The sequence below is a fragment of the Nicotiana tomentosiformis genome, chromosome 1, assembly GCF_000390325.3.
Source record: "Nicotiana tomentosiformis chromosome 1, ASM39032v3, whole genome shotgun sequence".
In the NCBI taxonomy this organism is placed as follows: Eukaryota; Viridiplantae; Streptophyta; class Magnoliopsida; order Solanales; family Solanaceae; genus Nicotiana; species Nicotiana tomentosiformis.
The window spans coordinates 76,147,220-76,291,398 of NC_090812.1; the positions used below are offsets into that span (position 1 = coordinate 76,147,220).

General features: G+C 38.3%; 3 protein-coding genes and 1 long non-coding RNA gene across 12 annotated transcripts; 1 reads left to right on the forward strand and 3 right to left on the reverse strand.

Annotated features, from left to right (window-relative positions):
• Positions 1–59,583: 59,583 nt before the first annotated feature.
• Positions 59,584–65,627, forward strand: LOC104095658 (phosphatidylinositol/phosphatidylcholine transfer protein SFH3-like). Its single transcript, XM_009601829.4, has 14 exons — positions 59,584–59,686; positions 60,275–60,400; positions 61,264–61,519; positions 61,966–62,065; positions 62,160–62,426; positions 62,530–62,607; positions 62,716–62,817; positions 62,903–62,952; positions 63,064–63,163; positions 63,286–63,381; positions 63,466–63,564; positions 63,802–63,883; positions 64,570–64,949; positions 65,245–65,627. The coding sequence occupies exons 2-14, from the start codon at positions 60,355–60,357 to the stop codon at positions 65,329–65,331; spliced, it is 1,743 nt and encodes a 580-aa protein (XP_009600124.1). The 5' UTR covers positions 59,584–59,686; positions 60,275–60,354; the 3' UTR covers positions 65,332–65,627.
• A 401-nt stretch (positions 65,628–66,028) lies between these two features.
• On the reverse strand, positions 66,029–72,548 carry LOC104095665 (phosphatidylinositol/phosphatidylcholine transfer protein SFH8-like). Of its 6 annotated transcripts, none has more exons than XM_070185704.1 (15): positions 72,321–72,535; positions 72,135–72,226; positions 70,652–70,955; positions 70,137–70,236; positions 69,752–70,018; positions 69,565–69,642; positions 69,373–69,474; positions 69,231–69,280; positions 69,018–69,117; positions 68,728–68,817; positions 68,519–68,635; positions 68,069–68,201; positions 67,067–67,470; positions 66,536–66,610; positions 66,029–66,316 (listed from the first exon to the last, which is right to left on the reverse strand). In XM_070185704.1, exons 2-15 carry the CDS (start codon positions 72,166–72,168, stop codon positions 66,296–66,298), a joined length of 1,875 nt encoding a protein of 624 aa, XP_070041805.1. In that variant the 5' UTR covers positions 72,169–72,226; positions 72,321–72,535; the 3' UTR covers positions 66,029–66,295. The 6 variants fall into 6 exon arrangements, with proteins under 6 accessions (XP_070041805.1, XP_009600149.1, XP_009600140.1 ...); XM_009601854.4 differs by having other exon boundaries at positions 68,519–68,638; positions 72,321–72,527; XM_009601845.4 differs by having other exon boundaries at positions 68,519–68,638; positions 72,135–72,238; positions 72,321–72,460.
• Positions 72,549–82,965: 10,417 nt separating this feature from the next.
• On the reverse strand, positions 82,966–94,186 carry LOC138899411 (uncharacterized). The gene is made up of 2 exons (XR_011410993.1): positions 93,571–94,186; positions 82,966–85,558 (listed from the first exon to the last, which is right to left on the reverse strand). It is a non-coding gene; the product is annotated as an uncharacterized lncRNA (long non-coding RNA).
• A 31,870-nt stretch (positions 94,187–126,056) lies between these two features.
• Positions 126,057–129,794, reverse strand: LOC104094341 (uncharacterized). 4 transcript variants are annotated; one of them, XM_033655661.2, is made up of 3 exons: positions 129,585–129,772; positions 128,861–129,273; positions 126,057–126,365 (listed from the first exon to the last, which is right to left on the reverse strand). In XM_033655661.2, exons 1-3 carry the CDS (start codon positions 129,705–129,707, stop codon positions 126,338–126,340), a joined length of 564 nt encoding a protein of 187 aa, XP_033511552.1. In that variant the 5' UTR covers positions 129,708–129,772; the 3' UTR covers positions 126,057–126,337. The 4 variants fall into 4 exon arrangements, with proteins under 4 accessions (XP_033511552.1, XP_009598557.1, XP_009598558.1 ...); XM_009600262.4 differs by having other exon boundaries at positions 126,057–126,372; XM_009600263.3 differs by lacking the exon at positions 126,057–126,365 and adding an exon at positions 126,688–126,993 and having other exon boundaries at positions 129,585–129,771.
• Between the last annotated feature and the right edge of the window lie 14,385 nt (positions 129,795–144,179).

The window sequence follows — 144,179 nt, forward strand, 5'->3', positions numbered from 1 at the left end:
TCCAATCCTGTAGGCGATTCTGTTATTGTGAACCGAATCTACCGCGATTCTGTTATTGTGAACCGGATCTACCGGTCTTGTATTATTACATTCGGTGGTTATGAAACTAGAGCATCTCTCTTATTGCACGACATGATCGATTTTGAAATTATTCTGGGTATGGACTTGTTATCTCCATATCATGATATTCTAGATTATCATGCCAAAAATGTTACCTTGGATATTCCATCTTTGCCTAGGCTGGAGTGGAAGGGTTCGTCGGTTAGTTCATTTAATCGGGTTATTTCTTTTATAAAGGCTCAACACATGGTTGAGAAGGGTTGTTTGGCTTATCTAGCCTATGTTCGGGATGCTACTGCAGAGACTCCGGCTATTGATTCAGTGCCAGTAGTTCGGGAGTTCTCCAATGTATTTCCTTCAGATCTTCCAGGTATGCCACCTGATCGTGATATTAATTTCTGTATTGACCTGGCTCCATATACTCAGCCTATATATATCCCGCCGTATCACATAGCTTCGAAAGAATTGAAAGAACAGCTTGAAGAATTATTAGCCAAAGGATTCGTCAGACCGAGTGTATCGCCTTGGGGTGCACCAATATTATTTGTGAAAAAGAAGGATGGAACAATGCGGATGTGTATTGATTATCACCAATTGAAAAAAGTGACTATTAAGAACAAGTACCCATTGCCGCGTATTGATGACCTATTTGACCAGTTGCAGGGTGCTAGGGTGTTCTCTAAGATCGACTTGAGGTCGGGGTATCATCAGTTGAAGATTCGAGATTCGGATTTTCCGAAAACTGCTTTCCGTACTAGATATGGTCATTATGAGTTTCTGGTAATGTCTTTCGGTTTAACTAATGCCCCGGCAACGTTTATGGATCTGATGAACAGGATATTCAGGCCATATATTGATTCGTTTGTCATTGTCTTCATTAATGACATTTTGATCTACTCGCGCAATAAGGAGGAACATGATCAGCATATGAGAGTAGTGCTTCAGACATTGCGGGAACAAAAGCTATATGCTAAGTTCTCTAAATGTGAGTTTTGGCTAGAGTCTGTAGTATTTTTGGGACATATTGTATCGGGCGAAGGTATTAAAGTTAATCCCAAAAAGATTGAGGCAGTTCAGAATTGGCATCGTCCTACTTCGGCGACTGAGATCAGGAGTTTTCTGGGTTTAGCAGATTATTATCGTCAGTTTATGGAAGGTTTTTCATCTATTGCAGCACCTTTGACCAAATTAACCCAGAAGGGTGTTCAGTTCCGATGGTCCGATGATTGTGAGGCAAGCTTTCAGAAGCTCAAGATAGCATTGACTACAACACCAGTGTTAGTGTTACCTTCCGGTTTGGGAATGTATACAATGTATTGCGACGGTTCACGCGTTGGTTTGGGTTGTGTATTAATGCAGGAAAGGCGAGTTATTGCATATGCTTCACGTCAGTTAAAGCCCCACAAGCAGAATTATCCGGTACATGATTTGGAGTTAGCTGCGATTGTTCACGCCCTTAAGATTTGGAGGCATTATCTTTATGGGGTGTCCTGTGAAGTTTATACTGACCATCACAGTTTGCAGCATTTGTTCAAGCAGATGGACCTAAATTTGAGGCAGCGTAGATGGCTTGAGTTACTAAAAGATTATGATATCACTATCCTATATCATCCGGGCAAAGCAAATGTGGTCGCAAACGCCTTGAGTAGGAAGGCAGAGAGTATGGGTAGTTTGGCTTTCATTTCAGCAGAGGAGAGGCCATTAGCTTTGGATATTCAATCGTTGGCTAACCGACTTGTGAGGTTGGACATTTCAGAGCCCAGCCGAGTTCTTGCATGTGTTGTAGCTCAGTCTTCACTATTTGAGCAGATCAAGGCTCGTCAGTATGACGATCCACACTTAATGGTTCTTCGAGAAACGGTACTACGAGGTGGTACCAAGGAAGTTACTGTTGGTGCGGATGGTGTTTTACGACTCTAGGATCGTCTGTGTGTTCCTAATGTAGATGAACTGAGGAAAAAGATCCTAGAGGAGGCACACAGTTCTCGGTATTCTATTCATCCAGGTGCTGCAAAGATGTATCGTGACTTGAGGCAGCATTATTGGTGGCGACGAATGAAAAAAGACATAGTTGAATATGTAGCTAAGTGTCTAAATTGCCAGCAAGTTAAATATGAGCACCAGAGGCCAGGTGGCCTACTTCAGCAGATGACTATACCAGAGTGGAAATGGGAATGAATTACCATGGACTTTGTAGTTGGGTTGCCGCGGACCTTGAGGAAGTTTGATGCAGTTTGGGTGATTTTTGACAGGTTGACCAAGTCGGCACACTTTATTCCTGTTGTGACTACGTATATTTCAGAGAGGTTGGCCCAGATTTATATTCAGGAGATAGTTCGGTTGCACGGTGTGCCAATTTCTATTATATCAGATAGAGGCCTTCAGTTTACTTCACATTTCTGGAGAGCAGTACAGAGTGAGTTGGGAACCCGTGTAGAGCTCAGCACAACCTTTCATCCCCAGACCGACAGGCAGTCAGAGCGGACAATTCAGATTTTGGAGGATATGCTCAGGGCATGTGTGATTGACTTTGGAGGTCAGTGGGATCGTTTCTTGCCTTTGGCCAAGTTTGCTTATAATAACAGTTGCCAATCCAGCATCGAGATGGCTCTATTTGAGGCTTTGTATGGTCGGCGATGTCATTCGCCCATAAGGTGGTTTGAGCCCAGTGAGGCTAAGTTATATGGTACTGATTTGGTAAAGAATGCCTTGGAAAAGGTAAAGTTGATTCAGGAGCGACTTCGTACAGCACAATCCAGACAGAAGAGTTACGCGGATCAGAAAGCGCGTGATTTATTCTTTATGGTAGGTGAAAAAGTTCTCTTGAAGGTTTTGCCAATGAAAGGGATTATGAGATTCGGAAAGAAGGGCAAGTTGAGCCCAAGGTTTATAGGCCCATTTGAGGTGTTGAGACGAGTTGGGGAGGTTGCTTAAGAGCTTGCATTGCCTCCCAGTCTATCGGGAGTTCATTCGGTTTTCCATGTATCTATGCTCCGGAAGTATCATGCTGATCTATCACATATGTTGGACTTCAGCACAGTTCAGTTAGATTAGAGTTTGGGTTATGAAGAAGAGCCATTTGTCATTGTTGATAAACAAGTTCGCCAGTTGAGGTCCAAGAGGATTTCTGCAGTAAAGGTCCAGTGGAGGGGCCAACCAGTCGAGGAAGCGACTTGGGAGGCCGAGGAAGACATGCGGAGCAGATATCCACACTTATTCAGCACTCCAGATACAATTCTAAACCCGTTCGAGGACGAACGTTTGTTTAAGAGGTGGAGAATGTAATAACCCAACCGATCATTTTTAACTCTTAGAACCCCGTTCCCTAAAATAAAATTTTCTGTATGTGCTTTTAATGATTTATGACTTGTAGGGATGGTTGGTTCGGGATTTGGAAGTGTTTGGGTTGAAACCGGAATACTTGGTTTCTTAAGTTGGCCTTAAAGTGCTAAATTTGACTTCGGTCAATATTTTTAGAAAACGACCCCGGAATAGAATTTTGACGATTCCAACAGCTCCGTATGGTGATTTTGGACTTAGGAGCATGCTCGGAATTTTATTTGGAAGTCCGTAGTTAAATTAGGCTTGAAATGGCTAAAATAGGAATTTAAGTTTGGAAGTTTGACCGGGGAGTTGACTTTTTGATATTGGAGTCGGAATCTAGTTTTGAAAATTTTCATAGCTCCGTTATGTCATTTATGACTTGTGTGCAAAATTTGAGGTCAATCGGACTTGAATTGATAGGTTTCGGTACATAATGTAGAAGTTGGAAATCTTAAGTTTCATTAAGCTTGAATTGAGGGATGATTCGTGGTTTTAGCGTTGTTTGGTGTGATTTGAGGGTTCGACTAAGTTCGTATGATATTTTGGGACTTGTTGGTATTATTGGTTGAGGTCCCGAGGGGCTCAGGTGAATTTCGGACGACTAACATATCACTTTTGGCCTTTGGAACACTGCTGATAGCTGTTGGTATTTTCTTCTCGTATCCTTATACGTGATCACGTAAGTTGGTTTGCGATTACGTAGAGTAATTTAGGCAGAGGTGGATTTGTTCTACGCGATCGCATGAATGGAGTTGCGATCGCGTAGGGTTAATTAAGGCAGTTGGAAATTTATTCACTGCGATCGTGTGGATACGTCCACGATCGCGTAGGATTGGCCAGTGTGTGTATCACGATCACATGTCATTGTTTGTGATCACGTAGGGGAAATTTGGGAGGAAGCTGGGCCACGCGTTTGTGCTACGCAATCGCGTGAAGAGGGATGCGATCGCGTAGAGTCAGAACCTGGTGCATCGCGATCGCGTGGGACTTGATGCGATCGCGTAGGGTTAATGTTTGGGCAGAAAATTTGTGCTACACGATCGCGTGAGGAAGTTCACGATCGCGTAGAAGAAATCACTGGGCAGAGAGTTTAAGTTCTGAAAATGGGTTCGTCCCATTTTCCATTTTTAACGATTTGGAGCTCGAATTTAGGCGATTTTTGGGAGATTTTCAGAGAAAATAATGGGGTAAGTGTTCCAAACTCAATATTGGTTAAATTACCCGAATCCATCACTATTTTTATCATTTAATTGGTAAAGTGAGTTGGAAAAGTTTGAAAACCCTCTTGAATAGATTTGAGGATTTGAGGGCCGAATTGTTATCGGAATTTAGTGATTTTGGTATGGGAAGACTCGTGGTTGAATGAGTGTTCATATTTCGTAACTTTCGCCGGATTCCGAGACGTGGGTCCCACGGACGAATTTTTAATTAATTTTAGATTTTTTATTGAAAATGTAGTATTTTCTTATAGAATTGATTCCTATAATTTTTAGTGATTGTATCGATTATTTTTGGCTAGATTCGAGCAAGATAGAGTTGGATAATCGTGGAAAAGGACTTATAGTGGATTAAATTGGAGCAAGATGAGGTAAATCTCTTGTCTAATCTTGTAAGGGAGAAATTACCTCATAGGTGATTTAAATTAAATAATTATTGATAATTGTGGGGGCTGCGTACGCACGAGGTGACGAGAGTCCGTACGTAGCTACTATTAATGCTAAAGTCCGGGTAGTTTAGGACTCAAAGCATGAATTACTTGTGTAAATTGTATTCTTTATTTATTTAATATTATTTGATATATACATATATTGTGATTTGTTAGATAAAAATATTAAAGGATGAAAATCTCATATACTTGATTTTCTGTTTAAATTAATTAATTGTTAAGAGAAATTATTCTTTCTCCCGAATTTATCTTGTAATAAATATACTCTAATTCAAGAGGTACATAAGAAAATATCATCCTTTTTTGTGGAGCGGGCCGAACGCCTCGGCAGGATAGATGCATCTATGGATCGCGCCGCACGTCCCTCGGCAGTGTACACGACACTTTGGATCGGGCCGTACGTCCTTGACAGAAATCGTGCTTAATAATAATAATTACACGGTACTTTGACGGTTTATTGCAGCTTGTAAAGCTATTTGATAAATTAAAAAATCCATTGAAATTGAATCGTAGCTTGTAAAGCTATTTGACAAATTGAAATTTTATTAAAATTGAAGGATTTAATATATATATTGAGAATTATTGCATTTTGAAGGAATTTAATTATTTCTGCTGGTTAAATAAATTATTGTTATATTCTGTGAATCATGTTGATTTAAATATTCTAGTTTTATTTCAATTATTATTATTGACCCATAGTGAGTGTCAAAGTCGGCCATCTCATCTCTACCACTTCGAGATTAGGCTTGATACTTACTGGGTACACGTTGTTTACGTACTCATACTACACTTGCTGCACTTTTTGTGCAATATCTGAGACAGGTACTAGTGGAGGACCTATCATCACATATCCACGTCATCCCGAGGCATAGTGGTGAGCCGCCTTTCTGAGCCGTTCTGCAACTACCAGTGTCTCTTCTTATATTTACATTCTGTCTATTTCATTTCAGACATTATTTGGAGTTTTGTATAATCTACTAGATGCTCATACACTTGTGACACCAGGTCTTGGCACACACATTGGTAGAGTTTGGATTTTATTATATTTTCTTGGCTTTAAATTTTATCAATGTATGCTTAATTTATTAGTTGGCTTGCCTAGCTATAGTGTTGGGCGTCATCACGACTTATAGGTGAAATTGGGTCGTGACAAGTAACTCAGTAGAGTTTATCACTTGTACTACCGGTTTGGGGATTGCAAGCATTGTATAAAGATTCATATTTCGTATTTGTTAGTTGTTATTTAATATTATTATTATTTCAGTAAATGTTAGGCTTACCTAGTTCCTAAGATTAGGTGCCATCACGACATCATACAAAGAGAGATTTGGGTCGTGACATGAAACTTATTTTATGTTATGTTATAATTTTACATAAGAGTATTATGTTATTTTTTTGAATTTTGAATTTAAGTTAGATTTTCGCTTCTATATTATTTGATTTAGTAGTATTCACTTATTAATTCAGATTGCATGCCATTCATTTTTCAGTCAGATTTGATAGATTATTTTTTCGTAAAACGTTTGAGTAATATTATGGCAGTATATTTATAAATATTAATCATTTTATTAAGCATGCAACCATGATGTTCTTACAATATATGTACTTTTAATTTACAATATTAGTTACAAATATATGATTAGTAATTAATATACTTTCAAGAAACAATATCTATCTTAAATGTTAAATTTAATATTATTTATAAAGATGTATATTTTTTAAATCTTAACTTTTAATAATTAATTTTATATTTAAAATTTATTTTAATTGAGTAATTGTACTTGTGCAATCAAACAGTCATTTGTAATTACACTGTAATTATATTATGATAAACAAACAAGTTATCATAATTATAATACTGTGTAATTATTAAACTTGTATAATTACTAATTACTACTTTAACAATTACACTAATTCCACTGACCCGGTGGTTTTACCTTTGATAGAAGTTGACCGACTCCAGCTGCCAATTCATTTTTGTATAAAGAGAGCAGACTTTTACTTTTCGAAAGTAACAGTGTTCGAAATGATGGAAATAACTTTCTAGAGGTGAACTGTTTAAATGGAAAATAATATGATCAAGATGTGTTGTACGGTATGGTCACCAAAATAGAGTCACCCTCCTTTCTCTTTCACATCCAGTTCTCTGTTTGAGATTTTAAAACTTCTTCTAATATTTCCCTTTTGTATGAGAATATTCTTGTAGTTGTAGAGCAATTTTTAAATAATAAAAATTCATGATAGACTTTGGTGACATATATATATATATATATATATATAAATCATTTGATATATGCATAATGTAACTATTATAATATACAATTAAAGATAATTATCTTTCCCCTTGCCAACAGTTTGCAAGCTTGCAACACCTCTTAGTGGAGCAGCATAATGTTAGGTTCATGGACAATTGACTTGAGGTGATATAAGCTTGATAATGGACAATTCTTGGAAAATTAATCCGATACGAAGGTTCTCTATTTTCCTTTTTCCTGATGACCGTGCAGCACGGGTGATGGGTGAACCTCCCAACTGAGTGTTTAATTACAACTCGAACCTATCTTACACCATAGTTTATTCAAACAATTATTACTACTATTATTCATCAATCCCAAACAAGTTAGAGTCAACTATATGAATTCTGTTTGATCATATTACTCCATTTACGCCCACATGATCAATGTCGAGCTTGAACTCAAACCTATCCTTTTTTAATAATAGTGGTGTCCGAGAACAAAGATTTTGAATTTAGGAATATTACCTGGTAAGATCAAATTCACCACGAAGAGCCAACTTGAGCTCATTCCCACTAACCAAAACAGCACCACAACCAAGCCCTCTCAGATGTTCCAAAATCTTGAGATTATTATTGGCCTTAATAGCACAACCAATAATCGAATTCAAACCCTCTAAAGCCGCCTTATAAGCCTCAACATTCCTAATAATTTGGAGCTTACTATACAAATAAAAAGGCTTTTTTTTCCTACAGTTTCCATAAGATCTTGAACCTCTACACCTTCACAATAGAAAAACCTATCTCCAGATTTTCCGAAACAGTGCTGAAATTTCTGAGTTTGAGGCTCAGAAGTAGATACAAGTGTCCTTATGCTTAGATTTCTTGAAATGGGCTTTAATGGGAAAACAAGTTTGAAAAATGAGAGCTTTGGTGTTGGGTTTGAAGGGTATTTGAGAGATTTGGAAAGTCATAGAGAGTGAGAGACAAGGTGTGTAGCCACCATTTTTGGAGCACAAGATACACACACAAGGCTTTAGACTGCGAAATTATAAGGCTTTTTCAAGCTATATGGAGTCAAAGGGGTTAAGGTTTAGAGGGAAATTATTTGTTTATGGTTGCAGAGGGAAACGGAAAAATGTAACTCATGATAATTGACGATTGTCATAAAAAATATTTTAAAGTTGAATTTTTTGCCGAACAGATAGTATACAAAAAAGATGCTAATAGTAAAAGAGATTAACAAACGTTCATAGGCATGATATAGGGGTGGCAAACGATCGAGTCAGGTTGGATATGTACTAGTCAAAAATGGGTAACTATTATAATATACAATTAAAGATAATTATCTCTCCCTTTGCCAACAGTTTGCAAGTTTGCAACACCTCTTATTGGAGCAACATAATGTTAGATTCATGGACAATTGACTTGAGGTGATATAAGCTTGATAATGGACAATTCTTGGCAAATTAATCTTATACCAAGGTTCTCTATTTCCTTTTTTCCTGATGACCGTGTAGCTCAGGTGATGGGTGAATGTAACGACCCGACTTGTCGTTTAAAGAATTTACGTCCCGTTCAGTGACTTAAGGTCTCGAGTAGTTTTGCAATATGTATTATGACCCGCGGGTGTGGTCGAGTTTGATTTTCGGAAGATTCATAATTTAATTAAAAGAACAATTCTTATTTAGAAGGTTAAATGGAAAGACTTGACCGAAGAGTTGACTTTTGAGAAAACGATCCCGGAATAGAACTTTGATGATGGCTATAGCTTCGTATGATAATTTTGGACTTAGGCGTATATTCAGATTTGGATTTGGAAGTCCGTAGGACAATTCAACGCATTTGGCGAAAGTTGGAAAGTAGAAGATTTTGGAAAGTTCGATCGAAGGTGGAATTTTTGATAATGAGGTCGGATTTCGATTCCGGAAATTGGAATAGCTCTATTACGTCGTTTATGACTTGTGTGTAAAATTTAAAGTCATTTCGAATTAATTTAATACATTTTGGCACAAAATATAAAAGTTGGAAGATTTGAAAACTCATAATTCGATTCGATGCGCGATTCGTAATTTCGGCGTTGTTTGACGTGGTTTGAAGCCTCGACTAAGTTCGTATTATATTTTGAGACATGTTGGTATATTTGGTTGAGGTCCCGGAGGCCTCGGGTGGATTTCGAAAGGTTAACGGAGCAATTTAGACTTGAAGAAAGCTGCTGGAAAATGGCAGCAGCTATTGGAATCGCACCTGCGGAATTATGGGCGCATGTGTGACCATCGCAGAAGCGAAATTGGCTGGGCTGGACTGAGGCCGCAGGTGCGAAGAATTTCTCGCACCTGCGTGATCGCAGAAGCAGGCAGAGGAGGCGCAGAAGCGGAACCCATCGCAGGTGCACACTAGCCATCGCATGAGCGATGTGCACAGATGCGACATTTTGCCCGCAGGTGCGAATCTGGGCAGAATCATAAAGGACCAAAATTGGTCATTATGCCATATTTCGATTGGGATTTTGGAGCTCGATTTTTGGGCGATTTTAGAGGAGTTCTTCAAGACTTTGATTTGGGTAAGTATTCTATGTCCTAAAGTGATTATGTTTCATGAATCTATGATTATATTCATCGTTTAATTCAAGTTTAATGGAGGAAATGAGAATTTTTGTAAAGATTTTTCAAAAATGGAAATTCAAGATTTGGAGGATGATTTGTTATTGGAATTCTATAAAATTGGTATGGTTGAACTCGTATCGTAATGGGTATTCGGATTTCGTAAAAATTATGGCGGATTCCGAGAGGCGGGCCCCGCCTTGACTTTTGTTGACTTTTTGGAATAACTTTTTAAGTCAACGTATTATTATCCAGAATTATTTTCGATAAATTTTAATGAAGTTATACAATTAATTTGGATAGATTTGAGTGGTCCAGAGGACAATTCAAGCAAGAAGGCGATTTTGGAATATCGGCATAACTTCAAAAAGGTAAGTGTCTTGCCTAACCTCGAGTGGGGGAATTACCCTTAGGCATCGAGTCTTATGTGCCATTTGTGAAATGTGAAAAGCCGTGTACGCGAGGTGACGAGTACGTATCCAGGCTTATATGTACAAAATTTATTGAGTTAAAGTCTTAGGCATATTGTGTAGTAAATTGGATAATTGTTGGCATACATTTAATCATCTAATTACCATGCCTCGAATCACATTTATTGAACTTATTTTTATATGATAATTCGATGTAATTATTACTTGTATATTTATGTGAATTCCGTGAGTTCGATGGTTTGATATTTCTTGGAATTTAATTTTATTATGAATTTTTCCTATGCAAACAATTAATTAAGCAAGCTTAAGAAGAAGTGTTAATATAGTTATCTAAATTTGAATTAATGAAGGCGTTGCCCTATGCTGATTATTTTCCATCTTTATTGTTTGATTTTGAGATTTTATAAATATTGTGTGGAGCCTTGGGCTATTTGTTGTGAAATTAATTAATTTTATTATATCCTTAGAATTGATTGTAGCCATTGGGCAAATTGTGATATGAATTGATTTTGTTACATTGCCGTGATAATATTCCGTGTAAATCTTGTGTTAATTGAGTTATTATTTTGAGGATATAAGGGTGGCATTTCACTGTTGATATTATGTGGGTATAAGGGAGACATTTCACTGTTGTTATGTGTGTTGGGATATTGTCTGGACGGAGCAATAAGGGTGGCTATAGGAGCGATAATGATGGCTATTGGTATTGTCAGGGCAGAGGGATAAAAGAGGCTATTATAGGAGTGATAAGGGTGGCTATATGAGAGATAAGGGTGGCTATTGTCAGGGAAGATATGTGATGATGTGGAGTAGTTGCATTGGTAATTTTATGTGATGTTGTGATTTTTCTTGTGTTTATTTTTATACCTTGTGCAATTTGTCTTGTTGTTGGTAAATTGATAATAGTCCGATTTATATTGAAATTGGGAGCCTGTGGCTATTGCCAGGCGGATTATGAAAAGAAATGCGGGCACGGGGTGCCATGAGTAAATAATGATGATATTGACACGTGAATTGTATGTGCAGTTGAGATATGAAACAATGGCACGCAGTGTCGGAGAAAATATGATGATTTTATTATTGACACGTGAACTGTCCATGCAGATGTGATATGAAAAATGGGCACGAGGTGCCGGAGAAATTTGATGATTTAATTATGGGCACGAAGTGCTGTGAAAATATGAAAAGGGTTGAGACCCGTACTTTTATGATTATGAAATGAGGTGTCACATGGTGACTTTTAATTGAAAGAATTATATTCAAAATATTTATTTGGAAGGATTTTTATTCAAAAAGTAGTATTTGAAGGAATTGTATTTGAAAGATAGTTATTTGAGGAAATTATATTTGAAAAAGATTTATTGAAAGAATTATATTTGAAAGATATTGATTTGAGGAAATTATATTTAAAAGAGTATTATTTGAGAAGCATATAGGCGAAAGATTTATATTTGAAAGACTTGATTTAAATGGGTGTACTTGTATTTATTAATTGTTGAGCAATATTAATGGTGTTCTTGTTGTTATTACTGGTTGATTTGTGTTTCCCTTATTGTTATTTGTTTCCTATTATTTTGTACATTATATTGCACAGGTTATTAGACTAGTGAGTGTCTTGACTGTACCTCGTCTCTACTCCTCTGAGGTTAGTCTTGATACTTACTGGGTATCGACCGTGGTATACTCATACTACACTTCTGTATATTTTTGTGAAGAGCCAGGTATTGGAGCTATCGAACTCGGATAGAGTTAAAGTGTGATCGCAAGAATTTAAGGTAGAGTTTCTTGGTCGTCGCAGTTCCTTGAAATCTTTCTATTTTATTGTACTGTTAATTATTATTTAAACAGTATTGTGTATTCGATCCTTGAGATCATTTCATGTATTCAGTTAGAGTTCGTGACTCAGTATTAGCAGTCTTGGGAGGTTGTTGTAACTATTTTCGTTGTTATTTTTTTATTTAAAAAATGGCTTGAAATGTAATTGAAATCGGCTTACCTAGTCTTAGAGATTAGGTGCCATCACGATGCCTGAGGTGGGATTTTGGGTCGTGACAGTGAACTTCCCAACTGGGTATTTAATTGCAACTCAAACCTATCTTACACCATAGTTTATTCAAACAACAATTATTACTATTAAGCCTCAGTCCCAAACAAGTTAAGGTCAACTATATGAATCATGTTTGACCATATTACTCCATTTATGCTCACCTGATGTCACGACCCAATTTTTCATCCGTGTGACATCATGACGGCACCTAGTCTCCACAACTAGGTAAGCCTAACATTTTTGCGAAATAGTGAAATAAAAATATAAATTTAACCAACTGTTCAAAAATACACAATAAATTCCAAAATCCGGAATATCGTGAATCACAAACTACAGAAGGAAAAATCTAGTGTCTCTATACATCAGAGTCTAACAAGGAAAAATACAGAAGATAATGGACATGAAAAAGAGTGGAAGGGGACTCCGAGGTCTGCAGACGCGGCAGATATACCTTGAAGTCTCCAAAACTGTCCCGACTCACTGATAGTGCGGCTGATAAGGTGCACCTGGATCTGCACATGAAAAATATGTGCAGAGAGTAGCATGAGTACACCACAATCAGTACCTAGTAAGTGCCAAATCTAACCTCAGTCGAGTAGTGACGAGGTCAGGTCAGAGCTCTACTAGTAAATATATAATAAAATAATATAGAATGAAATACCTCAATAAAATAAAGGCTGAAATTTAACAACAATGAAATCATAGATGGTAACAACTCAGTACACAGAAACACAATAGGGGATCTCCCGAAATACCGTCTCGTAGTCCCAACGTAAATGTGCATGGGGGTCTCCTGGAATACCGTTCCGTAGTCCCAAAGTAAATATGTAGTACATGGGGATCTCCCAAAATACCGTTCCGTAGTCCCAAAGTAAATATGCAGTACAGGGGGATCTCCCGAAATACCGTTTTGTAGTCCCAAAGTAAATATGCAGCGCAAATAATAGAAATACAACTACATCATGAAATCTTACGATTTAGACTAAGTACCAGTTAAGGAAGAAGCAGGAAATTCACTAAGCATGCTGCACAGAATTCACATAAACAATTAAGACACGTAGACATATTGTATTAGACTAAACCGTATAGCTACACATATTGGAATCACTCAATTAAGAATGAAAATAGATTAATACTCATTAAAATGGTATAACTCAAAATAAAAGGAAAACATGTTGCTCCTCAGTAAGAAAATCGGGTTTTACCACAACTAGCCCGTGTTCGTACTCGTCACCTCACGTACACGACGCTCACATATCACAATAGTTCTAAATCTTAAGGGGATTTCCCCTACACAAAGTTAGGCAAGCCACTTACCTCGAACCAAGCTCAATCAATCGGTAAGAATGCCTTTTCCACGAATATCCGGCTCCGAATGGCCCAAATCTAGCCAAAAGCAATTACATATCATAAATACAACCATAATAGACTCGCCTAATTAATTAAATCAATACTTTAATAAAAATTCCGAAATTCGCCCTAAAAAGTCGACCTGGGCCCACGTCTTGGAATCGGGTAAAAGTCACAAAATCCAAAAACCCATTCACTCACGAGTCATATTAAATTTACTAAAATCTGACAGGAAATGGTCGTTCAAATCCTCAAATCAAACTTTCCAAATCCCTAGTCTCAAACTCCCAAATTCCACCTTAAATACACACTAACTAGGTAGAAAAATAAATGGAGAAGCAAGATTATTGATCAACAATAATCACAAGGGACTTACTTCAAGAAATCCCTCAGAAATGCTCTCAAGAAATCACCAAACCCCAACTCAAAATGTTAAAAATGAGCAAAAATCGCGAACCCTTGGATTTAAGTGTTATGTCCAGAAATCTCGCACTTGCGGCCCATAGTCGCATCTGCGACGCCGCACCTACGGAATTTCCATCGCAGGTGCGGAAATGACTTAAAGGGACTGGGTCCACATATGCGAGCAATGTGCCGCACCTGCGCGCCCGCTCCTGTGGAATTTTTCCGTTTCTGCGATCCTTTACGCCCTGGCCCCTTCCGCTTATGCGCTCCATCTTCCGCATCTGCGGATGCGCAGATGCGGTTATACCTCCGCACCTATGATATTTGGCCTCTTCCTTCCAAACCGCACCTGCATCCATTGGCTCACTTCTGCAGGCTCGCACCTGCGGTCAATGTTGCGCAGGTGCGATTACACCAAGTGCAGCAGCTTCAGCTATTCTTCCAAAACCAAATTTGATCCGTTAACCATCCGAAATACACCCGAGGCCCCCGGGAACTCAACCTAATACACCCAAAAGTCCTAAAACACCCAAAAGTCCTAAAACACCATGCAAACTTAGTCGAGCCCTCAAATCACATCAAATAACGCTAAAATCACAAATCACCCTCCGATTCAAACTTAATGAACTTGAAACTATAAATTTTTACAACCGATGCCAAAACCTATCAAATCACGTCTGATTGACCTCAAATTTTGCTCACAAGTCATAAGTAACATTACAGACCTACTCCAACTTTCGAAATCAAAATCCAACCCCGATATCAAAATTTTCACTACTGGTCCAAATCTCCAAAAATTCGACTTTCGCCATTTCAAGCCTAAATAAGCTACGGACCTCCAAAACATAATACAAACACATTCGTAAGTCTAAAATCACCCAACGGAGCTAACGAAACCGACGAAACTCCAATCCGAAGTCATCTTCACACAGTTCAGACTACGGTCCAAATCCTAAAGCTTAAACCTTCATTTAGGGACTAAGTGTCCCAAAACACTCTAAAAACCAAAACGAAACCTCCTGGGAAGTCACAATAGCAGAAATAGATATGAGAGAAGCAGTAAATAGGGGATCGGGGCTATTACTCTCAAAACGACCGGCCGGATCGTTACACCCGATTAGTGTCTAGCTTGAACTCGAACATATCTTTTTTTTTAATGATAGTGGTGTCCGAGCTAGCTTGCACGCACCTTAACTAAAGGTTTTCGAAATGTGTTGCAAATAAATGAATACTAGTTTGTATTTTATTATGATATAGCACAAATTAACAAGATTATCAAGAAATAGTGATTCTGAACTTAGGAATATTACTTGGTAGGATCAAATCCAGCACGAGGAGCCAACTTGAGCTCTCAGATGCTCCAAAATCTTGAGATTATTATTGGCCTTAATAGCATAACCAATAATCAAATTCAAACCCTCTAAAGCCGCCTTATAAGCCTCAACATTCCTAGTAATTTGGGGTTTCTATACAAATAAAAAGGCATTTTTTCTACAATTTCCATAACATCTTGAACCTTAACACCTTCACAATATTAAAACCCATCTCCAGATTTTCGGAAATAGTGCTGAAATTTCAATGTTTGGGGCTCAGAAGTTGATGCAGTTGCCCTTATGCTTAGATTTCTTGAAATGGGCTTTAATGGGAAAACGAGTTTGAAAAATGAGAGCTTTGGTGTTGGATTTGAAGGGTATTTGAGATATTCGGGAAGTGATGGAGAGTGAGTGACAAGGTGTGTAGCCGCCATTTTTGGAGCACAAGATACACACACAAGGCTTTAGACTGCAAAATTGTAAGGCTTTTTCCGGCTATATGGAGTCAAAGGGGTTTAGGTTTAGAGGAAAATTATTTGTTTATGATTTGCGCAGAGGCAAACAGAAAAATGTAACTCATGATGATTGACGATTGTCATAAAAAATATTTTAAAGTTGAATTTTTTGCCAAACAGATAGTATACCAAAAAGATGCTACTATTAAAAGGGATTACCGATCGTTCATAAGCATAATATAGAGGTAGCAAACAGACGGGTCGGGTTAGACATGCATGTGTCAAAAATAGGTAACTATTATAATATGCAATTAAAGATAATTATCTCTCCCTTTGCCAACAGTTTGCAAGCTTCCAACACGTCTTAGAAGAACATCATAATGTTAGATTCATGGACAATTAACTTGAGGTGATATAAGATTGATAGTGGACCATTCTTGGCAAATTAATCCTATACCAAGGTTCTCTATTTTCCCTTTTACTGATGACCGTGTAGCACGGGCGATGGGTGAACCTCCCAACTGAGTGTTGAATTGCAACTCGGACCTATCTTATACCAAAATTTATTCAAACAATAACTACTGCTATTATGCCTCAGTCCCAAGCAAGTTAGAGTCAACTACATGAATCATGTTTGACCATATTACTTCATTTACACTCATCTAATCAGTGTCTAGCTTGAACTCGAACATATCCTTTTTTTAATAACAGTGGTGTCTGAGCTAGCTTCGCGCACCTCAACTAAAGCTTTTCGAAATATGTTGCAAATCATGAATACTAGTATGTATTTTATTAGGATATAGCACAAATTAACAAGATTATCAAGAAACAAAGATTCTAAACAAAGATTCTTTTTTTTGACCGCGACTTTGTTTGGTCTTCCTCTTTCCTTCGGCCCATCTTTCAAAGCTAGCAAAAAGTTCGAGACTTCGAGATCTCTCTTGAACGGTGGCCGGCCGGGCAGTACTTTTCTTCTGTTGATGCTGAGACTGATGCTTTGACTATCTCCCATATCATTCGATAATAAGGATCCACTACTTGCCTTGTCGATGCTAAACTCAGTACCTCACTTCCTTACTAGTACACCTACTAGACCCATACTCATTACGAATGTGTTCACCAGACATCTGACTTAGTAACCTTCTGCTTAGACCGGCAACGATAAGGAAGGAGATTTATGGATAATGGGATATAGAAGTCAGGTACGACGGTCAGCTCAATCAGAGCGAAAACGGTTAAGCAAGGTTATCATCAGACAATGTAGTGCAAGTGACGGGTAGCACTTGCCATATGAAGAAGGCGACTACAATGGGAGACGAAGGCGACGTGGGATTTCCATATAGATGTAGCGCTTGCAAGGCAATTCAGACGACATTAAAAAGATGTAGCGCTAGCTAGGTTAGGGTAGCGCTTGCCATAAAGAAGCTAGCTAGAAAGCAGGTCAGGTAGGAGAGCGATAGTACAAGCAAGCTAACACGCGGGCGAGGTTGAAGGGGTCTTACGCAACCTTCGGATTATCGTAAGCGCAACCTTTGACCCCTTCGTCTACAACCTCTCATTTGTTCGACTACTCGCGGGGCCTGCTGCATTTAGGTATAAGAAGCCCCACCCGGAAAAAGAGTGTAAAGCAGTACTCATGTTAAATTGTGTCCCTTGTAAACGAAAGAGCTCATGCCATAAATTGCTAATGAAGACCAGGTCCCCAGTCGCTGACAATTGATTGTGGCATTCCATGCAATGAATATATCAGTCAATGACGTTGCCAAGGTAGATATTTTTCTTTGCCTTTCAAGATATTGCGTATAAAGAGAAAGATAGCCAGTCCTCTTGGGCGGCCGTGAGTGTTATGTAAAAAGGACCAAGGAGGATCCTATCCTAAAGGAGAAGGCGAAGTTCTCTTTTCTTTGCTATCAATAATAAGGAATACCAGGGACCCATCTCCAGATTTTCTAAAATAGAGCTGAAATTTCTGAGTTTGGGGCTCAGAAGTTGATATATATGCCCTTATGCTTAGATTTCTTAAAATGGGCTTTAATTGGAAAATGGGTTTGAAAAATGAGAGCTTTGGTGTTGGGTTTGAAGGTATTTGAGAGATTTATAAAGTGATGGAGAGTGAAAGACAAGGTGTGTAGCCGCCATTTTTGGAGTAAAAGATACATACACAAGGCTTTAGATTGCGAAATTGTAAGGCTTTCAGGCTATATGGAGTCAAATGGGTTTAGGTTAAGAGGGAAATTATTTGTTTATGGTTTGCGCAGAGGAAAACAGAAAAATGTAACTCATGACGATTGATGATTGTCATAAAAAATATTTTAAAGTTGAATTTTTTGCCGAACAGATTAGTATACCAAAAAGATGCTAGTAGAAAAAGGGATTACCGATCATTCATAGGCATGATATATGGGTGAAAATGGGCGGGTCGGTTGGATATGAACGTATCAAAAATGGGTAACTATTTTTATATACAATTAAATATGAAGGAGAATATAGTTTAGGGGGTTTATGGGGACACTGTATAGTTAAGTAGGAAACTGACAAAAGTTTAATAGTTTAAGGAGGGTTTTAGGGTATTAACTCAAATAAAAGGCTTTCTTTTCACAGTTTCCATAACATCTTGAACCTTCACAATACAAAAATCCATCTCGAGATTTCTTGAAACAGTGCTGAAATTTCTGAGTTTGGGACTCGGAAGCTGATACAACAACTCTTATGTGTAGATTCCTTGAAATGGGCTTTGGTGAAAATGGTCTTGAAAAATGAGAGCTTTGGTGTTGAGTTTGAAAGGTATTTGAGAGACTTGTGAAGCGATGGAAAGTGTGAGACAAGGTGTGTAGCCGTCATTTTTGGAGCAAACGCTATAAACACAAGGCTTTAGACTGCGAAATTGTAGGCTTTTACAGAGTATACGAGTCAAAGAGATCTAGGTTTAGACGGAAATTATTTGTTTATGTGCGTGAGGGAAACAAAAAAATGTAGCTCGTGATTTATGATGATTGATGACTGTCATAAAAATTGTTTTAAGTTGAAACATCATTTTCTTGATCATTTTTAAGCTTTTGATTAGGTATAAAGAAGAAAACGTATGATTAATTATACAAAGCGTAGAATATCATATAAAGATAGTATATTCTTATATTTTTGTAGTAGTAAAATCAGTGAAATTTTTTAATACCCGATATTTAAATTAGGACATTTAAGTCATTAGCCTAATAAATTAAAGAGAAAAAAAAAGAATTATATGGGCCAAGGCCCACCCTATTAACGCATGACGGGAGTTAGGGATTGGAAAATCCAACTCCACACTTAAAGAAACAAAAAATATTTGCTGGAACAACTACTTGGACATCAACTTAATTGACAAGCGAGGAAAAGATAACCATCATTCTTTCTTTAATAATTAACAGCAAGGAACCAAACTCTCTCAGTACTATTATAACGTTACTCCATCGGATGGGACTCTAGGGGCACATATTGATCATAATTCTGATGCTCTCACCAAGACGATTCAGGCGACGGAGAGAATTTCTGGGCAACAAACCTTCACCTCTACTGTGACGGCTGCTACTACTACTCTGATGGGCAACGCTCTTCGTCCACGAGAATATGTGATAGCAAGGCATACCACACACAATGGGATGTCTGCTGTGATCTTCAAGGCGAAGGATTACTATGGAATTATGGAGGACGAATGTCGTCTAACAATTGTTTGTAGATTTTTGAAGTCAAGACCCCAAATTGAACGAATTAGGGCTACTTTTAGGAAAAAATTTCATGTGAGGGGTTCTGCAAAAATCAGAGTATATGACAATTACAAAGTTTTCTTAGACGTTACAAATGAGTATGATTGCAACTCAGTTTGGTACAAAAGAGGTGGTTGAAGTCGATTGCCTCCAGATGTGGTTATAAAAATGGACACCGGATTTCAAACCAGATGAAAATATTCCAATAGTACCGGTATGGATCCTTCTCCCGGGCCTCTCTTTTAATATGCATACATGGCACTACGCTAAGCAAATTTGTAGTGAAATTGGCACACCTCTGTCCTTTGATGCTGCTACTGGTGGTCGTACTAGGCCTAGTGTTGCTAAGGTAAGGGTAGAAATTGATCTTCTCATACCACAAATACAGAGTGTATAGGTGGGATCGGAGGATGAGAACTCACATCTGAGGGGATTCATACAAAAGATAATATACGAGAACATCCCAAGTATTGCAAACATTGCAAAAAGTTAGGCCATAACATGATGAATTGTAGAGTTCTGGAAAAATTAAGAGATTTAGATGCAGAAAAAAGCAACAATGATAAAAATATGGAGAATTCTGGAGAAAGAAGCAGTAGAGATCAAAAAGAGAATAACGAGGATCAGAGAATTAATGTAGAGCAAACTCCAGAGGCAATAAACAAAAGGACTTATACTAAAGCTAAGGGATTTGGAAAAAAAAAAGAAAGAGAAAGACAAAACTACTAAAGTCTCCCAGAATGTTGAGACGCAAAGCATAGAAGAAGATGAACGAGAACCAGACTTTCAACAAAAGGAGGAGAAAGAGGCACTCTCTATAGTATATAGAATTAAGAAAAAAGTAAGAAAAAAAAGGAAAGCAGAAGAAAATGCCAAAAAAGAAGAGCAAAGTTCTATTCAAACCAGTTCATAATCTATTTAGAAACAAAAAGACTATCATGGAAAAAAATTCCCCTAAGGTTCAAAATCTGATATTAGTCCAAGACGAAAAGAGTAGAACAACTAGCACTGCTAATGATCAGCAGGACTTTCACATTGTAAGCAATGAATCTATTTTGAATGTTAAGGAAAGTACCATACCTAATCATACAAAATACATACAAAAGGTTACTAACAAGGAGGAAAATGAAGCTGAGGATTCTAACAAAAATCCACTAGAAGGCTAAAAAAATAGGAAAAATCAGATACTGAGAAGATGAATGTAATGACCCAATCGGTCATTTTAACTTTTAGAACCCCGTTCCCTAAAATAAAACTTTTCGTGGGTGCTTGTAATGATTTATGACTTGCGGGGATGGTTGGTTCGGGATTTGGAAGTGTTTGAGGTGAAACCGGAACACTTGATTCCTTAAGTTGGCCTTAAAGTTTTAAGTTTAACTTCGGTCAATATTTTGAGAAAATGACCCCGGAATAGAATTTTGATGATTTCAACAGCTCCGTATGGTGATTTTGGACTTAGGAGCGTGATCGGAATTGTGTTTGGAAGTCCGTAGTGAAATTAGGCTTGGAATGGCTAAAATAGGAATTTAAAGTTTGAAAGTTTGATCGGGGAGTTGACTTTTTGATACCGGAGTCGGAATTCAGTTTCGAAAATTTTCATAGCTCTGTTATGTAATTTATGACTTGTGTGAAAAATTTGAGGTCAATCGGAGTTGATTTGATAGGTTCCGACATTGAATGTAGAAGTTGAAAACTCTTAGTTTCATTAAGCTTGAATTGGGGCATGATTCATGGTTTTAGCGTTGTTTGATGTGATTTAAAGGTTCAACTAAGTTTGTATGATATTTTAGGACTTGTTGGTACATTTGGTTGAGGTCCCGAGGGTCTCGGATGAGTTTCGGATGGTTAACGGATTAAAAGTTGGACTTAAAAAGCTGCTGCAATTTTCTCTTCTGCTGCATTTTCTGGGATGTGACCGAGCCTCAGACCGAGTCCCAGATATCGAGCCTCAGATCGAGCCCCAGATATTGAGCCTCAGGTCGAGCCCCAGATATCGAGCCTCAGATCGAGCCCATGATCGAGGCCTGAGTCGAAGTCAGGGACGAGGCTCAGTATCGAAGCCTCGATCGAAGGCAAGGCTCGAGGGCATGATCTAGGGTAAGGCTCGAAGGCTCAAGCTCGATGCAATGATTGAGGCTATGATCGAAGGCCCAACCTCGATACCCTGATCGAGGCCATGACCGAGGTCCAGACTCGAGCCTGTGATCGAAGTCGCGATCGAAGGTAAGGCTCGATGGCATGATCGAAGGTATGGCTCGAGGGCTAGGATCGAGGCCCTGATCGAAGGCACCTGTTCGATGCTGCAATCGAGGCCCTGTTCGAGGCCCAGTTCCGAAGTGCTGGGCAGTGTTATAAAAAGAGGGCATTCGTCCCATTTTGCCATTTTTGACGAACTTGAGCTTGAGCAGAGACGACTTTTGGCAGATTTTCAAGGGAAAAATATTGGGGTAAGTGATTCTAACTCGGATTTGATCAATATACAAGAATATATCATTGTTTTCACGATTTAATTAGTGTTTTGAGATTGAAATTTGGAAAAGTTTAGAAATCTCATAGAAACGAAATCTTGAGATTTCGGTATCGATTCGGAGTCGGATTTGAGTGAAACAGGTATGGTTGGACTCGTAATTGAATGGGTTGTCGAATTTCATAACTTTCGCCGAATTCCGAGATGTGGGCCCCGCGGGCGAATTTTTAATTAATTTCGTATCTTTTCTTTAAAATGTAGTATTTTCTTATAGAATTGATTCCTATAATATTTAGTGATTGTATCGAATTATTTTGGCTAGATTCGAGCCAGACGGAGTTAGATAATCGTGGCAAAGGCAAAAATTGTGGATTAAATTGGAGTAAGACGAGCTAAGTCTCTTGTCTAATCTTGTGAGGGTGGAAATTACCTCATAGGTGATTAAGATTTAATAATTTTTGCTAATTGTGGGGGCTACGTACGCATGAGGTGACGAGAGTCCGTGCGTATTACTTGATAGTTTAGGACTCAAAGCATGTATTACTTGTGTAAATTGTATTCTTTGATTAATTAATATTAATTGATATATATATATATATATATATATATATGAATATATTGTGAATTGTTTGATAAAGATATTAAAGGATGAAAATCTCATAGGCTTGATTTCTTTTTAAATCAATTAATTGTCAAAAGAAATTGTTCTCCTCCCAAATTTATCATATAATAAATATACTGTCCTTCCGGAGGCACATAAGAAAATGTCCTCCTTTCTTGTGGAGCGGACCGAACGCCTCGGCAGGATAGATGCATCTATGGAGCGCGCCGCACGTCCCTCGGCAGTGTACACGACACTCTGGATCGGGCCGTATGTCCTCGGCAGAAATCGTGCTTAATAATAATAATAATTACACGATGCTTTAATAATTTATTTCAGCTTGTAAAGCTAATTAGTAAATTGGAAAATCTTTGGAATTTAATGAATTATTATTCTTACTTGTTAAGGAATTAATTATTACTCCTTTAAATGAGATTTAATTGATAAATTAGAAATTTATTTGAATTAAAGGAATTTAATTAATATATTAAAAATTGATACATTTGAAGGAATTTGATTATTTCTGCTGATTAAATAAATTTTGTAAATCACATTGATTTAAATATCCTAGTTTTATTTCAATTGTTATTGACCTATAGTGAGTGTCAAAGTCGGTCATCTCGTCTCTACCACTTCGAGATTAGGCTTGATACTTACTGGGTACACGTTGTTTACGTACTCATACTATACTTGTTGCACTTTTTGTGCAGGATCTGAGACAGGTACTAGTGGAGGACCTATCATCACATACCCACGTCATCCAGAGGCATAGTGGTGAGCTGCCTTTCTGAGCCGTTCTGCAGCTACCAGTGTCTCTTCTTCTGATATTTATATTCTGTCTATTTTATTTTAGACAGTATTTGGAGTTTTTGTATAATCTACTAGATGCTCATTCACATGTGACACCAGGTCTTGGCACACACATTGGTAGAGTTTGGGTTTATATTTTCTTGGTTTTAAATTTTATCAATGTATGCTTAATTTATTAGTTGGCTTGCCTAGCCTTAGTGTTGGGCGCCATCACGACCTACAGGTAAAATTGGGTCGTGACAATGAAGGAAGGGAAGGAAGCTCACGGTCGAATTGAACCTTAGAAAGACAAAGATGTTGAAACAAGCTCGTGTTCTTCAAGCTCCCAACATACATCCGTGAACATCCATGTATTAATATTATTGTAGATTTAAATTCTAACCAGCTTAGTTTTGCAGAAGTCAACTTAGGAGGACTAACAACAAATAATTTAAATAAGGATCCCATCTTACACCAAGCCCATTTCAAAGGAATCTACGCATAAGAGTTGTTGTATCAGCTTCCAAGACCCAAACTCAGAAATTTCAGCACTGTATGGGATCTCACCGAGAATGGTAAGTTTTCCAACAAAGCTGCATTATGCTTCTTCATGAAAACAAAAAATAAGGATCATTTCCTTAGCAAGGTATCACATTCCAGTATTCCTTTTAAATTCTCATTCTTAACTTGGAGACTTTGGCTATTTAACCTGCCCTTTGATGATGCTATTCTTAACTTTGGTAAGCAAATTATTTCAAAATGTAACTGTTGCACTAACCCTAAGCAAGAATCTATTCAACATGTTTTTGTGGAAAGTGATGCAACTAGGTACATTTGAAAATTTATTGGCTCCCCTCCGGGAATCAAACAATTGCAACTACCTATAAGAGGATTGTTGAATCAATGATGGCAACAGAAACACAACAATGCTATTCAGAAGCAAGTTCTCCAGTTCACTCCCATAATTATATGCTGGAAAATTGGGGAAAATAAGTATTCTTATAAATATGAAGATAAAAAAAAGATTCAATTTCTTCAAAATGAACCATCAAGTATGTTGGAACATTCAGATAGCTATCCATAGACTCTTGCCTAATTGCAAACTAACATTGCCTTGGGTCAATTTATGTGAGAAGATGATGAAATTACAACCTATTCCGGAGGCCATCATTGTGTGCTGGGAGAAGCCTCATTGCAACTCCTTTAAGCTCAATACAAATGGAAGTTTTGTTGAAGAAAATGACACCGCTGGCCTAGGTGGAGTCTTGATGAATGATTAAGGCGACTTCATTATGGCTTTCTCTGCCACTGCAAAGTGCAGTAGTCACAATTGTGTTGAAGTACAAGCTGCCTTCTTTGGGATCAACTAGTGTACCACAAATAGTTACTCGAACTTCACCATTGAACTCAACTCTATGTTGGTAACGAATATGCTCAATGATGGGGAAACCAATAACTACAAACTGAAGAAAGTTATTGAGGACACTTCACATATCATGAACCAAGCCAATGTTACTCCTATCCATTGCTTTAGGGAGGCTAACCAAGTGGTCGATCATCTCGCTAAGCTTGCCCTGTCCAGTTCTGTAAACAAGATTTTCTCAATTTTCAACAGCTTCCTAGTGGCGCCAAAGGCCCTTTTATCTTGGACAGATTGCAAATGCCTACCATTAGAACAAAATACGATAAGGCAAATTTTTTTGTTAGTTGAACATACTTAGTTGTTTTTTGTTGAACATGGGAGTAACATTATTATACTTCTCCTGTTCTTTTTGAAGGACATCCTTTGTCCTTGTGTTGTAATCTTTGGAAGTAAGGTGTCACGACCTAAAATCCCACCACAGGCGTCGTGATGACACTCAGTCTATAAGACTAAGTAAGCCGATTATAATTACACTTCAAACCATTTTTTTTAATTCAATACAGGTGTCAAAATCAACAGCGGAAATATTCACAAATGACCTCCCAAGATTGGCAATACTGAGTCATGAACTCTAACTAAATACATGCAATGATCTCAAAGATCAAATATACAATATTGTTCGAATAAGAGTTGACAGTACAATAAAATAGAAAGACTCCAAGGGACTGCGACGACCGAGCATCTCTACCTTGAATCCCTGCGATCAACGCACTAACTCTGCCCGATTCCGATATCTCCAATACCTGGCTCTACACAAAAATATGCAAAAGTATAGTATGAGTACACCACAGTCGGTACCCAGTAAGTATCAAGACTAACCTCGGTGGAGTAGTGATGAGGTATAGTCAAGACACTCACTAGCCAAATAACATGTGCAATATAGCAGTATACAATCGTACTGGAAAATACTAGCAATGATAACAAAAAACTTAACCAGTGATATAACAACAAGGCAACAAGAATATCATAACTATTGCTCAGGCGAATAAGGAACACAAGTACAATCAATAAATCAAGTCCTTCAAATGTAAATCCTTCACATATTATTCTTTAAGATAAATATCTTTCGAATATGCTTCTTTTGAATAATTATCTTTCGAATATACTTCTTTCAAATAAATATATTTTAAAGTAAAAGTCACCATGTGACACCTCATTTCACAATCATAAAAATTATGGGTCTCAACTCACTTTCATATTTTTCACGGCACCTCGTGCCCATATTTCTATCATAATCACACGGACAACTCACGTGTTAATAATAAAATCATCATATTTTTCCCGGTACCTCATGCCCATATTATTCTCATAACTACACGGACAACTCACGTACCAAAATATCAATGTATATAAGATCCGCATGATCAATTTATTTTCAATAAAGTAAGGTTAAAATCTTTAAATCACGTAAGAAATCAACAAAAAGATAAGTTTATTTTAGAAATCATTTGAGTGAAGAAAAATGACATTTTCATTAAAATAAAGCATAAGATAAACTACTGATTTGGATATAAAATTTATTAAATTAAAACATACTAGAAATTTTCTTTTATTTAAAACAACTCGATCATCAAAAACAAGTACAACCCAAAAATACAAATCCTCAAAGTCTCATACGAAAAAGTCAAGGTCAACACAATACATCAAGAAATACAAAACACTTAATATTAAGTCAAATAATACATCACGGAAAATACAAGAATTTACAAATTACGGAAAAATAAAATAACCAAAGGCAAGTGCAACCATAGAGAAATATCAATAAAAGGGCACTCCCAAGGTACCGCCTCGTAGTCCCAAATCATAAATAAATTCACAATCTTTCCTTATATCACCGCGGGAGCCTTCACATATTATTCTTTAAAAATTATTTTTTCCGAAATAGCATCCCGCGTTTTAGCCACCCTTATCACACCGCATGGCTTCTAGTAGTCCTCCCTACTAGCCACGCGTATCAATCCCCCCTTATCTCACCGCATGCGTTTCAACACCCAGACCTTATACCACCGCATGCGTATCAATATCACAATATATCACAATTCGTACCTCAAGTGCCCGATTATCACAACAGAACACAACTTGCACCTCAAGTGCTCAAATATCACAACATATTATAAATTGCACATCAAGTGCTCAAATATCAAAACATGTCATAAGTTGCACCTCAAGTGCTCAAATATTGCAACATATCACAAATTGCACATCTAGTGCTCAAATATTACAACATATCAAAAATTTCACATCAATTGCTCAAATATTACAACTTGTCATAGAAATCAACACTACATTATTTTCCACAATAAGGAGCCCATGGCTCGACCATAATGTGCACACAAAATTTTAACAAAATATTCTAGAGTGAACAACTCAACTAAATAATATTTCATAATTTAACACTTTGCCTCAGTATGATTTACGGCCTTTATAAGTCAATACCAATTTCAACAACATGAACTGAAAAGTAATTCATCAAGGAACAACACCTTCTTTAATTCAAAATTTTGGCAAATAGATTAATGCCTAATTTTAAAATTATTTAATAAATTATTTAAAATGAATAATCCATAATGAAATTATCTACAGAAAATATCAACTCAACAAAAAAATACGGGATTCACATAAACATGAAGGTAGAAATCACACCAAATCATCATATAAAAACAAATTCAATAAACAAGGATAAGGCGTGACAATTCAAGGATTTACTAAGTTCCAATAATTTTTCAATTTAATACATAAGGGCGTCTACGAATTTCAACCGATATAATTCGCACATATAAACCAAGTACGTACTCGTCATCTCACGTATATGGTTTTCAATTACGCAATTTTCACATAAGACACAATGCCTAAGGGGTAATTCCTCCACTCAAGGTTAGGCAAGATACTTACCTCGACGAAACTAAGTCAATGCTTTAAATGATCTTTGCGAGTGAAGCCACCTACGGACGGCTCAAATCTGAAATTGGCCCCTTAATAATACTACGATGGTCCACCACACTAAACAAATTTCAATCTACAATAATGAAACACAATTGCACCAATATTACTAACAAATTTCCAGATTTTTGGTCATTTAGGCATTTTATCAAACACCTAGAGTACATAGCATTTTACTACCTCTAGTAATGGTGTTTCTTCATCCAACAATCCCTCATTCCCACCAATAAGATATAATACAATATCTTTTGTCCAATAACTACCTCTTAGCATCGTTATAATCATCAATGAACTCACATCCACCCAATTATTACTAATTATTTCATTATAAAAATCTCTACAACACCCAATAATCTAGTTGAAGCATTTATTGCTTCCAAGCACCATTCAATAAGTACAAATGCTTATTTCTTGCTCATATATTCACTAACAATCCATGATTATAGGTTTAAGAGTGAAAGATTAACTCTTGAGGACCAAAACTTGAAAGTCAACTTTTGGGATTTTCTTGAGATTTTGAAGAAATCCTATGGAATCCAACACAAAACCTTGTTGTAACTAGTGATCGAGAAGTGGAATCATCATAAAAACACACTTAAAAACTCACCTTATGTGTGTATTGGAAGCCTTGGCCGGATGGGTGATGGAGAGAAAGCCCCAGTATTGAAGAAATGACTTAGCCCCTCTCTATACCCATCTTTGGAGTTATTTAATGGGCACCTACATGCGCGGACGCGCACCTGGGAAAGTGACCACGCATCTGGCCGTGCACCTGAGGCAGAAACTCTTAAATATGATATAGGTCCAGTACAATGGCTAAAACTTTCTCTATACATATCCAACTGACAAACGGTTTGATGAGTTGGCAACTATACTCAAAGGGCTTTAATTTGATAGGTTATATACCACATAACTCTTCATATATTGAGAGTTATGCTCGTTTGAAGTTAGGTCTTGTGCGAACTCACTTGAAACTTTGTCCCATCATATAATTTTCAACTTGACTTAGCCTTAGGACTCTTCTTAGACCATAAATCATTCTTAATGCACCTCATACATATATTATCATGATCGATTGATATCATTTAAATTATCAGTCTTGTTCATACCCGAATTAATATAATTAGCACCCGCCAATCTTCTTAATGGTCTTAAAACACTTCAAAATTTTTCGGGGTGTTACATAATGCCACACTCTCCATCATTTCAAGATAATACAACACTCCTAGTTAAGCTGGGGAATTAATATTAAAAAAAAGTGAGGAAAAGATAAGTTGTTGGCAGTAAGATTTACAATCAAAGAAAGGGCAATTGAACCTATATAGCAGCTTCAAGTAAAAACATCGGCAAAAAAGGTTAATTTTTCCTTTCGTTGATTCTTCTTTAATTTCTGGTGGATTTCTTTAAATCCCGATTTCTGTGTTTATGGGATTCTATCGGGTATTAAAAATTTAATACAAAAAATAGGATATTATGGACAATAATATTTAAGTTTCAACTTATACACATGATTAAGGAAATTGAAAAGTACATGGAATAAACTATATAATTGCCTTTATTTAAAAGATTTTGGACTAATTTAAATTACTCATAGCATGGGTAAATATAATTCGGTGAATTGATGATAAAATATAAAACTCGGAGGATTGGGTATTCTAAATTAGTGATGAATTTAGCCTAAATGAGGCAATTAACACAAGATCGTTGTTGATATGGTTAATCGATTGGAGAAAGTCGTACGGATCGCTCGAGGTGACGAGTTGGTATTTCACACGCATACTGTGAGTAGTAACCTTACCGCAATTTGTGTTTTCATAACTTGCATGGTTTATATATGATTTTTAAAATAAAATGTGTTACCCAATGTTTGAAATTGCATGTGGGACAAGTCATTTACTTGATATGGTACTGAACAATTTACTTGAGATGTTTACAGTTATTTAAAATGTCCCCACTGTTACTAGACATATTTTACTGTTACTTGAGATATTACCGTTACCGGAATACGATTACATGATTTAATAAGAATTGAAATGTCATGTACTATTTCGAAAATGCTTTCATATGAATATGTATTGTTTACACAGAAAAGTATAAATGGGAGGAGACTTTGAAGGATCCTATAGCTAATAGCCGGTTCGTTAGACCTGGTGCACCTTGTATTTACAGATTACCAATTGCAGTTATAGCCTTCGCTAGTGGGAAAGTGAACTAGCATACAGTTACAGTTCCCTCGAGTGGGGACCTACAGTTATATTTGACTCCTTTTACGAATGGGTCCACACACTGATACAGATGACATGATCCTTTCTTGGAAACCTCCCAAATATAAAGATTTTCTATGACACAATATTTATCGAGTTTATTATCGATTTGTTAAATTGATTTATGTTACAGGAAGCACATAAATATACTGATTATATTTACCGTTTTTAGGGGACATTTTATTTTTATGATAGTTTTTGATTATTATTATAAAGGCATGTTTTCTGACTTGTCCCCTATTAAATACAGTTGTGGTTAAGTGTTATTACTCACTGAGCTAGCGACTTACTCCCCACTATTTTTTTCAGAGACAACAGTTTACACATGCGGGGATTTCGTTAATTACACGAGTTGATAGTTCTTGATGAGCCTCTCACTCGTTCGCGTGGGCGGAGTTTTCTTCATTTGCTATAATCTTTTATTTTGAAATAGTTGAGTTGCTCCATAGTTATTTTATTAGTGTCGTGAGTATTCATTTGTTAATATGGACTAGTTACTAGTATTATACTTTATTTTCATATCTTTAGAGATAGATAGTTTTGTTATGTTGAAAAGGTTGGTAATATTGGTGGAAACTCATTTTTGGTTAGTTGATGGTGATTATGACAGGTTTAGGTGAATATTGGTTGGTTGTTATTTATCGATGAGGCACTGTCACGACCCAAAATTTTTTACCGACGGGACCATGATGGCGCCTAACATTTCACCTGCTAGGCAAGCCAATGTTAGAAAAATCGTTAAACCAATTCCTTATTTCCATTCAGTAAATAATCATAATTAACTAAGATAAAATATATTAAGTGCGGAATATCATAAAACTGTATTAATTACTACCACCCGGATCTGGAGTCATAATTCACGAGCATTCTAGAATTTACTACAAGTAATAGTCTGAAAGAAATATAATTGTCTGAATGAAAGAAACAGTAGAACAGAAAAGATAGACGGGGACTTCAAGGACTGTGAACGCCGACAGATCTACCTTGAGTCTCCGGACAACGGACCAATAGCAAAAATCTCGATCAACCCGAGCCGATATCAAAATCTGCACAGAAAGTGCAGAGTGCAGTATCAGTACAACCGACTCCATGTACTGGTAAGTGTCGAGCCTAACCTCGACGAAGTAGTGACGAGGATAAGGCAAGGCACCTACAAATCCACCTATACAATTTAACAATGTATATACAAGTAGCAGAAATGAAGAACTAAACAGAAAATGTCGGGAGGGGAACATACTGAGGGAAATACAAGATAAAGAACTACAACAGAATGATCATCGGGCGGTCAATATACCATGAATTAACAGGAATAGTGAATACAGTAAGGAAAAATGCACGGCATCACCCTTCGTGCTTTTACTCTCAATCTCACCATAAAATTAATAGAAATAGCACGGCATCACCCTTCTTGCATTAACTCTCATATTATGACACGACATCACCCTTCATGCATTAACACTCACAATATGGCACGACATCACCCTTCGTACATTAACACTCATAATATGGTACGACATCACCCTTCGTGCATTAACACTCACAATATGGCATGGCATCACCCTTCGTGCATTAACACTCTCCCTAACGATAATGCAATGCATAAATAACAATAAGGAGATAGAATAACAAGTACAAACCTTACTTCAACATTTGGTTCCATAATATCAATCTCAACTTTGAAATAAAAACTCAATTATCACCAGATGATCCGTAAACATGATAAGAACGATAAATTGAACAACACTAGTATAACACGTAGCAATTTCGCATAGGAATGAGACAAAATAAGAAAAATAGAGAAACATAGAAAAATAGGTAAATTGGCGGCGCATAAGTACTCGTCACCTCGCATATACGCCGCTCACATGAATTTTGCTTAGCAAGTAATCTAAGGTTCCTAATTTCCTCAAGTCAAGGTTAGACACAGCACTTACCTCGCACCGAAGGCCACTTAATTCTCAATCACAACTTTTCCTTTGGAATTCACCTCCAAACCACTTGTATCTATTAAAAAATGACTCAATAATTGTCACGACCCAAAACTAACCCATGTCGTGATGGCGCCTATCGTGGAACTAGGCAAGCCGACTCATTTCCAAAACAAAATGATATTTTTATTTCAAAGATAATTTCAAGGTTATTTAACATAAAACCTCCATTTAAAGAGTTCAAATCGAAGAAAAACAGAAGTGCGGAAAAGAAAAGCCCGATATCGGGATGTCACTAGTCATGAGCATATACTACAATATGTCTAACAATATCAAGGCTAACTCAGCCCGGAAAATAGCTAAATACAACTAGATGAAGATAAGAGGGAGAAGAGCAGGGGCTGCGATCGCCAAACAGCTACCTTGCTATCTCCAAGAAAATCCGCAACCAGAACACTCAATAACCGCTACCGTGTCCAGCTACACCTGGATCTTCACACAAGGTGCAGGGAGTAACGTGAGTACGCCACCTCAATAAGTAACAACAATAAATAAAGACTGAGCAGTAGTGACGAGCAATAAAGCATATAACGTTCATATCAGGAAAACTCAGTAAAATACCACATGCTCTAAAAAAATCAGGATTTGAATCAAACATCTCGTTTAAACCCAGTTCCAGTAAAGAAAAATCATTTAAAGACATTTTTCCAATAGTTTTTCAAACAAAGGCTCAATGCAAAGGTGAGCAAAAATGATGAAATTATAAACAGCCCCTCGGGTAAAACATCACTCATATACAGCCCCTCGGGCAAACCTCACAGTCACTTGTGCCACTCGGGCATACCTCACAATCACTGTTGCCACTCGGGCATACCTCACAATCACCCTTGCCACTCAGGCATACCTCACAATCACTCTTGCCTCCCAGTCACTCAGAACTCGGCACTCGCACTCAGTAGGTACTTGCGCTCACTGGGGGTGTGTACAGACTCTGGAGGGGCTCCTTCAGCCCAAGCGCTATAATCTGCACGGACAACTCACGTGCGATAATAATAAAGTATGCTACAGGTGGGCAGCCCTGATCCACACTCATCCTCACAAATCAGGCCCTCGGCCTCACTCAGTCATAAAGTATGCTGCAGGCAGGCAGACCCGATCCACACTCATCCTCACAAATCAGGCCACTCGGGCATTTCAGTAAAACAGGGCATTCGGCCCAAAATATTTATATGCATCAAAATAGAGTCATAAAACTGAGTTATGCGGTAAACAAGTATAAACATGACTGAGTATAGATTTTCAATCGAAAACAGTGAGAGGATGGTAAGAAACAGCCCCTAAGGGTCCAAACAGCATTGGCGCAAGGCCCAAACATGGCATTCAGCGCAATTTACAGAAAATCTTTCTAAAACATATAAGTATCAATGGTTTCAACAAAGTATGAAACTTTACAGTTGCTACGGGGCGGACCAAGTCACAAATCCCCAACAGTGCACGCCCACACGCCCGTCACCTAGCATGTGTGTCACAAAAAATAGTAGAATGATACAAAATCCGGAGTTTCATACCCTCAGGACTAGATTTACAATCATTACTTACCTCAAACCGGTCAAATCTCTAGCCCGCAATGATCTTGCCTCTAGACTCGGCCTCCAAATGCTCTGAATCTATTCACAATCAGTACAATACTATCAATACGCGCTAATGGGATGAATTCCATAAGAAAAACTATAAAATTAGACCAAAACCCGAAATTGGCTCAAACTTGGCCCCCGGGCCCACATGTCAAAATCCGAAAAATTTTACAAAACTAGAAAGCTCATTCACTCACGAGTCTACCCATACCAATTTTACCAAAATCCGACCTCAACTCGACCCTCAAATCTACAAATCTTATTTCCAAATTTCTAAGTTCTAATCTCCGATTTACACCTCAAAATCATGTAATCTAGTCAGATTATTCGATGATAATTCAATATTATGGAGTAGAAATGATCACAAGGGACTTACCTCAACTTTTCCTTGAAAATATATCAAAAATCGTCTCTCCTCAAGCTCCAATTTGTCAAAAATGGCAAATGGGACGAAGTCCCTATTTTTATAATTCTGCCTAGACATCCTCGGTTCTGCCTCGATCTTGGCCTTCGATCTAAGCCTTCGATCGAAATCCTCGATCCTGGTCCTCGGTCCTACCCCTCGATCCTGGTTCTCGATCCTGGCCCTCGATTATGTCTTCGACCCGGCCTACGACCGTGACTCTCGACCTTGGGCTCGATCATGCCTTCGATCGTGGCCCTCGACTCTGGGATCGATCATGGCTTCGATCGTGGCCCTCGACCTTGATCTCGATCTGGGCTTCGATCGTGGCCCTCGACCCTGAGCTCGATCTGGGCAGAAGCAATTTCCAACAGAAGGAAATTGCAGCAGCTGTTCTAGTTCAAATTTTGATCCGTTAACCATCCGAAACTCACCCGAGGCCCTCGGGACCTCAACCAAATATACCAAAAAGTCCTAAAACATCAAACAAACTTAGTCGAATCCTCAAATCACTTCAAACAACGCTAAAATCATGAATTACACCCCAACTCAAGCCTAATGAACTTTGAAATTTCTAATTTCTACAAACAACTCCGGAACCTATCAAATCACGTACGATTGACCTCAAATTTTGCACACAAGTCCTAAATGACATAACATAGGTATTCCAATTTTCAGAATCGGATTCCGACCCTGATATCAAAAAGTCAACCCCCCAGTCAAACTTCTCAAAAATAAAACTTTCGGCATTTCAAGCCTAATTCCTCTACGGACTTTCAAATAATATTCCGGACACGCTCCTAAGCCCAAAATCACCATACGAAGCTATTAGATTCATCAAAATTCAAATCCGAGGTCGTTTACACATAGGTCCATATCCGGTCCACTTTTCTAACTTAAAATTTTCAATTATGAGACTAAGTGTCTCATTTCACTCCGAGTTCCTTCCGGACTCGAACCCACTAACCCGATATAACATAATATAGTTGAATAATACCAAAAAGAAGTAGGAATGGAGAAAACGGGGTTATAACTCTCGAAACAACCGGCCGGGTCGTTACACCCTCCCCCTTTTAACCATCTATTCCTCCTCGAACGGGTCTAGAAACATACCTGGAGTCTCGAATAGGCGTGGATATATGCTCTGTATATCCCGCTTGGTCTCCAGGTAGCCTCCTCCACAGGCTGACCTCTCCATTGCACTTTCACTGAAGCTATATCCTTTGACCTCAACCTTCGAACCTGTCGATCAAAAATAGCCACCGGCTCTACATCATAAGTCGTATCACCCTCCAACTGAACCGTGCTGAAATCCAAAACATGGGACGGATCTCCAATATACTTCCGGAGCATGGAAACATGAAACACTGGATGCACGCTCGACAAGTTGGGTGGCAAGGCAAGCTTATAAGCCAGCTCTCCTACCATCTGAAGCACCTCAAAAAGCCCAATGAACCGGGGGCTCAACTTGCCCCTCTTCCCAAACCTCATAACACCCTTCACAGGTGATACCTTCAGCAAAACCTTCTCCCCAACTATAAAAGACACATCACAGACCTTCCTATCCGCGTAGCTCTTCTGCCTAGACTGCGCTATACGAAGCCGCTCCTGAATCAATTTCACCTTATCTAATGCATCCTGGACTAAGTCTGTACCTAAGAGCCTAGCCTCACCCTGCTCAAACCATCCAACCGGAGATCTACACCTTCTCCCATACAAAGCCTCGTACGGAGCCATCTGGATACTCGACTGATAACTGTTGTTATATGCAAACTTCGCGAGTGGAAGAAACTGGTCCCATGAACCCCCCAAATTCAATGACACAAGCACGCAACATGTCCTCCAATATCTGAATAGTGCGCTTGGACTGCCCGTCCGTCTGAGGGTGAAAAGTTGTGCTTAACTCAACCTGAGTACCCTACTCTCGCTGCACGGCCCTCCAAAACTGCGATGTGAACTGAGTACCCCTATCTGAAATGATGGAAACTGGGACACCATGTAGGCGAACGAACTCTCGGATGTAAATTTCAGCCAACCGCTCTGAAGAGTAAGTAGTACCAAATGGAATAAAGTGCGCGGACTTGGTCAGCCGATCCACAATAACCCAAATAGCGCCGAACTTCCTCGAAGTCCGTGGGAGCCCAACTACAAAGTCCATAGTGATCCGCTCCCACTTCCACTCTGGAATCTCTAACCTCTGAAGCAAGCCACCCGGTCTCTGATGCTCATACTTAACCTGCTGTCAGTTTAGACACCGAGCCACAAACCCAACTATATCCTTCTTCATTCGCCTCCACCAATAGTGCTGCCTCAAATCCTGGTACATCTTCACGACACCCGGATGGATGGAATACCGCGAGCTGTGGGCCTCCTCAAGAATCAGCTCTCGAAGCCCATCTACATTAGGCACACATATCCGGCCCTGCATTCTCAGCACCCCATCATCACCAATAGTCATATCCCTAGCATCACCTCTCCGAACCCTATCTTGAAGAACGAGCAAGTGAGGGTCATCATACTGACGCTCCCTGATACGATCATAAAGAGAAGACCTGGAGACCACACAAGCCAATACCCGACTAGGCTCCAAAATATCCAATCTGATAAGCTGGCCTGCCAAAGTCTGAACATCTAATGCCAAAGGTCTCTCTGCTGCTGGAAGATATGCTAAACTCCCCAAACTCTCTGCCCGGCGACTCAAAGCATCGACCACCATATTGGCCTTCCCCGGATGGTACAAAATAGTGATATCATAGTCCTTAAGAAGCTCCAACCATCTTCGCTGACGCAAATTAAGATCCTTCTACTTTAACAGATACTGCAGACTCCGGTGATCAGTATAGATCTCACAATGAACCCCATACAAATAATGACGCCAAATCTTTAAGGCCTGAACAATGGCTGCTAACTCAAGATCATGGATAGGATAGTTCTTCTCATGAGTCTTCAACTGGCACGAGGCATAGGCAATCACCCTACCCTCCTGCATCAAAACACAACCAATGCCTATCCTCGAGGAATCACAATACACGGTGTAAAAACCTGAAGATGATGGCAAAACTAACACTGGAGCTGTGGTCAAAGCAGTTTTGAGCTTCTGAAAGCTCTCCTCACATTCATCCGACCACCTGAATGGATCACCCTTTTGGTCAATTTGGTCAAGGGCGATACAATAGATGAAAATCCCTCCACAAAGCGACGGTAGTAACCCGCAAAACCAAGAAAGTTCCTAATCTTCGTGGCTAAGGACGGTCTAGGCCAAATCTGCACTGCCTCTATCTTCTTTGGATCCACCTGAATACCCTCACTGGATACCATGTGCCCCAAGAATGCTACTGAACTGAGCCAAAACTGACATTTAGAGAACTTTGCATAAAGCTTCTCCTCCCTCAATCTCTGCAATACAACCCTCAAATGGTGAGCGTGCTCTTCCTGGCTACGAAAGTACACCAGGATGTCGTCAATGAATACAACGACGAATGAGTCCAAATAGGGCTAGAATACACTGTTCATCAGATGCATGAATGCTGCTGGGGCATTGGTCAGCCCAAAAGACATCACCAAAAACTCATAATGGCCATATCGTGTTCTGAAAGCTGTCTTGAGAATATCTGAATCCCGAATCTTCAGTTGGTGATAACCGGACCTCAAATCAATCTTGGAGAACACCCTCGCTCCCTGAAGTTGGTCAAATAAATTATCAATACGAGGCAAAGGATACTTGTTCTTGACTGTGACCTTGTTCAACTGCCTATAATCAATACACATTCTCATGGAACCATCCTTATTTTTCACAAATAGAACCGGTGCACCCCAAGGTGACACACTAGGCCGAATAAACCCCTTATCAAGGAGTTCCTGAAGCTGTTCTTTCAATTCCTTCAACTCCGTCGGTGCCATATGATACGGTGGAATAGAAATGGGTTGAGTGCCCGGCACCAAATCAATTCCAAAGTCAATATCCCTGTCAGGCGGCATGCCCGGTAGGTCTGCAGGAAACACATCCGGAAAATCACGTACCACCGGAACAGAATAAATGACAGGAGTCTCTGCACTAACATCCCTCACAAAAGCCAAATAAGATAGGCAACCCTTCTCAACCATGTGTTGACCCTTCAAATATGAAATCACCCTACTTGGTACATAATCTACAGAACCTTTAGGAAACTCCACATTCTTGAATTCATGTCGTGTGAATCTGTTGATTCTAGTAACTAAACATCTGTTGTTTCATTCTCTCACAGATGGTGAGGACTCCTGCTACCGGTCAGGAGGGCCAGCTACCAGTACCACCAGCCAGGGCCGCGAGAGGCCGAGGCCGCGGTAGAGGCCGTGGTAGGGGCAGAGGTGCAGCCCATACAGCAGTTGGGGCAGTACCTACAAATCCACCGGTTGTCCCAAATCAGGACCAAGTTCCAGTTGTTGATGCACCAGCTCAGGCACCACCTTTGCCTATTATGATTCCAGGCCTTCAGAAGGCCCTAGCTCAGATTTTGACAGCGTGTACTGGCCTTGCTCAGGAAGTCTCTATTTCGACAGCTGTAACCACTTCTCAGGCCAGGGGAGGCACTCAGACTCCCGTCGCTCGCACACCCGAGCAGGTTATTCAGGGACTTCAGACACCAGAGGCACCACCAGCCCAACCGGTTGCTGTTGCTTAGGATTATGTGGTTCCTGCTATGCCTGAGGATGATCAGTGTAGGTTGGAGAGGTTTGGGAGACTTCAACCACCACCTTTGAGTGGCACAGAGAGAGAGGATGCTCAGGACTTTTTGGACAGGTGTCAGAGGATACTCCGTACTGCTGGTATTTTGGAGACTTATGGGGTCTCATTCACTACCTTTCAGTTTTCTGGGGCTGCACTCAGATGGTGGGAGACTTACGAGAGGCGTAGGCCTGTTGGCGCAACACCCTTTACTTGGCAGCAGTTCTCCGCGGTCTTTTTGGAGAAGTTCGTGCCTCGATCCCGCATAGAGTAGCTGCGTAGACATTTTGAGTGGCTCCGCCAGGGTGATATGTCTGTGACACAGTATGAGATGCGGTTCTCCGAGTTGGCCCGTCATGCTATCTAGTTGGTTCCCATGGACAGAGAGAGGATCATAAGGTTTATTGATGGCCTCACTTATCAGCTACAATTGCTCATGACCAGGGAGCGGGTTTCGGGTGCTACCTTTGATTAGGTTATCGACATTGCTCGGCAGATTGAGATGGTTCGCGGTGAGAAGAGGGTTGAGCAGTCAGGGTGGATCCAACGGTGCTCCTTTTGGGGGTCAGTTCCAGCACGGTAGAGGTAGTCATTTCAGACAGGCTCAATCAGCTCGTCCATTTCATCGGGGTGCATCATCTGGCCATGGTTCTCACAGTTCTCATTAGGGCCACTCATCACTTAGTGCACTTTCAATTCAGAGTTCGTCCCATGCTCCGCCTGTTCAGGGCTCTTCCATGCCAGGTTCTTCTACCAGTCATCTCGGTAATAGGGGTTCCCTTCAGTTTTTGCCGCCAGCACCAGGGAGTTGTTTTGAGTGTGGGGAGCTTGGGCATATATGGAGGCAGTGTCCTCGTCGTCATGGAGGTCTATCTCAGTAGAGGAGTCAGCCTCCGACCACAGCACCAGCTACCTCACCATTCGCCCAGTCAGTTCGGGGTGGAGGTCAGTCAGCTAGGGGTCGCCCTAGAGGGGGAGGCAGATCAGGGGGTGGTCAGGCCCATTTCTATGCTCTCCCTGCCAGACCAGATGCTATTGCTTCAGATGCTGTGATTACAGGTATTGTCTCAATTTTCCACAGAGATGCCTCAATATTATTTGACCCTGGTTCCACGTATTCATATGTTTCCTCGTATTTCACCCATTTTTTGGATATGCCCCGTGAGTCGTTAGTTTCATCTGTACATGTATCTACTCCTGTGGGCGATACTATTATTGTGGACCGCGTATATCGGTTATGTGTGGTGACTATTGGGGGTCTGGAGACCCGAGTAGATCTATTGTTGCTCAGTATGGTTGACTTTGATGTGATATTTGGTATGAATTGGTTATCTCCATGTCATGCTGTTCTAGATTGTCACGCTAACCCAAAACTAACCCCTGTCGTGATGGCGCCTATTGTGGAACTAGGAAAGCCGACTCATTTCCAAAAAAAATGATATTTTCATTTCAAAGATAATTTCAAGGTTATTTAACATAAAACCTCCATTTATAGAGTTCAAATCGAAGAAAAACAAAAATGCGAGAAAGAAAAGCCCGACATCGGGGTGTCACTAGTCATGAGCATATACTACAATCTGTCTAACAATATCAAGGCTAACTCAGCCCGAAAAATAGATAAATACAAATAGAGGAAGATAAGAGGAAGAATAGCAGGGGCTGCGATCGCCAAATAGCTACCTTGCTATCTCCAAGAAAATCTGCAACCAGAACACTCAATAACCACTACCGTATCCAGCTACACTTGGATCTGCACACAAGGTGCAGGGAGTAACGTGAGTACGCCAACTCAGTAAGTAACAACAATAAATAAAGACTGAGTAGTAGTGACGAGCAATAAAGCATATAACGTTCATATCAGGAAATCTCAGTAAAATACCACATGCTCTAAAAAAATCAGGATTTGAATCAAACATCTCATTTAAACCCAGTTCCAGTAAAAAAAAAATCATTTAAAGACATTTTTCCAACAGTTTTTCAAACAAAGGCTCAATGCAAAGGTGAGCAAAAATGATGAAATCATAAACAGCCCATCGGCCAAAACATCACTCATATACACCCCTCGGGCAAACCTCACAGTCACTCGTGCCACTCGGGCATACCTCACAATCACTCTTGCCACTCGGGAATACCTCACAATCACTCTTGCCACTCGGGAATACCTCACAATCACTCTTGCCTCCCAGTCACTCAACACTCGGAACTCGCACTTAGTAGGTACCTGCGCTCACTGGGGGTGTGTACAGACTCTGGAGGGGTTCCTTCAGCCCAAGCGCTATAATCTGTACGGACAACTCACGTGCGATAATAATAAAGTATGCTACAAGCGGGCAGCCCTGATCCACACTCATCCTCAAAAAATCAGGCCCTCGGCCTCACTCAATCATAAAGTATGCTGCAGGCGGGCAGCCCCGATCCACACTCATCCTCACAAATCAGGCCACTCGGGCATTTCAGTAAAACAGGGCATTCAGCCCAAAACATTTATATGCATCAAAATAGAGTCATAAAATTGAGTTATGCGGTAAACAAGTATAAACATGACTGAGTACAGATTTTTAATCGAAAAGAGTGAGAGGATGGTAAGAAACAGCCCCTAAGGGTCCAAACAGCATTGGCGCAAGGCCCAAACATGGCATTCAGCCCAATTTACAGAAAATCTTTCTAAAACATATAAGTATCAATGGTTTCAACAAAGTATGCAACTTTACAGTTGCTACGGGGCTGACCAAGTCACAAATCCCCAACAGTGCACGCCCACACGCCCGTCACCTAGCATGTGCATCACAAAAAATAGTAGAATGATACAAAATCCGGGGTTTCATACCCTCAGGACTAGATTTACAATCATTACTTACCTCAAACTGGTCAAATCTCTAGCCCCCAATGATCTTGCCTCTGGACTCGGCCTCCAAATGCTCCGAATCTATTCACAATCAGTACAATACCATCAATACGCGCTAATGGGATGAATTCCACAAGAAAAACTATGAAATTAGACCAAACCCCGAAATTGGCTCAAACTCGGCCCCCGGGCCCACATCTCGAAATCTGACAAAATTTACAAAACTAGAAAGCTCATTCACTCACGAGTCTACCCATACCAATTTTACCAAAATCCGACCTCAACTCGACCCTCAAATCTACAAATCTTATTTCCAAATTTCTAAGTTCCAATCTCCGATTTACACCTCAAAATCATGTAATCTAGTCGGATTATTGGATGATAATTAAATATTATGGAGTAGAAATGATCACAAGGGACTTACCTCAAGTTTTCCTTGAAAATATATCAAAAATCGCCTCTCCTCAAGCTCCAATTTGTCAAAGTCCTCGGTTCTGCCTCGATCTTGGCCTTCGATCGAAGTCCTCGATCCTGGTCCTCGGTCCTGCCCCTCGATCCTGGTCCTCGGTCCTGCCCCTCGATCCTGGTTCTCGATCCTAGCCCTCGATTATGTCTTCGACCCGGCCTACGACCGTGACCCTCGACCTTGGGCTCGATCATGCCTTCGATCGTGGCCCTCGACTCTGGGCTCGATCATGGCTTCGATCGTGGCCCTCGACCCTGAGCTCGATCTGGGCTTCGATCGTGGCCCTCGACCCTGAGCTCGATCTGGGCAGAAGCAATTTCCAACAGAAGGAAATTGTAGTAGTTGTTCTAGTTCAATTTTTCATCCGTTAACCATCCGAAACTCACCCGAGGCCTTCGGGACCTCAACCAAATATACCAACAAGTCCTAAAACATCATACGAACTTAGTCGAATCCTCAAATAACCTCAAACAATGCTAAAACCATGAATTACACCCCAATTCAAGCCTAATAAACTTTGAAATTTCTAATTTCTACAAACAACTCCGGAACCTATCAAATCACGTTCGATTGACCTTAAATTTTGCACACAAGTCCTAAATGACATAACAGAAGTATTTCAATTTTCAAAATCGAATTCCGACCCCGATATCAAAAAGTCAACCCCCGTTCAAACTTCTCAAAAATAAAACTTTCGGCATTTCAAGCCTAATTCCTCTACGGACTTCCAAATAATATTCCGGACACGCTCCTAAGCCCAAAATTATCATACGGAGCTATTGGAATCATCAAAATTTAAATCCGAGGTTGTTTACACATAGGTCCATATCCGGTCCACTTTTCTAACTTAAAATTTTCAATTATGAGACTAAGTATCTCATTTCACTACGAGTTCCTTTCGGACTCGAACCCACTAACCCGATATAACATAATATAGCTGAATAACACCAAAAAGAAGTAGGAATGGGAAAAATGGGGTTATAACTCTCGAAATGACCGGATGGGTCGTTACAATAATATCAAATATTGCTAAAGGAATTAATTATATTGCATAAATTAAATTTCCCAAATTTTCCTCCAAAAAGTCGAAAACTCGACCCCGGGCCCGCTTGGTCAAAACCTGAGGTTCGGACCAAAATTCTTTTACCCATTCACCCCCGAGCCCGAATATATAATTTGTTTTGGAATTCGACCTCAAATTGAGGTCTAAATCCCCAAATTCTCGAAATTACTAGTTTCTACCCTAACCCCTAATTCTACCATGAAAACTCTAAATTTTAGGTTGAAAATTCAAGAAATGTAATGGGTAATTGAAAGAAAATGGTTTAGAATCACTTACCAACAATTTGGGGAGGAAATAACTCTTGAAAAATCGCTTCTCACCGTTTGGTTTTTGAGAAAAAAATAAATTTTTGGCTAAAATCCCATTTTTGGGTTCTGTTAAGTGCTGGGCGACAGTGTTCATCGCGTTCGCGAGAGCACTGTCGCGTTCGCGAAGTGTATGGGCTTCCAAGCCTTTGCGTTTGCGAGATAGTGCTCGCGTTCGCGTAGGCTACCCTTTCCTGGTTTTCGCGTTCGCGAGTCATTATTTGCGTTCGCGATGAAGAAAAAGTTGTCTGCCCCTCCCCAATGCCTAACACTACGCGTTCGCGATGGGCTTGTCGCGTTCGCGAAGGGTAACGCCCCCATCGCTTAGCATTCGGAACCAAGCCTTCGCGTTCACGAAGAAGAAATCCTCAGCTGCCCAGTTTACTCTTCGCGTTCGCGAAGAAGGACATGCCAGAATACAAACTCTACAGAAAAACCAGATTTCCAAAGTCCAAAACATTCTGTGGCCTATCCGAAATTCACCCGAGCCCTCGGGGCTCCAAACCAAACATGCACACGAGTCTAAAAATATCATACGAACTTGTTCGCGTGATCAAATCGCCAAAATAACACATAGAACTACGAATTTAGCACCAAATCAATTGAGACTCTCAAGAACACTTTAAAATTACTATTTTCTCAGCTGAACGCCTGAATCACGTCAAATCAACTCCGTTCTCACCAGATTTCACAGACAGGCCTTAAATATCATAATGAACCTATACAAGGCTCCGGAACCAAAATACGGACCCGGTACTAACAATGCCAAACATCAGTCAATTCTTAAAAATAATTAATTTTCAGACTTTTAATTTTTATCAAAAATTCATAACTTGAGCTAGGGACCTCCGAATTCAATTTCGGGCATACGCTCAGGTCCCATAATTCCATACGGACCCACCAGAACCGTCAAAATATGGATCCGGGCCTGTTTACCAAAAATGTTTACCGAAGTCAACTAAAATCGACTTTTAAGGCAAATTTTTTTATTTTCATTAGTTTTCAACATAAAAACTTTTCGGAAACCTGTCCGGACTGCGCACGTAAATTGAGGAGGATAAAAATGAGATTTTTAAGGCTTAAGAGTGCAAATTCGAGTTCTAAAATATAAGATGACCTTTTAGGTCATCACAATGAATTATTTTTGAATAGTCCTAAAACAGGGAAAAACTTTGTCCGATTTTCTGTAAAATATCAATGAGGCTTACTTGGGAGCACTTGCTCCCTGAGTGCCGGTCGTGATTATCGTAACAAATTTATTATAACACGTTGCTTAAAACAAATAATATGAAGTAAAAGTTGTGATATTTGTAAGGAAAAATAGGTTATGTTTACCAATGAAGGAAGTAATTTTTTCTCTTTTAGTAGAGAGGATTTATTTGGAATGCACGTTCTCAATAATCAAAGTAATCAATTATTAGAAAATAATTTCATTAATAAAAATATATTCTGGAAGACATATTTTATGATACAAAACATAAACCGATAATTTATTTATTTTATCTTTTTTCCTCGAATGTACGTTGCTCAAAGAGAAAAGAAGTTTAATGTAGTGTGTTTCTTTTGGGGATGATATTAATCATGTCAAAATAAACTCGATATATTGTGTCTTAGGACATTCTTATTAATTATACTATATGTTGTTTCAACTTCGAAGTGATTATTTTCGACTCATAGATACAATTCTCGATGTGCTATTATCCATTTTGGAAGAGAGGAACCAAATAATGGATTGCGTGAATATTAAGAATTTAAGCTGTAGTTTTATTTGTGTAATTTGAGGGATTTATCTTATCATCAGTTAAAGGGTCAAAATTATCGCTAACCTATAGAATTTATTTGAAAATTATCTTTCATCCACCTATTTGCCCTTAAAGGGGGATAAGTTTTGGAGAAGACATTTTCCCACATGCAGTTAATATGATCACCAGCCTTGAAGTTTCTTTTTACGTTAAGATTTGATCATCTCTAATTAGGTAGGTATGTTTATTCTTACTCGACCGACTCCAGCTTTTGTGTGATTCTTGGCTCCTATATAAATGTTTACCCTGAAAATCGGATAGAGTTGAATTTATACGTAGTTCTAAGGATATGTGGTATAATTTGACACAAATCGTAAAGAGAAATAGAAATATCCAATCTTGACTATAAAGAGTGAAAGATAAACACAGTTGAAAGGAGGAAAATGAATGAGCAAAATAAGATGAAGTAATGGAGCTCGCAAAGGGTTAATCTTTCAATATGAGAAAATAGGATTCTTGTTACAATGTGAATGATCCCTTACAGAAACAACAATAATCCCTTTTATAGTGGAGGGATCCTACTTTAGATATAATAAAAAATACATAGTGGGGAGCCCATGATGAATTAGTTTTTCCCTAATTCCTGCCAGGATTCTTTTCCCTAGTGCGGTTGTAACGGCTCTTGTCTGTGAGCTCGGTATTGATTCGAGCTCGGTATTGACTTGAGCTCTCGATCTTGACTCGAGCTCGATTCCGACTCGGAATCCGATATCAATTCGGGTTCGGTGACGGTCAGCCTATGAATCTTAAGCTCGATAACTTCGCTTCGCCTCGTAGCTCGATTTGGATTCGAGATCAATAATGATATCGAGCTTGACATTAATCGGTCCTAGAACTCGAAGCTTGATGATCTGACTTCGGACCTCAATCTGATATTACGAAGACGTTCTTCGATCAAAGTATTTCCATATCGACCAGTTCGTACGATGGACTGATCGGTTTTGGTCATATACAGATAGTCCCCTCGTTTCTCGGGAAGGATATAACGAGAAACGACATAATTTTCCAACGGTGCGATTAGATATATACTGACATTTGCATCGAGTCTGATCGTGACGTAAGTGATAGCTGTCCCGTCGGTTCAGTTTACCGAGGCATTTAATGCATGTTAGACGATAGTCGGCCATTACCGATATTGAACTGCCACTGTTTAGACTATAAATAGCCTGCTCCCTCATTGAATCAAACTTTACTTTTTGCTCTAATCAGACCTCTAAATCTTCTCACTCTTTTCGTCTCATTTTTACGGCCTGTAGAACCATCTTCATCAGCGTTGAAATCACCATCTTTTTATCTTCCTTCGCTCCTCTTTACTTATACAAATGGCAAAAACCTCAACGACCGTACCGCAGAAGGAGAAAGCTTCTTGCTCTTCTTCCCGGCCGTCCGGCGGCAAGGCGCCGGTGGAGCCGCCTCCCCATGAGTATGTTCCCGGCCCGTGTAATCTAAAGTCCGATTTCAAAGTCGAAAACCCTTCATCGATCCCGGGCCGATGTGAGCATGTGTCGATGTACATGTGCTCGATAACAAAGGGCCACCTCGAGGCCGTAAGGAGGGATTGCAACTGGGGTCCCGAGGTCGTGTTGCAAATTCCTTCTCCCGAAGAGAGCATCACCGCTCATGTGGAGGGGTTCTTAAGTGTTTATACTTACCCATTCACATTGGGTCCCTTCAACCCAATGATTATTGATTTTTGTAAAAGATATCAGGTCACTCTTGGCCAAATTCACCCCTCTATGGCGCATAGTAATCATATTGCGCTTCTTCTCTAGCAAGGTCGGGGGGCTAGAGTTTACTCTAAATCACCTTATGCGGTTGTATCGGCATCGAATCTATCGAGGACTAATCAGGCTCCAACGTCGGGCAACGAAGGCCTTAATCTCGAGCATCGACGAAGATAAGGATCGAGGTTGGATGAGCCGTTTTGTGCAGGTGAGGACCCGTGATATTATTCCGGAAGAGAAGATGTCGTTCCCTGAGGAGTGGAACTTTCACCGTAAGTGATCTTCAAACTTTATTCTTCGTACCCTCTTTGACTTCGCCTGATACCCCTTTCGATATGCAATTGTTCCTTGGATGTCTCAAGCGGTGCCCGACTTCGAGGATTGGGTTCAGAAGTTAGCCTCAACTTCTATTTATGCCGAACGCGCATGGCATGATTTGGCAAAAGGCATATGGGAGGCCAAGAATCATGGTAAGGTCCCCCTTTTCACGTTTTCGGAACACTCTTTACACTTCATTCGTTACTAACTTTCTTTTATGCAGGCCTGACCAAGGATGCCATTTTGAGGCCTTCAAGTGGTGAGGAAGGGACCAAGTCCCCGATTTCGAAACCGGGTGAAGATAAGAAGAGGAAAACTGCCTTACAGTCTGAGGACCCCAAGCCTAAGCCTCGAAGGGTGAGGAGAAAAATAATAGCCCTTACGATGGACTCGGTCCAAATATTGAGAGATGAAGAAGAGGAAGAAAAGGAAAATGCCTCGGCACTAACGGTCCGACCTAGGAAAGCCGTCGAGGTTTCCAATTATTTCGAGTCGACGACGGCTGCTAAAATCAAGCCTTGTGTCGAGGAGGCTTCCAAAAAGAAATCGGGTAAAGGTCCCGAATTACCAGAGGTCGAGGTCATTTCTCGGCCATCTACGACCACACCGGATGGGCCCGGTTCTGAGGCCCCGAAGATCGATCAGAGCGTCCCGAGTGACTTGCTCAGGACCATGACAGCAGTCCACTTGCCTTCTCTTCTGACCTTTTCTGAGGAGGCATTAAGGGAAGCTCGAGAATTGAAGACCCACGATATGGGCAGAGGCTCTAGTGTAAGGGATCCCTTTCGGGATTGCTTTACTGGAGTCGATGATGCCTCCGATATTAGTGACGCTTCTATTCTCCTAGAAAAGGCCCAACGCCTCATATCTCGGGTAATAATCTGTTTACTGCACTTTGTTTCTTTACTCTCTTCTAAATCTGACTTGCATTTTCCCTTTTTTAAAGGCCCTTGCCAAGTTTCGAGCTGATCTCAGCTAGTGTGAGACCGAGCTCCAAAAGGTCTCGGAGGAGAGGAATGCTCTGAAGCTTTTTTGCGGCCAAAAGGACGAGGCTATAAAGGATCTTCAAGCGGATTTGGCCAAGGCTCGTGAGGAAGAGGCCGAGCTAGATAAACAGGTGAGCATTCTTTTGATAGAGTACGGACTCGACCCAACTGTAGAAGTTAACATATCATTATCTCAGCTGCAACAAAAGGTTGAAAAGATCGGGTTGCTTCGGGGAGAAGTCGATCAGGTCAAGGCCAAGTGTGATCGGTGAAAGGAGACCATGGACCGTCTGGCTGCAGAAAAAGAAGTTACCTTGGCCAAACTATTATCAGCCCAGGTCCAACTTCGGGGCGTTAAACAGAAAAGTTCGGCCCAAGCCAAGAATATCGAGGAGCTCGAAACCGGGCTTGCTAAGGCTGAGGCGGAGATCGAGAGGACAAAAGTCATGGCAGATAAGTCTATTTCTATGTACCGGGCCGATGCTAAGGCTGCTCAAATGCAGCTAAGGGAGGCTTCTGACCAAGAGCAATGGATCATAGACTCGGCAAAGTGCCAATCCCGGAGGGATACCCTCGAGGAAATCCATACTCGAGGTTTTGACCTCTCCGAGGAGATAGCCCGAGCCCAGGTGCTTGAATCTGAAGCCAGGCAACTTGCCTCTTTCTATGACGAAGATGATGATAAAGAAGGCAATCGAGGCAGATCCGATGAGGGGCCTGAAGGAGAAGTTGCTCCCAAAGAAGAGGTCGAAAACCGGCCGTAGTTAGGACTTAGTTTCCTTTTTTGCAAGGCCTTGATCGGTCTCTTGTACATAACTCTTTTTATCAATATATATAGTGGAAAACTTCTTTTGAATCTCCTCTCAGTTTTATGCTCAAAACGTGTTTTGTGCTTTTGCCTTGTGAAACTTTTGTTGTTGCAGCCTCTGTAATCGAGCGAATACAAGTTCGAACTTAGGACAAAACCCTTAGGTTTTTTAGACACGCAAGGGTGAGTCCCCGAGTTCAATAATATGTTCGAGATTTCGGATAGCTTGATCGAAGCCATGACCGCACTATTTTTTATAACTAAGTTCGAGTATGTTTTGAACTCAGAATAGAATAAACCCTTAGGTTTTTATCAAATAATGGGTAATTTTCGAATCTTGTAGTAACATACCCATATTGGTCCTTAGGCTTAATAGTTGAGTGAGTGATTGCTCGAACTCGAAGTAAGATAGACCTTAGGCTTAATAGTCGAGTGAGTGATTTGAACTCAAACTCGAAGTATTGTAGCCTGTCGGCTTTTATAATTGAGTGAGTGATTGCTAGAACTCGACGTAAGATAGCCCTTGGGCCCAATAATTGAGTGAGTGATTGCTCGAACTCGAACTCGAAATATCGTAGCCCGTAGGCTTTATGGTCGAGTGAGTGATTGCTTGAACTCGAAGTAAGGCTTAATAGTCAAGTGAGTGATTGCTCGAACTCGAAGTAATATAGCCCTTAGGCTCAATAGTCGAGTGAGTGATTGCTCGAACTCGAACTCGAAATATCGTAGCCTGTAGGCTTTATGGTCGAGTGAGTGATTGCTCGAACTCGAGGTAAGATAGCCCTTAGGCTCAATAGTCGAGTGAGTGATTGCTCGAACTCAAACTCGAAATATCGTAGCCCGTAGGCTTTATGGTCGAGTGAGCGATTGCTCGAACTCGAAGTAAGATAGCCCTTAGGCTCAATAGTTGAGTGAGTAATTGCTCGAACTCGAAATAAGATAGCCCTTAGGCTCAATAGTCGAGTGAGTGATTGCTCGAACTCGAAGTAAGATAACCCTTAGGCTCAATAGTCGAGTGAGTGATTGCTCGAACTCGAACTCGAACTTGAAATATCGTAGCCCGTAGGCTTTATGGTGTAAGTTTTTCAAAACTCCTTCGGTAGTGGTCGGCCCTTAAGCATAATCATGAAGCAGAACGAAATTTTCAAAATATGAGTTATCGGTAAAGAGGTCATTATACATGTTTTCGTATTTTGTGCCAGGACTCGAACAAAACTATGCAGGCATGGTTTGTTTTGACCATTTGGCCCTTACACCTTTCCTTATCGAGACCCTATTTGACATGGCTTTGGTATGAAATAACTTTCTAGTATCAAACTCGATTTGTTCGATGGTAAAGCCCCCCAGTATTCGAAGTTGATTGTAAAGAATCCTTGGATACTATTGAATTGTCCTCAGGTAGCACATAGTTGTTGTCTCGTTAAAAACCTTGCCGGAAAAACCTGGTTGGCATAAAAACCGATCCAAGGGAAATAGAGTGCAACGCGTAATTTAAAACCTGAGGTCTCAATGTCTTTGGTAGAACTCCTGCAATGAGTTTGCGTCAAATATATATATATATATATACGTAAGAAGGGAGAAAAATGTACCTTAACAATAATATCGTTTGAGGAGTGATATGTTCCAGTTGTTTGGTAATGGTTCGCTATCCATTGTTCCGAGTTTATAAGACCCTCCTCCGACTATATCGAGGACTTGATAAGGTCCTTCCCAATTCAGGCCGAGCTTCCCTTCATTAGGATCTCGAGTGTTGGTGATGACCTTCCTTAGGACTAAGTTCCCGATCCTGAAGTGGCGGAGGTTGGTTCTTCTATTGTAGTACCTTTTGATTCGTTGTTTTGTGCAACCATTCGAACAAGTGCCGCTTCTCGTTTTTCATCTAATAATTCGAGGCTAGTACTCATAGCCTCGTGGTTTGATTCCTCCGATGTATGTTAAAACCTTGCGCTGGGTTCTCCGACTGGAATTAATGCTTCGGAACCATACACTAAGGAAAAAGGAGTTGCCCCCATACTAGACTTCGATGTTGTTCTATATGCCCAAAGGACTTCGGGCAGAATTTCTCTCCATTTCCCTTTAGCTTCGTTCAACCTTTTCTTCAGGTTTTGGGTGATAGTCTTGTTTGTCAATTCGGCATGTTTGTTCCCACTGGGGTGATAAGGTGTTGACAATATCCTTTTTATTTTATGTTCTTCGAGAAATGTTGTCACTTTACTACCGATAAATTGCTTACCATTGTCGCATACTATTTCTTTGGGTATCCCAAATCGACAGACGATGTGATCCCAGATGAAGTCTATAACCTCTTTTTCTCTCACTTTCTCGAACGCCCGTGCTTCAACCCATTTAAAGAAATAATCAGTCATAAACAAAATGAATTTATCTTTACCTGGGGTCGATGGTAGAGGGCCGACGATATCCATCCCCCATTTCATGAATGGCCATGGGGATAGGACTGAATGAAATCGTTCTCCGGGCTGATGGATCATCGGTGCAAACCTTTGGCATTTATCACATTTTCGAGCAAACTCCTTAGTGTATTTTTCCATGCTATCCCGGTAGTATCATACTCTAATGATTTTGTCAATTAGTGATTCGGCGCTGGAGTGGTTCCCACAAGTGCCTTCATGTACCTCTCGCAAAATATAATCGGTGTCTCCTGGTCCTAAACATACTGCCAATGGTCTATCGAATATCCTTCTGTATAATATTCCATCTTCAGCCAACAGGAATCGAGCAGCTTTGGTTTGTAGGGCCCTCGATTCTTTAGGGTTCGATGGGAGTTTTCCGTTCTTCAAGTATTCAATATACTTATTCCTCCAATCACAGGTTAAGCTTGTAGAATTTATCTCGGCAAGACCTTCCTCGATTACGGATCCTGAGAGTTGAACGACGGTCCCCGAGTCGATCTCATCGTCCTCGACCGATGACCCCAAACTTGCAAGTGCGTCGGCCTCACTGTTTTGTTCTCGAGGCACATGTTGTAAAGTCCATTCCTTGAAACAGTGCAAAGTTACCTGTAATTTTTCCAAATACCTTTGCATCCTATCTTCTCGAACTTCGAAAGGTCACATTTGGCTTCAATGATTTCTGCTCCCAAGCTTTTAGCTAGTTCGAGACCTGCAATCATGGCCTCGTACTCAGCCTCATTGTTAGTCAACCTAGAAGTTTTGATAGATTGCCTAATAATGCTACCCATGGGGTTTTTTTAAAGCGATGCCAAGCCCGGGCCCATTCACATTCGAAGCACCATCTGTGAAGAGGGTCCAAACCCCCGATGATGTACACGATTTTATCAAGATTCTTTTTCAACTTCGGGTACGATGGTTGGTGTAAAATCGACCACGAAGTCCGCTAAAATTTGAGACTTGATGGTTATACGGGGTTGATATTTGATATCGTACCCACTGAGTTCGACAACCCATTTGGCCAATCGGCCCGATAGTTCGAGCTTGTGCAAAGTATTATGAAGTGGATAAGTGGTTAACACGCATATGGGGTAACATTGAAAGTATGGTCTTAACTTTCTAGAGGCGCTTATCAGTGCAAGTGCCAATTTCTCTAAGTGTGGATATCTAGTTTCTGCTTCTCCTAAGGTTTGACTTATATAATAAATAGAAAATTGCATACCTTGCTCTTTTCGAATTAGTACGCCACTCACCGCGATTTTCGATACCGACAAGTATAAGTAAAGTTTCTCATCTGCCTTCGGTATGTGAAGTAGTGGTGGGATCGACAAGTATCGCTTCAATTCTTCTAACGCCTGTTGGAATTTCGAGGTCCAAGCGAAATCGTTCTTCTTTTTGAGTAGAGAGAAGAATCTATGGCTTCGGTCCGACGACCTCGAAATGAATCGGCCTAAGGTGGCTATCTGTCTGGTTAGCTTTTGCACGGCTGTTACACTATTCACGACGGCGATGTCTTCGATGGCCTTGATCTTATCGGGGTTGATCTCGATTCCCCGATTCGATACCATGAAGCCAAGGAACTTGCCCGAACCAACCCCGAAAGCACATTTCTCAGGGTTTAGCTTCATGTTGTATTTCCTTAAAATCTTGAACGTCTCTTGCAAATGAGTCAAATGGTCCTTTGCGCACAGGGACTTAACTAGCATGTCATCAATATAAACTTCCATTGACTTACCTATTTGTTCTTCGAACATTTTATTTACTAGGCGTTGGTAAGTAGCTCCTGCATTTTTTAGCCCGAAGGAAATTACATTATAACAATACGTTCCATACTTGGTGATAAATGAAGTCTCTTCTCGGTCCTCCGGGTTCATTTGAATTTGATTGTACCCGGAGTAGGCATCGAGAAAAGTAAGGATCTCATGACCGGCCGTGGTTAGGCAGTGGGAAAGAATCTTTGGGGCACGCCTTGTTTAAATCCTTATAATCTATACACATTCTAAGTTTGTTCCCTTTTTTAGGGACTACAACTACATTGGCTAACCATTCAGGATATTTTACTTCCCGAATCGACCCTATTTTGAGAACTTTAGTTACCTCGTCCTTTACGAATGCGTGCTTTACCTCGGACTAAGGTCTTCTTTTTTGTTTCACCAGTTTGAACCTAGGGTCCAGGCTCAGCCGGTGTGTTGTTATCGACGGTGGGATCCCTGTCATGTCTAAATGGGACCAAGCAAAATAATCTATGTTATCGATAAGAAATTGATTAAGTTTTTTCCTGAGTTCGGGGGTCAATCCCGTTCCCAGGTATACCTTTCTCTCGGGCAAATTCTCGATCAATATAACATGTTCCAGCTCTTCGACCGTTGATTTGGTGGCGTCAGAATCTTCGGGGATGATAAAAGTTCGAGGGGTCAGAAAATCCTCATCCTCTTCTTTTATTTCCTGCTTCTCCGATTCGGTCGAGGCTGGCAGTTGTGATTGCTATTTAACTTCTCGCTTACCTTTGATGTTTGACCTTTCCGAGGTTGATACTGTTGATATCGGCGTTACCTCATCGACCGCAAATATTTCCCTCGTAGCATGCTGCTCCCCGTACACTATTTTTACACCATCCGATGTCGGGAATTTTATTACTTGGTGGAGAGTCGAAGGTACCACCCTCATATTGTGGATCCAAGGCTTTTAGAGTAGGGCATTGTGCCTCATGTCGCCCTCGATTACGTGAAACTTGGTATTTTGGATGGTCTCAGCCACGTTTACCGGTAGAATAATCTCCCATTTAGTTGTTTGACTGGCCATATTGAAGCCGTTTAAGACTCGAGCTGCGGGCACGACTTTATTTTGCAGACCGAGCTGCTCCACGATCCTCGATCGGATGATATTCGCAGAGCTACCTGGATCCACTAAAATACGCTTAACTTGAACTTTATTTAATAAGATAGAAATTACCAGAGCATCGTTGTGGGGCTGAGAGATGCCTTCGGCTTCTTCGTTATTGAATGATAAAGTGTCTTCGGGCACATAATCTCATGTTCATTTTTCTCTAGCGATCGGTATCTTTGTGCGTTTGAGTATGGGTTCCTGTGGAGTGTCGACCCCACCGACAATCATATGAATGATATGTTGAGGTTCCTCCTGTTCATTTTTTTTGTTAGCATCTCTCTCTCTGAAATGGTTCTTGGCTCGATCGCTGAGGAACTCTCGAAGGTGGCCCTCATTGAATAGATGGGCTACCTCTTCCCTTAATTTTCTGCAATCCTCGGTCTTGTGGCCATGTGTGCCATGATATTTGCACATTGAATTTGGGTTTAATTGGGAAGGATCGGTTTGCATGGGTCTGGGCCACCTAGTACCCTTGATCCTTCCGATTGCCGATATAATGCCTGATGAGTCGATGCTAAAGTTATATTCCGATAATCGAGGTGCCTCTATAGGATCGGCATATTTGTTGAAATCACTTTTGCTCATTAGTCCCCGAGAATTCTGTCCTTGATCTCTCATTCGATTGTTCTGGACGGAATTGCATCCCGAACCATTGTTCCTTCGATTTGAGGTGTATGGTTGATATTGGTCTCTGTTCGACCTTGGTTCTCCGTCGATGTCGCTCTGGTTTTTAATAACTGACCTGTTTGGATGTACTTATCTGGAAGGAGCTCCTAATTGGTCGTCTTCGACCCTGATTTTTGACTGATATCGATTGTGCACATCTGCCCAAGTTACAGCTGGATATTCGATCAAATTTTGTTTCAGCCGACGTGATGCTATCGAACTTCGCTCGTTCAACCCTTGGGTGAAAGCTTGAACGGCCCAATCGTCTGTGACCGGTGGCAACTCCATGCGTTCCATTTGAAATCGGGATACGAATTCCCTCTGCATTTCGTTATCCCTTTGTTTTACATTAAAAAGATCTGATTTCCTTGTTGCGACTTTGATGGCACCGGCGTGTGCCTTTACGAAAGAATCTGCCAGCATGGCAAATAAGTCGATGGAATTCGGTGGCATATTGTGTTACCAAATCATTGCTCCATTTGAGAGGGTCTCTCCGAATTTTTTCAACAACACAGATTCGATTTCATCATCTTCTAAATCATTACCCTTGATGGCACATGTATAAGAGGTGACATGTTCATTGGGGTCGGTAGTTCCGTTATATTTGGAAATTTTGGGCATGCAGAATTTTTTTGGGATTGGTTTTGGGGATGCACTCGAGGGAAAAGGCTTTTGCACGAATTTTTTGGAATCCAACCCTTTTATCATTGGTGGTGCCCCCGGGATCTGATCGACCCTGGAATTATATGTTTTTACTCTTTTATCGTTTGCTTTGATCCGCTCTATGAGCTCCTCGAGTATCTTAGCAATTTCGGGAGTAGTCCCCGATTCTTGCTCATTTGACCTTACTATGGCTGGCTCAGTTCTGTGGGCAATTTCTTGAGGTGGACTGGGCTCCGGCCTGCTTGGTACCTGGGTTTGGCTCTGCAACTGAGCTATTGCTACCTGTTGGGCTTGCAGCATTTCAAAAATCATACGCAAGCTGACTCTGTTCTCCTCAACGTTATGGGTGTCTCGAGCTGCAGATCGAGTACCGCCATGAACGCTATTTTCAGGTTCAGAATGTTGGTTTGCCTCAAGGACCACATGCGAATTAACATCTAGTGGTACTTCGACCCGAGCTTCAGGTACTCCGACTCAAGCTTCCACGACATCGATAAGCGGCCTTCCGGCCCTGGGTGTCAAGTTGTTGGTTTCATCTTGAAGGCCGGCTTCATTTTCGATAGGTAAAGCCATTAATCGAGGGTTTGCCATTGCTAATCCGCAGTCAGAGACACCTTCAAAAGACAAGAGTAAAATGGTGTGTGTTGTAGATTTGTATCAAATAACCACTGTTATCCTCAGCCCCACGGTGGGGGCCAAACTGTTTACCCTGAAAATTGGATAGGGTTGAATTTGTACGTAATTCTAAGGGTATGTGGTATAATTTGACACAAATCGTAAAGAGAAATAGAAATATCCAATCTTGACTATAAAGAATGAAAGATAAACACAGTTGAAAGGAAGAAAATAAATGCGCAAAATAAGATGAAGTAATGGAGCTCGCAAAGGGTTAATCTTTCAATATGAGAAAATAGGATTCTTGTTACAATGTGAATGATCCCTTGCAGAAACAACAATTATCCCTTTTATAGTGGAGGGATCCTACTTTAGATATAATAAAAAATACATAGTGGGGAGCCCATGATGAAGTAGCTTTTTCCTAATTTCTGCCAGGATTCTCTCCCCTAGTGCGGTTGCAACGCTCTTGTCTGTGAGCTCGATGTTGATTCGAGCTCGGTATTGACTTGAGCTCTCGATCTTGACTCAAGCTCGATTCCGACTCGGAGTCTGATATCGATTTGGGGTCGGTGCCAGTCGGCCTATGAATCTTAAGCTCGATAACTTCGCTTTCCTCGTAGCTCGATTTGGATTCGAGATCGATAATGATATCGAGCTTGATATTAATCGGTCCTAGAACTCGAAGCTTGATGACCTGACTTTGGACCTCAATCTGATATTACGAAGACGCTCTTCGATCAAAGTATTGCCATCTCGACCAGTTTGTACGACGGACTGATCGGTTTTGTCCGTATACAATAAACTACTCCTATTGCGAAGATTAGAGCAAAGAAGTCAAACCTAACACAAGAACTATATAAACATCAATTTATTTGTGAAAGATTGGGATGAGTAACAGAGGCGGAGTCAGGATTTGAAACTTATGAGTTCAATATTCAATTTTTTTTAAGTTATTGGATTTTAAATTGACAATTTATACATAATTCAATGATTTTTTAAGATAAATAGAGGGTTTGGACAAAAGTTACAAGAAGGTCTAGCTCCACCCCTGATAAGCAACACCGGGAAATGAACTTGTTAGAAGTTGACCAATTCCAAATGCCAATTCATTTGTGTATTAGGAGAGCAGATTTTTACTTTTCCAATATATAAAAGTGATCAAAATTATGGAAATAACTTTGTAGAGGTAAACTGTTTACATTGAAAATACATAAATAGAACAAGTTGCCTGATCAAGATGTGTTGTACGGTTAATTGACCAACTGACAGTCAATCTCCTTTCTCTTTCACATCCACTCATATTTGAGATTTTAAACTTCTTGCTTTGTTCTTCCCTTCTGTATGAGAATATTCTTGTAGAGCAATTTTAAAACAATATTTAAAATTTATGAAAGACTTTGGTGCCAGTTAGAGCGAGATATCATAAAAATCCTATATCCAGTATTTGATAAAACGTAACAATTTAAAAATAAATAAATAAATAAATAAATAGTGACACCCTCTCCCTTTGCCAAAAGGTTGCAAGCTTGCAATGCTTCTTAGTGGAGCAACATAATGTTAAATTCATGGCCAATTGAGTTAAGGTGATGTAAGCTTGATAATGGTGGTTTATTTATCATCATTATATTACAATAAACTTTATTGGAGAAGATATTAAATTGACCCCTTAACTAATTTGAGTATTTTATTGAACAAAATGAAAACAACCACCAGTCCCCTTCACCCCATATGCATTTATATACCAATGTCTCAATAATTCTCAATCCAAGAATGCATTATGAATTTCAATCATTCAGTTCACATGTAAGTTTTGCAATAATGGAAAATATAGTGCTATATACTCTGAGTTTCACATGAACCAAATATAACATAATAGAGACATGATTAAATTCATAAGCATTATTCAAACGTTTTGGAAATAAATTAAGACTATATTCACTACTTATCAGTTTTGGAAAGTTTACTAGTCTTAGTTTGTTGATACTACTACGGTAGAATTCCAAGTTATATGAAGTGTTAAGATTAATTATGAAAAACACACTGTATTCCTGGTATTATAGTAAAGGTGTTCTCGGACATGATTATGAGAGACAGAGGATGATATATTTGAGAAATTAGCTGTTGGGATTTTTCATCATTAGGGATAAAATAGTTGTTTGAGTTAATTAAACGAGGAAGAGGAGTTGTTTTAAGATTCATTAATTAATGCAAGCTTAAAAGTAATTGCAATTAGGGAAAAATTTAAACTGCAGTTGTAAATTCATCTGACAACATTGTCAACGTCGTAGACATGTCCACTACTTCTACGTTATAAAAGAACGATAGAGTTCGAAATACAAGAAACAGCAAATTTTGATGACCAATGAAGACAAACTACATTTTAGACTTATTATTAAGCTATTACTATCAATTTTCTTTGGCAAACCTTAATATCGAGTAACCAACATTCAGTAGAAATAATGCAATATCTTTTCTATGCCTAGAAGTTTTTTGAGGCCTTACACCCATCACATTGGAGTTGAGGATTTAAATCAACCGTTCATAAAATTGTTAGGAATTTACATATTTAAAAGTTACATAACCAGGCGTTCATAAAGTTGTTCGAAATTTACATATTTAAAAGTTATATAAAATATGCAAATAAGTTACACAAAAACAACTTTCACCATTTTAGACCTAAAAAATAAATTTTGAGAAAACACAAAAAAAAAAAAAAAAAAAAAACTGATAAATTTCGTAAATAATAATAGTGTCATTGAAATGTATGCCAATGGTAAGACTTAGTGTGACCAACACGGGTTGTGGTGGAGTGGTAACCGGTAAGTACTCCTTTATTTTTAATCAAAGTTCTCGATTTTGAGCTCTAAGTATGAAGTTTATCTTTGACAGAGAGCTCTTTACCCCCAATATAGGACTTTCTGGCACGAATCCGGATTTAATCGAGCTAAAAAAAAAAAAAAAAAGGCTTAGCGTGGGAAGAGTACCTGTAATATGAACATAGTAGTGGCTTCGCACTACGCTTTTAAAACACGAAGAAGAAATGAGCTAGCTGTATCTTTGACTAGTGTTAAGACCTCGTCAAATCGAGAAATTAAAACTACCAGTAATATTGCCAAATTCTCTATCCAAATCACCGTGTTAAATTCTATCTTCAGAACCAGAATATAAATGATAGGTGTTATGTTTTTTTCTAATTAGAAAAATAGAAATAATTAAGAAATATTAGCGCTTGTCCATTAGCTAAGTTATTGGGACGCCAATACTTTCGGAGACTGACTATTAATTCGGTGTTATATAACACAACTCCTTTCCTATTTTCTCAAATGTCCCTGCCACTCATGTCACTGGTAATAATCTCCATTCCCTTCTTCATTTCTTCTCCCTTTTTTCCCTTCCGTTTTTTCTTGCATGTTACACCATCAATATTGACATTACTTTCTTATTTCTTTATTCTTCAAGAATTTCTTGGAATTCATCACGTAAAGTGCTATGGTATATATATCTAGAAGTCGATTCATAATTTAAATATGATGGTCTCAAAATTCAAGCTTCTTAGCATTGAATATATTTTACTTTTGGAATCGTTGATTCAGAATTTAGTACTCCATTTGTTAACATTTTAGTAGTTTTCACATAAATATCTATTTTTCATGTTGAAAATATTGAGTTTAATTTAACCCGTTGAATATATACCGCATCCACATGACCAAATTTATAAGTATATATAACCCCCATTGTATTAAAATTAGCCATGTTTGTTTTGCTTTAATTTGCTCTCTTTATGTTTGTCGTTGCATTTTGGACTACTTATATTGATGAATTTACATTTGTTTTGAATATGAACGAAATCTTTGTTTCAGTGATCAACTGCTTATTTCTGCTGGTACTTTTGAAATATTTTTCTGTTCTGACTTCATTTTTTTTCACTTGAAAAGGTGTAGGAAGATTAGAACTCCAATTGTGACAAACTTTGACGATCATCTCCCTGTGCTCAGACAGCTAACTTAATTCAATCATGAGTGACAACAAATCAGGACCTCTTGAAAGACCACACAGGCCAAGTAAGTTTTTAATTAACTGTGTGCTGCATTTAATTTGTAGTCTTAATCTTGACACAAAATTGGTGTTTTATCCATCTTCATGTTCTGTGTTGGTTATGTACTTAAAACATCTGTTCTTTTTCTTAAATAACTATGGTATTTGGGCCAACTTGCGCACCTCGATTATTCTACAAAATACATGTTATCTTCCACCAGCACACGCAGTGGAGGAGCCAAAAATTATATCAATGGGATTCAAAAAATGTAAAAAGAGCACCCGATTTTCCTATAACCTAAAGCAAATTTTTGAATCACCTTTGTCATTACACATTAATCTTCCCTTATGCAAAGGAGATGCAACAATTTATGTATATGCAAAAATATCGTGTTTTCCCTATATACATTGTATAATTTTCGATGAAGAGGGTTCAATTACCCCCTTGCGTCCGCCTAGTTCCGCCTTTGAGCACAGGTAGTGGGTAACTTTTCCCACCAGGGCATCCTTGATCTTGTCATATGTTTTTTTTTTTCAAAATATGCAAAAGTTCCACAAGTTTTAACCCCAGTTTGTTTGTTGTTAGTCTGTGTCTTGCATATCATTTATCCTCTGCTGATGGATATGCTGTAAAAGCTATGTCAACTTGATTTCTAAGCCAACATATGCATATGCATGTACAGAGGCAGATCGATGATTTTAATTTATGAGTTCAATATTTAAAACGTTTAGTACTGAAACCATTACATTTTTAAAGTTATGGGTTCATATGCACTATTTGTTACAATTTTATAAATTTATATTCAGCGCTGAAAGTACTGCGCAGTTGAACCCGATAACACTATGTTGCATCCGCCTCTGTGCATATGTTTAATTTCTTATTTGACAGGTCTAGAAAAGATTGACATGGACGAGGATGAGAGGAAGACTAGGCTTGGGTCAATCAAGAAAGCGGCAATTAATGCCTCCGCCAAGTTCAGGAATTCTCTAACAAAGAGGGGCCGCAGACACAGCAGAGTCATGTCTGTTGGTTTTGAGGATGAACATGATGCAGAGGAATTAAAGGCAGTTGATGCTTTCCGTCAAGCACTTATCCTTGACGAATTACTTCCCGCAAAACATGATGATTATCATTTGATGCTAAGGTAACCAAAAATCCTCATTTCCTTATGTACATGATAGAAATATACCTTTGTTTTTTCATGCTAAGTGGATTTTTTATATAAGAAAAGGGTAAAAAAATATCCTTTTACTGCACAAAATATCTAAATTTTGCGTCCTTTTGTTATACCTTGAGGCCCTTATAGTTAGCAAATCATCTCTACTTGTCCTTGACCCAAGCGGAGAGAAGTATAACGGAGGATAATTTTAAACCATATTCAAAAGTAGAGGGGTAAATTTGGACCTTTTTCTCGAAGTATTTTGACACATGGATCCACCCAATCCATGCTGCAATTTCCTTGAAGTTAACAGGGAATGGGCCAAAAGTGTAACAAAGAGTAAAATTAAGATATTTTAGTAGAGGGATAAATTTGGACTTTTTCTCGAAATATAATTCATGACAGGTTTTCATTGTGAATGATGTACACAGGTTCTTGAAAGCTAGGAAATTCGATATTGAGAAAACAAAGCAGATGTGGTCTGATATGCTTCAGTGGAGGAGGGAATTTGGTGCAGACACCATAATGGAGGTACTTTGAAAATGCTAGTGAGAATTTGTTGGGAAAACTATATAATCTAACATTTTTAGGAACTGATCAATGCATTTTTGCACATCTTTATTAGGACTTTGACTTCAAGGAAAAGGAACAAGTTCTAAAGTACTATCCACAAGGGCATCATGGAGTTGACAAGGAAGGCAGACCAGTTTACATTGAAAGAATTGGTCAAGTAGATTCTGTCAAACTATTGCAAGCCACGACAATGGAACGCTACCTCAAGTACCACGTACAGGAGTTCGAGAGGACCATTAATGAGAAAATGCCAGCCTGCTCACTTGCAGCCAAAAGACACATTGACACAAGCACAACCATTCTGGATGTCCAAGGAGTGGTATGATTGGATCTCAAAACCTAGTTAGTCTGATTTAATCTGTTATATCAGATAACATACCTTATTTTTTGGGTTACTAATTTAATATACGCCAACGCCTTAGGGACTTAAAAATTTCAACAAGTCAGCAAGGGATCTCATTCAACGCCTCCAGGCTATTGACGGCAACAATTATCCTGAGGTACTTCTTTCCCTTTCACTAAGCTAAAGGCTGAAGCCCTGCATAACAGCCATTCATATATTAATAAGAGTTTTTTAAGTCCTGTTGTTTAATTGAATCGCTTTGTAGAGTTTGTGCCGCATGTACATCATCAATGCTGGTTCTGGATTCAGGCTCTTGTGGAACTCTGTCAAGTCGTTCCTTGACCCAAAGACCACCCAAAAGATCCATGTAAGTCCATAATCAGCCTAACTTCCAAGTACTGTTTCTGTCATTTTCATTAGAATAACAGAAGTATCATTCTTTTTCTTTTTAGGTTCTAGGCAATAAATACCAAAGCAAATTGCTTGAAGTAATTGATGCCAGGTAACTCTAGTAGTACTTAAACTTACTCTTTACTTAAGGTGAAATTGTGCGTTGCTGATTAGATTATCGCATAGAGCCTGATTTTGATTTGCTTCTACTGCATTTTACCAGCGAATTACCAGAGTTCTTAGGGGGCACATGTACTTGTGCTGACAAAGGAGGATGCATGCTTTCTGATAAAGGCCCGTGGAATGATCCAGAAATAATGAAGGTAACTTTCAACCTTGTAATTTTAATAAGTCATGTTCAGTGCTGTCGACTGACAGCACGTTATCGCTCAGTAGTATCACTTTCCTTTGACATGCCTGAGATCTGTGATTGATTTGATGTCAGATGGTTCGCAATGGTGAGCATAAATGCTGCTCACACAAAATTGTGGTCTCATTTGATGAGAAGACTATCCCAGAGGATGACAATGCTAACACCAAGGTGTGTATACTCTCATGTCTGCTGTTTTTATATCAGTTACTTTTATTGCTCGTATAATTATGAAGTGATTAAATATATTTGCAGAATGTAAAGAAGAACACTTCCTTTAAAAAGGGAACCGACTCTCCCAACGTTCAAAGGGATAATATGGCATATGGCCAGCTTTCCCCTGTTCGCGAGGAAGTAAGTTGCTTCTTCATCCATAATTTTTGGGACTAAAGAGTAAACTTAATGCGAATTCAGTTTTCACCTACATATCTGCTTTCTTTTAAGGAAAAAATGGGACAGGAAGAGTTGGCAGAGTAGTTTGTTTAGTTTCTTCACTTCTCTAATACTTTAATGGGTTTCATATTCTAACACCAACGATTCATCCTCAACTATACCCTAACCCAAATTCTACATTTTGGTTTTAATTTTCAGTTTGATATCCCTATTGTGGACAAGGCTGTTGATGCAACTTGGCATAAAGTTGTAAAAGCTAACAACTTTGCCAATTCTAAAGGTACAATACTCACTCATTATTAAGTGTTTCACATTGGTTGAGGGAATGTGTTGTTGGTTTTATATGGTCTCGAGCAATCTTTACCTCATATGATAGCTTTCGTGATTGAGTTTATCCCAAGGTTCATTTTCTTAACATAGTATTAGAGTTAGATCCATCTCAATTCTTGGTTTACCCAATGTTAGACCCTATGTTATGTTGTTCAAGCTCTAAATGTCCCGGGGCATGCCAGGGAGTATCAAATCTTTTATATTTCTTCAATATTCAGTTTGCACGCATCTGTTTTCCGGAGGTCTACAGCCAGTGGCATAGCTAGTTATTCCTTACATAGTGACCAAAGTGATTACTGGACAATGAAAATATTAGTAGGTGTCCCTGAAGCTATTCCTGTAATAGGATCACCTTTGGTAAGAATTACTGCATGGAAGCGCTAGTGTGGGCCAATTTGCTTTGACTCATGTTTACAGTTTACATGCTATTTCTAAATATTGTCGTTAAGTGTCTACATCCTGTCTCCTTATTTGGTATTCGACATCTTCACCTTATGAGCTAACTTTTGAGATTGAGTTGGACCTAATTTATAACATTCTCATTCGTAGCTGATGTTCCACTGATTCAAATAACCAGCTTTTTCATTCTGCTCATTCTTCTGCAACATAAACTTGTTTTGCTCTGTTGATCTACAGATTTCTTCCCTGTGCACGATAATTGCAAGTCGCCCGAAGGATTTAGCAACCCCGTATTCAGTGGAGTGATGACTTTAGTCATGGGAATTGTGACATTGGTTCGGATGACTAAAAACATGCCGAGAAAGCTTACAGATGCTACCCTCTTGGCTGGTTCTTTGTGTAGTGCTGAAATTATTAAAGGACAGCCTCAGTTAAATGGACATGTCATCTCCACAAAAGATTATATTAGCATGATGAAACGCATGGAAGATCTTGAGGATAAGGTCATTACTCTTAGCCATAAACCTTCTTCTTTACCACCTGAGAAAGAGGAAATGCTTAACAATGCCATGAATCGGGTTGATACTTTGGAGCAAGAGCTTTCTGCTACCAAGAAGGTATTATCCTCTTTTTTTCATATTATCTGTCTTTTAATGTTTCTGCACGACCCTTAAAATGACATTTAATAGACTTAATTATAAGAGTATTTGTCTAAACTATCCGTATCTCTCCTTAAACATCTCAGGTAATGAATAGTAACTTCCTATTGTTTTTCTAAAATGTCAAATGTTTTGAAACAATTCTAGTTTGCCAAAACGACTAATATTTGGGACCAGAAGATGTGATTGAGAAGCTTGATGCTCCAAAAAGATTTGAGTAAGAGTGTTAATATACTTTACGTTTAACTGGCAGGCTCTTGAAGAAGCTCTTGTTCGTCAACAAGAGCTCATATCCGCCCTTGAGAAGAAAAAGAAGAAGAAGAAGTTCTTTGTTTTCTAAGCGCAAAAGCTTGAAACAAATTGGAAATATTATAGGGTTGTTTGAATTTCTTTAGATAGATGCAGAGATGGTGATTTTTTGCCCAATAAAAGGCTGTTTGAATGATCTCAAATATTTGTAAAATTAACTCTGTAACACTTGAATATTTTTTACATTACCTGCGAGATTTACATTCACCCATACATCCTATGGAGCTCTAATTGTAAATGCCGTATATTATGGCACATTACGTATACATCGGCTTGTATTTTCTGTAAATAAAAATGAAAGCAGTTTGCTGTTTGCTTTTGTTCAAATTACAGTAGCTATTTTCCATGGCAGCAAAAAATTTCACTACACACATTAGATTGTTCTGTCCTTTTTATTCTTGGTAAGATTTGGAGATAAAGCTTTACCAACCCACTGAATCAAGAACGATTTTGTACTTTAAGGTACAAAGATGAGTTATTGAGAAGGCTTGACAAATTTACTGGTGCAAATTCATATGAATCATTATTTGCCTTTTATTCTTTTACCGTCGACCTCTTCTACTCTATCATTCCTTAATTTTGTTTGCTTTACTTGTTCTTTTAGCTTCATTGTTTCACTTCAATTCACCTAGATGGAGAAATGTTCCATTGCTCAAGTACTTGGGCACTAAAAATCGCTACCCGCAGAAAGTTTGGGCGTTTCTACTTGAATACAGCACAGGCAGTGATTGTTGAATTAAAACACTTTCAAATGTTACTTCAGTATGTCAAAAACAAACTCACAACAAACTTACAGAAAATATAACTTTTCACATGATGAGAAATTGTGCACCTCATTTTGCAAATGTAACAGAGGATCCGAAAAAGAAAAAAGAAAAAAAAGGAAGCACTCAACGCATACTGCGAGTACTGCCTAACACATACATTACAAATATGTATCTCATTTGGATACCACAGTTGAAAATCCGAGATCAACGTCCCGAGGCATCTTCATCTTAAAAGCAAAACTTCTTTTTCTGCAGAAAAATGCATTGAGGATGCAAATCAGCACCAAAGCGCAGATTGTAATGCACACCAACTTAATATAACGAGGAAAGTGCATACGCGTTTCTATTCAAGATGTTTTTCCTTATTAGTTTTTCTCTTAGCAAGTAAAAAGATTTGCACTTCAAATTCTACTAGGCTAAGCCCTAGTCTGATGTTTGTTCAGATACCATGTAATAACAGGAACTCACCCGGAACTTGGCAGCTTCTTGACCATCAATGTAAGCAAGAAGTTCCTCTTGCCTCATCAAAGCCTCATGCAATGCCTGTTCAACCAGAAACAAGCAGGGAAGGAGTTATCGACTCAAGAACCAAGAAAAAGATGTTTGTGATACGGAAAAAAAAAGCTATTACTTTCAGCAAAACATCACTACATTTAATAAAATGCTTACGCTGGCATTTGCACCCATCAAAATAAAATCTATCTCACCATGCAAAAGTAAAACCAACCACCTCAAACCCTTTTTTACCTCTCCTTATGTACAATTCTTTTAGGGATTTACAAAACAGTACAACGTGTCTCGCACAACCAACTGCCACAACAATATTTCAAACTATAAACTACATTAATTAGACCATACATTAGTTAGTCCATATGTAAGCAGAACTGCCAGATGAACAATCATAGAAACAGAAAAAATGCACATTAAAATGCAGGTTCTGGATGGAGCAATGACTATAGGTTTCCTTGCTTATTTAGAGGAACTTCATAAATCGCTTACCTTCTTGGTTGCTATTAACTCAGCTTCTAGGGCATCCACTCGGCAAACTGCTGCATTTAGCAATTCCTCTTTCTCATAAGGCATCTCAGATGGCTTTTCTTGAAGCGTATTTACTTTGTCTTCAAGTTCACCCAATCTCTTGAGAACAACGGAGAGTAGTTGAGCTTCTGTAAAAGCTGGAATAGGTGAAGGGGGCCGAAACTCCTCTTTAGCGCTAACATCAAAAGTAAATTCTTGACCAGCTTGGTCTTCAACAGTCGATGAATCTTGTAATTTCTTGGTTACATGGCATGTAACTGAGCGGAAAAGCATCAACACCGTCATGAAGAAGGCCATAAAAAGTCCTATAACTCGAGCACGAAGACCTTCTACAGGTTTTTGAGAGTCCGCTGGTGGAAGTATCGCTGAAAAAGTTAACAAGATGGCACCATGTGATTATAAACTAAACAGATTTATGAGACTACTGTTGTACTAGCGCAACAGCCAGCCTAATATGTCCACGTTAACAATGGAATAGTAGTCCAGGTCAAACAGAAAGTACTGGTTGCATGACAGCAACGTGCCAGGTAAAAGTTGAACAAACAAGAAAATATTCACATTTTATATTTTCATGAAAAGAAAACATTTACATTTTGTTTTTTCGTGAAAATAAAATATTCACATTATGCAGGCGTTTAAAGCCTGAATAGTGCATGCAACTTGAAGAAACAAATTAGGATGATTAATATTCAAAGTCGTGACATAAAAACTTCATTAGATGAAAGAGGAGAAAAATGTAAGGAAAATATCAACATCATAACTGCAAAAATATAAGCAATCGTGTGTGCACACACATGTACACCAAACAGTGAGCTAGCTTTTCTTTTTCCTTGATTAGGTGCAAAAATAAAAAATTTACCACTTGAATAAACTAGATGAATTCAGATATTTATGCCCCCCCCCCCCCTCCTTCCTTTCATAGTGTGTTCATAAGCAGTGTATTCTCTTCTCAATAATTCTTACCTTTAGGGGTGGAGGGTCTTTGAAGGGATGATTCCTTCTTCCATGCAGAATCAACAGCCTTGTCAACCATGGGAACATATTCATCATATCCTGGGAAGTTTGTCGTGTAGCCAGACATTCCAATAGCCTTAGCCTGTTTGATGACAAGAAAAAATTAAATATGAAAATAACTAATAATATGCTCAACTTCCTATTCAAGAAAGGATCGGGGATGTGGTTAGTTCTTTTTTTTTTTTTTTTTTTTTTATTTTTTTTACATAAGGTAGGAACAGGGATGTGTTTAATCAAAGTGACACAATCTTGAATCTCAGGCTCATCTCAAACAAGGATGTCAAATAGACAGCCGCAGTTTGACGTAAGACGGTCTTTTTTGTCAAGTGATGTCCAGTCGAATCCTTTCAATAAAAGAAAAGCCACCTCATGAAATTGAGTGAAAACGGACAAGTATACCTCTTCTCGGACAGGAGTAAGCCGAAGATGTGAATAACTCCTTACAGCTTTTGGGGAAGCAATATCTTCAGCTTCAGATCCAGATTCTGCAGTAGAGGTGTCACTACTACCTTTTACCTGCTAAAATAAAACAAAAATGTAACCATCTTCAAGAAAAACAAACTATATGTAGTATTTCTAATACTTTGGAAATACGGCAGAAATCCTACCGTTGGATAGCGAGGCTTAGCATAAACTACCTTCCCTTCACTATTTAGAACTTTAACAAGCTGTTTGGCACGCCGTGCTTCACCAATCATCTGCATCCCAAAAAGAAAGTGGGGTGGGGGTGAGGGTGGGGGTGTTCCATTAGTTTGAAATGTAAACACGTCTGCATCACCAAAAGAGATTGTTTCCCATTATTAAAAACATCTTGGAGACGAACTGTCTTCCTGAATATGTTACGAACAGAGCATCATTAGAAAATAACATTCATCGGCTGCGAGGGCCTTGAAACTACCTTTAGTATATCTGGATTTTGCCATGGCCCTTTATCCGAACGCATGCAACCCCCTCGGCCTGCACATGTACAGGTACCACCTAGGAACTCGGGCAACTCACTGCATCAAAAATCAGTAGAAGAATGTTGAGGGAAACTACCAGAAATGATACCAAAAGCAAACAAATACAGCAAAATTCTTTGTCTAGTGAATAAGAATTCAGATCCTTTTACCTAGCATCAATTATTTCAAGCAATTTGTTCTGGTACTTGTTCCCTAGAACCTACAAGAGACAAAAAAAAGTAACAAGGTAAATATAACCACTTCTTTTAAAGCAGAGACTTCATAAGTTACAGGAGAAGAGCATCGACAGACATGTATTTTGGAGGCTGTCTTCGGGTCCAGAAAACTCTTAACCGTGTTCCAAAGGAGCCTAAACCCAGGTCCAGCATTGATTATGAACATCTGATGAAGAGTCTGCACATGTCAAAAAAGGGAAAAATCTGTTAATGATCCCAAAGTTAGGAGACTCTCAAAATATTTATTCAGACAGGAATGAAATCATGCCTCGGGATAATTATCACCATCAATCTTCTGGAGCCGCATAATAAGCTCCCTTGCACTCTTGCTAAAGTTTTTCAAGCCCTAAAAATCAACATAGAAAATGAAGATAGGGAAAACATTTATTTGCTCAAAAACTGCTGCTCAAATCATCAAAGGTAGAGAAGGAAAAACTAAACAAGAGGTAACTTACCACTCCCTGAACATCCAAAATGGTCGTGCTTGAATCGATCTGCCTTTTTGCGGCTATTGTACAAGCTGGAAACTTAATCATAAAGGTTTTCTCGAACTCTCGTACGTGGTATTTTATATAACGATCCATGGTTGTGACTTGCATGAGTTTGGTAGGATCAACTTTCCCTAGTCTTTCAATGTACACTGGTCTACCCTCCTTATCAATCCCATGATAACCTTGGGGATAATGTTTTACAACTTCGTCCATCTCTGGGAATTCAAACTCCTGATGAGCGATTAAGTTCAGAAAGCATTTCAGCCTAATTGATGTTACAAACATACAACAAAAAATACAAAAAAGAAAGAACACCGTTCCAGCCACATGCTGTGAGGGATAATATTACCTCCGTAATCGTGTCAGCCCCAAAATCCTTCCTCCACTGAATCATATCAGCCCACATGTGCTTCGCTTTCTCGATGTCAAACTTCCTTGCTTTTAAGAACCTGCAACAGACACAGAAGAATTGTTAATAAGTTGGGATGCTGTTAAACTGAACAACACCAAGAAGAAACAACCAGAAAACACTAGATCCAGATCCTGCTTAAATTCTCCATACTGCTGCATGTAATGTATGTGTGTATGCTTTTGCATTTTGACCTATTGTAAAATTAAACATCTATACCTGCATTTGATCTATCTTTTGTTCCAGTTCTGGCAGGCCCGTAAGAAAGTTTTTAATGAAGTTGACAAACAAATCCAATTTTTACAGAAGACCTATATGAATAAATTTTTAAACATCAAAGATGTAATTCAAATGACTCGTAAACACGCAGAAACGTCACAGTAAACTTAATGCAGCATAAATCTTATCACTTTGAGCATACATACATGTCGAAGTTACAGGTAACAGGACATTACCTCAACATCATATAGTAGTCATCATGTCTCTCTGGTAACAGCTCATCCAAAAGTAATGCTTGCCTAAACTGATCAACAGCCTGTAGCTCCTCAGCATCCCGAATATCCTCGATGGAAACTGAGCTCACTCGTCCATCGCTTTTTCTTCTACTATTTTTCTTCTTGAGAGAATGTTTGAATTTTGTTGATGCATTCAGTGCTTTCTTTTTCAGGGAACCAATTCTCGTCCTCCTCTCATCCTCTGAATTCTCAAAATCAGATTTTCTTTCCCTTCTCTCTTCACGTGCAGATGAACCCTCAAAGCCTGTTAAGTGGTGGAAAAGATTAGGAGTCGGAAAATCAATTCCAGAATATCCAAAAGGGTGAAGCAGAAGCGTACTGAGAAAACAAACCAGACCAACAAGTCCTAGGCACAAGTCAACTAGAATTCAGCACGTACAGAACAAACTCTTTTTCCTCTAAAAGCCCATTGCGATGTGCGAAAAAACAGAAAATAATAACAATAGTTCCTCTCTACTACATGATTCTATAATTATCTTTTATGTTTCTGTAGATTTTTTCATAAAGAAGTTCCCATACATTTTCGTAATTTAGACTTTCAAGCACTTGTACCTTATGCCCTAAATGGTCAATTGGCTAAGATGGAAAGTAAGGGAGTGAAATAGATACAATGTTTGACTTAAAATTGAACAAATACTTCCTCCTCGACCGAATCACCCTTACGCTCATTTTTATCAAAATTCCCACTTCTATGGAAGCTCATTGTGATAGTTGCAAAAACCAGAATGTGGGTCAAATTGCATCAGTCGATAATACTGAACAGAGCGCTCGACAATTACTGTGAGCATGACCATGTCGTTGTCGAGAGCTGAGACCTACTTTTCCCCAAATAAGAAAACCCAAATCACCAGACAGGACCCAGCATAAACAAAAACGCCACTAAGTAGATTTTATCAAAATCCACACTACTTCAGTAAAAAATCATAATTCCCTCCTAGGATTAAGAGAATCAACAAGAACAACTTCGTATCAATCCCAAACTCTTTGGAGTCCGCTCTATGAATCATTTATACTTGTTATGCTCAACAACAACTCCGCCTTAATCCAAAACTAGTTGGAGTCCGCTATATCAATCATCTACACTTAATATGCTGCATTTTGGTACCTATTTCATTCCGTCAGAAATTGTATTTATTTTTTTCGTCCATATGATAAAACAATAAAAAGAAAAACTACTAAAAAACCTCAATTCAAAAGTAGTTGACTTGAATATATGAATCCTCTATATCTATTCAGCACAATTCTGACCCATCTCATTCCAATACAGTCATCAAAAATCATAAAATTGAAAAATACAGACAAGGTCAAAAGCCCTAATTTTTAACAAGAGAAAGAGCTATAAACTAAAATGACCAATAATGTACTTAAAATTTTGAAAATAAAAATAAAGCATGGAAAATAAAAGAAAATCAAATAAACTCACAAGGCCTAGCAAACCGATCTAACGGACCCGACATGGCTGCCGGAATTCTCAACTCTTGTAGATCGACAAATCAAAATAGCTCCACAAAATCCCTGTAATACCCTCTATATATTCAGAACGAAAAATTAGGGGAAAAAACCTCTAAAAAATTCAGAACAATAAATTCTGAATTTCTGCTATAGCTACCTTTTCCAAGTATATAGGTTGAAAAGACGGCAATAAATGCATAACCAAGAAAAAAAACCTAAAAGAAAATTAAGTGTAACGGAAAAGTGGAATATATGGAGAAGAGGAAGGGTATTTCCGGGAATAAAAAATTACTGGCGCCGTAAGGAAAATATTATCACCGGATAATGCGACGGCGATGATAGAGGAGAAAAGAATAAAGAGAGAGAGAGAGAGAAAAGTTGGGTTAATCTGTGAGCTGTATATTGGATTTGAATAGGAATATGAAATTGTGGGACCCAAAAAGAAGGTGACAATATTGCCACGTGGATGAGGGAATAGATTTTGTCGGGGTAAGAATTTAGGGGAATAGAGGAATGTGCCGACAGTGTTTGGAGTGAAAACGCCAAAAAGATTATTGTGGTGACCCAATATTATGGTGATTGAGTAATGTTTTTGTCAACTTTGATTGTAGTTTGTAAGTTATCTCCACTGCCTAATAAATTTCTTAAATTAGTAGTTAGTTTTATGTTGGGTTAGGAATCTATTGTAATCCTCTTTTTGTTCGGGTTTGAAATTGGTAATATGAGCAACTTCACACAATAAAAGTTATAAGTATTTTATATTATCACATACGACAATTTAAAAAAAATAAATAATAACTTAATTTATTATAAATGGTCAAGTTAAATTGATAATATAAATAATCTTTATGGCAATGCACAATCAATTAATTTTTCTAACTTCTAGTTGGGTGGCACTACAAATACACTTTGTCCAATTGTCCTACCAACTTAAAATGTTAGGTTAACCGCTCAAAAAAGACTAAGCCTAAAATCATGGGTAAATCTAGAAATGCAGCTACCTTTCGATAAAATTCAATAGTTTTTATTGAAAAAGTATATTTATATTAAGAAATTATTAAATATATACAAAATTTAAATTTAATTAATACTATTTGAAGTTATCGTTCTAAATTTTAAAACTCATAAAATTAAAATTTTAATTTCATATCTGCTTAAATAAGCTCAAATGTCGAAATCATTATAAAAAACATAATCAGAGTCTAACTCCTGAATTTGGCTTTGAAGCAAATTGTGCTATTAATATGGAGGAGTTATAAAGTTTTGCTATAGGACAAACACAGTACTATAGGTTAATTTTTCGAGGTGACCACGCCAGATATTTTTTTGTGATAATATAAAATACCTATACCCTTGTTATTTTTTTGTTGTTGTTTCTTTCTATTTTCTCCTAAAAGTTAAAAATATATCATGCAGAATGGGTTGTCACGTCATAATTATTAAGTTAGATAGAACTTACAAAGTGTACGTACTACGTACTGGGCAGTGGGCACTATAATGTTGTCTATACTTGGAAGTCAGAAGGCTTACTACAACTTTCTTGAATTATTGGTATTATTCCAACGGTAAAGGAGCCAGCATTTAAGTATTATATGCTCACCCTCTTGTGAGAGGTCCTTATCCCGGGAGGTATATAATTTAGACCTAAAGGTGTCTTTTGTAAGAAGGAAAATAATTTTCGCAAAATAAAAAACTTTTATACTTATTTTTTGAAATTTGATTAGTAAGCGAAAATATTATTTCAACTGTATTTATATACTATAATTTAGGCAAATATTATGAAGGTCGGAATGGGATGGGGACAGAGGGAGGGGAGTTCAGGGGTCGGGGGTCAAGGTTGGGGTTCAGGATTCGGAGATTCAAGGATTTGGGGTCGGTGGTTAATGGGAGGCTATAATTACGTATTTTGGTCACTTATTGCACTCTAACTCACTGTACTTTATTAGTGTTTGAGCTTTAAATGGTATTGTTTTGCACTGAGTGTGTGGTTTATGCTTCGTAGGAGCGATTACGAGTTATGCAGATGTTGTTGAGCGAATTCGAGCTATTTGGAGATTTGAAGTCTGAGTAAAAGTCCAAGGAATTAAGCCGTGATCGTGTTCGGGGTCAACGGACGAGTAGTGCACTTAATGGAAGAAAAAAGAGTTGAGTAGGAGCGAAATTCAGATGCGCGACCGCGCATGAGAGGCCCTCAGCGCGCATACGACCGCGCAAATGACACAGTACTCTGCCAGATTTGCGCGGTCACAGCTCCAGATGTGCGGCCGCGCACGTCCATTCCGGGAACTTTACCCAGGCCTATTTTGATAAATTCAGAGGCGACTCTTTTTTACCTATATGAAGCATAGCTCGTCTCAAAACAAGGGATCAGCGATTTTGGAGCAACTTTTGGAGAGAAGAAGGCAAGGAAACAACGGAGACTCTAAGTACTTCATCCAATTCATTCAATACGGAAGTTAGTTCGATTTCGTGAATTGTAATGACTTCTTGTTCTTCTAAATACTCTTGCGATGAATAACGTTTCCACTATGGAGTAATCTTTCTTAGGGTTATTGACAGATATTGTGATTTGACTATTGTTTTGCATTTTTACTTTATGTTAATTGTCTGAATTCATTGAATGAGTTATTAATTGAATTGCAAGGCCAACTGTGATTTTACTTTAATCGAAAGAGAAGTGTTGCTGCAATTCGCATTGCGTTATCTTGTTTAGATTGATTTTACGCTTCTCATCCGTAATCGAAAGAGCTTAGAGAGTTATTAATTAATCCAATTTAGAAGAATAGTCGAGAGACGTTCTTCGAAAAATCATGCATTCACTATATTTTTGCATATGTTCATAGAACCTGTCATTAGGTTGGTTAACGGGACTCTCATTCATTCAAAAGAAGAATTTGAATCATTAAGATAGCCTAATCATATGTTGAAATCGAAAGAGCCAATAGAAGTTTAGAGTGAACTTAGCACGGAGTTATCCGGAATAATAGCTGATCACTTATCCTGTCACAACCCTTACTTCTCACCTTGATATTCAATCGTTGCTATTTAGTCATTAAATTTCTATTATTTTCTCACAATCGATAATCTTAGTCTTTATCATTAGTCGATAATAACATAAATCAAAGTTTTATCTTCCTGGATAGTGTTAAGCTGAAGGGTTATTAGAACATTATTTAAAACAATCCATGTGGAGACGATTTAATACTATACTATCTTGACTAGCGAGCCTAAGTTTTATATACCGATTTTGCGCTCGTCAGTGGTCGAGATAATTTATTGAACAATTCATTGATTATTTATAATTTAACAATTCATAATCCAGTAACTTAAAATGTTTAGAATTTTAAACCCATAAATTTAAAATCGTAGCACCGCCTCAATGCCTAGCTACGTAATAATTTCGCAGTTGAAGTTGATGCCCTTTTGCTTTCTGCAATTGTCACATTAATTAATAATGTTCTGAAAGGTATGGGAGAGTTCTTCGAGTTATATAAGATTTGGTAGAATTGTGTTGAATGAATTAAAATAATTATGAATGTTGATTGAAATGTTAGTATTTGACTTTTTTGTTAGACGGTGTATGCATAATAATCAATACTAGAGTACTATATATTCGACATTTGTACTTTCCCTACTAATGTGTGTCAAAGGGTGTCATTTTGAATAAATTAGTGTCAACTTATCGGGTAATGTTATTAAATTAATCCCATATTCCATGGCCAAAAAAAAAAAAGACTTTAGTATATCTAATGCAACTTCAACTTCCAAATGGAGCACCAAATTACCCCTTAATCAACTTAAAAGTTCCCTTTGCAAAGACTTATTTTGGTTTCATAGTTGACTTGTGGATAAATCACGACTTGAAGAAAAGTGCTCTGAATGTGAGTAACAAACAAAAGCAAAGGGATGCTCCCATATATCAATGAAAAAAGGAATGTACGAGTTCCCCTTCAATGCAGGCACTGGTATTTATTTTCTTTTCTTTTCCCCATGATCCAAATAGCTGATTTTGTATTAAATTCAGTTGAATCCACTACGTTTGACTTGAGTTACTTAATACACATGAATATATCCATTTGACTGTAAACGGATTTTAAGAGAAAAAAGAATATTTTTAAATTTGTGATGTAAAATGAGACACATATATTTTGTAGGGTTATAAATCATTATATAAAGATAACTTGTTTTTAAATAGAAAAAATGATCATTCATTTTAACACGGACTAAAACAGAAATATATTCACGTGAGTTGAAATGAAGGGAGTATGTAATAGATTGCATTCATTCTTAACGCATTGACTGTCTACGTTCGTTTATCTGTAAAAGTAATTTTTTTTTTGAAGCATTTGTTGTAGCCTAATACTTGTACGGTATACATGCATTCGTGTTTACATCAAGTAATATAGCTTTAGCAGTTAAAAATAAAGCAAGAACAGACGTCAACTACTCATGGATCAACAACAACAATAACAACAACATCAACAACAAATTCAGTGAAATCTCTACAAATCGAATTTAGGGAATGTAACGTATACGTAAACTTTATCTCTATCTTGTGAAGATGAAGAGATTATTTCTGATAGACCTTCGACTCAAGAAAGATAAAAAATAATAATAACAACAATACAATATTAACAACAAAAACCAAAAAGATATAACAACAATATACGGCATGCTTTGGCCTAGTAATTGCCTAGTGTAACTACTGGATGTGAGTAAATTTTTGTTGTGCTTGTACTTTAATTAATTCAAACAAACACAAGTCCTCATCAGTGGCGGAGGCAGGATCTTCACTAAAGGGGTTCAAAAAGAAGAAAGTTAAACAAGATTGTAGCTAGTGAAAATTGAACCTATAATCTTACAAAGGTTTTGAACCCCCTTGACCACTAAACTACACATTTGGATTGTATCAAAGAAATTCAAAACTTAATATATAGAGGTAAAAAAGATATATTGTTTTATATATATAATGTAATTTTTTGATAAAGGGGGTTCGGGTCCTAAATGGTCGTGACCTAACTCTCATAAAGAGGTCTATGACAAATTCCTACCGAATCCAACGTAACAAATATTAAATACAAAAGTAACTGTATTTGGTCAGCTCATCCGTGGTAAGAGTCTCACGGTAACTAATTCAAAGTACAAAGGATTAGAATATTTCAAAGACATGAAACTATAAAAGCGACGTTGAATGCAATTGCATGCGTCCCCAAGATAAGACAATACTCCCTCTGTTTTTTTTTTTTTTTTAAAAAAAAGAATAAATCTTTTACTATTTGAAAAATCAAATAAAATTTTATTTGACCATATTTTTTTGCAAATAGATTTTAATTATTAAATTATTAACTAATGTGACGTATAGTATTTTTTAAGTAACTCCTAAATATGTAAATCTTACTTAAATTTTTTTAAAGAATTTATGTTTGAATTCACACAAAAAATTATTCAATTTGACCATCGAACTCCGTAAAGATTCAAACACATTAAAAAATAGAAGGTTGAATACATAGACAGACCCTAAACTTATCCCTTTTTTTCACCTAGACACTTAAACTCACCCCATGACTTATTGAATACTCAATCTCTATTTAGATTGGCCAATTAGACAAAAGAAGTTGACATGGCACAAAAGGTGAATCTCACCTATTTTGAGGGCACGTACATTAAAAAAGAGAGCTAAAATGGTCATCTTCTGCACATTGAAGCCAAACGCACATTAAACTTGCTTAAGCTCCTTTCATTCACCAAAACAAATACATAATAGATACCCAGCACAAAGTTTTATAGAGAACTTTACGAACACCCAGCAATAAAGAAAGACAAATGCATACCCAGCTTCAGGAAGAAGAAAAGAAAAATGCATACCCAGCTTCTGGAAGAAGAATTTTCAGCTCATCGCACTATTTTAATTTCCGTTTTACTTTTATAATTATTGAAGAATTTTTTGTTATTCTCTTTGGGCTAGTGAGGTGAGGTTGTTGGTTTATTCCAAAATATAACTCTTACTTTCATTATAATAGACCCGGAAGCTTTTTTCTTAATTAGCTGTTAGATATTCCATAACAGATTCGGTGTTGTTCATCGAGTAAAAAATGAGATTTTGTCCAGAAATCTATAGAATTTGGCCATAATATAGAAATGAGATCGGCGAGGATGACCTCCGATCTGGTCTAACAGAGGAAGGTCTTAAAAAAAAAAAGAAGCTCGTGTGGGGTAGAAGACCAACAAAGAGAGAAAAAAAGCTATTGTAAACTAATAGAAGAAAGCCATAAATTAATGGAGATAATTTTCTGTGGAAGAAGAAGGCGTACGTGTGGAGTATATTATTTTTTTATTTTAATGCTCAAAAGTTAAAAAGAGCCACATATTCAATTTTCATTGGTTTGTTACCACATTACCCGAGAGTGAGCTACACACATCTTGTTTTCTCAATTGTACCCAACTATCGTGTCTAATTGGTACAATCTAAATAGAGATTGAATGCTCAGTAAGTTATGAGGTGAGTTTAAGTGTCTAGGTGGAAAAAAGGGACAAGTTTAGAATTCTGTCTATGTATTCAGCCAAAAGAGAAAGTCTTATTCATTATCTTTTTGTATACTATTCAAGGAAAAAAGTGTATTTGACCGGAGGAGAATAAGGTACAATTATCATAGAAAGAATCCAAATCATAGTGGCATAAAGAACAAAATTTTGCTTTCCTCGTGGAAGAAGAAGAATAAAAGAGAGAGTCTTCTCAAAAGTATATGACCCTTTGGAGTTATAAATTTTTTTATACTATTGGATAAAATTAATCTATAATAAATAAATAATTTTTTATATTAAATCTAATACGATAACCTAAAAATATAGTAATATAACATACAACAATTGTCTAAAAGAAAAACTTACTATAATAAATTAAATTGAATCGATAATCTATTTTTTTGTGCAGTGATCAGTGTACAAAATTTAGAAATCTTTTTTTATTTGTTTTAAGTGTTAAATATTCCAAGAACGCTAAGCTGGTTAATTGACTTAATTTGAATTTATGCTACGCAAGTTTATTAGAGGGGTAAAGTAATTTTGGTCATAAATTTTCCAAAATACTGCAATGAATATTGCATGGTATTATCATTCTCTTATATTTTATTATTTTAATTTTAATTTTAATTAATTAATTACATGATTCTAAATACTCGTTTATTAACTATTATATTGCTAAGACTTGCCATAATCTCTTATTGTCACGTTTTTTTGAATCTCTATCCAGTTTTAACCCAAATATTACGATCAATCTCTTTTTTCCCAGTGGCATTACAAACACACTTTGTCATACCAACTTAATATGTTAGGTTAACCGCTCAAAAAAAAGAAACGCTTAAAATATTTTGAAAGGTCGAAATCGTGCTGTAACATCAATAAACAACCTTAATCAGAGTTCTAATTCTTGAATTTGACTTTAAAGAAATTGTGCTACATTATTATAGAGGAGTTTGCTATACGACTAGCACAGCACCATATTGGGATGGAGTTACAGTTCTTATTAAGAGTTCGGTATAATTCAGTAACTCTGTTACTGATTTAGATTATGTATTTATATTTTAAAAAATATTTTTTAATATATAAAAGTGTTTACCCTCAAAATTGGATAACAATTGAATTTATATGCAGTTTTAAGGATCCATGATATAACTTGATACAAAAATGAGAAATCAGATTCAAATTGAAATAAATGATAAAAAAAAGTAAATGCAAACCACATAGGTTGAACAATCTTGGCCTTGGAGGTTGGTCACCCTCGAGTTAAAGATGCTGCAATCGGTGCCGGAACAGAGTGATAAGATAATAATGACTAAAAATAACAGTTTATTGCATTGGGATACGTGTTACAATGTGTTGAATGAATTATGAGACCCCTTTTATATAGTAGATGAGTCATATTTTAGGTACATTTCTATAAAAGGTAAAAATCTCTTGATTTGCTGATTACCAGTTCCCTGCTGATACGTGCCGAGATTCTCGCCGTAATATCCGTCCGGTCGCGGATATTTCGGTCTTCTGTTAGCTATCCTCGAGCTAGTTCGAGGCTAAGGTCGACAACAAACTCAATTTTCCTCGAAGGCAGGTTTTTTTTTACCTCGGGTGCTAACTCGGTGAGACTCGAGGTCGGTCTTCAGTCCGTGGTCGCCATGTTCCTAATATACCAAGTCGAAATCAAGCTCGACTTCGACCGTATACAGATAGTCCCCTCATTTTTCGGAGAGTAAATGACGAGAAACGATATGAGCCGCCGATTCTCACTTCGATATATCACGACGTAAGTGACAAAATCACGAGCCTCCGATTCTCACTTCGATAAATCATGACGACGAAATCATGATGTAAGTGATAAGAATAGTTGAAACGTCCCGTCGGTCCAGTTTTCAAGGCATTAAACGCGTGTCAGTTAACGGTCGGCCACTTCAGAATGCAAAACGTCGTTTGAGAAAACTATAAATACCCTTTCATCCATTCATTTAGAAATTTTACATTTAAACTTTTGCTCTTGTGCTTTAAGAAACTTCATCACTCTCATCTTCTAATTTTCTGAAAGCTTACATAAACTGTCTGCTAAACACACCTCCTCTTTTATCAGCACTTTCTTTTCTCCTCTATTTAGAAGCAATGGCAAAGATTTCAAAATCCGTTCCTCAAAAAGAAAACCCTTCTTCCTCGAGACCATCTGAGAACATTTTGTCTGTAGTTACTGAGGAACCGACACCGGAACCCCCCTCTAAAGATGTTCGTCCCTGCGAGGTACCAAATCGGAGCCGATTTCAAGGTTGAGAAAATCTCCTCGGTACCGGGTCGGTGCGAGCCGGTCTTGAGATACATATATTCGGTCACCGATAGTGTCCTCGCCAAGGTCAAGGAGGACTGCAACTGGGTCGATAATCATGTGGTGATACCTCCGAGGAAGCGATCACCACCCACGTAGAGGTTTTTTTTAGTGTTTACACTTACCCTTTCACGTTGGGTCCTTTAGATCCATTTATTATAGCATTTTGCAAAAGGTATGAGGTGACACTCGGGAAGATTCATCCTTCGTTTTGGAGGATTGTAATTCTCCTTCGCTTCTTCGTGAGCAAACTTGAAGGGTGTCCCTTCACCATCGACCACCTGATGTGCATGTATAGTCCCCAACTTTATCGAGGAGGGGCTAATAAAACTTGACCGTCGAGCCAGTAAGACCCTATTCTCGAGCATCGACGAGGATCGGGACCGAGGCTGGTTGGGCCGATTTGTTCGAATGAAAACCTCGGACTTAATCCTGGCCGAGGACATGCCATTTCCTGAGAAATGAAACATGAGGCGTAAGTATAACCTTGCCTTTAAGATTTTGTTTATCATTTTTCTTTTGCCCTTTTTCTTATCGATTTTCTATGATGCAGTTGTTGCTCGGATGCCGGGTGCAGTTCCTCGACTCAAGGAGTGGGTCGAGGGCATCGTGTCGCAAAAACCCTATTACGAGCGCGCGTGGCGCGAACTTTCGAATGGTCGGTGGGAGGCCCGTGCTCACGGTGAGATTTCTCAACTGAGTGAATCAACACTTAGTTTTCTTAGCTGCATTCATTCTCACCTTTTCTTCCTTTGTAGGTCTTCCCAAAGATGTCGAAATGAGGCTCCTGTCCGACGATGAAGACATCCTCCCCGAACCATTTGTTCCGAGGCAAGATAAAGAGAAGAAGAGAAAAAGGGTTTCGAGTTCACCAAACTCGGAGAAGAAGAAAACAAAAAGGAGGCTGGTGCGCAAATCCAAGAAAAGTGCCAGTGCCCGGGAGGTCCCATCGAATTCGCTCAGTCGCCCGAGGGACGAGTTCGAAGAAGAAGAAGAAGCCTCCAAGCTGATGACCCGCGTGAGAAGCGGTACCGAGTTACCTCAAACCAGGGTAACCGATGAGGAGACAGTGGCCAAGGCCTTCGAACCAACTGTCACACCTCCTTTTTCCGAGGGATGGGGGATATGGGAGTTTTTCCAATTAAAGTGACGTTAATCGAAATGGAATTATTTATTTATCAGAGTTGCCATTTGGAATAATTTATGGTGTCCCAAGTCACCGGTTTATTTTAAATCCCAAATCGAGAAAATTTGACTCTATTTATGGTCCGCGAACACAGAAGACCGGGTAAGGAATTCTGTTAACCCGAGAGAAGGTATGAGGCACTCCCGAGTTTCGTGGTTTTAGCACGGGCGCTCAACTATTAATAATTGGCCTAATTATATGATTTAATACATGTTTTTAAAAACTATTGTGCATTTTACTTTTTAAACCGCTTTTAATTATTTATGAAATTATTTCTGGAACAAGTCACGATGTCGTACACTTGTCATTTTAGTACACATTGTAAACCGCGCCACATGAAATGCACCCGCGATTTACGACATATTTATTTTTATTATTATTCGAAGTTATAGTCGGGTCAGATGAAATGCATACCCGAATTGGGAATTACGTATCGTGACCATGCCACGGGAACCGTACCCATAATCACGAAGATTGATTATCGCGCCTAAAGCAAGCTACGAATTAAGGATTATTTTTGTTCGACCAAAGTCGCGCGAAAGCGTACTTTCATTTATTTTTGGAATCATAATTATTACTTTTATTATTCCATGGATTTCAGGAAGAGGACATTGAAGAATTAGAAATCAGTGACGATTACTAATCATTCTCACGCTTTGCATATCAAAGGCCAAGGAAAATAAATGAGCAAACCTACTGCTATATCATAAATCACGGTTTCCTCTAGTAAATACCTCAGAGAACGTTTGCAAACGATGATTGCTAATGCATGAAGCTTATTGAATTTTCAGCAATTGAAATACAATTAAAACTCAACTTTCAAGTTAGTGCCTATATACCCAAATTCCCATACTAACACAGATTTGAAGTAACATATACAAAGGCTCAAACTCATAAAACCAACTACAACTAATAATATTAAAAAAAAAAAAAAACAGACACATATGAAAAGTAAAACATTAAAGCAATAGTGACATGGATCTGAAATACTCGAATCATAGAGAAATGAATTGGAGTAGTGAAAGAAAGAAAGAGCCAGACCTTAATTGACTAAAATCTTCAAAACATGTACAGCGCAAAAGAGTATCCAAAAATAGCAGTCCTCGAGCGAGCTACGGACCATAAACTCAAACCGGAATTGCAACGCCGAACGACTCAACTCGACCAGATTTGGATGGTGATTTCGGGCTGGTTTTTGCATTGGTTTGAGGTGATCTTTTCGGTGAAATTTGCAGCGCCTTTCAGTTGTTGTTTTGGCTCTTTTCGGGGCTGATTCGGCAGCTGATTGCAACAGATTTCAACTGCGTATTAGGGTTGCTCTGGCCAGCGTTTTCGGGCTGCTTTTACTGGTTATTGGGGTTTATTTTGAATGGATTTTGAGGTTATTTCAAGGCTATATTCAGCTGATTTTGGGAGCTTTATGTGATGATGTTAATGGATGAGCTAAGGTGAGGAAGATGGTGCTTCAAAGCTGCAATTTCATGGCTGAAAAAAAGGGTAAAAGTGGTGATGCCTTTTTTCCTTTCTCAGTGATTTTCCAGCACCCCTTTTCGTGTGTGTCTTTTTGTTTTGAGAAAAAGAAAATCGGATCCAATCTCAAGGGGGAGGCACTGATGACGTCTCAAAAACAGAAGAAAGAGCAGCTAGGTTCGGAGTCTTTTTTTTTTGTGTGTGTATTTATCTTTAGGTAGGGAGAAGGGGCTTAGGGTTAAGGGATTGGGCTTGGATTTAGGATCTTGGGTTGGGTTCATGTCTTGTTGGGTTTTAATTTTGGGGTAAGAAGACTAAAATAATATAATATATTTATAAAAATATAAAAATCACTCTTAATAAAATACTAAATTAATATTAAATATTAAAAGTGAAACTATTTTTTTTGTATTTTTAAATATTATAACAAAGTAAAAGTAAAGAAAATAGGCTAAAGTCATGGCAAAAATTAAAGTACTATAAATATAAATATACTAATTGACCTTAAACTAAAGATGAAAATATTTTTTGTGTTTTTAAATTGTAATTTGAAGTAAAAATTGACTAAAACTCCATAAAAATTAAAGCTAAGTTAAATAAATATTTTAAACACTTAAAAATAACTCAAAAACGTGTCGGATCAAAAATTACGTGCTTACAGCTACCCCTCTTTGCTTGGAAACACAAAGAGTTTTCGGAGCAAAGAACAATAAGTAACGTAATTGATTTATGACCCGACGCTTATTCAAAGCGAAACAAAGACAAACAAAAGATTGTGACCGAGCCCTGGTATCTGAGCTGCCTACATATCCTTGGCTTTAAAGGAATCAGGTCACGTGTAGTTCAGAGGTGAATGAAGTAATGGAGTGTGTGGAGAGGATGACACAGTCGAGTGAGATACCGTTCCGTCGAGGTTCCGGTCCGCGGTCCCTGCCATTACATAAAAATCAAAATCTAAAGGAACTAAACAACCCTATCAGCTATGTGTTACAAGATTCCTATCTATAAGTCTTCTGAAGCTTGATCTTGAGTCTTGAATGGTTCTTCATGCAGACTTTTGATTTGAACCTTGATGCTTGCTAGCTGCAGGTGCTAGTTCTTTCTTCTTCAGCTTTTCGGATCAAGACCGGACAGGCAGTGCTCGTGTATTCAGCCATGTCTTGAGCAGTTCATGTCTTTCATCGGCTTATGTATTTTGGATTCACTTCTCTTTTTTCTTTTTTCTTTTTTTTTTCTTTTATTCTGAATTGAGACTTCTTCCTTTGGTCATCTCGGACTGTCAGCTCGCATTCTTGAGGCGAGCTTCTGCTACTTCTAACTTGAATTAAATTCTTAAATGACTTCCCTCGTTCTCTAGGTGGGCACCTGATGACTTAAAACTCGAAATAAATTTCCTCATTCTCCAGGTGGGCGCCTGCTGACTTAAAAACTTGAAACAAATTCCCTCATTCTCCAGGTGGGTGTCTGTGCTGACTTAAAACAGAAATGAATTCCCTCATTCTCCAGGTGGGCGTCTGATGTTGACTTAAAACTTGAAATGAATTCCCTCGTTTTCCAGGTGGGCGACTGTTGCTAACTTAAAACTTGAAATGAATTCCCTCGTTCTCCAGGTGGGCGCCTGATGCTAACATAAAACTTGAAATAAATTCCCTCGTTCTCCAGGTGGGCGCCTGATGCTAACTTAAAACTTGAAATAAATTCCCTCGTTCTCCAGGTGGGCGCCTGATGCTAACTTAAAACTTGAAATAAATTCCCTCGTTCTCCAGGTGGGCGCCTGATAATGACTTGAAAATTAAAATAAATTCCCTCATTCTCCAGGTGGGTGCCTGATGATTTTAAAACTTGAAATTAATTCCCTCGTTCTCCAGGTGGGTGCCTGCAACTACAACAAAATGGAAACAACAAAAGAATTTTTTTTGCCCCAGTTTACACTAGGAAGATTTGTGAGTTATTAGCAGAACTATAAATTACCTATGCTATTGATGAAGGATGCAATGATGAGAGCAAAATTGAAGACTCGACTAGGATGTGTGTCTCCTAAAGAAATAAAAATCTGAAAAACCCAAACTAGGAAGTGCATCTCCTAAATTTGAGATTGAGCTTGCAGAAAACTATAAACTAAGCTTGACTAAACTAAAAACTGACCCTATTCTCTAGGCGGGACCCCTGATTTCAAGAAAACTAAAGATTGATAACTTAAGAAAACGAAAAATTAACTTTTTTTTTTTCCAGACTTCCCCTTTTTTAAACTTATTATCCTAGGAGAAAATTCATCAGACTAGGTTATTTTTTTTGGTATCTTAGGAGAAAGATTCATCAGACTAAGATTTCTATCCTAGGAGAGAGTTCATCAGACTAGGTTTGTTATCTTAGGAGAAAGATTCATCAGACTAAGATCTCGGTCCTAGGAGAAAATTCATCAGACTAGGTTTTCTATCTTAGGAGAATGATTCATCAGACTAAGACGTTTATCCTAGGAGAAAATTCATCAGACTAGGTTTACTATCTTAGGATAAAGATTCATCAGACTAAGATTTTGATTCTAGGAGAAAGTTCATCAGACTAGGTCTCTTTTTTATTATCTTAGGAGAAAGATTCATCAGACTAAGACGTTTATCCTAAGAGAAAATTCATCAGACTAGGTTTTTCTATCTTAGGAGAATGATTCATCAGACTAGGTCTTCTATCCTAGGAGAAAGTTCATCAGACTAGGTCTTTTTTTGTTATCTTAGGAGAAAGATTCATCAGACTAAGATATTTTTATCCTAGGAGAAAATTCATCAGACTAGGTTTTCTTATCTTAGGAGAAAGATTCATCAGACTAAGATTTCTATCCTAGGAGGAAAAATGTGAAGAGCAATGGCAATATTTTATGCACACTAGCAAGACAAATAAAGGCAAAGATTTGAGAAACTTCCATTTTGTCGGCTCTTCTCTTCTTTTTTCTTTTTCTTTCCTTTTTTTTTTTTTTTTTTGGAAACCCAAATTCCTTGCACTGCTTTGTTCCTGTTTCAAACAAAGAAAATTTTGTCAGTTTTAAAAGTAGTGGTCGGTTTGCGGCCTTGAGTCTTGGGTGGCTTGACTTTGTGATCATCCAACTTTTGGAAGACTGACTGCATTGGTAATTGGCCGCACTGCTGGGAGACTCTGTTGTTCCTTATAAGGGACCTTTACTTTCTGAATCAAACCTGATTGTTTCACTCCCAATGCCATTTATGTTTTGTGGCTCAATCAGCCTTATCTCAAAAAAAGAGATTTCTTTTCTTGGATAACCTTTTTTAGATATCTTGAATGGCTTTTTCTTTTGGAGCAATTTTGTCTCTCAGGGAGAATCACAACTGGTAAGTGTCTTTTGCACAATGTGCAACTTCATAGTCCTTGTTCGGTACTACAGGGAATCCCTGATTAACCTTGAGGTTATCTTTGCTTGCGTTAGCCAAGTAGGCTGACAAGAGTCTTTTGGGGTAAACCTTATTGCACGAATCCTCAAGACATGTTGGCTGTAACAACTGAGTGTGCTGGCCAAATTTACTTTGTGCAACTGAAAAGCTGGTAGCAGATTTTGAAATCTTTTCTTGCTTGTTTTGACAAGGACTAACTCAGAACGAATAAAACAATGATGCGAAGAAATAATATTAACAAGAAATACCCCTGTCGGGAAGGAAAGGAGGAAATTTTTTTTTTGTTTGTTTTGGGGGGGCAGCTAGCCTTTATGATCATGACATGCATTTTGGACTTAGCGGCCTGATCTTTCAAACTGTTCAAATCTTTCCTTTTACCATTCCTATGACATTTGAAGTCGGGCTTGTTTGTGCCAATTCTTTGCATCAGCTTCATGACTCACTTTCGACTAGTGGTGCCCCGAGGGGTTTTCACCAATAAGTCTCTCTCATTTATTCATCTCTGCTTACCATCGTCTAACAGTGCCCTTGAGGGTTTTCACTAGTAAGACTCTCTCATTTTTTTTTCTTTTTTTTTCTTTGTGTGAGCAACTCGACAGTGTTCTATGTCGTGTGACAACTTCTTCTCTTTGCATGCGTTTCTTGGCATTCTTGAAGGCATATCGGGAGGTCTTTATTTGAAAGGTTTTTGAATAGGGTTGGAAAGATGGGTCGGCATGAAGGCTCAAAGTAGATTCAAAATAAGTGGTTGTAGACTTACAACTCTTGGAATCGACTCTTTCAAAAGTAAAATAAAATCTTTGCCCCAGTTTCAGATATTGGGGATTTTTGGATTTTTTTTTTTTGAATTCTTATTTGGTTGGGCCGAACCGTGTAAGTCTGCCTACGTATCCTTTTTAAAGAAATCAGGTCTGACGTAGTTCAAACCTCTGAACTAACTATTTTTTTTTCATCTTTATTTCTTTTTCTTTCTTTCTCATTTTTTCCTTTTTTTTTTTTTTCAAAACAAACTGCCCCAACTTCTATTTTCTAGGGGCATGGACCTTCGAATGTTCTTTTCTTATTCTTTTTTTTTCACTTGAACTTTCTAAGAGTCGCCTCAATTTGTACTCTTGGGACATGGACTTTTTCTTTCATTTTTCTATCATTTAATCATTTGTTTTTACTTTTGACTCTAAACTTGATTCCAAAAGAGGGTGGTCAAAGAAAATAACGCAGGCTCAAAAGGGGTAACAAAGGGTATAAAGTGTTTGGGTAGCAGAAAAATGGCCTCCTAGCCTCGAGAATGCCAAACATGGTTTCCTTTTGCGACACAACATTGATGAACATGTCTGTCTTCTTGGTGTGTCGTGGTCGGAAGACACTTTTCACCCATTAATGTCAAACTTATCAATAAACTTCAATTGATTCTTCCTCAAACCCGACCTTCACAATGATTTAAAGGTAAAGATCATTAACCTCCACGGGTCATTTTATTTGAGCTTAATTCCAAAGTGTTTTAACTCTTTATTCATCCTTAAAAGTTCCTTTTTATCATTTATCCAATTCAAACTTAAATCAGTTTTCTAAGATCTGGCCAAAAATTCCGCATGCATGTCATATCACTAAAACTAGCGGGAAAAGAACTAAGCATGGAATGACACAAAAGGACAAACTGTATTTTATTGAGTAAACAACAAGACAAATAACCTAAAATCCGAGTTATAACCCTAAAATAACATGGCTAATGAAAATAGCAACAAAACGGACAGACAAGACTCACAAAAACAAAATAGAGGGATAGAAGGGTTTGACTCAATAAAACAAATAAAATCTGGATCACACCCTGGAATAACCCAGATAATAGAAAAAACATCAAAACAAACTACCAAGATTCCTTCCTAGTGATGAGGGAATGACTTTTCAATTGCTATGCTTGACATTTAGCCACAAATTTGCTCATCAGAATCACCATGGCCTTCTCCAATTTCAGTCGGCAAGTTCCCAAGAGGATTCTCATACTCCATGTCACCACACATCATCCCTACAAAGTGTGCATCATCATGTGCATATAAAGGATTCTGCGTGATATTCTGGGTGTCATTATCTTGGATCACAATCAGTTTTTCCTGGATCATCCTTTCTATTTCTCTTTTCAAATCCCGACAACTTTCAACATTATGCCCATGGGCATTGGAATGGTATTCACACCTTTTAGAATGATCAAAGCTTCTTGCACGTGGGTCCACATAATTTGGAGGAATAGGTGCAATCATGTCATAATGCTTTAATTTCTCAAACATACTTGCATAGGACTCTCCTATTGGTGTAAAATTATCTTTCAACCTTTGTTCCCCTTTATACCCCTGGCTTGGATGTGGGTTATAGGGCACTTGAAAATTTTGTAAAAGCTGGTTGAAATTTTGTGGTGCTGGTGCTCGCCTTCTGGGGTGTCTTGGTGGCTGGACAGCATACTGAAGTGAAGCAATAGAGTATTGTGGGTTCTGAGGTGGATAGTAGTGCTCAGGGGAATCATCGAAAACCTGATGAGGCTACTCATACCTTCGAGATGTTCTCCTAGGACCTCTTCTCGACCTTATTGTCATCATGGTTTCTTCATCCTTCTCATTCGTGTCACTAAAATTATCAGATTCAATCTGGACAGCCTGAGTTGCAGCTTTGAGAATTGCTTGACTTATAAGTTTGCCTGTCTTAAGGCCATTCTCAACCATTTTCCCAATTTTGATTGCTTCCGAGAAGGATTTGCCCACTACGGACATCATGTTTTGAAAATAATCTGGCTTTTGAACCTGAAGGAAGACAGTGATTAACTCGTGGTCATCCATGGGTGGCTTAACTCTAACCGCTTGCTCTCTCCATTTAATGGCATATTCCCTGAAACTTTCAGTTGGTTTCTTATTCAGGTTTGAAAGGGAATTGCGGTCTGGGGCGATATCGATGTTGTATTGGAACTGTTTGACAAAGGCCTGGGCCATGTCATCCCAGACATGCCAGTGAGAGGTTTCTTGATCCATAAACCATTCAGAGGCTACCCCTGTCAGGCTTTCCCCAAAATAAGCCATTAGTAATTCTTCATTTCTTCCAACACCTCTTAGCTGATTGCAATACCTTTTCAAGTGAGCTATGGGGTCGCCGTGTCCATCATACTTTTCAAATTTTGGGATCTTGAAACCAAGTGGCAAACGAACATTGGGGAACATACATAGATCCTTGAAGGAAATACTCTTCTGACCTGCCAACCCTTGCATGTTTTTCAACTGTTGTTCTAAGCTTTTTATTCTTTGGTTCATTTCTTCTTGTGCCATCTTTTGGGCAGGCTTCTCAATTTTTGCAGGAAGATCAAATAGGTATGAGTGGTACTCAGGAGAATGGTACTGTTCTTGCTGGGTAGTAAATTATGACTCATGAGTTTTCTTTTGTACCACTGTCGGCTGTGGGAAGGTAAAGACGGGCATAACAGTAGTGATTGTCTGATTGGTTGTCAATGGCACACTTTGGGAGCGCGCAACAGAAGTTCCAGCTGTAGTCATACAGTTGGGATAAAGACTCAACCCAGGTGGATAAGATTGATCATGCAATGAGACCGGAATGGTAGTAGTCGAAATAGATGTGAACTCTGGGAAACCATGAATAGAAAAAGGCGATCCTTGGCCATTGGCCCATGCTTGACACATTTCAGTCATTTGCTGCTTCAGTACTCTATTTTCCTCAACCATAGTAGACTCTTGTTGAACCCTCTGACCCTGAGTCTTTTGAGCACTTGTAACAGCTTCGATGCCAGTTGTCAATGGCATTTTTTCCTTGGATCTTGTGTTGCCAGCTTACCACAAACCGACCATCTCAAACTTTCTTTACAATTCAAAACAAGAGACACGTTAGAATGGACTCAGTCGGTCCTTATTATCATCATCATTTTTTATTTTTTTTATTATTTTTTTTTAAATTTTGGTCGATCGAACCTAATGTGGGTTGCCTACGTATCATGTGGGAACATGAATCAGACCATGCATTATTCGAGAAGATCAAGAATAAAGGAAATAAACTAACTATTTTTTTCTAATTTCCGAAAGAAAGACTTATAACGAAGAAAGAAAATATTTTTGGATTTCGATTTGTTTCTGTTTTTTTAAATTTTTGAAAAGAAAGACTTTTAAAGGAGAAAGAAAATATATTTTTTGAATTTTGATTTTTTTTCGAAATTTCGAAAGAAAAACTACTAAAAAAGAAAAAGGAAATATTTTTGGATTTATGGACGTTTATTTTGAATTTATGAAAGAAATACTTCTAAAGAAAAAAAATATATATTTTTGAATCTTGAATTTTCTTTTCAATTTTCGAAAGAAGAATGAAAATATTTTTGGATTTTGAGAAGAAATTAAAAAGAAAATATTTTTGTATATATATTTTTTTAAAATAATTGGGGCCTAAAAGAATGACTTTCTAAAGAAGGAAGTAAAGGAAAATATTTTTCGATTTTTTTTTTTAAAAATTGTAGGCCGGAACCGATGAGGTTTGCCTACGTATCTCACATCCGGTGAGAATCAGACCCGCGTAGTTCTGTCAATTTTGATGCGCAGAAAGATATGATTTGTTTTGAAAAGATTTTCTTTTTTCTTTTTTTTTAAAAACTTTGGCAGAGTAACGAGACTATTTGAATATCGAGATTATCAAAATCGGGCATTTTTCTATCCTACCTCACTCTTGGTTTTTTTTTTTCATTTTCTTTTTTCGCTCTTTTTTTATTTTCTTTTCATATTCTAGCAGCCAGTCAACATGCAAGCCGAAACAAATGAATACACAAGTAGCACATAAAAATGCATCAGGATGATCTTTTAATTTGGGTACATCTGTCCTGGAGACCCAACCCATGTGTTAAGTCCCAAAGTCAAATGCACGTGATGCAAACAAACGTTCCTACTAGGGATCCGGCATGAGGCTATGTTATTCTAAGTTTAAATCCTGGGTGTATTGTTCTAGACCTGGCTTACCCGAGCGGACAACTCGAGCCGGGGGGGGCAGCGTACCGGGAATACAGAAGCTTCACCGACTTTGCAACTTGTCCGAACCTCGTTCTAAAATTAGGATATGACTCTAACAGAAAAGAAGTCACGCGAAGCGCACGCTCCCCAGAAGATTTAGAAGACTCAGAGAAAATGAGGGTTTCGTAGTAGTTTTATATACAGTTCACGGCAATATCAAAGCGGTAAAAAGTTACATTTAGCACATTAAGCTCAAACACATAAAAATCAGATAATAAATAAAAACCAAGTATAACAGTTATTCTAAGCTCGAATTCTGAATCCTGAACCAAAAGTTCTGGGTTCTCATCCCCAGCAGAGTCGCCAGAGCTGTCACACCTCCTTTTTCTCGAGGGATGGGGGATATGGGAGTTTTTCCAATTAAAGTGACGTTGATCGAAATGGGATTATTTATTTATCAGAGTCGCCACTTGAAATAATTTATGGTGTCCCAAGTCACCGATTTATTTTAAATCCCAAATCGAGGAAATTTGACTCTATTTATGGTCCGCGAACACAGAAGACTGGGTAAGAAATTCTTTTAACCCGAGAGAAGGTATGAGGCACTCCCGAGTTTCGTGGTTTTAGCACGGTCGCTCAACTATTAATAATTGGCCTAATTATATGATTTAATACATGTTTTTAAAAACTATTGTGCATTTTACTTTTTAAACCGCTTTTAATTATTTATGAAATTATTTCTGGAACAAGTCACGATGTCGTACACTTGTCATTTTGGTACACATTGCAAACCGCGCCACATGAAATGCACCCGTGATTTACGACATGTTTATTTTTATTATTATTCGAAGTTATAGTCGGGTCAGATGAAATGCACACCCGAATTGGGAATTACGTATCGTGACCATGCCACGGGAACCGTACCCATAATCACGAAGATTGATTATCGCGCCTAAAGTAAGCTACGAATTAAGGATTATTTTTGTTCGACCAAAGTCGCGCGAAAGCGTACTTCGATTTATTTTTGGAATCATAATTATTACTTTTATTATTCTATGGATTTCAGGAAGAGGACATTGAAGAATTAGAAACCAGTGACGATTACTAATCATTCTCACGCTTTGCATATCAAAGGCCAAGGAAAATAAATGAGAAAACCTATTGCTATATCATAAATCACGGTTTCCTCCAGTAAATACCTCAGAGAACGTTTGCAAACGATGATTGCTAATGCATGAAGCTTATTGAATTTTCAGCAATTGAAATACAATTAAAACTCAACTTTCAAGTTAGTGCTTATATACCCAAATTCCCATACTAACACAGATTTGAAGTAACATACACAAAGGCTCAAACTCATAAAACCAACTACAAGTAATAATATTAAAAAAAAAAAAAAAAAAAAAAGCAGACACATATGGAAAGTAAAACATTAAAGCAATAGTGACATGGATCTGAAATACTCGAATCATAGAGAAATGAATTGGAGTAGTGAAAGAAAGAAAGAGCCAGACCTTAATTGCCTAAAATCTTCAAAACATGTACAGCGCAAAAGAGTATCCAAAAATAGCAGTCCTCGAGCGAGCTACGGACCATAAACTCGAACCGGAATCGCAACGCCGAACGACTCAACTCGACCAGATTTGGATGGTGATTTCGGGCTGGTTTTTGCATTGGTTTGAGGTGATCTTTTCGGTGAAATTTGCAGCGCCTTTCAGTTGTTGTTTCGGCTCTTTTTGGGGCTGATTCGGCAGCTGATTGCAACAGATTTCAACTGCGTATTAGGGTTGCTCTGGCCAGCGTTTTCGGGCTGCTTTTACTGGTTATTGGGGTTTATTTTGAATGGATTTTGAGGTTATTTTAAGGCTATATTCAGCTAATTTTGGGAGCTTTATGTGATGGTGTTAATGGATGAGCTAAGGTGAGGAAGATGGTGCTTCAAAGCTGCAATTTCATGGCTGAAAAAAAGGGTAAAAGTGGTGATGTCTTTTTTTCCTTTCTCAGCGATTTTCCAGCACCCCTTTTCGTGTGTGTCTTTTTGTTTTGAGAAAAAGAAAATCGGATCCAATCTCAAGGGAGAGGCACTGATGACGTCTCAAAAACAAAAGAAAGAGCAGCTAGGTTCGGAGTCTTTTTTTTGTGTGTGTGTATTTATCTTTAGGTAGGGAGAAGGGCTTAGGGTTAAGGGATTGGGCTTGGATTTAGGATCTTGGATTGGGTTCATGTCTTGTTGGGTTTTAATTTTGGGGTAAGAAGACTAAAATAATATAATATATTTATAAAAATATAAAAATCACTCTTAAAAAAATACTAAATTAATATTAAATATTAAAAGTGAAACTATTTTTTTTGTATTTTTAAATGTTATAACAAAGTAAAGTAAAGAAAATAGGCTAAAGTCATGGCAAAAATTAAAGTACTATAAATATAAATATACTAATTGACCTTAAACTAAAGATGAAAATATTTTTTGTGTTTTTAAATTGTAATTTGAAGTAAAAATTGACTAAAACTCCATAAAAATTAAAGCTAAGTTAAATAAATATTTTAAACACTTAAAAATAGCTCAAAAACGTGTCGGATCAAAAATTACGTGCTTACAGCTGCCCCTCTTTACTTGGAAACACGAAGAGTTTTCGGAGCAAAGAACAATAAGCAACGTAATTGATTTATGACCCGACGCTTATTCAAAGCGAAACAAAGACGGACAAAAGATTGTGACCGAGCCCTGGTATCTGAGCTGCCTACATATCCTTGGCTTTAAAGGAATCAGGTCACGTGTAGTTCAGAGGTGAATGAAGTAATGGAGTGTGTGGAGAGGATGACACAGTCGAGTGAGATACCGTTCCGTCGAGTTTCCGGTCTGCGGTCCCTGCCATTACAAAAAAATCAAAATCTAAAGGAACTAAACAACCCTATCAGCTATGTGTTACAAGATTCCTATCTATAAGTCTTCTGAAGCTTGATCTTGAGTCTTGAATGGTTCTTCATGCAGACTTTTGATTTGAACCTTGATGCTTGCTAGCTGCAGGTGCTAGTTCTTTCTTCTTCAGCTTTTCGGATCAAGACCGGACAGGCAGTGCTCGTGTATTCAGCCATGTCTTGAGCAGTTCATGTCTTTTATCGGCTTATGCATTTTGGATTCACTTCTCTTTTTTCCTTTTTCTTTTTTTTTCTTTTATTCTGAATTGAGTCTTCTTCCTTTAGTCATCTCAGACTGTCAGCTCGCATTCTTGAGGCGAGCTTCTGCTACTTCTAGCTTGAATTGAATTCTTAAATGACTTCCCTCACTCTCCAGGTGGGCACCTGATGACTTAAAACTCGAAATAAATTCCCTCATTCTCCAGGTGGGCGCCTGCTGACTTAAAAACTTGAAACAAATTCCCTCATTCTCCAGATGGGCGTCTGTGCTGACTTAAAACAGAAATGAATTCCCTCATTCTCCAGGTGGGCGTCTGATGTTGACTTAAAACTTGAAATGAATTTCCTCTTTTTCCAAGTGGGTGCCTGTTGCTAACTTAAAACTTGAAATGAATTCCCTCGTTCTCCAGGTGGGCACCTGATGCTAACTTAAAACTTGAAATGAATTCCCTCATTCTCCAGGTGGGCGCCTGATGCTAACTTAAAACTTGAAATAAATTCTCTCGTTCTTCAGGCGGGCGCCTGATAATGACTTGAAAATTAAAACAAATTCCCTCATTCTCCAGGTGGGTGCCTGATGATTTTAAAACTTGAAATTAATTTTCTCGTTCTCCAGGTGGGCGCCTGCAACTACAACAAAATGGAAACAACAAAAGAATTTTTTTTTTGCCCCAGTTTACACTAGGAAGATTTGTGAGTTATTAGCAGAACTATAAATTACCTATGCTATTGATGAAGGATGCAATGATGAGAGCAAAATTGAAGACTCGACTAGGATGTGTGTCTCCTAATGAAATAAAAATCTGAAAAACCCAAACTAGGAAGTGCATCTCCTAAATTTGAGATTGAGCTTGCAGAAAACTATAAACTAAGCTTGACTAAACTAAAAACTGACCCTATTCTCTAGGCGGGACCCCTGATTTCAAGAAAACTAAAGATTGATAACTTAAGAAAACGAAAAATTAACTTTTTTTTTTTCCAGACTTCCCCTTTTTTAAACTTATTATCCTAGGAGAAAATTCATCAGACTAGGTTATTTTTTTTGGTATCTTAGGAGAAAGATTCATCAGACTAAGATTTCTATCCTAGGAGAGAGTTCATCAGACTAGGTTTGTTATCTTAGGAGAAAGATTCATCAGACTAAGATCTCGGTCCTAGGAGAAAATTCATCAGACTAGGTTTTCTATCTTAGGAGAATGATTCATCAGACTAAGACGTTTATCCTAGGAAAAAATTCATCAGACTAGGTTTTCTATCTTAGAAGAATGATTCATCAGACTAGGACTTCTATCCTAGGAGAAAGTTCATCAGACTAGGTCTTTTTTTGTTATCTTAGGAGAAAGATTCATCAGACTAAGATATTTTTATCCTAGGAGAAAATTCATCAGACTAGGTTTTCTTATCTTAGGAGAAAGATTCATCAGACTACGTTTTCTTATCTTAGGAGAAAGATTCATCCGACTAAGATTTCTATCCTAGGAGAAAAAATGTGAAGAGCAATGGCAATATTTTATGCACACTAGCAAGACAAATAAAGGCAAAGATTTGAGAAACTTCCATTTTGTCGGCTCTTCTCTTCTTTTTTCTTTTTCTTTCCTTTTTTTTTTTTTTTTTGGAAACCCAAATTCCTTGCAGTGCTTTGTTCCTGTTTCAAACAAAGAAAATTTTGTCAGTTTTAAAAGTAGTGGTCGGTTTGCGGCCTTGAGTCTTGGGTGGCTTGACTTTGTGATCATCCAACGTTTGGAAGACTGACTGCATTGGTAATTGGTCGCACTGCTGGGAGACTCTGTTGTTCCTTACAAGGGACCTTTACTTTCTGAATCAAACCTGATTGTTTCACTCCCAATGCCATTTATGTTTTGTGGCTCAATCAGCCTTATCTCAAAAAAAGAGATTTCTTTTCTTGGATAACCTTTTCAGATATCTTGAATGGCTTTTGCTTTTGGAGCAATTTTGTCTCTTAGGGAGAATCACAACTGGTAAGTGTCTTTTGCACAATGTGCCACTTCATAGTCCTTGTTCGGTACTACAGGGAATCCCTGATTAACCTTGAGGTTATCTTTGCTTGCGTTAGCCAAGTAGGCTGACAAGAGTCTTTTGGGGGAAACCTTATTGCACGAATCCTCAAGACATGTTGGCTGTAACAACTGAGTGTGCTGGCCAAATTTACTTTGTGCAACTGAAAGCTGGTAGCAGATTTTGAAATCTTTTCTTGCTTGTTTTGACAAGGACTGACTCAGAACGAATGACACAATGATGCGAAGAAACAATATTAACAAGAAATACCCCTGTCGGGAAGGAAAGGAGGAAGATTTTTTTTTTTTGGGTTTTGGGGGGGCAGCTAGCCTTTATGATCATGACATGCATTTTGGACTTAGCGGCCTGATCTTTCAAACTGTTCAAATCTTTCCTTTTACCATTCCTATGACATTTGAAGTCGGGCTTGTTTGTGCCAATTCTTTGCATCAGCTTCATGACTCACTTTTGACTAGTGGTGCCTCGAGGGGTTTTCACCAACAAGTCTCTCTCATTTATTCATCTCTGCTTACCGTCGTCTTACAATGTCCTTGAGGGTTTTCACTAGTAAGACTCTCTCATTTTTTCTTTTTTTTTTCTTTGTGTGAGCAACTCGACAGTGTTCTATGTCGTGTGACAACTGCTGCTCTTTGCATGCGTTTCTTGGCATTCTTGAAGGCATATCGGGAGGTCTTTATTTGGAAGGTTTTTGAATAGGGTTGGAAAGATGGGTCGGCATGAAGGCTCAAAGTAGATTCAAAATAAGGGGTTGTAGACTTACAACTCTTGGAATCGACTCTTTCAAAAGTGAAATAAAATCTTTGCCCCATTTTCAGATATTGGGGATTTTTGGATTTTTTTTTTTGAATTCTTATTTGGTTGGACCGAATCGTGTAAGGCTGCCTACGTATCCTTTTTAAAGGAATCAGGTCTCACGTAGTTCAAACCTCTGAACTAACTATTTTTTTTCATCTTTCTTTCTTTCTCATTTTTTCCTTCTTTCTTCTCTTTTTTTTTTGTTTTCAAAACAAACTTCCCCAACTTCTATTTTCTAGGGGCATGGACCTTCGAATGTTCTTTTCTTATTCTTTTTTTTTTCACTTGAACTTTCTAAGAGTCGCCCCAGTTTGTACTCTTGGGACATGGACTTTTCCTTTCATTTTTCTATCATTTCATCATTTGTTTTTACTTTTGACTCTAAACTTGATTCCAAAAGAGGGTGGTCAAAGAAAATAACACCGGCTCAAAAGGGGTAACAAAGGGTATAAAGTGTTTGGGTAGCAGAAAAATAGCCTCCTAGCCTCGAGAATGCCAAACATGGTTTCCTTTCGCGATACAACATTGATGAACATGTCTGTCTTCTTGGTGTGTCGTGGTCGGAAGACACTTTTCACCCATTAATGTCAAACTTACCAATAAACTTCAATTGATTCTTCCTCAAACCCGACCTTCACAATGATTTGAAGGTAAAGATCATTAACCTCCACGGGTCATTTTATTTGAGCTTAATTCCAAAGTGTTTCAACTCTTTATTCATCCTCAAAAGTTTCTTAAACTAAAGATGAAAATATTTTTTGTGTTTTTAAATTGTAATTTGAAGTAAAAATTGACTAAAACTCCATAAAAATTAAAGTTAAGTTAAATAAATATTTTAAACACTTAAAAATAGCTCAAAAACTTGTCGGATCAAAAATTACGTACTTACACCAACGAAGGACAAGGCCATTTTGCCCCGAGCAAGGGAGGTCGACAAGGAGACCACGACCGGTACTCCTCGAGCTGAGGAAAATGTCCCGAAGGATAGCTCGGGGTGATAGATCTTTCCGGGTCACCATCATTCACCGACTCCATGATAAACGAGGTTCAGATGCTGAAAGGACGCCCAAAAGAGGGGCCTCAAGGGGTGGTAGATTCTTTCAACAACTTCTTCGATGGCTTCGATTCTACCTCCTCGGAGGATGTCACCGGGTTAGGTGACTTACGGGTACCAAAGAAGATGCCACCTTCGGGAGTTAGCAGATCTTCTTCGAGTTCGAGATTAGTAGATCGGTTCACAGCCCTGAGTGCAGATCCTGACCGGAAGCAGTCAATCATCATATCCATACTGGAGGATGCCCGGGTTCTCTCCGCCCTCGTGGGGGTTGCCAGCTATCTTCGATGCCTGGTGACCGAGAAGGATCAGGCCAAAATGGACGAGGTGGAGCCCCCTGTCTTTTCAACGAAGCTCAACAGGCGTTGAATCAGGTAACTTTGAATGCCTTCTTATTATGTACTTAGATTAAGTTGCAAACAATCATAACAATCTTCTTTGTGTTCGCAGGCCTCGGTGCTTCATCACAAAACTTATCTCCAATATCGAGAAGATTTAAACCAACATGAGGCCGTGACCCGGGAGCTTATTTAGAAGAGGGATGCTTACAAGCTCCTTAGTGAGAAGCTCCAGTCCGAGTTAGAAACGGCTCGGAAGGAGCATGCCAAACTAGTCGAGCAAGTAAAACAAGCATTTGAAGTTAGTGACGATGATTCAGACACAATGGCTAACGACCCGAACCTGCAGACTCAAAAGAAACTTGACCAGATTGAGCAACTCCAGGCGGAGGTGGACATGGTGAAAGCTGAGGCCGAAGAATGGAAGAAAAACATGAACCGCCTGGCCTCAGAAAAAGAGTCTGCCCATTCACAGTTGGCTTCGCCGAGGTCCAGCTTCGGGCTGCAAAGGAAAAAACCTCGGTACAGGCCAAAAAGGTCGAGGAGCTTAAGTCTCACCTGAAGTCGGTTGTCTCCGGTCAAGAAAATTTGGCCAAGGATCTTGAGATGGATAAGTTAGAGGTTGTCGTGGTCAGGGCTGAGGCCGATGATAGGGTGGCTCAGCACAAGGCCGATGCCGAAGCGGCTCAGGACCAAGCGAGGAATATGGTGAAGCACGTGAAGTGGCAATACTGAAAGGAGGCCCTCGAGGGAGTCCATGCTCAGGATTTTGATTTATTGGCTGAAATCAAGAATGCCAAGATTTACGAAGCCAAGGCCAGGAAGCTAGTTTATCCCGAAGAGGAAGATTCTGAGGGGTCCAAAAATTCGGGTGCGTCCGATGGTGGCGAAGACCCCGAAGGCGATGACGTGGCCCCCGATGAAGACTAGGCCATTTAGGATCTTTTTAGGCATTTTTGCCTCTCTTTTTTTTGTATCATCTTTTTGTTCAGGCCGTTTCGGACTTTGTAAAGAATTTGTATCGGGGCTATTCAGCTCTTGTCAAAAGGATTTTGAATTTTTCCTTTGCTTTTTTATTTGTATTTGCAAAGATCGAAATGCCTTAGCACGAAATAGTTAGGTTATGTTCGAAGGTTCGAACAAACCTTGCTTTTAACATTATTTTGTTTTAAGGCATCGTGGGGATTCGGTGTTACCGAAAACTTTTCCCCAATGTAGTTTAGGTTTATAATTTGCCGAGGGTAGCCTTTAGAACCGGTTATGAAGTTTTTTGAAGACCTTGTTTTTTATATGGGTCTCGGACGTCTCCGAGCCTTTTTTAATATTATTGTAGTCTTTTCGAATTCGGTCAATGCCAAATAAGCTTTGTGCCCTTGGGTTTTGTTATCCCGGCACGATCGTTGCCCTTTAATTCAGGCAATGCCAAATAAGCTTATGCCCCGAGGTCTGATGGCTCGGACCGTCCGAGTTTGTTTTCGGGCGGCAGTCCCTGAGTGAGAGTGATTATTCTAACTCAGATTAAGGTGTCCTTTGGGCTTGATACCTTTAGGGGATCGTATGTAGGAAATTCTTTAAGAAATGTAAAATAAATTTAAATGACAAGATGTTTAGGCGCAAGGAAGAAACTTTTTTTTATTTTTGTGCATAATAGTTACACATGTATACAAGCTTTGTGCCAGGGTCCGAGCAGTCTATGTGGGCATGGTTCATTTGACCGTTTGGCCCTTACAATGAATTCTATCAATCGAGACCCTTCAATCTTGAAATCTTTTTCCATGCTAAAATCGATATTCGAGGTTAATGCCCCCAGTATTCGGGGTTGATCGAAGAGAGGCCTTGAATGTTGTTGTAATAATCACCGGCTCGTAGTTGGTCTTCAACTTTAAGTTAGCAAGATTTTCTGTTTGCCTCATTAAAAACCTTGCCGAAAAACCCATTTGGGACAAAACTGGTTCAAGGGAAAAAGAATGCAACACGTGCTTTCAGACCTAAAATATCGTATCATCCCTTGTTGGTTACCTGCGAGCGTTAGTTTAAAATGTAAATAAAAGAAAGAACGGGGTCGTACCATAGCAGTAATATCGCTTCAAGTGAATAATATTCCAGTTTTTCGGTAGTTGCTCGCCATTCATTGTTCCGAGCTTGTAGGATCCTTTTTCGGTGATCTCGATAATTTGGTACGGTCCTTCCCAGTTCTACCCCAATTTTCCTTCATTTGGATTTTGGGTGCTTAGCGTGACTTTTCTTTATACCAAATCTCCGGTATTGAAGTGTCGAAAGTTGGCCCTTCGATTATAATATCTTTCTATACGTTGTTTTTGGGCGGCCAACCGAACAAGGACGGTTTCGCGCCTTTCATCTAATAGCTCCAGGTTCGTACTCATAGCTTCGTCATTTGATTCTTTTGTTGCATATCGAAATCCGGTATTTGGCTCCCCGACCTCAATTGGTATCAATGCTTCGGCGCCATAAACCAAAGAAAATGGGGTAGTCCCGGTACTGGACTTTGAGGTTGTACGGTATGCCCATAGGACTTCGGGTAATATTTCCTTCCATCTTTCTTTGGCGTCGGTTAACCTTTTTTTTTTTTAAGTTTCTGGAGTATGATTTTGTTGGTAGATTCAGCTTGTCCATTCCCACTAGGGTGATAGGGTGTCGATAGGACTCTTTTGATCTTGTGGTCTTCAAGGAATTTGGTTAGTTTGCTTCCGATGATCTGTTTCCCATTATCGCATACAATCTCGGCCGGCATTCCGAATCGGCATATGATGTGGTCCCAAACGAAATTGATGACCTTTTTATTCCTGACCTTCTCATACGCCTGGGCTTCCACTCACTTAGAAAAATAGTCAGTTTTAAACAATATAAATTGAGCCTTACTAGGTGCCCACGGAAGGGAGCCAAACGATGTCCATTCCCCACTTCATGAACGACCATGATGACAAAACCGAATGCATCAGCTTCCCGGATCGATGGATCATCGGAGCGTGTCTTTGGCATTCATCATATTTTCGAACGAACTCCTTTGCATCTTTTTCCATGTCGATCCAGTAATAACCGGTTCTGATTATTTTTCGAACTAGCGATTCAGCGCCCGAATGATTTTCACAGGTACCTTCGTGGATTTCCCTCAAAACATACCTAGTATCACCCGGCCCTAGACATATTGCAAGTGGGCCATCAAATGTTCTTCTGAACAAGGTTCCGTCTTCGGACGGGCTAAATCGGGCAGCCTTTGTATTCAGGGCCCTCGTCTCTTTTGGAACCGAGGGCAGTTTACCGGATCTGAGATATCCCACATATTTATTCCTCCAGTCCCAAGTTAGGCTCATCGAGTTGATCTCGGCATGGCCTTCTTCCACCACCGATCTCATAAGTTGTATGACTTCTCCCGAGTTGAACTCATCGTCTTCGACCGACGACCCCAAGTTAGCAAGGGCATCGGCATCGCTGTTTTGATCCCGAGGTACGTGTTGCAAAGTCCATTCTTTGAACCGATGTAATGTCACCTGTATTTTGTCCAAGTATCTTTGCATTCATTCCTCTATGACCTCGCATATTTCGTTGACTTGGTTTACCACAAGGAGGGAGTCGCACTTGGCTTTGATTACCTTTGCCCCTAAGCTCTTGTCTAGTTCAAGGCCTCTAATCATGGCCTCATATTCGACCCCGTTGTTAGTCAATTTCACAGTCTTAATAGATTGTCTAATTATATTACCTGTTGGCGTCTTTAGTACGATGCCAAGTGCGGACCCTTTTGCATTTGAGGGGCCGTCCATGAAAAGGGTCCAGATTCCCGAGGAAATTCCTGAGTTAACCAATAACTCTTTTTCGACCTCGGGTATCCGGGCCGGTGTAAAGTCGGCCATAAAGTCTCCCAAATTTTGAGACTTAATGGCGGTTCGAGGTCGATACTCAATATCGTACCCACTTATTTCTATGGGCCATTTGGCCAATCGGCCTGAGAGTTTGGGCTTATGGATAACGTTCCTTAATGGATAAGTATTTACGACACATATGAGATGGCATTGGAAGTACGGTTTTAGTTTCCTAGAGGCGCTTAGCAAAGCGAACGCCAGCTTTTTCAGGTGAGGGTACCTAGTTTCGGCCTCACCTAAGGTCCTACTAACATAGTAAATTGGAAATTCCGTACCTTGTTCTTCCCGAACTAGGACTCTTCTTACCGCTATCTCCGAGACTGCCAAGTAAACGTACAGTTGTTCGTCTGTCTTCGGAAGCAGGGGCGGGCTCGATAAATACCTCTTAAGTTCCTTCAAAGCTTGTTGACATTCCGGGGTCATTGTTCTTCTTTTTCAACAGTGCGAATAATCGGTGGCTCTTGTCGGACGACCTCGAAATAAATCGCCCATTGAGGCTATTCGACCGGTTAACCTTTGCACGACCTTTACATTGTCCACGACCGTGATATCTTCGATGGCTTTAATTTTATCGGGATTGATTTTGATTCCCCGATTGGATACCATGAATCTGAGGAGCCTACCTGACCCAACTCCAAATGCACATTTTTCTAGGTTGAGCTTCATATTGTACGGCTTCAGTATGTTGAAGGTTTCTTGCAAATTTTTTAAATGGTCCTCTGCTCGCAGGGACTTAACTAACATGTCGTCAATGTAAACTTCCATTGATTTTCCTATTTGTTTCTCAAACATACGATTTACTAGGCATTGGTAAGTGGCACCGTGATTTTTTAATCCAAACGGCATTACGTTATAACAGTATGTGCCGTATTTAGTGATGAAGAAAGTTTTTTCCTGATCACCTGGGTTCATCCTTATTTGGTTTTACCCGGAATAGGCATCGAGAAAACTGAGGATTTCATGGCCGACCATGGCATCGATCATACGATCGATGTTGGGCAAAGGAAAAGAGTCTTTGGGGCATGCCTTATTCAAATATTTGTAGTGTACATACATTCTTAGTTTATTCCCATTTTTAGGGACTACCACTACGTTTGCTACCCAATCCGGGTGTTTAACCTCCCGAATAGACCCTATTTTAAGAAGTTTAGATACCTCATCCTTGATGAAAGCATGCTTGATCTCGAACTGGGGTCTCCTTTTCTATCTAACCGGGTGAAATTTCGGGCCCAGGCTTAGCTTGTGAGTAGTTATCTCCGGCGGGATTCGTGTCATATCAAGGTAGGACCAGGCGAAACAATCTTCGTTAGTTATAAGAAATAAAATGAGTTTTTTTCGGAGCTCGGAGCTTAGCCCCGTGCCCAGGTATACCTTTCGATCGGGCAAGCTTTCTCGTAATATGACTTGTTCAAGCTCCTCGACCGTCGATTTAGTGGCGTCGGAATCATCGGGGGCTATAAAAGATCTAGGAACCCCATAATCATCATCCTCGACTTCCTTTTGTTTGCCCGAATCTGTCGAAGATGTTATTAGTGATTGCTATTTGGCCCCACTTTTTACCATCTGGTTTGCGCCCTTCGATGTCGAATCTGTAAATACCGGTATCACCTCCTCGACCGCGAACATTTCCTTCACAGTCGGCTGCTCCCCGTAAATTGTTCTGACCCCGTCGGGTGTTGGGAATTTCAGTGCCTGGTGTAGTGTCGAGGGAACCACCCTCATATTGTGGATCCATAGCCTCCCGAATAAAGCGTTATACCTCATGTCCCCTTCGATCACATAAAATTTAGTCTCCTGGATGGTCCCGACAGGGTTTACGGGTAACGTTATTTCGCCATTGGTGGTTTCACATGCCATGTTGAATCCGTTTAGAACTCGAACTGTAGGCACGATTTGGTCTTATAGACCGAGCTGCTTCACGACCCTTGATCGAATGATGTCGGCTGAGCTACCTGGATCAATTAACACACGTTTAACCCGAATTTTATTTACGAGTACAGATATTACCAGTGCATCATTGTGGGGCTGCTCGATCCCTTCCTTATCCTCGTCGTTGAAAGATAAAGTTCCCTCTAATATGTAGCCTTGAGTTCGTTTCTCCCTAGTGATGGATACTTTGGTGCGTTTCAACATTGGCCCCTATGGGATATCAACCCCTCCGATGATGTGATGACTCAAAATGTCATCTTTAAATTTAATAATTAATTCTGTGTTCTAAGACCTCGAAAAGCACTATTTATCATTCCTCAACTTGCGTGCGCAGTCCGTAAAATTTTTCGGAAAGTTTTCAGGTGAAAATGGATTAAAATGTGAATTAGAGGTTTAAAACTCAACTGAGTTGACTTTGGTCAACATTTTGAGCAAACGGACTCGGATTAGTATTTTAATAGTTCCGGTAGGTCCGTATCGTGATTTGAGACTTGGGCGTATGCCCGGAATCAAATTCCGAGGTCCTTAGTCCGAGATACAGAATTTTGATGAAAAGAATTAAAAGTTTAAGTTCAAATAGTGACCGGATGTCGAATTATGTGCAAACGATCCCAGAATAGAGTTTTGATGATTCCAACAGCTCTGTATGGTGATTTTGGACTTAGGAGCGTGATCGGAATTTTATTTGGAAGTCCGTAGTGAAATTAGGCTTGAAATGGCTAAAATAGGAATTTAAAGTTTGGAAGTTTAACCGGGGAGTTGACTTTTTGATATCGGGGTCGGAATCCAGTTCTGAAAATTTTCACAGCTCCGTTATGTCATTTATGACTTGGGTGCAAAATTTGAGGTCAATCGGACTTGATTTGATAGGTTTCGACATCGAATGTAGAAGTTGGAAATTCTAAGTTTCATTAAGATTGAATTGGAGCATGATTCATGATTTTAGCATTGTTTGATGTGATTTGAGGTTTCAAATAAGTTCGTATGATGTTTTAGGACTTGTTTATGTATTGGGTTGAGGTCCCGAGGGCCTCGGGTGAGTTTCGGATGGTTAACGGATTAAAAGTGGGACTTAGCTGCTGTAATTTTTCTGCTGGAAATGCTGTCAAAATCGGGCTGCCTCCCAAAATCGGGTTGCCTGTCAAAATCGGGCTGCTTGACAAAATCGGGTTACCTGTCAAAATCGGGTTGCCTGACAAAATCGGGCTGCCTTACAAAATCGAGCTCTCTGTCAAAATCGGACACCCTGACAAATCGAGCTCCCTGACAAAATTGAGCTCTTTGACAAATCGAGCTCCCTGACAAAATCGAGCTCCCTGACAAAATCGAGCTCCTTGACAAATCGAGCTCCCTGACAAATCGAGCTCCCTTACAAAATCGAGCTATCTGATAAATCTGTAAGTTATAAAAACAGGGGACTTCGTCCCATTTGCCCTTTTGACGAATTGGAGCTTGAGGAGAGGCGATTTTGATATATTTTTCCTTGAATATAAATTGACAAATGTGCATATTACTTGTGATTTAGAAATGAGGACGAGATCCTCACATTTTTATATAAATTGATATGTTTAAACCGGGTTACGAGCTACGGTGGAAGTTATATAAGGACGAGATCCTTGTGAGGAAAATTCTTGTGTTTAAGTTCTCCCTTGTGAAATTAAATTTGTACTATAGTACTAATAGGGAGTCATGCCTGTTAGGCCTATTTGAAAATTCTTATATGAAATTTCTATGCATAGTTGTCAAATTCGTGTTGTAATTATTAATTTTTAACCTACGAGGCATGTGACCGCCTAGGTGGCGTTAAATGTGACTCGTTAATTCGGGTAAATAATTATGAGGTCTTCATGCCTCGCATCTAGTTATCAGTATTGTGAAGGTTTACAATGAGATTTTTGTTAACATAAGGTTAAATGACGATTCTGTAATTGATTATGAACAACTATTAAGACCAAATTGATCCAAGAGGCTGCCCCATTTACAGGGCCAGACGAGTGTGAGTTGAGCTTTCAGAAGCTCAAGATCACTTTGACTCCGACACAAGCGTTGGTATTACTTATATGTTCAAGGTCTTATACTGTGTATTGTGATGCGTCGCGTATTGGTCTCGGCGCGATGTTGATGCAAGACGGTAGGGTGATTGCCTACGCGTCCAGACATTTAAAGGTACATGAGAAAAAAAATTCTGTCCACGACCTTGAGTTAGCAGCTATTGTTCGTGCCTTGAAGAATTTGGCGGCATTATTTGTACGGTGTCCATTGTGAGGTCTACACCGATCACCGAAGTCTACAACATCTGTTTAAACAGAAGGATCTTAATTTGCGGCAGCGGAGATGGTTGGAGTTGCTTAAGGATTATGATATCACCATTCTCTATCATCCTGGGAAGGCCAATGTAGTGGCCGATGCCTTGAGTCGTAAGGCGGAGAGTTTGGGCAGCTTAGCATATTTACCGGTAGCAGAGAGGCCTTTGGCCTTGGATATTCATGCCTTGGCCAACCAGTTTGTCAGATTGGATATTTCCAAGCCGAGTCGAGTTTTGGCTAGTGTGGTTTCTCAGTCTTCTCTTTATGATCGTATCAGGGAGCGTCAGTATGATGACCCCCATTTGCTTGTCCTTAAGGATACAGTTCAGCACGGATATGCCAAGGAAGTCACTATTGGAGATGACGGTGTACTACGGATGCAGGGCAGGCTATGTGTACCCAATGTAGATAGCTTGCGTGAGTTGATTCTCCAAGAGGCTCACAGTTCACGGTACTCCATTCATCTGGGTGCTGCAAAGATGTATCAAGACTTGAGACAACACTATTGGTGGGGGAGGATGAAGAAAGACATAGTGGAGTATGTATCTCAGTGTCTAAATTGTCAACAGGTGAAATATGAGCATCACCGAACGGGTGGATTACTTCAGAAGTTAGAGATTCCAGAATGGAAATGGGAGCGGATCACTATGGATTTCGTTGTTGGGCTCCAACGGACTCAGCGGAAGTTTGATGCAGTTTGGGTGATTTTGGATAGGCTGACCAAATCAGCTCATTTCATTCCTATGATTACTACTTACTCTTCAGAGCAACTGTCTCAGGTATATATTCGCGAGATTGTCAAACTTCACGGTGTACCAATATCTATCATCTCTGACCGAGTACACAGTTTACCTCATGGTTTTGGAGGGCAGTACAATGTGAGTTGGGTACTCGGGTAGAGTTAAGTACAACATTTTACCTTCAGACGGATGGGCAGTCCGAACGCACTATTCAGATACTAGAGGATATGCTTCGTGCGTGTGTGATAGATTTTGGGGGTGCTTGGGATCAGTTCTTACCACTTGCAGAGTTTGCTTACAACAACAGTTACCAGTCAAGCATTCAGATGGCTTCGTATGAGGCCTTGTATGGTAGGCGGTGCCGGTCTCCAGTGGGTTGGTTCGAACCAGGCGAGGCTAGACTTTTGGGTACAGACTTATTTCAGGATGCCTTGGAAAAGGTTAAGTTGCTTCAGGATCGACTTCGTACAGCCCAATCCAGACAGAAGAGTTATGCGGATCAAAAGGTTCGTGATGTTGCATTCATGGTTGATGAGCGGGTATTGCTCCGGGTTTCTCCTATGAAGGGTGTGATGAGGTTCGGGAAAAAGGGCAAGTTGAGCCCTAGGTATATTGGGCCTTTTGAGATTGTTGAGAGAGTTGGAGAGGTGGCTTACAAACTTGCACTACCACCTAGTCTCTCTGCGGTTCATCCGGTATTCTATGTTTCCATGCTTCGGAAATATCACGGCGATCCGTCTCATGTGTTAGACTTCAGTTCGGTTCAGTTGGACAACGATCTATCTTATGTTGAGGAACCAGTGGCTATTTTGGATAGGCAGGTTCGAAAGCTGAGGTCAAAGAACATTGCTTCCGTGAAGGTTCAGTGAGGGGTCATTCGGTCGAGGAGGCGACTTGGGAGACTGAGCTTGATATACGCAGCCGTTATCCACACTTATTCACCAGCTCAGGTACTTTTTCTAACTCCGTTCGAGGATGAACGTTTGTTTTAGAGGTGGAGAATGTGATGACCCAAAATGTCATCTTTAAATTTAATAATTAATTTTGTGTTCTAAGACCCCGAAAAGTACTATTTATCAATCTTCGAATTGCGTGCGCAATCCGTAAAATTTTTCGAAAAGTTTTCAGGTGAAAATAGATTAAAATGTGAATTAGAGGTTTAAAACTCAACTGAGTTGACTTTGGTCAATATTTTGAGCAAACAGACTCGGATTAGTGTTTTAATAGTTCCGGTAGGTCCGTATCATGATTTGAGACTTGGGCGTATGCCCGGAATCAAATTCGGAGGTCCTTAGTCCGAGATACGGAATTTTGATAAAAAGAATTAAAAGTTTAAGTTCAAATAGTGACCGGATGTCGAATTATGTGCAAACGACCTCGAAATAGAGTTTTGATGATTCCAACAGCTCCGTATGGTAATTTTGGACTTAGGAGCGTGATCAAAATTTTATTTGAAAGTCCGTAGTGAAATTAGGCTTGAAATGACTAAAATAGAAATTTAAAGTTTGGAAGTTTGACCGGAGAGTTGACTTTTTGATATCGGGGTCGGAATCTAGTTCTGAAAATTTTCACAGCTCTGTTATGTCATTTATGACTTGGGTGCAAAATTTGAGGTCAATCGGACTTGATTTGATAGGTTTCGACCTCGAATGTAGAAGTTGGAAATTCTAAGTTTCATTAAGATTGAATTGGAGCATGATTCATGATTTTAGCGTTGTTTTATGTGATTTGAGGTATCAAATAAGTTCGTATGATATTTTAGGACTTGTTGTTGTATTGGGTTGAGGTCCCGAGGGCCTCGGGTGAGTTTCAGATGGTTAACGGATCAAAAGTGGGACTTAGCTGCTGCAAAAGCTGTTGTAATTTTTCTGCTGGAAATGCTGTCAAAATCGGGCTGCCTGTAAAAATCGGACTGCCTGACAAAATCAGGCTCCCTGACAAATCGAGCTCCCTGTCAAAATCGAGCTCCCTAACAAAATCGAGCTCCCTAACAAATCGAGCTCCCTGAAAAATCGAGCTCCCTGACAAAATCGAGCTCCCTGACAAATCGAGCTCCCTGACAAATCGATCTCCCTGACAAAATCGAGCTGCGTGACAAAATTAAGCTCCCTCACAAATCGAGCTCCCTCACAAAATCGAGCTCCCTTACAAAATTGAGCTCCTTGACAAATATGTAAGTTATAAAAACAGGGGACTTCGTCCCATTTGCCTTTTTAACGAATTGGAGCTTGAGGAGAGGCGATTTTGATATATTTTCAAGGAAAAACCTCTGGGTAAGTAATTCTAACTTGGATTTGGTCAATATACACGAATATATAATTATTTTCACCATTTAATTTGTGTTTTGAGATTGAAGTTTGGGAAATTTTAGAAATCTCATAGAAACGATTTTTTGAGATTTCGGTGTCGATCCGGAGTCGGATTTGAATAAAACTGGTATGGTTGGACTCGTAATTAAATGAGTTGTCGGATTTTGTAAGTTTTGCCGGATTCCAAGATTTGGGCCCCATGTGCAATTTTTAAGCTAATTTCGGATTTCATTGAAAAATATAATATTTTCTTATGAAATTGATTTCTATAATTTTTGTTGACTGTATCGAATTAATTATGACTAGATACGAGTCGATCGGAGTCAAAAAATTGAGGAAAAAGCATAATCCATGGTTAAATTGGAGCAAGTCGAGGTAAGTGACTTGTCTAACCTTATGTGGGGAAATTTTCATCTAGAATTGATATTGATGTGATTATTGTAATATGTGGGAAGTTGTGTACACGAGGTGACGAGTGTGTACATAGGCTAAATGTGAAAGATTATGTTTTAAATTGTGTAGATCCCTGTTGCGCATTAATTAAATTATTTTATTTTGTTATATTCTTCATTATTGATTTAATGTTTATATTTTTAAATTTGCTTGACCTTTTTCTGCTAATTATTTTATCTGTTTAGTTGGAACTTGGTTTCTTTTATTCTGTGCATTATTTGAAACTTGATTTTCTTTAAATTAAATATTATTAATATAAAGTATTTGACATTTTTAAAATTGATATTGAAGCATTGTATTAAAGAATTTGAAATATTATTTTTCCGAATTATTTACTCCTGAATATTTTTGTAAGATTTTCGTACTCATTGTGATGGAGCAGTGAGCTCTTTATTGGGGAAAAATATTATTGTTGAATTATTTTGACATGAGCCGTGAGCTCTTTATTGTGGAAAAATATTAATGATGATTTATTTTGGTATGAGCCGTGAGCTCTTTATTGTGGAAATATATTGTTATTGAATTATTTTGGCAAGTTAAATTATTTGAGCACTTGAGGTGCAAATTATGATATATTGTGATATTGATACGCATGCGGCGGTATAAGGTCTGGGTATTGAAATGCATGCGGTGAGATAAGGGTGGCTTGATACGCGTGGCTAGTAGAGAAAACTATTAGAAGTCATGCGGTTTGATAAAGATGGCTAAAATGCGGGATGCTATTTCGGAAAAAATATTTTCTTTAAAATAAATTGTGAAGGCTCCCGCGGTGAGATAAGAAAATGAGATATTGTGAATTTGTTTATGATTTGGGACTTCGAGACGGTACCTCGGGAGTGCCCTTGTTGATATTGATTTATGGCCGCAGTTGCCTTTGATTATTGTTGTGATTTTCTTAAAGTTGAAAAGAATTTTGTTTTGTTTCCACGAGGTATTTATTTGCCATTATTTGATGTAATTAAATGTGACATACTACTTGATTCATTTTCATTGTCATTTAATCTTATAATATTATTTAAACATTTTACCATGCCATTATTTATTCTCCAGTAGGGCCTGACCTGACCTCGTCACTACTCTACCGAGGTTAGGCTTGGCACTTACTGGGTACCGCTGTGGTGTACTCATACTATGCTTCTGGACATCTTTTTGTGCAGATCCAGGTACATCTTATCAGACTACGCATCAGTAAACTAGCTGTACGAGGAGACTTCGAGGTATATCTGCCAGCGTCCGCAGACTACGGAGTCCCCTTCTATCTTATTATGTTATCTTCCTTATTTGCTTTAGACTCTGATGTATAGAGACATAGAGAATAAATTCTTAGAAGCTTGTGACTTATTTCTACCGGGTTTTGAGAGTTGAAATTATTTGAATTGTAGTTTATTTATTTCAGATATTTATTATTATTCCGCATTAATAGGCTTACTTAGTCTTAGAGACTAGGTGCCATCACGACATCCTACGGAGGGAATTTGGGGTCGTGACAGATGATCATGTTAATGATGTGTTGAGGTTCTTCTTGTTCTGCCTGTTTGTTAGAATCTCTGTTCCTGAAATGATTCTTGGCTCGGTCGCTCAAGAATTCCTGAAGGTGGCCATTGTTGAATAGACGGGCCACTTCCTCTCTCAACTGTCGACAATCTTCCATTTTATGACCGTGAGTGCTATGATATTTGCACATCTGGTTAGGATCCCTTTGGGTTGGATCAGACTGTAGAGGTCGAGGCCATTTAGTATCTTTGATGCGCCCGATAATTGATACAATGGCGGCAACATCGACATTGAAGTTATATTTTGATAGTCTCGGTGCGTTCATAAGCCCCCGACTGCTTTGACCTTGGTCATTTCTTCTTTCGTTTCTCATGGAGTTTCGCCCGGACCCGCTACTTCTCCGATCTCCTTTATACGACTGATACCGATCCATGTTTGACCTCGGTTCGCGATCGATATCTCTCTTGACTCTGTCGAGGGTTCTGACGTGATAGACTGACCCCGAAGGGGCCCCAAGTTGATCATCTTCGACTCTGATTTTCGATTAATACCGGTTATGCACGCCGGCCCATGTAATAATCGGGTATTCTATTAATTTTGCTTCAGCTGCTGTGAAGCCACCGAGTTTCGAATATTAAGTCCCTGAGTGAAAGCTTGAACAACCCAATCATTAGTGACTGGTGACAGATCCATTCGTTCCATTTGAAACGGGACACGAACTCTCGGAGCATCTTGTTATCCTTCTGTTTGACTTTGAAAAGGTCCGATTTCCTAGTCCCAACCTCCAAGGCCAAGATTGTTCAACCTGCGTGGTTTGCATTTATTTTTTATCATTTATTTCAATATGAATCTGATTTATCATTTTTGTATCAAGTTAGATCACGTATCCTTAAAGCCGCGTATAAATTTAATTGTTATCCGATTTTGAGGGTAAACAATAAGTAATTTATAAAAATATACCGGATATATTATTGTATTGTGTATATAAATAATATATTCAAAGTGAAGTAAGATGTCTTATTTAGAATTGAGATTCAAACACTTAAAATCCTAATTCGGCTTCTTCTGATAAGACACTTATTTTCTTTTCGTTTTTTCTTCTTTTGCCTTTTTCAGTAAAAGTTTAAGGCATATCATGCAGAATGGGCCATACTGAAATTTTGTCACGTCATAATTAAGTTGTGTAGAAGTTCTGCAAAGTGTACTATAATGTCTGTTCTATACTCGGAACTTGGAAGTCAGAAGGCTTCTACAACTTTCTTGAATTATGGGTATTATACCAACGGTAAAGGAGCTAGCATTTAAGTGTGCGTTTGGACATAAGAATTGTGAAATTTAAGAAAAAGATAAAAAATAAATAAGTAAAAATAATATTTGAATATTAAATTTGTGTTTGGACATTAATATAATTTGAAACTATTTTTGATTTTTTGTGTGTGATTTGAAGTGAAAATTTTAAAGAATAGCTTTATGGTGTTTTTCAAATTTCCGAAATTTAACTTCAAATGAAATTTGAAAATTTTATGGCCAAACCCTAACTAAAAATAAAAAATAAAAAAATATCGAAAAAAGTATTTTTTTTTTTATGGCCAAATAGGCCCTTAGTAGTATACACTTGTGACAACTCCTTATTGTGGGAGATACATTATTTGAGACCTAAAATGAAGGATATTTTGAGCCTATCATGTCTGGCATTGTTGACAAATGACTTGCCAGTGATGCCTACATAATACTTTCGCGGTGGTAGTTGGTGCTCTTTGTTGGTATATCTGGTTTAGGATATGTTGTTTATATTACACCCTTTTAGGGCATGCGACTCTTTCTCGAATCCTGCGTGAATGCGTAATACTTCGTCCAACAAATTATTTTTATTTTTATTTTTAAAGTTGGTGCTCTTTTGCTTTCTACAATTGTCACATTAATATTAGTTCTGAAAGTTATAGGATAGTTCTTAGAGGTATTTAAGATTAGGTAGAACCGTAGAAGTGTAATGCACTAAATTGTAATGAATGAATTAAAATAAGTATAAATGTTGAATTAAATATTAGTATTTGACTTTTGTGTTAGACAGTGTATTTAAACTAATTAAATCGGAAGGTCAAATTTTTTTATAACAACTTCATTTAATTTGTTCTAGATTTTTTTGGCTGTTATAATAAAGTGTTTTTATAGAGAACATATATAATACAACATGAAAATAGGTTCCATAAGAATCTTGACTTTTGTACTGAATGACTGTTATATAACGATGCTGTTACAGAGAGGTCTAACTGTACTATATATTCGACATTTGTAGTTTCCCTACTAATGTGTGTGTCGAAGGGTTGGGTATTTGAATAAGTTGTCGTCTAAATATTATTAATACCCCCCCCCCCCCCCCCCCCCCCAAAAAAAAAAATCCACCCAATTCCATGGCGAAAATGAAAGAAAACAAAAAAAAACTTACCATGTCTAATGCGACTTCCAGATAGAGCACCAAATTACCCTTAATCAACTTAAAAACTTACCTTTGCAAAAATTCAATCCGGATCCCGTACCTGTGAGATTTTACTAGATTGTTGCTGTTGGTTGACTTGTTGATAAATCACGAACTTGAAGTAAAGTGCTTTGAGCGTAATTTACAAATTCAATTGAATCTAAAATCGTTTATGCGTAAATTATTTTTTGTTGAAGCATTTGTTGTAGCCTAGTGCTTATACGATAAATACTTACTTGTATTCGTGTTTCCACTAAGTCAAATAATATAAGTTTACACTAAAGCAAGATTGGAAGAACACTAAAGTATCAATTACTCATGATAAACAATAAATGTGTATAAATAAAGAAAATATATTGCATGCCTAGGATTAGTGTAACTATAGGATGCGAGTAAATTTGGTCGTACTTGTACTTTCATTAATTCCAACAAACACATGTCCTGACCTAACTCTCATAAAGAGGTGTATGATAACGAACAAACAATAAATACAAGTAACTGTATTTGGTCAGTGCATCTATAATTCATAGTACAAAGTATTAGAATATTTCAAATTAAAAGAATAAATCTTTTACTATTTAAAAAATCAAATTAAATTTTCTTTGACTATGTTTTTTGCAAATATATTTTAAATATTTTGAAATGCTAATTATTGTGACTTATAGTACCTTTTTATGTAATTTCTAAATATATAAATCTTATTTCAAAAAATCTTAAAGAATTTATGTTCATATTTACCTAGAAAATTAGTCAATTTAAATCTCGTACTCCGAAAAAATTTAAATAAATTGAAACGAAGAATATACTAATCTTTATCCTTTTTGTATAATAACTATTCAATTAAAAAAGGTGTATTTGATCAGAGGAAAATAAGATACAATTATCATAGAAAGAATCAAAATCAATCATGGTATAAAGAACAAAATTTTGCTTTCCTCGTGGAAGAAGAAGAATAAAAGAGATATTCTTCTCAAAAGTATGTGACCCTTTTGACTTGCGAATGCAAATGGCAATATTTCTTGAGTTCTTGGCTGCCATACTCTATTATTAAGACTAAGAAGTAGGAAGGAAACAAGAGAACATTCAACGCCGGCTTTGGTTAATTTTGGGTATAATTTCAATTTAAAGAAAGGACATAACCATTATTTAGTAGCAATAGTTGTAGAATCCTAAGCATAGACTAGCTACTATTATTATTTTTTTAATCTATTTGGCAGTTGGCAATTTATTTTAAACACTAGTGTGTCAATCTTTTTCGACCATGCTTTTACTTTGTTGGCATGTGCTATCATTATTAATTATATAGAACGGTGGAAAAAAAAATTGAACGGGAAACTATACTTTGTCACAATATGAACTCACATCTTTTTATTTCTTTCACGACTAAAAAAATGCATAAATGCTGATATTCTCTCAGTATTTTCAAGTAGGTGGAATACTATGATAAAAGTACAGAATGATAGTTCTTTTTTCTTGAGTTCTTTTGGTTGTTTTTAAGATTAAAAAATAGGTTTAAACTTTACAATTTTAATTGTGTTGCAAGAGTTGAAATGGAATTGTTGCCAAAATTAAACTCTTACTAATTGCTAGATATACAGTAACAACAACATCATACTCAGTATGAGTTTGGGGAGGGTGGAGGGTATGCAAACCTAATCCCTACCTTGTGTGAGGTAAAGAGATTGTTTCCAATAAACTCCCGACACGAGAAAAATATTTTAAAAATAAGTTTGAAAAATACAAGGGTAAAAAAGCTAAGATGAAAATACTAAAGAAAAAAAAGTAATGATATCAAATTAGTAACGATTTGTGTTGAAATGGAAAAGTTTAAAAAAAAAAAAGAAAAAAAGAAGAAGTTGAAATGGAAATAAATTAGGGAATTGGCTCACCTTATAAACGGGCTTTAAATTAACAGCCTCATTGTTCTCTTTATCTGGGCTAAGCTTAATATTTCATGTTTTCAATCATATATCGTCAACTGCTTCAATAGATAAAAATAAAAAGTGAAAATGATATCGTATATCTGCTCTTAAAATAATAGACGAAAGATATATATATTTTATATATATATATATATATATATATACAAAAAATATATAAATTTTATATACTTTTTATTTTAGCGAATATTAATAGTTTCGGCGGCGGGCTAAATATGATCTTTGCCCACTAAAGAAAGGAAGCTAGGCCTGTTAGAAAAGTATACTGTCAAGTATAGAAACCAGGCTTCAGAAACTTAATCAGCCCTTTCAATTATGGGCCTATCGGAAATAGAACTGTTTCAATCTGATGTTTAATCACGGCCTATTTACGAAAATGTCTATTGTTTAGATCTTGTCCCTATTCTAAAAAAGATGTGCAAATAAGCCCTTGAGAAATTATTCCTTTCGGATAATATTAGATTCTAGTCTAATGTTTGCTCATGTAATTTTTAGTTTGCTTACAAAATATTTAGATTTTAGTTTAACGTTTACAATAGTTTATAAAATTTTAGGTTATAATTTAACGTTTTATCATAAAATTTTTAATTTGTTCAAAAGAATATTTAGATCATGGTATAAAAGATCATCAATTACAAAAAAAAATAAAAAGAGGATCATTTACTAAACTGTTGATACAAAAGGGACGATCGATGAAATTGTCACTTTAATCACTTTCGTATTGTTTAAACACTCTAGGCCCAGTCAGTTGCAGAAACAAGATTTTCTTCAAAGGGATTCAAAAAATAAAATTAACACGCAAAGAAGTTAAGGGATTTTAATATCTAATATATACATGAAAAATAATATTTAACATCATATACATAGTCTAATTTTTGGCGAGGGTCAACTCACCTAACTCCGCCCCTGGGCTCAGTATCTAGTTGGAAATTTGGAATTAGAGGCGGCACAACACTTCTTTAGGATATATCTTTCTTTTGACAGTATGTTCCAACTTTTAGATTCTGCTTGTTTTGTATTTACCGTCTTTACATTGAAATTTCTCATATTTAACCTATAAAATCAAAATATGTAGCTCATATAATGCTCATTGATTTGTCATTTCAATATAAACTGGTAAATATCTATTTAAATTTATGTAATTGCTATTACCATATAAGAAAGGATTGTGTTTAATGGAAATATATAAAAGTACTGATCAAACAAACTTTGTCAAAGTTATAATTTGAAATCAAAAGATAAAAAAAAAATCAGACGTTTCAGAAAGTTTGGTTAGTTAAGGTGATTTGCACAAATAGGACATTTCGATGCCACGATTGATTTTTTTGACCTCACTTGTCTCGTGAATAGAACTTCAACTTTAACAAATATTGTCCCTCGCTTGCCCCATAGACAATACTTTTGACTTTTGACCCTAAAGATTTACCCGTAGGACAAGCGAGGGTAAAAAAATCAAGACCATCAATTTTCAAAGTCATTGGGTGTAATTTCCTGATTTAATTATTACAATAGTACTCTCTCTGGTCCACAATAAGTGATTTTTTGGTCTTTTTTTGTGGTCCAAAATAAGTGATTTTTTCAGATTTCAAGAATGAATTAATTATGTTTTTCCTACATTGCCCTTGGAGTAAATAATATTGGAGTATGTGTTAGGGGTGTTTATGTGAAAAAATAGTAAAGGTTAATATGGTAAATTTTATTGCTAATTAAAATTAAAAGGTGAATTTTTTAATCTGTGTGAAAACATAAAAAAAAAATCAATTATTATGGCTCGGAAGAATGAGTTTGAAAATAGATGGAGTAGTAATTTGTTAAAGAAAACGGCGGAAACCACCACAACGTGGAGATTAAAAAAAAGAAGTGAGAGAAACAATATTTAATGAATTAAGAACAAAGCCAATTCCTTCTTTGATTCGAAAAACCAGTCCCTATCGAATTATGATATTTACGTTAATTATAAAAGCAACAGCTCCCTCTTTTGCACCACCCACTATACTCTTAAGCCTACTCAATTAGTAGCGAAATCAGAAAATTCAATAAGGGCGTTGAAATTTTGAATACCTTTTGTCAGTGGGCTGTGTAAGGGTGTTTAAAGTCTATTTTTTACCTTATACGTAGTATAATTTTTCGGCGAAGTATGTTCAGTTGACCACTCTTGGGCCAACATAGCTTCGCCCCTGTACTTAAGCAACAATTTGCCATCGGTCTATCTCAGCAACTATGCTGAAACTATCAACTCTAACCGATTTGATTGCGGCTATAGAATTAACCCAAAATCCATGTTCCACGTTCAAGGATCCTGGTACTGATGTCTGCGTTACATGTTCACAATCATTCGGCGGAGGTACACGTTTAAGAGCAAATATGTGTGAGTTGGATATTAACAAAACATCTCGTAACACTGTTGGTTTTCCACTTAAGGTTACTGTTCTTGTTAAGCGCCGTTCCTCAAAATTGACTTCTTCTTCTTATCTCATAGATCACAAAGCTGAATACGTCTTTTGGATTCCTTACGATGATATTTTATCAGATGATGCATCGGACATTGTATCGAAAATAATATTTTTGATGAATGTTCCTTTCTCTTTAGATCACAAGTTAAAGTGGAAAGGTGTAACGTATAGAGATGTTGCGACTACTGCAACATTGGAAAATAAAGACACGTTGATTTCAAAAGTCGTGGAGTTCGCAAGGAGCATGTTGGATTGTGCAACTCTGAATATTTCTAATGAAAGTAAGTATATGGTTTTGGGGATTACAAAAATTACTTATTTTCCACAAACGGAATTTATAGAGATATATAACAATATGAGCGAAGATTATAATCGCAAAACATGGGAAAGAACTCTTGGAGAGGTGAATTCAAGGATTGCGAAGTTTGAAGATCTACAGAAAGAAGTAGGAATAAAGAAGATGAGATTTGAGGCAAACACATTTGAGGATTCTAATTTATTGGATATGTGTTCGATTTGTAGGGAAGAATTTTTTATAGGTTGTATTGTTTCTTGTATTAACCAGTGTTCTCACGTCTACCATGGAGTTTGCATTTTAGAATGGCTTTTAAAAGACCGGTCTTGTCCCTATTGCAGATCCGAGTTGGGAAAGAAAATCTTGCCGTAGGTTAAAACTTATTACTGCAAATTTGTTGTGTGTATTTACTGTTGTATGAACTACAAATCTTTTTGTGGCGACTCGCAATAAAAACTAATAATAAAACAAATTAGCTTTTGTGTTGATTGTGATTGCCACAAAACTACAAAACAGATTTCGCTACTCACATAGCGAAGAGGTCGCTACAGAACGTAGTTACTGAAAACCTTATTTCTTTTAGTGATAGTTGCTCTTCGGTTTCTTAGCATGATGCAAATCGTCTAAACTTTAACAAATCCATTATGTTCAACAAAAATAGGGATTCTATTTTTCCCAATGTTAATATGATTTCTAGACAGAGGTTTGATGTCTAACTCTGTTCTAATCATCAATAAATTTTAGATATAGCTCCCAAACTTCAGCATTGGAAAAAAAAGGTAGCAGTGAGTTCCTGTAATTTAGCTAATTCCTAAAGTACTAAAGAAAACATTTGTATCACTATATTTCCAAACCAGAGCATATTTAGGACAACAGAATTGCATGTAAGTACCTTTGATGTCCAAATTGTTTATTCCTCCAGCAAACCACACATTTTACTGACACTGAATTAACCTCATATTCTACAATTTTGTAAAGCAGCTTGTTCTTAACGTTCAAGAAAGTAATTTCCTTACATAGAGAATCATGTAATTGAAATCAACACATTGTAGATGATGGAGTTGCACAGCTCAAATATTTGCATTTATCCTATGCTTAATATAACAAATCATGTATTTTTAGAGCTTCCGTCTGCACAGCTGGTAAAAGAGAGAGTATATAGCTCCATCACAAATTTTAATATCACCTAACTCATGACAAATTACAGTTTTCTCCTCCCCGACAGGATTTTTTGGTTTAAAAGGACAGTTGCTTTGTTTAAATTAACCACATATTCATATGCCTGCTCATACAGACGCAGAACAAAATTTCACCTCAGTGGCTGATAAGTATGAAGAAAAATCAGGGGCGGATCCACCCTTTAGGGTGGGGTGGTATGGCACCCGCTCGGTTGGTAAAATTATCATATATTTATATAAAAATATCTTTAAACTAGGTTAAACATTTGATCCTGCCACCCCAGTCACAAACTAGACAAAGGTGGCTGGTAGACCTTTTTGAAAGCTTCTTTTATGTCTAAAATTCACGTTCGAATTTTCGTTGTGCTTTTTATTTCTTGTCCCAATCATTTTTTTTTTGGCAACATCCCAATTTCCTCTTGGTCATTTTATTTTTATATTTTTTCTTCTATTTTATTATTTTATCTGTGATCTTTAGCACGAACACTCAAAAAAGAGCCTCCAAAATTTAAAAAAATCATAAAATAAGCATTTCTCTTAATCTCAAATCTCTTAGTTTTTTTCTTTCAAAATAAAAAATTTGGGTCTTGATATTTAGATTGAGATCAAATTTAATTTTATAATTTCTTTTTCTAAAAAAATTGTGCTATTCTATGATTGTTATATACAATTTAAATCTCTTTACTATTAAATTATGATGAATATTTCGCAAGCATTACCTAGAAAAACATGAGATTTATGATTATAGTTTTGGTATCTTGTAGTTTATCTAATTCTACATTTACTTATGAGGATTTTATTTTACTTTGTGCAAATTTATTTTTAGCATACAAAAACATATAGTCCCCTAGTGAAAATAATGGTTTTATTTGTATTGTTAATAGTAAAAGTGTGATTCCTTCTTTAAAATGCTAATTACATTTTCTTCTTGATTTTTGAGATGTAATTTTCATACGACATTAACAACATACATGGTGAAAATTCCATAAGTATGGCCTGGAAAAGTGATGTAATTTTCATATTTGCAAATAAAGTACCTCTTAAATTGCCCAAATAAACTAAAAAAAAATGAACCGAACTAACTATATATTAGTTATTATAAAGTGTACATTAAAGAAAATTTAGCACTCGTCACCTTTAAATCTTAGATCCGCCTACGAGAAAAAGGGAATCATATGCAAAAAGTAGATGTAATTCTGGACCCAAAATCTACCTTTGACTTGTTAGCATACCTTAAGTAAGAAGATTGCCCCTCAAGGCAAATGAGAAAATAGGTAACTACAACAAGCTAAAAATATATTGATAGCAGAGGCGGATTCAGGATTTGATGGTTACGGGTGTCACTATTTTAATGTAAAACGACCATTAGTGAAGAAGATTGAATTAGGGTGTACATTCAGTCGATTCGATCCGTTTTGAATTACTTTGGTTCGATTCGATTCATTTTGAATTTATTCAATCCAATTTAAAATTTGTTTTATGCATAAACGAATATGTGATACACCCCTTCCATCTACATGTAGCTGATTAATATTATATTATGTCTTTGATGCATCACTATAAAAAAATTATAATTAATAAAATAACATTATATGAATAAAAAGAAAATGATTAGATTATATCCATCCAAATAAAATACGAGCATCCAGAAAAAGACAAAGGAAGCAAATATATAATATAAATAAATAATAAAATTGGAATTGTATAAGAAACTGAATATTTAAGATGAAAAAAATAAGAGAAATTAACAAAAGGAACATAAATAATAAAATTGGAACTGTATATGAAAAGTGAATATTTAAGATGAAACAAATAAGAAAAATTAACAAAAAAAACATAAAGAAAATAAAGGCTAAAAGGGAACAATGAGAGCATCTGGAGAGTGGATCCCGGGTGTTGTGCATGGAATTTCAGAACTTCAACCATGGCACCTTCAGTCATTTTGTGACTTGGGGTGCCACTTGTTCCTTATGTAGGCGTTTTTGTGAAAAATACTAATATGTATATAAAACTTTATCGTGGCGTGCCACCCCCAATTCCATACATAGATCCGCCCCTGATTGGTAGTAATAAAATTCTTACTCCCAGTAAATATAAGTTAAATCCTTTTATGCATTAGCACTCCCACACTTCAACCTTTTAACCACATGATTTTATTACACATCTTAACTTTGAAACTCAATTTAAACTGAGTCACACTCCCATGGGTAAAAAAGACAAACGACTTTTCGTTAAGGGCATTCGTACTTTTAATATATAGTATAGATAGATATAAATTTTGTAAGGCAAATCTCTGTTTGGATGAAGCTCTTCTTCTTTTGAGTGAATGGAGTTACTTAAGCTCGAATGTCTTAGATCAATTGGAAGGATGAGTGCCTACCTATATCAACTTTGTTCTGTCATTCTTTCTTTACTCAAGCAACATATGTCTTGAAACCAAGGGACTAAACTTCCTAAATCAATCCAAAACTCACCCAAAACCAAATCAATCACCCGGTAAGTCGCGTAACCACAAATACACATATGTCTTGAAACACACTTGCGGGAATTCATGTGGTGTAACACTCGTTAAAAGAAAAAGCGCTTCCTAACAGGAATTTATTGCCATTTCCAAGGCTCAAACCTGATGCCATTTCCAAGGCTCAAACCTGAGACAGTTTGGTTAAGAACGGAGGAATCCAATTCATCCATGCCATAGGCGGGAGTATGATTAGGAATTAGAAGACAAATACAGATCAAGACACTTGGCTGTAGGACACCATAGACCACATTAACCATGGGAATTTGTTATAACCTGGGGAAAGAAATTAATGCCAAAATATCCCCATTCATAATCTACAGCCCACTACTTTACCAAGCTCGAATTGAATTTAGATATACAGGTCACAATTCTATGTTGGACAATGAACAATAGGTTTACCCTGACCATAAACATAAAGAAACCCAAGCATTTGGCTGGTGGTATAAAATGAGAAGGTAAACAGATTTATCCCGCGATTTCAACAGACACACACATATATTCGTCTAAGCTACAAATGATCACTTCGCTGAAACTTCTATTTGCATGATTTTAGCTGAAGTCAATCTGTCGCAGACAACATTCTCCTAGTCCTGCAACTGTTAGTTGCGGCTGTCAATAGACCCTGCACTTTACTGGAATTTAAGAAGCCACCTACTGAACCCCTAACCAGTAAAGAGTACATCACTTCCATCCACAAACTCCAAAGACACGTTTAATAAAAACTGTGGCCAAACAAAGATTCATATCCTTTATACAACAACAAAAAACTAGTGGAATCTCACAAGTGGGGTCTGGGAATGGGAGGGTAGTGTGTACACAGACCTTACTCCTAGAGAGGTTTCCGAAAAACCCTCGGCTCAAGAACGTAAAAAAAATGGAGCAATAGAGAAACAATAGCAACAACAATATAATAAGACAGTATAAGCAAATAATACAACGAATAATGACAAAGATTCAGGAATATGAAACTACAAGAATAGTGCCAATCCTACTGCTAAAACTGACATACCGTATAGAAACAAGGAACTAGGAATAGGAAGGCACCCGACAAGTACTACTATTACCGGTAAGACAAGGCAAAATTCTAGAATGTCTATCAACCCACCACCCTAATTTTCGACCTCCACACCTTTCTATCGAGGTCATGTCCTCGGTAAGTTGGAGCAGAGCCATGTCCTGCCTAATCACCTCACCCCAGTTCTTCTTAGGCCTTCCTCTACCCCTCCTCTGATCCGCCACAGGCAACCTCACGCACCTCCTAACCGGGACATTAGCGTCTCTCCTCTTCACATGACCAAAACATCTCAGCCTCGATTCCCTCAACTTTTCTTTCACAAGAGTCACATCCACTTTGTCCCTACTATATTCATTCCTAATCTTAATGCCCACACATCCACCGCAACATCCTCATTTCTGCTACTTTCATCTTCTGGGCATAAGATTTCTTGACTGACCAACATTCGGCTCCATACAACATGGCCGGTCTATCCAAACTATTACATTTTCAACAAATGTACTCTTCTTCGAAGACAGTATGTTTAGCTTATTTAGACTTTAGTAAATAATCTGGAAGAATTTTAGGAAGTTACAGGCTCCCTTCACTTGTAACCGGGATGATGCCTTTAAACTTTTGTGAATTACAGCACTTCATTAGCGCTGATTTTTGAATAATATAGTTTACTTACTTTAGCAACTCTACTCGTATTCACCCTTCCTAAGTTCCCTAAAATTCCTAAAAATGGGGGTTAAGAAGTTTAAAGTAAGAACACATAGATATTAACATAATATCCCTGATAACCCCATAACAAGAAAAAAAATGGGGAAGGGTCAACTCCATCCAGAGAATGAACCTACAGAAACGCAAGGCACAAAACCATGTGATGAACCTACCAGATATATGAGCTTTATCAACAAATCAAAGATCTTCCTGTAATTTCCAAACTAAAGACCAATCTGAGTCCACCGACTCATTTGCTCCACAAGGAAATGGGACAGTGCGAGCTAAGTCTGTAGACTCTGTTACATTGTTTACAACTTTACATTACTGTATGCAAAATCTCCAATAGGCCAAATAAGTATTCCTCTTCTTTCCCTCGTATACCCAGAAAATTCAGCTAACGCGTATGGTCAGTTTGTGTTAATTTAGTGATCCATAAAGAGTATATGAGGGAGTATGGAATGAAGATGTAAGACAGCTTGCGCCAAACCATTCAAGTTGAAGTGCCAAATTCTCACTTTAGCAACGGATGGAACTCCAACACACCAACTCATGTCCAAGGCAATTTCTCCTAGATATTGGATACTACGCATTTGCATTAGTCGATTTTACATGGACTAGCGTCCAAGAATCACCCTTATCCATACTGCATCGAGTCTTGAGAAACACTATCAAATATGCTATGTAGATCAGAATGGTGAGGACTGAGGTAAATCAATTGCAACAAACCCCCGAAGGAATCTCTACGCAATCAGTACAGAAATCTATATAACAGTGGCAGGGTGCAAAGATCCTCATACGAATGTAGTCTCTAGTAGATGTTGGAACAGATTCTTATATGATTAACTACGAGTATCTCATCTGTTATACTAATTTGACCAAGAATAGAAAATAGATTTGCAGGGATCATATTGAATTAGATCAGTGTAGAGGAAAGGTTATTTGGTTTAGTCGAATAAAAACTATATTGACTTATAGTGTCTGCGATCCTTCAATAAACCGAACATAAGATTTAGCCGAACATACACCAAGTATAGAGCAAAAGTACATTTACTCTCCGTCTCTCACACAACCAAATCAATACTTAAATATTCTTATCCAAAGCAGACACTAAGAGTCTTGTTGTATACATTTTTATTCTTTTGCTAACAGTAACCATTTGGGGCATGTAAAGTCCCGTAGCCATTATTATACACCATTTCCATCATTTCCTCTCATCATGACCAATCACATAGGTATCCACAGAAACAAAATACTGCCAGCTAGAAGTCGAAAACAAAAGTCACATGCGGAAAAGCTAAGAAAAGAAAAGTACTATTATAGCATAAATACTAACTAAAAATCTATTCTTGCAAGAAATTATTACCAAACAAGACAACGTCAAAACAAATTACTTATCAAGCTAGAGTAATCTCATACATTTCACAAAAATCATCATATTGCCTTTACTTCCATGACAGCAATTAAGCTTAATTTTTGAAAAAAAAAAAACGCTGCTGCAACACACAAGACATGAAACAAACTAACAACATAAAGAAGCAAAGGAGAAAATGGAAATTACTCTAATAAGAAAGAGGGAAAAAACAGAAGCCCGATTCTTAAAAAATAAAGCTAGTGTTGCCCATAAAAATCCTTTATACATAGTCCATTGTTCCCACTGGTCCTCCGGGATTTCTTGATTATAAAAAGAAATCCTTTATACTTGGTTAAATCAATTCTAAACTGATGAACTTACCACAACTCTCTTCCTATACTGTGAAGGAAAACAGAGAAAAGAATAATGGAGGAGTCCTTTATCAGGAATGAATTTTCCACAATTTCCGCCCTTCCATCAGGTACAACACCATCACAGTCCTTAAATCAAGTGAATGCAATCTCACAGACTGAAACATTCAGGATGTTAGAAGACACTACAGTTCAATTTCTTGGAAGATATTTAGTGAAAATTCATCCAGGAAAAGTTATGAGTAAGAAAACAAGTGATTCTATGATGTTCCCGCTCTATAAATTAACCACTTCTTGAGGAATAATAGTACACTAAGGAAAGAACCCTGAAATCATTGGTATGTATCATGCATTATGAGTAGTAGGTGCAAAATAAAGATAATGAAGCAGAAGATCAGGAAAATATAGTAGTAGAAGATAATAGACAATGAAATAGAAGTTAATGACCTCGATCTTTAAAAAAATAATAGACACATAGTATCTAATTATTGTCATGGCTAAATTGTGATCCTAAATAGATGGGACCACACAAATTGCTATTGAACTGTGCCCATAAGACAAGCATAATAGACACTATGGAAAGCTCTAACAACTCATGTACCAATGGCCATAAGACATAGTGGAAACTCCAAGAGAAAACGAACACCACAGAATTTCAAGCTAATGTATTCACATGTGCAAGTAGACAACTTTTTGTTGAAAATGCAGTACGGATGAAAATGGAACAACTGAATTAAAAGAAAAGCCTAGAACGGATGTAAGAAGCCATTAAAAAGAGGAATCTGCAAAGAGATGCTCATACATGTCGGAATCTGCAAAGAGAGAGACTTGCATATTGGGCTCTTCGAGCAAGTGAAGATGAGGGTAGCAATGCAATGCAAGGATCATATAGCAGGGGATGTTTACTCAGGAAGGAGAGTAGGTGGTCATATACAAAGAAGGAAGTCAAGTCGCTTAAAGAAGAAAAAAACTTGCCAAAGCAAAAATCCAAGAGGCAAGAGTTTCGGAGAGACGACAATGAGCTACCACAGGAATATGAAAAATATAAACAATTAACATAAGAATTTTTTCCTTTTTTGATAAGGTATAATTTTTTATTAACAATTAGGGGAAACCCTGTATACAAGCCGTATGCCAAAAAGAGAGAACCTACACCAAAATATGATTCTCAACAAAAGGAGCCAAATCCCCTATACGGAGAGGGACCTCACGCATACACCAAAAAGAAACTAGAAACAAAAGACCATTTTACAATTAACATAAGAAATTTATCAGGCTGAACATTTGAATGGAGGAAGATTAAAAGATTAGGTCTTTCCGTGGAAAATTGGACATCGAAGAAACTGACGAAAGCGAGTATATTATAATAATGTAGAGCTGCTCTCATTGAAGGCAGCTCATATCCTGAGATTCCCAAACTTGAGGTTTTTCTCATATCTGATACACGAAACTGGCAAGATTACCATTTCTTTGTTCTGGATATAGAAGACTGGTCTAACCTAGACCCAAATTGCATACACAATTTATTCCCACAAATTCGTAGTCATTTTCAAACAGAAACATAAAGTATCAGACTATTTGCTTTTCTAGTTTGTAACATAATCAGTTTCTTTCTCAATGGCACATTTACCTGATCATTTCACAGTTCCATCGTGTGCAGCAGTCACAAATTCACTTAAATTTGCTGAATTTCTTTTCCAATCAAGTGTTTTTGTTTAGCTTTGACTATTCCATCAGTAAAAGATATCCTGAACTTTCTAATACCTATTTCAAGATTGAACATAAAATAAGTACATCACCGCTACTTCTTCCAAAGAATACTTTCCCCGTTATACAAAGTGTGTACGACTACATCTTTGAATATTAGTTTGATTCAATACTGGAAAGCAGCTCATCTGGGAAAGTTTTACATGCCTCCAATATATAATTAACATAAAACCACAGAACTCCATATAGCTTTTCAAAATTAAACTAACAACATTTCCAAGAAAATTCAAATTATTCCAAAGAAAATAGATGATCTACCTAGGAGCATAAGACCTCATACTGCTCCAAGGGAACTTTGCTGCTGCAGCACCAACATCCGAAGAACGTTCACCACCACGTTCACGATCACGACCACGACTGAATCTCCTCTCTGAACTACTCCTCGTGTCTCTCTTCTCGTCAAGCCAATGCATCTTCTTAGGCTCGTCATCCTCAACAATGCTAGACTTAGATTTCTTGCTCATATTTTTCTTTTCCTCTTCGATCATTCGTATAGGATAAAGATCCCTCGATATAGACAAAGGGTTCTTAAGTGTAACATAAGCTTTTTTGTAGTCTGGTTTAGCAATTAATAGCCCGCCTCTCTTCTTCTTCTTTCCATCCATGTTTAAAGTTTGGACCTTTTCAACTTCAAAGCCGTACAATGACTCCAATACCCTCTTTATCTCAATCTATACATAAAATTCCAAGAAATATTTAAAATCTTTAGTATCAGAGAATCGCTTATTATTGAATAGAACAAAATAGATAGTGAAGATTCAAATAGCTTATGTTGGGATTGATGGGTTGCCATTGTATTTAGAAACAACTTAAAACTTTTTATTTTACCTTAATAAGATATATTTATAGCCACACAAATATATATGGCTTGTTTCAAAAGTCTTTTTTTTAAAAAACTATCTGTCGAGCTAAACACCATAACATAAAATGGGATCGGATGGAGTAGTAATAATGTGAAATATTATAATAAAAAAGATGTTACCTTGGAAGCAGAGGGAATGGTTTTGAGGGAGATCTCAGTGATGTTGGAGAAAGAGGAAGGCATGAGAAGCTTAATCGGAAGATTAGCGAAGTTTACAACTCTTCTTCCTAATCGACTTCCCATGATTCTTTTGATGAGTCACTGTAATTCGGAACTCTCAGCAATGGCGTCTCTGTGTAGGGAAAGAGGGTATAACTGTGGGTTGGGCCTAAAATGTGCGTGGGCTAGCACTCTACTACATTAAAGGCCCACAACCATTGCGGTTGTAAGGGGCATAAGGTTTATCCACGTCACTGCTTACATAAGTGTCGGACGAAGCTTATTAGGTCCGCTATAAGTTCAACTAAACTCAATATTTACACTCTTGAAACATAAATATGCAATAAATAATCACATAGTTTCAATGACTATTATATTTTGAATTCATAATTATAAAAGTCCTCTACCTTATACCACTGAATAGGAAGGAACTAATTCTCCTTTACAAGGCGAATCCTATATTTTAAATTGGTGTTAGTTTTTACCAAATAAATATTTCGTGAAACTAAATCAAAAATTAAATTTTATACAAATGTATATAGACTCTTACAAAAATCCCAATTAAAGCCATACACATTAATATATAGATCGTGGACATAGGGAATTTACTAGGTTTTTTGTTGTTGTTTGATCACGCCCAACTCTAGTCCAAAAAAAGATAAGCGGTCACTGCAAATATAATCCGGTCTAAGAGTCCGAAGTCGAATCCCACAGAGAACTAAGGTTTAGCTACAACTGTTCATTATCACCAAGAAGACAAGTTTGAACAATTCCTAAGTTATAAATATTAAGATTCTCATTTCTAACTAGTTAACTAACAAATTAAAATAGTAAATTAACAATTAAAGATACTAAGGTTCGGAGACAAGATTAAGGAGGTCTAGAGTTATGATTTTCCCAATTGTCGGAATCCTTCTCGCTACGTCTCTTATAATTTTGCCTAATTATTCTCTACTGATCGTGATCACTTCAAGTGTCGTAATTCTCTCCCAAGCAACTACAAAAATTTACTAGACATATTCTCCTGAACTACGCTAGCTGGCACAATCTTACCGCTCACTATGACCACGTCAAAGCTTTGTTATTCCTAAACCCACCTTTAAACCCGTCGTATTGATTCCTCATATATGTTAGGAATGACGTTGTTCAACAACTACCTAAATATGTACCATTTCCCAAGCAATACATAATAAATAGGCACAGTCAATTGATGGCCATTCAATCAACAGAAATAAGCACGTAGTTGAACAAGTAAATAAATTCAAAGGCTAAATTATATTCAAACTTAACAAGAATTCATCCTCCAAAAGGTTCTATCAAAACCCTAAATAATAAATTAGCTACTCATAGTAGTATGTGAAAATACAATACTAAAATTCATAACCAACAATAAAAAACAGGAGGAAGAAAGAAAAAACTCGTGGTTGAATCTTCCTCCTTGCTCCTAGTATATTCTTGCCTCCAAAGGTATTGTGTAACCCTAAAGTAGTGTCTCATCCTCCAAAGTTATGTAAATATCATGTTTAGCATGTATTTATATGACCTAGATAGGGTGGAGGGCCGTCCAATACAATCCAATATTGGATAGGAGAGTTGGAATCCGCGTCTGCCTTCGTGCGTCGCGTGCCCATTAACGCGGACTCAGCTTTTGCAGTTTTCCAGTTCGCGACGCGGTCCATACCTTTGCTTCACTTCGCTGTTTTGTGCCTTCAGTTTTTTCCCTTTTCGTGTCCGTTTTCATGCCACACACGAGATTGGACGAGCTCCCAATTCTTTCCATCTCTTCCTTTTGTGTTAAATTGTCATATTTCTTTATTTATCATCCAAACTCGTTCATACACATAAGAAATACATAATGAGCATATTTCACTTGAAAAAATACGTAATCTCCCGCGACTCACACAGGAATTAATATGCAAATATACTCAAAAATATACATTTTTTTATTATTTATCACCACCCCACACTTAAACTCTTGTTTGTCCTCGAGCAACTTAAAACTAAGTACGTCGGCAAGTAACACATTTTAAAATATACCCAAGCATCCTACCAATGACAATGGTTTATATCAATGCATAGAACCTAGCATAAGCACTATTTATACTTTTCCTCAAGGTTTAAAATGATGCCAAGACTATTTAAAATATTTGTGTGACTCTTTCTAACATCCTAGCCTCAAAAGATGACTCGAGTATATTCCTCTTTGTGATTCGCTTCTTGTGCAAACTAAAGATACGAGTTCCTTACCAACCCGCTGTAAAGCATATGCCCTCACCAATAAAACAAAGATAGTAATCAGTCCGCGCACTCAAATATGAATTCAAGTATAATTTAAGGACTCACATAATGAAAGAATTCACTCACTCTCGCAAAGAAACTCATGTGCCCCCAAAGCTTACCATAGGCTTTCCCATAATATAAGTCTCTACTAATTTAAACTCGCAAAGTCTAGGATCAATTAGATCTTCATGGGTTGTAATGTAGGCTAAGAGACGGGTAGGATATATATAGATAATAATGACTAACCCTCCTAAGCACTTTTAATACAATATATTTTAACTTTTAAGCACGTCCTGTAACGACCCGATCGGTCGTTTCGAGAGTTATAACCCCGTTTTTCCCATTCCTACTTCTTTTTGTGTTATTCAGCTATATTATGTTATATCGGTTTAGTTGGTTCGAGTCCGGAAGGAACTCAGAGTGAAATGGGACACTAGTCTTATAATTGATAATTTTAAGTTAGAAAAGTGGACTGGATATGGACCTATGTGTAAACGACCTCGGATTTGAATTTTGATGATTTCAATAGCTCCGTATGGTAATTTTGGGCTTAGGAACGTGTCCGGAATATTATTTGGAAGTCCGTAGAGGAATTAGGCTTGAAATGCCAAAAGTTTTATTTTTGAGAAGTTTGACTTGGGGGTTGACTTTTTGATATCAGGGTCGGAATCCGATTTTGAAAATTGGAATACCTTTGTTATGTCATTTAGGACTTGTGTACAAAATTTGAGGTCAATCGGACGTGATTTGATAGGTTCCGGAGTTGTTTGTAGAAATTAGAAATTTCAAAGTTCATTAGGCTTGAATTGGGGTGTAATTCATGGTTTTAGCGTTGTTTGAGGTGATTAGAGGATTCGACTAAGTTCATATGATGTTTTAGGACTTGTTGGTATATTTGGTTGAGGTCTCGAGGGCCTCGGGTGAGTTTCAGATGGTTAACGGATCAAAGATTAAACTAGAACAGTTGCTGCAATTTCCTTCTGTCGGAAATTTTCTTCTGCCCAGAAATCGAGCCCAGATGTGAGCCCAGATCGAGCTCAGGGTCGAGGGCCACGATCGAAGCCATGATCGAGCCCAGAGTCGAGGGCCACGATCAAAGCCATGATCGAGCTCAGGGTCGAGGGCCACGATCGAGCCCAGGGTCGAGGGTCACGGTCGTAGGCCAGGTCGAAGACATGATCGAAGGCCTGGGATCGAGAACCAGGATCGAGGGCCAGGATCGAAGGCCAAGATCGAGGCAGAACCGAGGTTGTATGGACAGAATCATAAAAAATACGGACTTCATCCCATTTGCCATTTTTGACAAATTGGAGCTTGAGGAGAGGCGATTTTTGATATATTTTCAAGGAAAACTTGAGGTAAGTCCCTTGTGATTATTTCTACTCCATAATATTGAATTATCATTGAATAATCCAGCTAGATTACATGATTTTGAGGTGTAAAACGGAGATTGGAACTTAAACATTTGGAAATAAGATTTGTAGATTTTAGGGTCGAGTTGAGGTCGGATTTTGGTAAAATTGGTATGGGTAGACTCGTGAGTGAATGAGGTTTCTAGTTTTGTAAATTTTGTCGGATTTTGAGGTGTAGGCCCGGGGGGAGGGGGGTGAGCCAGTTTCGGGTTTTGGTCTAATTTTGTAGTTTTTCTTGTGGAATTCATCCCATTGGCGCGTATTGATGGTATTGTACTGATTGTGAATAGATTCGGAGCATTTGGAGGCCGAGTCCAGAGGCAATATCATTGCGGGTTAGAGATTTGACCGGTTTGAGGTAAGTAACGATTGTAAATCTAGTCCTCAGGGTATGAAACCCCAGATTTTGTATCATTCTACTGTTTTTTTAGTGACGCACATGCTAGGTGACGGGCATGTGGGCGTGCACTGTTGGGGATTTGTGACTTAGTCTATCCCGTAGCAACTATAAAGTTGCATACTTTGTTGAAACCATTGATACTTATATCTTTTAGAAAGATTTTCTATGAATTGGGTTGAATGCCATGTTTGGGCCTTGCGCCAATGCTCTTTGGGCCCTTAGGGGCTGTTTCTTACCATCCTCTCATTATTTTCGATTGAAAATCTATACTCAGTTATGTTTATACTTATTTACCGCATAACTCTGTTTTATGACTCTATTTTGATGCATATAAATGTTTTGGGCTGAATGCCCTATTTTACTGAAATGCCCGAGTGGCTTGAGAGGTTTATGACTGAGTGAGGCCGATGGCCTGATTTGTGAGGATGAGTGTGGATCGGGGCTGCTCGCCTGCAGCATACTTTATTATTATCGCACGTGAGTTGTCCGTGCAGATTATAGCGCTTGGGCTGAAAGAGCCCCTCCGGAGTCTGTACACACCCCCAGTGAGCGCAGGTACCTACTGAGTGCGAGTGCCGAGTGCCGAGTGCTGAGTGACTGGGAGGCAAGAGTGATTATGAGGTATGCCCGAGTGGCAAGAATGATTGTGAGGTATGCCCGAGTGGCACGTGTGACTGTGAGGCTTGACCGAGGGGCTGTATATGAGTGATATTTTGCTCGAGGGGTTGTTTATGATTTCATCATTTTTGCTCACCTTTGCATTGAGCCTTTGTTTGAAAAACTGTTGGAAAAAAAATGTCTTAAAATGATTTTTTTTTACTGGAACTGGGTTTAAACGAGATGTTTGATTCAAATCCTAATTTTAAAAGCATGTGGTATTTTACTGAGATTTCCTGATATGAACATTTTATGTTTTATTGCTCGTCACTATTACTAAGTCTTTATTTATTGTTGTTACTTACTGAGTTGGCGTACTCACGTTACTCCCTGCACCTTGTGTGCAAATCCAGGTGTAGCTGGACATGGTAGCGGTTATTGAGTGTTCTGGTTGCAGATTTTCTTGTAGATAGCAAGGTAGCTGTTTGGCGATCGCAGCCCCTACTCTTCTCCCTCTTATCTTCCTCTAGTTGTATTTTGCTATTTTCTGGGCTGAGTTAGCCTTGATATTGTTAGACAGATTGTAGTATATGCTCATGACTAGTGACACCCCGATGTCGGGCTTTTCTTTTCCGCGCTTCTATTTTCTTTGATTTGAACTCTTTAAATGAAGGTTTATGTTAAATAACCTTGAAATTATCTTTAAAATGAAAATATCTGTTTGTTTTGGAAATGAGTCGGCTTGCCTAGTTCCACGATAGGCTCCATCACGACAGGGGTTAGTTTTGGGTCGTGACAGATTGGTATCAGAGCCTAGGTTACATAGGTCTCACGAGTCATGAGCGGGTTTAGTAGAGTTTTGCGGATCGGTACGGAGACGTCTGTACTTATCTTCTGGAGGTTGCAGAACCCTTAGGAAAAATTTCACGTTCTTGTATTCTATCGTGCGAAAATGATTCAGCTTGAGACAACTCTTTGAATTCCTTCTACGCATCTCGTATGCGCACATGAGCGCTCGGTATCAGTTGTGCATCGCCGGCTTGTGATTCTATGAACGAGGTTCGAGATATGTAATATGTGTTTTGGTGATAGGCTAGTCGACTTGAAGCCAGGTTTAAACCGGAGTTTTGGCTCGGTAGCTTCAGTTGTAACCTGTACATTTGGACTCATATGTCCGGTAATGCCCCTACGAGTGGAATTCGTGGCTCGATGAGCGGTGGAATGGCTTTGTGATAAGTATGATGTAACTGCGGGATGTGTTAAGATGATTTGAATGTGACGAGAAGTGTTTCCTTGAAATGTAAAGGAAACCCATTGGGCGCTTGATTTTCATTTTGATGTGACGTACGGTCTCGAGTGTGAATGTTTTGAAGGATCTTTCACGTTGTTAAATTTAGGGACAAATTAAATTCTCATGTCTGTCAATAAATTTGAACTCAAGAAGAGTAAGTGATTGTGTAGTAATGGTGGTTGCGAATGGGTATTTTGATGTTGATGGCTCGGGAAAGATAATCTTTGAAGAGACTTAGAGTTGGTAACATTTTATTGGTTCAGGTACGACAGAAATACATTTCGATTTGATGCAGCAGTTGGGTAGCAAAGTATGAGGGAAGACATAACAGGAAGTGTTTCGCGGTGGTTGAAGTACTAGCAGGTCAAGTAGGAGAAGTAGAGGTTGAGAAGTTTCTTAAAGGAGATGATTTAACCGAAGTAAGAGTGGCAGATTAGCATATGAATTCACTAGTAGGGTAGTCGTGCGCCTTGAGAAAGTGTAGAATGGTTTGGAATCATGTTAGTATGTGAATCGGCCTGCAGACTCTATTTGGAGTGATGGTTAGTGTACAAAGGAAAAATTGAAAATGGTAGAAATGAATAGAGGCGTGAAGATCTGATTATTGTGTCAGGTGCAATATGACTTGAGTTCGAAAGGTATTGTTGACGTACAGTTGATGTCAGTAAGGAAAGTGCAGACTTATATAAATGGTGGGCGAGCATGAACTTAGGAGAATTTATGAATTTCGTGGTCGTTGCACTCAGTGCAGTGTCATTGGGAGATGTCAGTAAGGAATTCCACATGTGGGTTATCTCCTGTGTGCAGCTAGCGGTGGCGTGATGTTGATGAAGCTTTTGTGAGGAATATTACTAGCTACCCGGTGGGAGGTCGTGTGTGTAATTTTGGCTGGAGATTCAAGATGTTTATGAAAGGCTTAATAAAAGACTTCGAGAAGTCTGGCAGGTTAACAGTGCGAGACCTTGGTAATTGAGAAGGAGAAATCCTTACGGGTTCTAATTTTATATAATTGCAACTTAAGGCTAAGTGGGGGAGTCTGCTATCGACGAGTTGATTGCACGGTTATGGGTAGTATTAGTTTCGGTTCGGGGTATACTAGTGAATCAGTTATGACTTGCAGAGGTCGAGATCGAGGTTGACTCGGGTAAAGGAATTTCTGGATACAAGTTATATTACACCCTATGGTTATGGGAGGACTATAAAAAAAATAATTGAGTGTTTATTCACAGAGAATGTAGTGTACATGGAGTGGGAATTTGCTCGGTTGCGTAGGAGTGAGGGTTACTCTTTATTCCCTTGGGTGTTGATGTGCTTATGGGGCACATGTCATTTTGGTCCGTTTGGTCGGTTAATTCGAGAATGGTTACAATGGATTCAAGATTTATAAAATATGGCTAGAAAACTGGGAGTCGCATTGAAGGGTGTTGAGACTCATTGCATCTCATATCATTGTGAATTATGCATTTTAGTATCAAGAAGGTGAAGAAAACGGTTTTAGGTTCCTATAAAGTCTCTTTGGAGTAAGCATGTTTGGTTGTGGAACCTTTGGAATACATAAAAAAGGGGGTATTCAGCGGCTTATAAGCCTTAGGGCGGTGCGATTCTATGCTAGAGTTTGTGGGGCAAGTTTTAGTTAAGGATAGTAGTGTTCTAATAAGGAAATAAAATAGCAATTTGAAGGCAATTTGGAAAGGACTTGGGGAAATAGGATAGTTTGGAAGTAGGTTGGGGTAGCACAGTAATGGGTATGATCGGTTATTTGTGTACTTATGACGTGGCTAGTATCTACAGGTGCTTCGTGGCAATGCTCTCGAATTTGGCAACCTGTGTGGCTTGGTGGAGTTAGAGGAATTCAGATTAGATAGCTTGGTTATGTGCGAATATTTTTCAAAATGTTCAGGATGGGTTCTACCATAGTTTAAACCGAATAATTTCTACCGATGTACGGAGCGTGTTGTGTGTTATGATTTTCTCCTAGAAAGAAGCAAGACAGAGGTTTCTGACTAATAAGGTATGTAATTTGCTAGTGACTCAGAGTTGATAATGGAATTATTATGCTTGTCACATGATGGCATAATAGATGTGGTGTGTTGTGCGGGAATATGATTTACATGTACCAGGTCACAGTTCAGTTTTGAAGGGAAGGACATAAATTCTTAGGCAGCATGAACGGTTTTCGATGACTAGGTAAATGATATTACTATCTGGTATAACTTGATGAGATTGTACATTTCAGAAGGGGCAGTGTGTTTTGATTTATGGGTACTTCGCTGGTATTGCGGCACTCTCCTGGTTGATCGACTGTTGATATTCAAATTTTTGCCAGGTGGCACGGAAGAAGTTTCAAAGTATTTCTCGTGGGAGGATTGTGTATGAGAGAGGTGTTAGGCATTCGGGCAGTGGAGGTGGAATCAAATAGGGTGATTCATGTGTCCTATGGAATTGAAGATTGGGAGTTCTCATGAGCAGATTGTTTCATGGTGGTGGACTGTGAAGTTGTGGCCGGAGCTAGCCAGATGATAGAAGGTGTTATGATTCCGTCATTGTGGACTTTTGGAGGTTGTTTATCTATTGGTGGCTAACCATAGTTGATTCGGGGCCCATTGGTAGGACCAATTTAGGATGTGTATTCTACACCGAGCCGGATTGATTGGCTCCATACTGCTATTATTGAGGGATGTGCCCTTCGGTTGATGTGAAGCTTATTCGTGTTCTGAAATGATCTGTGAGTTACTCTTCTATGCTATGAGGAGTTGTGATTCGTGGTTATATGCACATATGGTGCGGTTCTATTGTGGCCTTATAGCGGAATTTGAGCGAGAATAGTATTGGATATTACTTGGTTGATGGAGTATTGGTTATGTTCTTTCGAGTTTTATGTGGCATGGTGTCGTTTGCTTCTCCATGGTTATGGTAATGCACTTTGGGTACTTGATGTCAAATTGCGCATGGTTATTGATTTTAGAAGGGTGGCTTGAGGTGTTTCATATGGACCAGTATTTGGATAGGGTCGCGTATTGCAGCAGAGTTATGTGGAAATATGATCCCTCGTGTAAGATTCGTGTGTTATGGTTCTGCGGTGTGTGATGGGTTCTTAGCATTGCGTCGGGGTGGTACTCGTCGAGCTTGCGGAATGGTTCTCCTGTTTGAGTCATTGTTATGATTGGGTACATTTGGAATGTTGCTATCTGGTGCACGGATTGCACGGGTTGTGGCTTTAAATTGTATTGATGTGTCATATCACTATAGTGGTCGTGTTGGAGGAGACGAGGTCATTGAGCCTAGAATGGATGCTATCAGATTTGATTGTGGTATAATTAGGAGGATAATATCGGAAGTCGTCTTTGAAATTGACTATAGTTCTTGTAGAAGGAACGAGAGCTCCATGACCTATTGGTCTAATGAATGGCTATGAATTTGGTATGTTTCTTTCATCATCGGCAGTGTACGAAGGTTTTGTCTGATATGAGTTTACTACTGGCACTGAATTGATTTGAGTCGATACTGTGATTTGAAATCATTGCTTCATGCATTCGAGCTATGCGGTATTTGAATTTGAGTATTTGAGATATGGGTACGACTTTTGGTATAGCTTGTTCAGACTTATACGGTATGTAGATGCGAACTTCTGATCTTATAAGAAATTTCAGATGTCGGAAATTTGATTCAAAGGCTTGTGGGCTAGGTTGAATTGAGGAATTTCAATTATGATGTGCTATCGGACCTGTATGGGATAGGGTGACGTGGGATCACCCTCGGGTATGTGCATGTGAAAGCTACCCAGCGATTTGATGGCTTTTGGAACAACTCTGGGCACGTTCGAGGACGAACGTATGTTTAAGTGGGGGAGGATGTAACGACCCAACCGGTCGTTTCGAGAGTAATAACCTAGTTTTCCCCATTCCTACTTCTTTTTGTGTTATTCAGCTATATTATGTTATATCAGGTTAGTTGGTTCGAGTCCGGAAGGAACTCGGAGTGAAATGAGACACTAGTCTCATAATTGAAAAATTTAAGTTAGAAAAGTGGACCGGATATGGACCTATGTGTAAACGACCTCGGATTTAAATTTTGATGATTCCAATAGCTCCGTATGGTGATTTTGGGCTTAGGAGCGTGTCCGGAATAATGTTTGGAAGTCCGTAGAGGAATTAGGCTTGAAATGCCGAAAGTTTTATTTTTGAGAAGTTTGACCGGAGGGGTTGACTTTTTGATATCGGGGTCGGAATTTGATTCTGAAAATTGAAATACCTCTGTTATGTCATTTAGGACTTGTGTGCAAAATTTGAGGTCAATCGGACGTGATTTGATAGGTTCCAGAGTTGTTTGTAGAAAGTAGAAATTTCAAAGTTCATTAGGCTTGAATTGGGGTGTAATTCATGGTTTTAGCATTGTTTGAGGTGATTTGAGGATTCGACTAAGTTCGTATGATGTTTTAGGACTTGTTGGTATATTTGGTTGAGGTCCCGAGGGCCTCAGGTGAGTTTCGAATAGTTAACGGATCAAAAATTGAACTAGAACAGCTGCTGCAATTTCCTTCTGCTGGAAATTTGCTTCTGCCCAGAAATCGAGCCCAGATGTGAGCCCAGATCGAGCTCAGGGTCGAGGGCTATGATTGAAGCCCAGATCGAGCTCAGGGTCGAGGGCCACGATCGAAGCCATGATCGAGCTCAGGGTAGAGGGCCACGATCGAAGGCATGATCGAGCCGAGGGTCGAGGGTCACGGTCGTAGGCCGGGTCGAAGACATGATCGAAGGCCTAGGATCGAGAACCAGGATCGAGGGCCAGGATCTAAGGCCAAGATCGAAGGCCAAGATCGAGGTAGAACCGAGGTTGTCTGGGCAGAATTAAAAAAAAACAAGGACTTCGTCCCATTTGCCATTTTTGACAAATTGGAGCTTGAGGAGAGGCGAATTTTGATATATTTTCAAGGAAAACTTGAGGTAAATCCCTTGTGATCATTTCTACTCTATAATATTGAATTATCATCGAATAATCCGGCTAGATTACATGATTTTGAGGTGTAAATCGGAGATTGGAACTTAGAAATTTGGAAATAAAATTTGTAGATTTGAGGGTCGAGATGAGGTCGGATATTGGTAAAATTAGTATGGGTAGACTCGTGAGTGAATGAGAATTCAAGTTTTGTAAATTTTGTCGGATTTCGAGGTGTGGGCCCGGGGGCCGGGTTTGAGCTAATTTCGGGTTTTGGTCTAATTTTGTAGTTTTTCTTGTGGAATTCATCCTATTGGCGCGTATTGATGGTATTGTACTGATTGTGAATAGATTCGGAGAATTTGGAGGCCGAGTCCAGAGGCAAGATCATTGCGGGTTAGAGATTTGACCGGTTTGAGGTAAGTAACGATTGTAAATCTAGTCCTGAGGGTATGAAACCCCGGATTTTTTATCATTCTACTATTTTTTTAGTGACGCACATGCTAGGTGACGGGCGTGTGGGCGTGCACTGTTGGGGATTTGTGACTTGGTCCGTCCCGTAGCAACTGTAAAATTGCATACTTTATTGAAACCATTGATACTTATATGTTTTAGAAAGATTTTCTGTGAATTGGGTTGAATGCCATGTTTGGGCTTTGCGCCAATGCTCTTTGGACCCTTAAGGGCTGTTTCTTACCATCCTCTCATTGTTTTCGATTGAAAATCTATACTCAGTCATGTTTATACTTGTTTACCGCATAACTCTATTTTATGACTCTATTTTGATGCATATAAATGTTTTGGACTGAATGCCCTATTTTACTGAAATGCCCGAGTGGCTTGAGAGGTTTATGACTGAGTGAGGCCGAGGGCATGATTTGTGAGGATGAGTGTGGATCGGGACTGCCCGCCTGCATCATACTTTATGACTGAGTGAGGCCGAGGGCCTGATTTGTGAGGATGAGTGTGGATCGGGGCTGCCCGCCTGCAGTATACTTTATTATTATCGCACGTGAGTTATCCGTGCAGATTATAGTGCTTGGGCTGAAGGAGCCCCTCTGGAGTCTGTACACACCCCCAGTGAGTTCATGTACCTACTGAGTGCGAGTGCTGAGTGACTGGGAGGCAAGAGTGATTGTGAGGTATGCCCGAGTGGCAAAAGTGATTGTGAGGTATGCCCGAGTGGCACGAGTGACTGTGAGGCTTGCCCGAGGGGCTGTATATGAGTGATGTTTTGCCTGAGGGGTTGTTTATGATTTCATCATTTTTGCTCACCTTTGCATTGAGCCTTTGTTTGAAAAACTGTTGGAAAAAATGTCTTAAAATGATTTTTTTTAAACTGGAACTAGGTTTAAACGAGATGTTTGATTCAAATCCCGATTTTAAAAGCATGTGGTATTTTATTGAGATTTCCTGATATGAACGTTTTATGTTTTATTGCTCGTCACTATTGCTCAGTCTTTATTTATTGTTGTTACTTACTGAGTTGGCGTACTCACGTTACTCTCTGCACCTTGTGTGCAGATCCAAGTGTAGCTGGACACGGTAGCGGTTATTGAGTGTTCTGGTTGAAGATTGTCTTGGAGATAGCAAGGTAGCTGTTTGGCGGTCGCAGCCCCAACTCTTCTCCCTCTTATCTTCCTCTAGTTGTATTTAGCTATTTTTCGGGTTGAGTTAGCCTTGATATTGTTAGACAGATTGTAGTATATGCTCATTACTAGTGACACCCCGATGTCGGGCTTTTCTTTTCCGCACTTCTGTTTTCTTTGATTTGAACTCTTTAAATGAAGGTTTATGTTAAATAACCTTGAAATTATCTTTAAAATGAAAATATCGATTTGTTTTGGAAATGAATCAGCTTGCCTAGTTCCACGATAGGCGCCATCACGACAGGGGTTAGTTTTGGGTCGTGACACGTCCTCTTCTTGATCACTCAACATATCGCTACGAAACCGTACAAGATGTAGCCTATTGACTTTAAGCACATCTACATAAGCATTAGCACATATCAAAGTGAATTGGAGGGTTTTTTTATTTTGTATTTTCTTTTTCTTTCTTTCTTTTTTATAAATCTTTTCAACACCCTGCATAAATTGGTATTTCCAGCTAGTGGCTCTCTCAGTACACACATGCACCTTTTTGCCTCTCAATACACACATGCACCTTTTGACCTTTCTATGGTTCAACTCAAAAACTACCCAATATCTTTTCCTTCTCTTCTAGCGACTTAAGTGCTTTCGTAGGTAAAGGTTCAACAAGATTTCATTAAGAATAAAAGGGATTTGTCTTGTAATGTGGGTACCAAAAAAAAGGTTTACAGGCTCAAGTGGGCTAACAAAGAATAATTTTATCACTGGTAGGGAAGTAGCTCAGAGGTCAATCAAAGAAACGCCTATATCATTTTCTAGACTCACAATGCTTTCTTATTTCGCTTCAACTCATACACAGGGCAAGTTCTAGAGTAGCAAGGGACGACACAAAATTTATCCAAATATCTCACCTCATACAATGCACATAACTACCCAGGACGGCTCAAACTCGACTATCAAGTTAAGGCAACTAAGCACAGTCATACTATAATTCAATCATATAGGATGTACATAATACGAGTCAAAAGATGAGCTAAAGTGTCAAAATAAGTCACATATACTCTCAAGGCATATAGTCACAAGAATCAAGAAGAAAGTACTCAACACAAATGCTCCAACTCTAAGCCCCGATATAAAACATGTCAAAACGCATAGTATCACGACCCAATTTTACCTATAGGTCGTGATAGTGTCCAACACTACAGTTAGGCAAGCCAACTAGTAATTTAAACTTGTATTCAATTCTTTTAAAATTAACCAAGTAATTAAACTCTTCTTACTTGCGGGAATTTAGTAAATTAAAACAACCAAGAACAAAATTTAAATCCAAACATTCTATTAGTGTTTGTGCCAAGACCTGGTGTCACGAGTGTATGAGCATCTAATAAATTATACAAAAATTATAAATACTGTCTGGAATGAAATAGACAGAATAAAAATTTTCAGAAGAGGCACTAGTTGCTGCAGAACGACTCAGAAAGCAGCTCACCACTAAGCCTCTGGATAACGCGGGTGCGCGCCGATAGGTCCAACGATAGCACCTGTCTCAGGTCCTACACAAAAAGTGCAGCATGAGTACATAAACAACATGTACCCAGTAAGTATCAAGCCTAATCTCAAAGAGGTAGAGACGAGATGACCGACTTTGACACTCACTAAGGGTCAATAATAATAATTGAAATAAAACTAGAATATCTAAATTAACATGATTCACAAAGTTAACAATAATTTTTTATTTAACCAGCAGAAATAATTAAATTCCTTCAAATGCAATAATTTTCAATCTATTAATTAAATTCACAAGCTGCAATTAAAATATCAAGGTATCGTGTAATTATTATTAGTAGGCACTATTTATGGCGAGGTCGTATGGCCCGATCTAGAGTGTCATGTACACTACCGAGGGATGTGCGGCGCGATCCATAGATGCATCTATACTGCCGAAGCATTCGGCCCGCTCCACAAGAAAGGAGGACATTTTCTTATGTACCTCCGGAAGGAGAATATATTTATTATAGATTAATTCGAGAGTATGAACAATTTCTTTTAACA

What these genes read in the sequence shown, in the direction of transcription:
- LOC104094341 (XM_009600262.4), bottom strand. Translation starts at nt 129,707, where the DNA reads ATGGGAAGTCGATTAGGAAGAAGAGTTGTAAACTTCGCTAATCTTCCG. An exon ending in CCATTCCCTCTGCTTCCAAG is followed by an intron (nt 129,274 to 129,584) that starts GTAACATCTTTT and finishes TTTTATGTATAG; the next exon opens with ATTGAGATAAAGAGGGTATT. An exon ending in ATGAGGTCTTATGCTCCTAG is followed by an intron (nt 126,373 to 128,860) that starts GTAGATCATCTA and finishes TTCGACTTCTAG; the next exon opens with CTGGCAGTATTTTGTTTCTG.
- LOC104095658 (XM_009601829.4), top strand. Translation starts at nt 60,355, where the DNA reads ATGAGTGACAACAAATCAGGACCTCTTGAAAGACCACACAGGCCAA. An exon ending in GATTATCATTTGATGCTAAG is followed by an intron (nt 61,520 to 61,965) that starts GTAACCAAAAAT and finishes TGATGTACACAG; the next exon opens with GTTCTTGAAAGCTAGGAAAT. An exon ending in ATGATCCAGAAATAATGAAG is followed by an intron (nt 63,164 to 63,285) that starts GTAACTTTCAAC and finishes ATTTGATGTCAG; the next exon opens with ATGGTTCGCAATGGTGAGCA.
- LOC104095665 (XM_070185698.1), bottom strand. Translation starts at nt 72,168, where the DNA reads ATGTCGGGTCCGTTAGATCGGTTTGCTAGGCCTT. An exon ending in AGATCGGTTTGCTAGGCCTT is followed by an intron (nt 70,956 to 72,134) that starts GTGAGTTTATTT and finishes ACCACTTAACAG; the next exon opens with GCTTTGAGGGTTCATCTGCA. An exon ending in GGGCTGACACGATTACGGAG is followed by an intron (nt 70,019 to 70,136) that starts GTAATATTATCC and finishes ATCGCTCATCAG; the next exon opens with GAGTTTGAATTCCCAGAGAT.